General features: G+C 48.6%; 1 protein-coding gene and 1 long non-coding RNA gene across 2 annotated transcripts; both read left to right on the top strand.

The window, feature by feature from the left end:
* Window positions 1-12,948: 12,948 nt before the first annotated feature.
* LOC115083637 lies at window positions 12,949-14,446 on the top strand. Its single transcript, XR_003854372.1, has 2 exons — window positions 12,949-13,010; window positions 14,149-14,446. It is a non-coding gene; the product is annotated as an uncharacterized LOC115083637 (long non-coding RNA).
* A 32,863-nt stretch (window positions 14,447-47,309) lies between these two features.
* LOC115083636 lies at window positions 47,310-130,459 on the top strand. The gene is given in 11 exon segments (XM_029587571.1): window positions 47,310-51,794; window positions 104,994-105,001; window positions 124,881-126,431; window positions 126,433-126,730; window positions 126,733-128,073; window positions 128,076-128,194; window positions 128,196-128,270; window positions 128,272-129,120; window positions 129,122-129,413; window positions 129,416-129,502; window positions 129,505-130,459. Coding segments are annotated over 11 exon segments (7,914 nt in total). The 5' UTR covers window positions 47,310-48,898; the 3' UTR covers window positions 129,903-130,459.
* The last annotated feature ends 13,720 nt before the right edge of the window (window positions 130,460-144,179 follow it).

Genomic DNA, 144,179 nt, shown 5'->3' with positions numbered 1-144,179 from the left:
TGAATCGGTTATTTACACTTTCAGATAATAGAAGGACTAGAAGTTAGCAACTAGCACATTTAAAACAAATCAGAGAAAATATTTTTCACTCAATGAACAATTAAGTTCTTAAATGTATTGCCAGAGGATGTGGTTAAAGCAGTTAGTTTTGCTGTGTTTAAAAAAAAGATTTGGATAAGTTCCTGGATAAGTTCATAAACCACTCTTAATCATGTTAATTTTGGGAATAGCCACTGCTTATTACTGGCATTAGCATGGGATCTTTTTAATGTTTGGGTATTGGTAATCTTGATTGGCCACTGTTGGAAACAGGATGCTGGGCTTGATGGACCCTCTGTCTGACCCAGTTTGGCAACTTATGTTCTTATTTAGGGGAAAATGCTTGTCAAGGTTTTTGTTTATTGCAAGGACAGGTTTGGGGCTGTAGGGCCAGTGCAAGGGTATGAGATGCCCTGCGTAAGACTTCAGCCATGCATTCACTCCCTCTCCAGCCCCAGAAAATTTAACTTCCTCTATCTCCCAACCCCCCACCCTCCCCCTGCTCCTGGAGTGTTCTTGCCAATTCCCACAATCTCAAATATGGCTCTGGGAGCACAGGTGGCAGTATCAGAGCTGCCGTGAAGTTGGGTTACGGCGCTACTGAAAGCCTCTACAATGGGAGACAACCATTTGGGCAAGGGTGGTAGAAGAAGCAACAGGGAGCTCGCTCCCACTGATACAGCAAGGCTTGGGCCTTAGCTTATGCCAGCCTGATCCAGTCCTGCTGCTGCTGTCGCCCTAAAAACTGTAGAACTTTAGGCAACTACCTAGTACATCTAGTGCTTCCACTGTCCCAGACTGTGAGGCCAGCCCTGAAAATCTGCTTCCTAAAATTGCTCCCCCTTGGCACTCCATGAAGTTAAAAGTAGCAAATTTAAAACAAACTGGAGAAAATGATTTTTCAATGCACAATTAAGCTCTGGAATTCGTTGCTAGAGCATGTAATTAGGGCACTTAGTGTAGCTGGGTTTATAAAAAGTTCAGACGAATTCCTGGAGAAATTCATTAACTGCTATTAATCAGGTTGACAGGGAATATTCACTGCTATTATTGGCAATAGTAGCATGGGATCTATTTTATGTGTGGGTACTTGCCACGTATTTGTTGTAACCTGGTGGAAACAGGATGCTGGGCTTGATGGACCCTTGGTCTGACTCGTTATGGCATCTTTCTTATGTTTTTATAAAGTGGAGGAATGAGATAGTGAACAGTGTGAGCTGAGTTTTTTTCACAGGAATAAAGAGTAAATAGTGGCTGCAGGGAAGGGGCAAGGAAAGGTCATGCTGTATTTTATTTAAAAAGCACAATGTGCTGATGCGATCATTTTACTGAGTTACTAGCAAGCCGATACAGTAGTGTGCTCCGGTGGAGCGCACTGTTAACCTGCGATTGGACGCGAATTTTCGACGCTCTAGCTTTACCATTTATTCAGTAAGGGGTAATAGCGAGTCGAAAACACGCGTCCAACCCCCCCGAACCTAATAGCGCCCGCAACGTGCAAATGCATGTTGATGGCCTTTTTAGGTATTCCTGTGCGATTCAGAAAGCAAAATGTGTAGCCAAGCCGCACATTTTGCTTTCAGAAATTAGCGCTATCAAAGGTAGGTGTTAATTTCTCCGGGCACCGGGAAAGTGCACAGAAAAGCAGTAAAAACTGCTTTTCTGTGCACCCTCTGACTTAATATCATGGCGATATTAAGTCGGAGGTCCCGAAAGTTAACAAAAAAAAAAAAATTGAAATCGGCCCACGGCTTGAAAACCGTACGCTCAAATTTGCCGGCGTCTGCTTTCCGAACCCGTGGCTGTCAGCCGGTTTGAGAACCGGCAAAATTGAGCATCGGCTGTCAAACTTGCTGACAGCCGCCGCTCCTGTACAAAAAGAGGTGCTAGGGACGTGCTAGTGTCCCTAGCGCCTCTTTTTGCTGTGGGCCCTAATTTAAATAAATTAATTTAGTGAATCGCGCGCACAGGAGAGTGGCTTTTACTGTATTGGCCCATAGGTTATGTTAATGCATTTTTGAAGATTATATTTTTCTTTTTTCCCTTCAAGATTTCTCCAGGTGTAGTTTTTTTTGCAGTACATATTGTATTTCTCTTAATGAGACAATTTCTAATTTCTTTCTGTATATTTTCTTTGGCATAAATATTCCTCCGACACACCTAGAGGAGGGAAAGGGAGATTCCTCCTAGCTCACCTGCAAACATTATGGCCCCACAGTAGTGCACACATTGTTGCCAGATCGGGCTATTTCACACTCAGCTGGGCTATTTCTTTTCTATTCTGCAGGACAAAAAAAACCATTTGTGCGGTTGCGTTAGATCTGGGATGGCCGCCTGACTGCCAGCAACCCTCAAGTTTGCCGCTTTTCCCTTTGCTGCACAGTCCCTCCAGCAGTCGCAGATTGATGACTCATCGGCAGCAGCAGCTCCACCAGTAGTCGCAGATTGATGACTCTCGTCAGCAGCAGCTCCACCAGCAGTCGCAGATTGATGACTCATCGGCAGCAGCAGCTCCACCAGCAGTCGCAGATTGATGACTCATCAGCAGCAGCTCCACCAGCAGTCGCAGATTGATGACTCATCGGCAGCAGCAGCTCCACCAGCAGTCGCAGATTGATGACTCATCGGCAGCAGCATCTCCACCAGCAGTCGCAGATTGATGACTCATCGGCAGCAACAGCTCCACCAGCAGTCGCAGAGTGATGATTCTTAGTCATTCGCGGGCTTTATTTTCGATTCGCGGGTGACTTGTAATTGGGCGTTTTTTCCTGCCAATCGCGTTTTTGTTTGGGCTTGGTGGGCGGGTCCTGTGCTCTGATGTTGCAGTGATTGGCTGCTGCTGCCGGTGAGGCCTGTCCATAGCAGGCGCACCCTAACCTATTGCAGCATTAAGCTAACCAGAGCCAGCAGTCACAGGAGCGCGCGGGCAGACCCGGCCTGGCATTGCAGGAAGCAACAAGCGTCGTGGGTGACCAAGAAGCTTCTGTGCAGCTGCAGCCCTGAACGCTGAAAGGTGTGGAGCACTCAGCTGCCTACAACCAGGGATCAGGAGGGGAGAATGAGTGTGGGGGGATTGAAGACGGGTTTGTAGGGAGTGGGGAGGGGGAAATGAGTGTTATGGGGCCAGTGTGGGAAGTATAAAACGCTGAACAAATTCAGCGAAACGAAGTCTTTATTGTAAATTTGCAAATGGCTGCAAACAAAGCCAACCCCAGCAGGTGTCAGTAATGAGGCATAAGCTTGCTATTAAAATACAGGGGTTTATAGATCCCCCTTTAGTTCCTTGCGGTTAACTTGTTTTTCTGCCTTGGTACATATTGGGGGGGCTGTAAGGGGGAGGTTAGGAGAAGGGGGGTTGGAGGAGGCTTGTGGTTGTTGCTTTTCTTGTACTTTCCTAATTCTGGTCTGGAACAAGAGGAAAAGGGGGGGAGGGCTATGGGGGCTGCTTTCAACATCTCTTAACGGTTTCTGCAGAAAGATTTGACTTTAGTTCATTACTTAGGCCTGCTCATGGTCTTAATGACAAGGGGATTTTTATTCAGGTATTGGGTGTCTATAAGAGGGGGTTTCTGGAGAATATGTTTTAATACTAATCTTTCTGTTATAACAAAGCTTTCTAGTTAAACTGTTTCCAGCAGCTTCTAACTTCCTCTTTTTATAGTGACTGCGCCATAGTTTTTCACAGCTTCTAACTTCCTCTTTTTATAGTGACTGCTTCAAACTACATGATTTCTCTTATAGCTTGTACATAAAAGTTACAATTTTGATTATTCACTTTAGCTCTATGTTCAGCAAAGCTTTGAGTACAATTCTAGCAGTCAAGTCTTCCCACCCTATCTATAGCACCATCCTGATCATAGGGTTATAGCAGTATAGAGTAGGCCACACAAAGCATTTTATATTTATCATTATTACTGTAATAATAACATTCAAATTCCATTTCTTACACCAGTGATGTGCTCAGAGGGGGTAGGGAGGGGGGAATCTGTGTGTGTGTGTGTGGGGGGGGGGGGGGGCAGAGATGTGCTCGGAGGGGGGAATCTGTAGTGGGGGGCCATAGATGTGCTCGGAGGGGGAATCTGTATATGGGGCTGGTGTTTTTTTAATTTGTCCTACACCACTTTTAATTTCATGTAATTATTTTCTCATTTCTTCTCCCTGCTGCAGATCTCCTTTGTAAGAAATCCTGGCCATACCTACTGTTTCTGTCATTGGCTGCTGTGCTACTGAATGGATTTTATCTACTATAGCTAAAGTAAGGACCTAAAAGATCCTGCTAAGCATGGGAAGAGGAATGTGAACTAAAAGCATGGATTCAGTCTGTGTCAGCAATGAGAGTAAGGCTGTGTGCACATTTTGTAAGTGTGACATTTTTTGTTTTCCAGCAGGGAATAGATTTTTATTTATTTAAAAACATCTCTTATTCACATATTACAAAAAGTTCATTATTTAGCTGCTTTTGCTGTGTGAGTTTTGGGAGTTAGCGCTGTTTAAATGTGATGGGTTTGATACAAAGGTGCAGAGAGTGTTTTTTGATAATTCACAAAGTGCTCGGTACAGGAGGGAATTAACTCTCCAGATTCTCTCTTTCTCTCGTCCTCAGCCCGACCTGTCTCTGATGCCGACTACATCGAATAGAAAGGGAAAGTCTAAATCTCGCCCGTCTCCCATGGATGGTTTTATGGGTTCTGGGACTTCAGTGGAGCCCAGGAAGGGGGTTCTGCCTTCTCCAGAGCCAGATCCCTCCTCGGTGCAGCCTCTGGCAGAGCCCCCGGGATCAGAGGAGGGGGCAGGGCTGGCTCTGGATCCACTGCAGCCCAGGACTTTGGGCTCTCTGTGGATGGTTGTGGAGCGGCTGGGAGCAACAATGAGCAGCAAGTTGGAAAGGATTGAAGGGAAAATCTCCTCAGTGACCCAGGAGAAGAAAATTTCTGCTCATGCTAAGCGGCTGCAGGCACCGGAGAGCAAGGTAGGAAATTTACTCATTAATTCTCCTGTGTCCATTCAGGATAAAGTTTGTTAGAAGGAAAATTAAGAATTTGGAAAATGTTGCCAAAAGAGAAATATTTTAGAATTATCAACTTTCCCAAGAGAGAATATTTCACCAGGGGAGATGATTAATAATTATTTAGGGGAGGCTTTGCTAATATCTAGGGAATCTCTTCTAATTAACCACATTTCTTTTCTAGTGAAAATTAAATGTATAAAGATCTTTGTCTCTTGTTGCTGATCCACAAATTTCAAGGAAGAAGTTGAACCCCAAAAGTAATTTTCTAAACCTTGGTCATTTTTAGTCTTCAATTCTCAGCCTGGTCACGTCTACACCTCTCCCTCCCCCGCTTTATTTGGTTTTTATATTTTATATACTGTTATTCTGATAATCATAACAGTTCACAGTATAAATATAAATAAAATCAATTAAATTATAAATGATTAAAAACAAAACATTAAATTCAATATAAATATTACAACATAAATAGTAAAAACATCTATGGATAAAACACTATAATGAACAACAAAGTCAATTAAAAAAAACATAAATTTCCTAGTATGGACCCAGGACAATGGGTTATGTGCTCCCCTGCTAGCAGATGGAGGCTGAGTCAGGTTTCAAAGCTGACATCACCCTAGTTACCCCCCTGCAGTGACCTCAGCCACCCAGTGTCTCTCTGTCTCCTAGCAGATGTGGAGGTGCAATCCCCTTACCAGTTGGAGAAAGATCGAGCCCCGCTCTCCTGTGGTGATACCTAAAGGTCCCTCCCCCAGTTGAGAATTCCTGAGGTGATTTCCGAGATCCCTCAGAGGTTGCCTTGGTCCGGTAGCGGTTCCCAGGGTGGACTTTGTTCTAAAGCAGCGGGTGCAGGAAGCCGAGCGTGGCGGTGAACGCCTAAGCCCTCTCACCCCTCAGCTGGAGACCATCTCTGTACTCAGCCAGTAAGCGCTGAGCCCAGGTAAGTAGAGAAGATCTCCTCCGATTCAGAGACGTGGAAAGGCTTTGGTAAATCTTTCCTCCGTTCTCCTTGCTCGTTGTGCCGTACCAACGACGTTCTTGATCCCGTTGGGGCAAGGGAAGGAGGTTTCCGAGCGGGTTTAGTGGCCCCTGATGGCCCAGGCCCCACTTCAGGCTCGGTGCGGTGCCATTTCCCCTCCTTGACCGTTAGTACGTGCGGTGCGGGCCGGCCCTGCTGTGCGCCTGACCCCACTCCTTAATGAGTGCGCATCTCTGCACATAACCGCGCGCATAAGCACAGTCGTACATTCGGGCACAACTGGATGCTTATACTTACGCTCGTCAGGGTGGATTTGTGCACACTCGAGTCCGTGCTGGCTGACTGAACGCACAAGTTACAGTGAACTACGGCTCCGGCAACAAAGAAGCCCGAGCGCCCCTCTCTGCTGCCTGCCATATTAGGGCTGCGCAGCCTGACCTGGATCCTTCCTGTGTCAGCTCTGTGAGGAAGCCCAGGGAGGGCCGGACTCTCAGAACTTCTCCCAGTCGGAGGATGGGTCAGCCAGGACCTTATCTGTTAGCGCCCGGATCTGAGCAGTCCCGGGGCTGTGTCCTCCCCGGGAGAGGGCAGGTCAGGGGGGCTTACCCCAGATCCTCCTGGGCTAGGCATGGACCCAGCAACCTTTTCCTGGATGGAATTCTTTCAGGGCCTTCCAAGCCTTTGTTCAGGCGCAGTCAGCTGCTGCCCCTGCCCGGTCTGGGAAGGCCTCGTCCTCCCAGCCCTATCCGCAGGCTTACCAAGGGTCTCCCTGACAGGGACCCAGACCCCACGGATGACGATGGGGGTGCAGTCTCAGTGGAGGACAGGGAAATCCTTCCAGGCCTGGAGCCATACCGGCCCATGCTATGATCTTTCCACAGAGATGAATTGCCAGCCCTGGCCTCCCAGACCCTGAAGACTCTGGGAGTTCCCGGCCCAGACCCTGTGTCAGAACCAAAGAGGAGTCCCATCCTGGTGTCTCTACGGAAAGCCTCTTGCTATTTCCTGATTCTGGAAGCCATCCAGGAGGTGATTGACCTGGAGTGGGACACCCCGGAAGCAGCTTTCAAGGGGGTCTGACCGTGGAGGCCTTGGACCTTCTGGAGCCGGCGGTGTCTCCTCTCTTTGCCTCTTTGGCAATCCTTTCTTCTGCCAGACCTTTTGCTTTCCTGATTACTTTCTTCATCTCTTTCAGTTTAACCAGATGTTCTTCCCTGTGTATTTCTTCTTTTTGGGATCCTTTATATTTCTCGAATGCGGTTCTTTTTATTTGTATTTTATCAGCCACCTTCTTTGAGAACCAGATCAGTTTCCTGTTTCTCTTGCTCTTGTTTACTCTTTTTTTGTATTTAAATTTTATTAATCCATATTAATGCAATAACATTTGCATAAACAGATGCAGGAATATAGCAATACAGAAAATCATGACATCTTAATGTAAGCAATAATGATAAAGCAAATAAATAAGACAAGTGCTGCTTTGCTTGGGATTCTTAAATTGTCTGAATGCCTGCATTATCCCTCGTCACTGAGTCGTAGACGCCACAGGGGCTGGATTTCCCCTCCATTGCAGATACGGATTCCCCGCCTGATTAAATGCAGGAATGTTGTGTTGCTTCTGGGCAGTTTTCTTGTATAAGAGGCACATTGTGTCCAACTTTTGAAGTAAGTTGGCCAAAGAGGGCACCAGATCCTGCTTCCACGTTGCTGCCAGTAATCACCGTGTGCCCAAACAGAATTGGGTAACCAGCTCTCTTTCACTCCCAGAGCCCTCATTGGGGACATTCGGTGAAGCTCGGTCAGGGGACAAAATAATAGCTCTGCCCAAGATCCAGTGTATAATGCCCGATACTTCCTTCCACAGTCTTCCCACCTTAGGGCAATCCCACCACATAGGGATAAAAGGACCCGACTAACCACAACCTTTCCAGCAGAAACCACTGGAGCAGATTTTAGCACAGTGGAGCCTATGAGGGGTAAAATGCCAGCGAAATAGAACTTTCAACCCGTTTACCACAAGGGAAGCGGATATAGAACACTTCTTGGTTTGTAAGAGGATCAGATCCCACTCTTCTCTGGAGAGAGACTTCTCTAGATCTTTCTCCCATGCTTTGATATAGTTTGGTATACATTGAGGAGCATTCTGTAGGAGACCATAAATCTTGGAAAGCCCTCCCTTTAGCCGATCTGCTCACTCATGCCCTCCCTCAAACTGCGGTTCTCCCGGGCGCAGTTCCCCTTCTATGGAGGCTATGCAGATAAGGGTAAACGTTAGGAGATTGTAACTGAAATAGTTCCCGAAGTTGAGCAAAGGTCCTTTCCTAGCGTGTGGCAGATGGACTCAAAACAAGTGGGTATAGTGTGCTCGTGCTAGCAGTTGGAGACGGATCTGACGTCGGCACGGGTACATATACCCCCACAGGAAGTGAAGCAACTCAGTAATTTCCATCTCCAAAGCAGTTTGGAGCATCTGCATGCTCGCTGAGCATGTTTTCCAAATTCGACTTACTAATTTCTAAGAAGATGTCCGACCACACGAGCCGAGGGTCGAAGATGTCCTCCCCAACGTGGACCCTGCTCACCACAGATGCCAGCCTGAGCGGATGGGGAGCACACTGCGAAGGGCTCACCGCCCAAGGGCGGTGGAACGGCGAAGAGTCGGGGTGGAACATCAACCGCCTAGAGGCACGGGCAGTCCGGTTAGCCTGCCTGTGATTCGCTCACAGACTGCGGAACAGGGCAGTCAGAGTGATGTCAGACAACGCCACCACGGTGGCATACATCAACCGACAGGGCGGAACCAGAAGCCAACAGGTGTCCCGACCTTAATGAAAAAAATTTCATATCAGATCGGTTTACATATAACAAGGGGTATAACTTAATCATCAATTGGTGAGATGGCTTGAAGGGCCGAGAGCTGAGCCGAATCCATGGAGTTAGCAATCTGTTGAGTTTGTGGCATGTTTGTAGATTCCTGGTTGCTGTGTCGATGACTCTTCCCAAAGGGAGGGGCCCTGTGGGAAAACACAGCAATCGGCTAGGCTCTGTAATAAGCAACACAAGTGATGAGAAGCTTTATTGTACAGCAGTAGAATGGTTTGTGGACAGCGGCAGTTCTCCCTCTGGCCACAGAGTAGTCTCAGAAGATGTAGTTCAGGCTGTGCCCTGCGGAGGTGCAGGGTAGGTCTCCCCGATGCTGGTAATGGAGGGTCCGGTAGTGATCCGCAGAGCGGAGTAGGCTGAGAATCTGTGGTGATGAGACAAGTAGAGAGACTGAAGGTAGAGGTACTCAAGGCCAGTAATGCTGCCAAGGATGAAGCTTCCACAAATAGAAGGTAGCGAGGCAGGCCAACGCCAGTGCTTGAGTTCGTAGTGCAAGTACCAGGAAGATAGACAGGAGCGGGTAAGGCCCTCGAGGAGCGAGTACCTGGGCGTCCTTCTGAGCGGGTACCTGGAGAGAAACAGAAGAGAGTAGAACCCCCGTTGAGCGGGTGTTCCAAGAGTCTTCTTGAAGCGAGAGAACCCTGAAGGGTAGACAGGAGCGGAAGGCCCCCGAGGAGCGGGTACCCAGAGCATTCTGAAGCAAGAGTAACCCCGGAGGGTTTGTAGGAGTAGGTACGCTGAGAGAGCGTTTCCACGGAGGAAGCAATAGCTGAACCGCAATCCTTGCTAACTCGTAGCAGTGTTGGAACTCGGAGGCTAAGTACCCGGAGGTAGTGACGTCATGCGGTGGGGACGCCCCCGAGGTTCCCGCCATGACATCTTCAAAGGAAGGAGCAGCAGCGCGTGCCCTAGGAGGCCTCAGGGAGAACATGGCGAACGCAATCGCCCATGCCGGTCTGGGGGTGCCGGAGGGGTAGGCGTAGTGAAGCAGAGGTAGCCATCTTTCTCAGAGGAAAACAGAGAGCGGAGAAAAAGGTGAGACAGAGAGGGTGCAGCCGTCTGCGGCCGATGGGCGCAACAACATCTGGGAATGCTCTGACTTTACATCCCAAGAAATAATCCTTTCTATCCCTAAAGCACAGACTCATTAACCAGTCTTTATCCGGTTCAAGGGCTAAAGTCACTATCAACGTTGCAGGAACTGGCACTTCAGTATCCAAAGTCTCCAAAAGGGCTGAAATATCCGGGTTTTGCTCTCGAACTGGTATCAAGGTTGTTATTCCTTCGCTTTGTTCCTCCCTTTTTTTTTAAACTTTGGCAAAAAGAAGATTTTTGGGATTGGTGAGTTAAATTCTCAGTAACCTGAAGCGTTTCCATAAGATATCTCCTGAACAACTCCTTAGGGGAAATTATTGGTATTTGAGGAAAATGTGTACATCTCAAACTTCTATTTTTGACCAATTTTCGACTTTCAAAGACAGGTTGTTTCTTTCTCCAGTCATTGCTGACTGGACCTGCTGGATTCCATTAACTTGAGTTCTGATAACAGACACTTGTTTTTCCAGTTCTACAGTTGTAGTAGACACCACTTTTATTTTATCTTCCACCTCTTTAATTTTAGTATTTACTGGAAGTAACTGCAGGTCTTACCATGGAAGGTATTCTCAACACGGGAGATTCTCCGACAGCACCAGCAGGCTCCTCCAGCAACGCCTTCTTCCCACACTGGTTTGCCCTGGTGATAATTCTGGGCTCCCTGCCGCTGTCGCTGCCCCGGCAAACCCTGCAGAGCCCCGCCCTCCGGCACTTTGGTCTGGTGGCATTTTCTTCGTTTCCGGGGCACCTCTCGTCGCGGAAGGGTCATCCGGCGGCGTTCCCCCACTGGGGCGGAGTGGAGATATTGAGCCAGGGAGAGAGGGGAACTTGAATACCCCTCCCCCATTCTCCTGCAGCTGAAGCCCTGACCTCATGTCGCTGCGCACCACATGGGCATCCATCGGGCCGGAGAAAGGCAACGTCTGAGGAACCGCAGGGTGAGGTTCAGTCCTTGGTTTGCATTTTCTCCCCATCGCAGGTAAAATGCAGCAAGAAAAGAGACTTAAAGTAAACACGCCCAAGGGATCCAATGCCGAGCGAGTCTATCGAGCGGCCATCTTGGATCCGCCCCCAAGAAGGCGAGTTTTTAAACTGGATTTGAATATGGCCAGAGAGGGAGCAAGACACATGGAATCAGGAAGTCTCTTCCAGGCACTCGGCAAAGCAAGTTGGAAAGCACAGAATGTGGTGGTGGAGAAAGACACAGATAAGGGCAACTTGCCTGATGAATGGTGTTGACGTGGAAGGAAAAGAAATGAAAGAAAATGAGGAGCTGCAGAGTGAATGCATTTGTAGGGGAGGGAGAGAAACTTGAACTGTAGGTGGAAGAGGTCAGAGAGCCAATGTAGCAACCTGAGAAGAGAGGGTTATATGATGATAATGAAGTTAAAGACAGAGAAGTCCTGCAGCTGAATGTTGAAGAGATTGCAGTGGAGAAAAACGATTCAGCTGGAGGTCAGCAGAGAGCAAGTTACAGAAGACACAATGTTAGGTTCCATATTAGGTGCCACAACCTGCAATAGGGCCCGGGGGGCTAAGAGTCACAGCCACCCGGGCATGTGGTTTGGTTGTATTACAGTGATACTTGTATTTGCTCAATAAAAAAAGTGTTTAAACATAGGTGCTACAACCCAAGAAAGAGATCTAGGTGTCATAGTGGATAACACATTGAAATCGTCGGTTCAGTGTGCTGCGGCAGTCAAAAAAGCAAACAGAATGTTGGGAATTATTAGAAAGGGAATGGTGAATAAAACGGAAAATGTCATAATGCCTCTGTATCGCTCCATGGTGAGACCGCACCTTGAATACTGTGTACAATTCTGGTCGCTGCATCTCAAAAAAGATATAATTGCGATGGAGAAGGTATAGAGAAGGGCGACCAAAATGATAAGGGGAATGGAACAAATCCCCTATGAGGAAAGACTAAATAGGTTAGGACTTTTCAGCTTGGAGAAGAGACGGCTGAGGGGGGATATGATAGAGGTGTTTAAAATCATGAGAGGTCTAGAACGGGTAGATGTGAATCGGTTATTTACTCTTTCAGATATTAGACTAGGGGACACTCCATAAAGTTAGCATGGGGCGCATTTAAAACTAATCGGAGAAAGTTCTTTTTCACTCAACGCACAATTAAACTCTGGAATTTGTTGCCAGAGGACGTGGTTAGTTCAGTTAGTATAGCTGTGTTTAAAAAAGGATTGGATAAGTTGGAGAAGTCCATTACCTGCTATTAATTAAGTTGACTAAGAAAATAGCCACTGCTATTACTAGCAACGGTAACATGGAATAGATTTAGTTTTTGGGCACTTCCAGGTTCTTATGGCCTGGATTGGCCACTGTTGGAAACAGGATGCTGGGCTTGATGGACCTTTGGTCTGACCCAGTATGGCATGTTCTTATGAGGTGATAAGAGGGGGGAGGAGTGTTTTGGTGGCAGGATCAGAGAGGAAGGGATAGATTTTAGCAGTGTAATAGAGGAGGAACTGACTCACTTTAGCAGTGTTTTGGATGTGCAGAAGGAGGGAGAGGCATCAAAGATGACCCAAGGTTAGGGACTGAGCAAACCAGGAGGATGAGAGCACAGTGAGCCCTCCTGATGTGACAGAATCAGATGTTCTGGATAATGCTCTGTTAGATCTTGGGTTGTATTATTCAGACTTATCCAGGCAGAGATGATTGATATTCTCTGTCTCTGGGATTCGACTTGTAAACCCTGAGGCCCAGAAAGGAAACTGAGTCCAGGGGAACAAGTCTGGCAGTTCCTGGGGATGAGGGGTCCTGGTCTCCTCTCTTCCATGATAAAATGTTATGGGATCAAAGCCAGCTGAGCCTCTCCACGTGTCCCTGAGTGTTTCTGGTTTGTGTTTCAGGTGCCGGTGACGTTTGAGGACATCTCTGTCTCTTTCTCCCAGGAGGAGTGGGGGTATTTAGATGAAGAGCAGAAGGAGCTTTACAGGGAGGTGATGAAGGAGAATTATGAGACCCTGAGGTCTCTAGGTCTAGGTAAGGATTGCATTATCTGCATTTCTAGTATACACAGAGGATGTTTTACTAAATGTCATTGGGTCAGCGCCTCACAGTAAATGTGCACACAGCCCTGGATTTCCCCCTCTCTTGTGTAGGGAACAGGAAGGGCGGGATTGAAGCAGACAGAGCTGGGGTGAACCCCCTGATAAGAAATTGGCAGCTTATCACTGATGCTGTAAGAATGAAGCAGCCCGGTGTATCCCCAGAGCCTTCCATCTCCTGTGGCATGGAGTATCTCCTCCTCTTTTCTGGGCCACTCTCCCACTCCCCACTACAGCAATAGCAATTTGGATCTCCCTCCCTGGATCTCAGATTCTGTCTGCAGGTAATGGAACCTCCTCTTCTCTCCTTCCTACCTCTCCCCTCCTCCCGATCCCAGATCCTCTTCTCTGAAATCCCTCTTACTCCATCCTCCTCTCTTCTCCTTCCTCCTCTACCCCCATCCTAGATTTCCAAACCTCCCCCTCCTTTTCAAACTTTCTAATCTCCTGTCCTTAATCCTCTTTCCTTATTCTCAGCCCATCCCTGGTCTTCTCATATTCTTTCCCTCTCCCTCCCATCCCTGAGATCTCCTCCCTGTGCCGATACCTGAGGTCCCTTTTCCTCAACCAGTAAAAGCAAAAATGTTTCTACAGACACAAGTAAGATTGGGAAACCTATTTTATTTTCTCCCTATATTATAAGATTACTAGCGCTTCAGGAATCATTACGTTGCATCTGAACATCACCCAAAGCAGGAGGAGGGGCTATAGGCAGCAGAGGAGGGGCAAGGACCCTCACAGCACAGGGACAATCACTGCAGCCACGGCGCCATCAATGGAGCAGGGAGCAAGGGAGAAAAACCAGCAGCACCAGGAGAAGAAAAGTGGTGGGGGGGTTTCCCAGATCCCCACTGAATAATCTATAATCACTGCTGAAGAGCCCTGCCTACCAGTGCACCCATTGCTCTTTCATTTTTCCCTAATAGTGAGGAATTCCTAATTCTGGAATTCCTCAAGAGGGAAATGAGGAGACAAGGCCTGACCCTTGTAACAGTTTTGCAACAACCTGTGACCTTTTGAGGCCTAAGGGCTGTGAAACCGTGGAAACTTGTACTGTTCTTGTTCCATTGCAGCAACCCAGGGAAGCTTGGGATCTGGCAGAAGACGTATGCATGTGCCTGTGAATCACCGGGAACCCAAAGTTTTGTTTTATCTGTGGGAACTGTGCATGAGAGCACCAAAGGGGAAACAGATGGGAGAAGTTAAGCTATTTGTAGAATGAAGGAAAATGTGTGTCCTGGCGGTCAGAAGGATGACTACTGACTGCATGCAGAGGGCTTGAGGTCAGACAGAGAGAAAAACCTGTATATAAGGGGTGGTTGGAGCACTGGATATTTGGAGAAGGCCTGCACTCTCTCAGCATGTACATTGCATTGTACCCTTCTCCCCAGGAAGACGACCATTCTTACAGTTATACTGGAACATTTTATAAAATACTTATAACCTATTTACATATAATGAAATGAATGCTTGCTGTTATGATTCAATACTAATAAAAGATGAATTATCTGTACAATTCTAAAAAGAAAAAGTCTTCCTGTGCGATTCCTGAGACATAAGAACATAAGAACATAAGAAAATGCCATACTGGGTCAGACCAAGGGTCCATCAAGCCCAGCATCCTGTTTCCAACAGTGGCCAATCCAGGCCATAAGAACCTGGCAAGTACCCAAAAACTAAGTCTATTCCATGTAACCATTGCTAATGGCAGTGGCTATTCTCTAAGTGAACCTAATAGCAGGTAATGGACTTCTCCTCCAAGAACTTATCCAATCCTTTTTTAAACACAGCTATACTACCTGCACGAACCACATTCTCTGGCAACAAATTCCAGAGTTTAATTGTGCGTTGAGTAAAAAAGAACTTTCTCCGATTAGTTTTAAATGTGCCCCATGCTAACTTCATGGAGTGTCCCCTAGTCCTTCTACTATCTGAAAGAGTAAATAACCGATTCACATCTACCCGTTCTAGACCTCTCATGATTTTAAACACCTCTATCATATCCCCCCTCAGTCGTCTCTTCTCCAAGCTGAAAAGTCCTAATCTCTTTAGTCTTTCCTCATAGGGGAGTTGTTCCATTCCCCTTATCATTTTGGTAGCCCTTCTCTGTATATTACAGAAAAGGGATCCAGGAGAGAAGCCTCCCCCTGAAGGTTTAGCCACAGCAAGCAGTCTAATCTTATCCCCTGCTTCAACAGCAGGGGATAAGAAAAACTGATACTTCACGCATATCCAGCATAGCTCTCTGCTTCAACGGCAGCGGAGAAGAAAAAAGGATTCACAATCACAAAGCGGGGAGTAGCTGGCTTGTTACGGCGGTTACTACCCCAAACCAAATGTGCCTGATACTTCACTTTCGATGCATATCCAGCATGTCTCTCTGCTTCAATGGCAGGGTAGAAGAAAAACTGATACTTCACGCATATCCAGCATAGCTCTCTGCTTCAACGGCAGGGGAGAAGAAAAGCTGATACTTCACGCATATCCAGCATAGCTCTCTGCTTCAACGGCAGGGGAGAAGAAAAAACAACCAATAAGGGCTGTATAACATAGTCTGGATAAAACAAATAAGCATGGGTGTAGCTTGCTTATTGCGGCGGTTACTACCCCTACTGCCCCTAACTAATCAAGCTTGATATTTCACTTGGATGCAGCTCCATCACTGCTCTCTACATTTATGGTGGGGGTGGAAGGGAAATAGAACCAAGAGCTAAGAGAAACAGTTCCCAGTACGTACCAGGATCAGTCCAGACAGCTGGGTTATGCCTCCCCTCCAGCAGATGGAGTCAGAGAGAAAACTGAAACACCCCCTAGATATACTGTTGTGCCACCTGCGATCCTTCAGTATATTCTCTGACTCCAGCAGATTGAGAGGCATAACCTGCGGTCCTGGTCTGGTCAGTTTTCTCGGTACTGGGAAATGTAAAAAAAAAAAAAAGATAAAGGACAGGATCAATTGGTTCTTCCTTACTATCCTCTGTCTGCCTGTTTGTCTGTGTTAGTGTCTTGCGCTGCGCGGTTGCTTTTCAGTGTGGGGCAGGCTCGGAGGGCATACCCTCCTCTTTTATTCCCGGGATAGAGTGTCTGTGTGGCTGGGGAAGAGCTTACCGGTGGGCCGGTCACCCTCCCCCCCCCCCCAATTCCAGGGAGGTTAACCCTGAAGGGGGTTTCTTAAAAAAAAAAAAAAAAAAAAAAAGTTAGTTTTTTCTTCCAGAGCCACTTAAGACCTGTTGGAGACAGGCAGTGAGCTCACTTTCTTTAACCCTGGCCTGCCAGTGCCTTTTGGACCCCGGAGGGGGTGGCTAGCTCACCCGGCGCGCGATAGCGGTGAGGCTCTCTCCTCACAGGAATTTTGGCGCCATTTCTCGCTTGCAGCTCGGGCTCTCCTCGATGATGTCGCGATCCGCGGCCTGTTTGACTTGTGGGGAGGCGGGGGCGCAGCTCTCCCGTGGGGGTCTCTGTCCCCGATGTGTTCCCGGGGGCGAGGGACCCTCGCAGGGGCTGAGCGCTGCCCGCAGCGGGTCTCCTCTCCCCTCTCCGTCGCGGCATCGCAGCGCCTCCGGCAGCCGTAGTGCGGCGGCCATCTTGGCCACGAGGCAGTCTGATTTTTCAGCGTCGGAGGAGGAAATCTCCCCTCCTCCTTCTCCTGGCGATCGAGGCCCCCCCTCCGCTGATGCCCCGAGGAAGAATTTAAAAAGGTCGGTGCCATTTTCTTCGGACTTTGTGCTTTTAATGCACAAAGCCTTTTTGCAGGCAGAATCCGGCTGGGAGGCGGAGGCTCCCACTCCCCCGAAGGTTCCCAAGACAACTTCCTTGCCCCGGGGGAGTCCACCGGGGGTGGAGTCCTCCGGGGTCACGGTTCCCCGCCCGCGGGGGTGGGGGGGGAACTGAGGACATGGGAGACACAGGAGCTGTTCCGGAATCCCCGGGGGCCCCGGATTTGTTGACAGCGGACGAGCAGGGGTCTGTAGAGGGGGATGACCCACAGGTGCTCCGCTTGTTTGGTAAAGAGGAGCTAAGCTCCCTTATCCTGCACGTGCTGCAGGAGCTAGAGTTGACGGCGCCGCCTCAAGAGGCGGACACGTCCACGGGGGATATCGCTATGGCAGGGCTTCGGGCCCCCCCTCAGACTTTTCCTTTCCACCACAAGGTCTTGCAGATAGTCTCGAAGGAATGGGAACTGCCAGAGGCTTCTCTGCGAGTGAATCGAGCCATGGAAAAGCTATATCCCTTACCTAAGGATTCCTTGGAACTTTTGAAGACACCTGCGGTAGATTTGGCTGTCACGGCTGTGGTCAAGCATACGACTATCCCCGTGACGGGGGGCATAGCATTGAAGGACCTCCAGGATCGTAAGCTGGAGGTCTTACTGAAGCGCATTTTTGACGTGGCGGCACTGGGTGTCCGAGCGGCGGCATGCAGCAGCCTCGTGCAGAGGGCTAATCTGCGCTGGGTCCAGCAGCTGCTGACCACGCAGGAGCTTCCTCCGGGCGAAGCTGAGCAGGCCAATTGTGTTGAAGCGGCGGTCGCTTATACAGCGGATGCCTTATATGACTTGTTACGCACCTCGGCTCGCATTATGTCCTCGGCGGTCTCAGCCAGGAGGTTGCTGTGGCTCCGTCGTTGGTCGGCGGATGCCACCTCCAAGGCGAGGTTAGGTTCCTTCCCCTTTAAGGGCAAGTTGCTGTTTGGCGAGGAACTAGATCAGCTCATTAAGGACCTGGGGGACAACAAGGTTTACAAGTTGCTGGAGGACAGGCCTCATCATTTGTAACATGTGATACGCGCTAATCCCATGTAGTCTATAATTAGCTCATGCAGAGTTAACCTCATAAATATTTGGCAGGCTTGTGTTGTAAAGCCGTTATGCCATCATACGGTGGTACATGCATTCATCACCAAGTTTGTACAATCATTGGTTACTCTGCCTCCGACGCTGAAAAATCAGACTGCCTCGTGGCCAAGATGGCCGCCGCACTACGGCTGCCGGAGGCGCTGCGATGCCGCGACGGAGAGGGGAGAGGAGACCCGCTGCGGGCAGTGCTCAGCCCCTGCGAGGGTCCCTCGCCCCCGGGAACACATCGGGGACAGAGACCCCCACGGGAGAGCTGCGCCCCCGCCTCCCCACAAGTCAAACAGACCGCGGATCGCAACATCATCGAGGAGAGCCCGAGCTGCAAGCGAGAAATGGCGCCAAAATTCCTGTGAGGAGAGAGCCTCACCGCTATCGCGATGAATGCATGTACCACCGTATGATGGCATAACGGCTTTACAACACAAGCCTGCCAAATATTTATGAGGTTAACTCTGCATGAGCTAATTATAGACTACATGGGATTAGCGCGTATCACATGTTACAAATGATGATGTTGTTTTGAAGTTTCCATAAGTGTGTGCATCATACTTCTATACAGTTTATTGAAAAGTGGAGGACAGGCCTCGGCAACCTCGGTCGTTTGGTAATACCAGGGCTCGCTTTCGGGGGCAAAGGCGTTTCCGTGCGGGAAGAGGTGGTTCCTTTCCCCAGCGGCAGCAGGCAACGCGAACCCAGTCTTGGTCCCCTTCCTTTCGCGGCAGGAGGCCTCAACGAGGGGGTCCGTCCCAAAGTTTCGCTGCCATCAAGCCCGCGCAATGAAGGTGCGCAGGCCCTCTCCTCAGTTCCCGTTATCGGAGGTCGCCTATCCCGGTTCTGGGAGGAGTGGGTCAAAATCACTTCAGATCAATGGGTCCTCGACGTGGTTCGGTACGGCTACGAGTTGGATTTTGTACGTCCCCTCCGGGATCTCTTTATATCGCCGTGCGGCCCAGTGGACAAACAAATAGCCGTCGCCCAAACAGTAGATCATCTGAAGGCTCTGGGGGGCGGTGGTTCCGGTTCCACAGGGACCAGCTCCGGACGGGTCTGTATTCCATATACTTCCTGGTTCCCAAAAAGGATGGCACCTTCCGGCCCATTCTGGATCTCAAAGGCGTAAACAAGGCGTTGCGTGTGCCCCGCTTCCGGATGGAGACTCTCAGGTCTGTTATTGCGGCCGTCCACAAGGGCGAATTCTTGGCTTCTTTGGACCTGACAGAGGCATATCTCCACATCGGCATACGAGACCGGCATCAAAGATACTTGAGGTTCATGGTGATGGGGTCCCATTACCAGTTTTGTGCCCTCCCCTTCGGTTTGGCCACCGCGCCGAGGGTGTTCACCAAAGTTCTCGTGGTGGTAGCGGCGTCCCTCCGGCGCCAAGGGGTCCTTGTTCATCCCTATCTCGACAATTGGCTCATCCGAGCGAAGTTGCATGCGGCTTGCACCCGGGCGGTTTCCTTGGTGGTGCGCCAGCTCCAGGAGTTGGGTTGGGATAGTCAACTTCGCGAAGAGCAGACTCGAGCTGACCCAACAGCTGGAGTTCCTGGGTGCTCGTTTCGACACCGTGGTAGGCAAGGTTTTTCTTCCGCAGCAACGCATGCTCAATCTCATGACTCAGGTGCGGCGTCTGTCGGAGCTCGCGACTCCCACGGTTTGGGATTATTTACAAGTCATTGGTCATATGGTGTCTACTATGGAAATGGTACAATGGGCTTTTGCGCATATGCCGACCGTTACAAAGAGCACTTCTGTCTCGGTGGGATCCCCGTTCCGAGGATTACGGGATAGAATTACCTTTGCTGGAGCCGGCCCGCTCCAGTCTCTCCTGGTGGCTGATTCCAGACAATCTCCTACAGGGGGTGACCTCGAACCCCCGTCTTGGTTGGTGGTGACAACGATGCCAGCCTCTCGGCTGGGGAGGCGGTCTGGCAGTCCCGTGCAGTCCAGGGCACCTGGTCAGCGCTCCAAGTGACTTGGTCATCAAACCGATTGGAGACCAGAGCGGTTCGTCTGGCCTTGCGTCACTTCCTTCCCATGGTGCGCGGTCGGGCAGTAAGAGTTTCTGTCGGACAATGCAACCACAGTAGCGTACATAAATCGGCAAGGAGGCACAAGGAAGTCGAGCGGTAGCGACGGAGGCGGCGCTGTTAATGTCTTGGGCGGAACGGCACATAGCGCGCCTCGCGGCCACCCACATTGCCGGCGTGGACAACGTTCAGGCGGATTACCTCAGCCGGCAACACCTAGATCCAGGAGAATGGGAGCTCTCGGCGGAGGCGATGGTCCTCATCACCCGACGTTGGGGGACTCCGCGTTTGGATCTCATGGCGACCCGCCTAAATACAAAGGCGGTGCGTTTCTTCAGTCGAAGGAGAGAGCACGCGTCGGAAGGGGTGGACGCGCTGGTGCTTCCGTGTCCTCGTCACATTCTTCTTTATGTGTTTCCTCCGTGGCTTCTAGTGGGGAGAGTGCTAAGGCGCATAGAGTCCCATCACGGGCCGGTGATTCTCATGGCTCCGGAATGGCCGCGTCGCCCGTGGTTCGCGGATCTCGTCAACCTGGCAGTAGACGGGCCGCTGCGTCTCGGTCATCTTCCCAATCTTCTTCGTCGGGGTCCAGTGTTTTTCGATCTGGCGGATCATTTTTGTCTGGCGGCTTGGCTTATGAGAGGAAGCAGTTGAGGAAGAGAGGTTATTCGGAGGCGGTGGTGTCTACTCTCCTTCGGGCGCGTCGGTCTTCCACTACACTTGCCTATTCGAGAGTTGGAAGGTTTTTCACGATTGGTGTGACACGGCAGGTACCTCGGCCAGACGTTCGTCCGTGGCAGATATCCTTATGTTTTTACAGGATGGCCTGAAGAAGGGGTTGGCGTATAATTCGCTTCGCGTTCAGGTGGCGGCCCTGGGCTGCTTGAGGGGTAAGGTCGAAGGCTCTTCCCTTGCGAGTCATCCAGATGTGGCTCGTTTTTTGCGGGGGGTTAAGAACTTGCACCCTCCCGTCAGGCTTCCCTGTCCGTCCTGGAACTGGAACTTGGTACTCCGTGGCTTGTGTGCGGCTCCGTTTGAACCCGGCAAGGCGGCTTCCTTGAAAGATCTGACCCTCAAGACGGTTTTTCTTGTAGCCATTTCCTCGGCTCGTCGGGTGTCGGAGCTTCAGGCTCTCTCTTGCAGGGAGCCGTTTTTGCGCATTTCGGTGTCAGGAGTTTCTCTGCGAACTGTTCCTTCCTTCTTGCCTAAGGTAGTCTCCACGTTTCATGTCAACCAAACGGTGGAATTGCCTTCCTTTTCGGAGGAGGACCTCCACTCGTCTCAAGGTAGGGATTTGAAGCGTCTCGACGTCCGTCGGATTCTTTTGCGCTATTTGGAGGTTACCAATGAATTCAGAAGGTCCGATCACCTTTTCGTGTTGTGGAATGGACCCAAGAAGGGTCTTCAGGCTTCCAAAGCTACGATTGCACGCTGGTTAAAGGATGCTATTGCGGCCATGTATGTTGGTTGCGGTAAGCCTGTTCCCGCTGGACTTAAGGCTCATTCTCTGCGTGCTCAAGCGACTTCGTGGGCAGAGAATCACTTGGTCTCATGTCAAGAGATATGCAGGGCGGCCACGTGGAAATCCTGGCATACTTTTTCCAGGCATTATCGACTAGATGTCCGTGGTCCTCCTGCAGAGTCCTTTGGGAGCAGTGTGATTCGAGCGGGACTCTCAGGGTCCCACCCCAGTTAAGGCGGCTTGGGTACATCCCAGCTGTCTGGACTGATCCTGGTACGTACTGGGAAAGGAAAATTAGGTTCTTACCTTTGCTAATTTTCGTTCCAGTAGTACCATGGATCAGTCCAGACGCCCGCCCACAGTGTTTCTGGGAGTCCGCTTGTCTTCTATGTCTTTTCCATTACAGTTTGTCTTGCGACAGATGCCACAGTTTCATAGTTCCGTTTGTCATTTTATCGTGTTTTTACTGTACACTCTTGGTGTCTTCCTTGTTGTTTCTGGTTTTACCTGTTTTCAAGGATGTTTCTGCTTGATCTGGTCACTATTTAAAAAAATATAAAATATTATGAGCAAAATTTTGGGGGGCCGTGTGTAGAGTGCTTTAGTCATTTCTTCTGCTTTGATATCACATATACTGAAGGATCGCAGGTGGCACACCAGTATATCTAGGGGGTGCTTTCAGTTTTCTCTCTGACTCCATCTGCTGGAGGGGAGGCATAACCCAGCTGTCTGGACTGATCCATGGTACTACTGGAACGAAAATTAGCAAAGGTAAGAACCTAATTTTCCTATAAGTATGAGAGAAAAAATGTGTGAAGCTTGCTGGGCAGACTGGATGGGCCGTTTGGTCTTCTTCTGCCGTCATTTCTATGTTTCTATAATTAGGGAACTGAAACCCTTTGGAATAAGGAACAGTAAGGCTGAGGCTAAACAATTGTACAGCTTAAAGTCAGTGGGTGCAGGAGGCCAAAAGCGGTGGTGCTCTGTACTCAGCCGGTAAGGGCTGAGCTCAGGTAAGTTTAAAAAAAATAAATATAACAAATTTAGTGAAGACAGAGACATTACAGAAGGGTCTGCAGGACTTTCTCAGGTCTCCGTGCTTGGTGCGCCATTCTGGCGTTTGTTCCTGCTCCCGTTGGTGTTAGGGGAACTTGGCAGGTTGAGTGGCACCAGTGGGCTAGGCCCCACAGCAAGGCTTGTTTCTTGCGCTCCGCATGGAAGGCCGCGGCTGCATTTTTGCCGCTATTGTGCTGCTTTACTGCCCTCTAATGGAACGTTGGTGATTCTAGTGCATCTGGCTCTGCACACGTGCTGTGCGCCCAGTTCTGGAAGCGACGTTTGTATGCACAAGTTTTCCGTTTGGTGGTGCGCACAGTTTGTGTGTGTGTTTGTGGCACGTTTTATTGGTGCACACAGGTTTTGGCGCACAGTTTGTGTGTGTTTGTGGCACGTACTATTGGTGCGCATCAGTTTTTGGCGCTTGCAGTTTGTCAGTGCGAGCTGGCTGGACGTACATTCTCCGATGCCTGTGCACTGAGGGCGCCTGTGGCTAAGAAACCTAAGTGCCTTTCTCTCTGCGTTGCCTGTCATATTCGGGCATCTCCGCCTGCTGTGTCCTCTAACCTGTGTCTGTGCTGTTAAGAGGCCCCTTAATCGATCAGCCTTATACTTGTGATGTAACTCCAACATTGCTCTCTGCTTCAACGTCAAGAGGTAACAGGAAATTGGACTCAGACAGCAACTAAAGAGGGCCCTGAGTTTACCAGTTTGGGAAACTAAGTATGGAGGTAACTTGTATGCCACGGCAGTTGCCACCCCCTGATGATACCTTTATGGGGGAGACCTGTATGGCACGGCTGGTGCTACCATAAGCTTGCTGGGCAGTCTGGATGGACCATTTGGTCCTTTTCTGCTGTCATTTCTATGTTTCTGTGATTGATCTTGAATGGGGCGCCCCAGAGGCAAATTTTTAAGGGTGGTATGGTATGCCTGTTTTCTCCTGGATCCAGCGGCAAGAGAGCATTTATTTTCCCAACGTGGATGCGCTGGGATGTGCCATCTCTAATCAGACGATTATCTCTGGAGGGAGGAGTGGCCCTGAAGGTTGAGCATGATAGGGGGACTGAGGCTATCCTTAAGCAAGCCTTTGAAGCAGTGGTGATGACTTTACAGATTACTCATAAATTTCCTAGTTTCTTCCCTGCCCCATCCTGTCCCTCCCCCCCCCCCCCTCAGTTTTAATATCAGTTACAATGTAAAGCCCTGTTGGCTGAATTTGCTGTTGTCTGGAAACCGATGTGATGTCTCGAGCGAATGTCGGTATAGAAAAATGTTAAATAAATAAATACTTCCTGTTGCACCCTAGTGGCACGATCTTGTCTGCTCCTCTCTCAGGAAGCTGATGATTCTGCATTGACCTCCAGAGCGTTTGTGGAAGTTGCTGACACCTTTTTAGCAGATGTGGTCTGTGAATTGGTTCGTACCTCGGCCAGAGGAGTAGGTCCGTGGTGGTGGCCAGGCGTCAAGTATTTTTGCGAAATTGGTCAGCAGATGCTGCCCCCAAAGCTAACCTTACGAGAATGCCTTTTAGAGGCTCGCTCTTCTTTGGGAGGGAGTTTGGAGAAATTGGCCAGTAAGTGGGGGCGAATCTCCAGTCTCTCGGTTGCTGGATGATAAAAGCAGTTGCAATGCCCCTCTGGAATGAGGAGTCGTCTCCAAGCATTTTCGTGCCTACAGAGGTTCGACCTTTCAGAGGTCTCAGCTTTTCGATAGGTCTCCGTCCTTTCATCCTAGACAGCCCAAGAGAGGAGTGGGCTCGGATGGCGCATCCTCCAGAACTTGCCAATGATGGTTTGCCAACTTACCTTTGGGAACAAGAGACGCCTCTCTCTCTTTTATCAGAGGTGGGTCGAGATCAGATCGGATCAGTAGGTCCTGGAGGTGAGACGAGATGAGAAGGATATACGCTGGAATTTCGGCAGTTTCCCTATACGTACCCCGGATCAGTCCAGACACCTGGGTTGTAACTCCGCACCAGCAGGTGGAGACAGAGCAAAACTCGACGGGCTCCCTACATATAGTAGGTGCCACCCACAGCCCCTCAGTCTTTCTCTGTCTCCAGCAGTTGGGGCAGGTCCACCCACAGTCTCTGGGATCCCTGGGGTTTAGTTAGTCAGGGATTCGTTTAAAAAAAAAAAAAAAAAAAAGAGATTAATTGGTTCATTGAATTTCCTTTCAAAAAAAAAAAATTAAAATAAAAGTTTTTTACTTTAGCTTTTTTTGTAGAAGACAGCTCCGTCGGAGGAGCCTCCCAGGGGGGACCGGCAGGTCCTGAGGGGACTTTTCCCTCCTGGTAGAGACCGCTGCTGGGGTCGAGGACCCGGCCCTCTCTGGCAGCAGCGTCGGGGGTGACACCGGGGAGCCCGGTTCACTCACCCCCGGTGGAGCGAGGAACCTTCAGGACCTGGGCCAGCGGCTAAGTATCAAAAAAAAAAAAAAAAGTTTGCAGTTTTTGTCTTGTCGCCGCGCTGTCTCTCTCTCTCTCCTCCCTCGCCGGCAGGTTTTTCGTCGTTGGGGGGAGGCCGTCGGGGCTAGAAGCGGCGATTTTTTTTGTTTTTCTTCAGGTCCGGGGATGCCCGTCGGGTCGGCCTGCCGCGCGTGCGGGTCAGCGTGCACTCGCGTTTCGCGCAACGGCGTCTGTTCCGGCTGCCTCGCCAGGGGCGAGGGACCTTCGGGGGGTGGGCAGGGAAGCCGTTCTCGGCCGTCCCGATCGCCGCCGCGCTGTTCTCGCCCTTCCCGATCGCCGCCGCGCGCCGTGGCTGCTGACATTGAGGGGCCGGATCCGTTCCCGCTTAGCGCGGGAACGGCGGCCATTTTGAACACCGTTCGGGAAGCCACGAGGAGGGGCCGTGGAAGATGGCGGCCAGCCTCCTCCACTGTCCTCCCCAGCCTCGGGCTTCGGGGGGGGAGCCTCGGGGGGGCTTACCTTCGGAAAATTTCAGCTCGGGGGAGGAGTCTTCCGGTTCGGGGGATTCCTTTTCTGAGGATTTCACGATGTTATTACAGAAACTAGCGAAGTTCAAAAGATCACGGCGGAAGGCCGGGAAACCTCCGGGGGGCAGAGAGGGGCGCTCTCGCCCCCAGAAGAGGTCGGCACGTTCTAAGGAATCCTCACATCGCCCAAGGGAGAAGAAACCGGCACGTGGTGTCCCTCGAGACTCGGAGACGGAATCTACCTCTGCGGAGGAGGAGGAGTCGGTCTCGGGGACCACTGGAGGGCCTGAGGGGCCCGATAACCAGGATCCAGCTCCTCCGGGCGCAGGTAAGGGAGCGCTGATGGGGGATGGGGATGACCCCAAGGTCATGCGGCTCTTCAAAAGAGAAGAGCTTTCCCCTCTCATTCCAGCGATCCTCGAGGAGCTCGGGGTAGAGGCTCCACCCGTGGAAGCCCGTCAGACCGCTAATATGGATCCGGTGCTCCTCGGTCTCGCGGGACTACGGTGGCGTTCCCGTTTCATTTTTCCGCATCCGACATCCTGTGTTGGAATGGGATACCCCGGAATTGGGTCTTAAAGTTAGTAAGGCCATGGATAAGCTGTATCCTCTGCCTGAGGATGTTTTGGAGTTGCTGCGCCTTCCACGAGTGGACGCGGCGGTGTCTGCGGTAACCAAGCGATCGACCATCCCTGTGACGGGCGCCACGGCGCTCAGAGACATCCAGGATCGAAAGCTGGAAGTGCAGCTTAAGAAGGTTTTTGAGGTTTTCTGCCCTGGGCGTCAGGGCGGCCATTTGCAGTAATTTCGCCTTGCGTGCTGGCCTTCGCTGGGCCCAAAATTTACAAGCGAATGCGGGACTCTCTGAAGGGGAGGCCTCACAGGCGGATCACTTGGAAGCGGTAGTAGCCTACAGCGCTGATGCCATGCATGATTTGCTGAGAACTTCCGCCAGGGCTATGGTTTCGGCGGTCTCAGCTCGCCGTCTCCTCTGGCTACGTAACTGGGCCGCCGATGGTACGTCTAAGGCCCATTTGGGTTCTTTGCCCTTTAAGGGGAAGCTACTATTTGGAAAGCAGCTGGACGATATTATGCAGTTCTTGAGCGAGAACAAGGCTTTCAAGCTGCCGGAGGATAGGCCTAGGCCTCGGTCCAACTTCTCCGCGAGGAACCGTTTCCGACCGAACCGGCGCCAGAGGCCGCAACGTTCGGCGACGGGGCAGTCTTATCGGGCAGGCTCTGCCAGATCTGTCTCCTGGTCTCAGTCCTTTCGAGGGAAGAAATTCAACAGGACCGGTGGGGCCTCGACTGGAGCGGGGTCCAAGTCGGCCCAATGAAACAAGAGCGGTTCATTCCTCGCAGCGGCTTCCAGACGCCGTACCACGCGTGGGAGCGAGGCTCGAGCAGTTTTACGAGGAATGGACCAAGATAACTTCGGACCAGTGGGTCTTAGGAGTAATAAGAGACGGTTACGCGTTAGACTTTGCTCGTCTGCCGTGGAACAAGTTTCTTGTCTCTCCCTGCAAGGCTACCACCAAACGCGCAGCTGTGCGGGCGACCCTTCAACGTCTGGAAGACCTAGGCGCCATTCTTCCCGTACCATCAAGGCAGCGGGGTATGGGAAGGTACTCCATTTACTTCGTGGTCCCAAAGAAGGACGGCTCGTTCAGGCCTATTCTCGACCTAAAAGGAGTCAACAGGTGCCTTCGTGTTCCCAGCTTCAAGATGGAGACGATCCGCTCGGTAGTGGCTGCGGTTCGTCCCGGCGAGTTCCTTGCGTCCCTGGACTTGACAGAGGCGTATCTCCACATCGGGATTCATCCAGCCTATCACCAGTATTTGAGGTTTTGCGTCCTGGGAAGGCATTATCAGTTCAGAGCTCTTCCTTTCGGCCTTGCAACGGCGCCACGCACATTTACCAAGGTTATGGTGGTGGTGGCCGCCCAGCTACGGAGGGAAGGGCTTTTGGTTCACCCTTACCTGGACGATTGGCTCATCCGGGCCAAATCCGCGGCCGAGTGCCGGGGGGCAATTGCCAGGGTTCTGCAGCTGTTGCGGTCGCTCGGCTGGGTGGTAAACCTCTCCAAGAGTCAGCTGCAACCTTCCCAGAGGTTGGAATACCTGGGGGCTTTGTTCGACACCGAGAGGGCCAGGGTCTCTCTGACGCAGGAGAGGGTGGTCAAGCTCCAGGGACAGGTGAGCCACCTGTTATCCATGAGGTGTCCACTGGTATGCGATTACTTGACGGTCTTGGGGTCCATGGCGTCGACGCTCGCGCTGGTCCCCTGGGCTTTCGCTCATCTGCGACCGTTACAATCAGCGTTACTTTCCCGCTGGAAGCCGGTCTCCGAAGAGTTTCGTCGTCCGCTGCCCCTCACAGGCCGTGCCAGGGTCGACGCTCGCGCTGGTCCCCTGGGCTTTCGCTCATCTGCGACCGTTACAATCAGCGTTACTTTCCCGCTGGAAGCCGGTCTCCGAAGAGTTTCGTCGTCCGCTGCCCCTCACAGGCCGTGCCAGGGCCAGTCTGCAGTGGTGGCTCTGCACCGACCATCTGACGTGCGGGGTCTCTCTTCTCATGCCCACTTGGACGGTGGTCACGACGGACGCCAGTCTCTCTGGTTGGGGGGCGGTCTGTGGAGGACGCTCAGTGCAGGGACAGTGGTCGAGCCAGCAGTCGCTGTGGTCCATCAACCGCTTAGAGACCAGGGCAGTAGCGTTGGCGTTGAGGGCCTTTCTCCCGTGGATACGGGGCCGGGCGGTCCGGGTTCTGTCGGACAACGCGACCACGGTGGCATATATCAATCGCCAGGGAGGAACGAGGAGCCAGCTAGTGGCGGAGGAGGCGAGTCAGCTGATGGACTGGGCGGAGCGACATCTCAGCAGCATCGCGGCGTCTCACATCGCCGGCGTAGACAACGTCCAAGCGGACTTCCTCAGCCGCCATCGCCTGGATCCCGGAGAATGGGAGCTACCGGAGGTAGCGTTTCGTCTCATCTGTGCCCGGTGGGGACAGCCCCGCCTGGATCTGATGGCCACCGCTCTCAACGCAAAGTCTCCGCGGTTCTTCAGCCGTCGGAGGGAGCGGGGCGCGGAAGGAGTCGATGCACTAGTGCTTCCCTGGCCCACGGATGTGTTGCTCTATGTCTTCCCTCCGTGGCCTCTGATCGGCAAAGTTCTACGGCGAATCGAGTTACATCCGGCGGAGGTGATCCTGGTTGCGCCAGAGTGGCCAAGGCGCCCGTGGTTCGCGGACCTCGTTCAGCTGGCGGCGGAGCCTCCGCTTCGATTTCACGGAGCCGAGACCCTCCTTCGTCAAGGACCCGTCTGTTTGGAGGATGCGGATCACTTTTGTCTCGCGGCTTGGCTTTTGAAAGGGCGCGCTTGAGGACGAAGGGGTACTCCGAGGCGGTCATAACTACGTTATTGCGCGCTAGAAAGCAGTCCACGTCCTTAACCTATATGCGGGTTTGGACGGTCTTTGAGAACTGGTGCAGTGCTCTAGGCATGGATCCTATCCGACCCTCTGTGCCGGCGGTCCTCGCCTTCCTCCAGGAGGGCCTCTCGAAGGGACTGTCCTGGGGTACCCTAAAGGTCCAGATAGCTGCCCTGGGTTCCCTTAGAGGTAAGGTCCGCGGAGTGTCCTTGGCTTGCCATCCGGATGTACGGCGTTTTCTTCGTGGGGCCAAGCATTTACGGCCTCCCGTGCGGAGCCCTTGTCCATCCTGGAATTTAAACTGCGTGCTCGCAGCCCTGTGAGGAGCTCCGTTTGAGCCTATCAAGAGGGCGACTCTTAAGGATCTTACTTTGAAGACCGTGTTCCTGGTGGCAATTACGTCCGCTCGTCGGGTCTCGGAATTGCAGGCCCTGTCCTGCAGAGAGCCGTTTTTGCGGTTCTCGGAGGCTGGTGTCTCTCTACGAACAGTTCCGTCCTTTCGCAGTATTCATCGGGTTGTATTCATGGTGTCTCCCTACCACTCCCCACAGAAGAAGCAGGCAGTGGAATCTGAGCTTCTAAGGCTCCTTCGGCTGAGGGCTGTCGTTCCAGTGCCTACGTCTCAAGAAAGTATGGGGCGATATTCCATTTATTTTGTTGTGCCTAAGAAGGTGGGCTTGTTTCGTCCCATCCTGAATCTCAAGTGTCAATCATCATTTGAGGGTGACTCATTTTTGCATGGAAACCATTGGCTCAGTGATAATGGCTGTGCAGTAGGGGGAATTTCTGAAATTCCTGGATCTGTCCGAGGCCTACTTTCATATTCTCATCCATTTGAAGAGCACCAGCGGTTTCTGCATTTTGCAGGGTTAGGACGCTATTATCAGTTTTGGACGCTGCCTTTTTCACTAGCCACCACCCCCAGGATGTTTTCCAAGGTTTTGGTGGTAGTAGTGGCAGAGTTGAGTAGAGATGATAAAATTCATTTTATCTTATTATTTATATTTGGCATGGTTTAATATGTCACTATATCCAAGTTAAATATTTAAATTATACAGTTTATATTACATAATTTTATTAATTTCAAGTAAAACTATTCTATATTATTTATTATCATTATGTTAAATTGTCATCCAGTTATAATGTTCCATATGTACCACTGTTCTATGTAAAGCCCCCTTATCTCTGTTGGGCAGTTTATCGTTATATGTAAACCGGAGTGATTTATAGTCTCTATAAGAACCTCGGTATATAAAAATTAAAAATAAAAAAATATAGATGGGATCCCGGTACACCTGTGTTTGGACGACCAGCTGATTCGAGCCAGGTCTCTGGAAGAGAGCCACTTGGTGACCTGCAAGGTTATGTCCTTATTACAGGAGATTGGTTGGGTGATGAACCTGGCCAAGAGCAGTCTTCAGCCATCTCAGTCATTGGAGTATCTGGGTGTTTGGTTTGACACGACACAAGTCAAAGTTTTCCTGCCAGAAGTTTGGATTCAAAAATTTATGTCACAGGTGCATCACTGGGTGAGCACTATATGCCCGACAGTGTGGTCCTATCTACAAGTGCTCAGTTTGATAGCAGCAACCCTGGAAGGGGGTGAATAAACTGGTGGACAGAGGTGAAGCAATAGATGTGGTGTATTTGGATTTCCAGAAGGCGTTCGACATTGTCCCGCATGAGAAGCTTCTAAGAAAACTAAAAAGTCATGGGATAGGCAGCAATGTCCTTTTGTGGATTGCAAGTTGGTTAAAAGACAGGAAACAGAGTAGGATTACATGGTCAGTTTTCACAGTGGAAAAAGGTAAACAGTGGAGTGTCTCAGGCATCTGTACTTGGACCTGTGCTTTTTAATATATTTATAAATGATCTGGAAAGGGGTACGATGGGTGAGGTGATCAAATTTGTTGCCTGCTCAGATTAAGGCTCATTCTACTAGGACTCAGGCAGTGTCATGGGCGGAGGTTAGTTTGTTGTCTGACGACATTTGCTGAGCTGCGACGTGGACCTCCTTTCATACTATTTCCAGGTTTTGCTGTCTGGATGTCCCCGGGAGGATGCAGCCTTTGCACCAGCAGTGTTGACTGGACCGTGGGCAGCCTCACACCCTGTTCTGGAGTAGCTTTGGTACATCCCACTGGTCCTGAGTCCATCTGTCTACACGCGAGGGAAGGAGAAATTGTTTTTCTTAATGAGACAGATGGACTCAGCTTCCCACCCTTGGCTGCCGAATGATTGTGTCAATGGTCCTCCTGCAGGGCTATGTGTTCCAGGGGATTACTGGTAAGTGTTCATACAGTCCCTAGACTGAGGTACATACATTCCTTCCTTGAGTTCAGTGTTCTTGTTGCCTGAGTATAGTAATGCTGAACTGTTTAATCAAGTTTTTTGCTAGTCTGTCAACAGTTGCTTTTGAAGAGAATACTTGCGGGCTTATGTCACTGCAGAGGTTTATATACTGTGACATCAGCTTGCTCTGTCTCCATCTGCTGGTAGGGGAGCATAACTCACTGGGCCTGAGTCCAGCTGTCTGCACTAAGGAAAACAAAATTATCAGGTAAGTAGTAATTTCTCCTACAGGCCTTACTGTTCAGCTTGGCTATATCACCCAAAACCCTTTATTTCTCCAGGGGAATGGTGATAGTGCATGCGTTTCACAAGGAGGGCATCCTAGTTCATCCTTATCTAGATGGCTGATTAATTAGAGCCAAGGCAGCAGCGGATAATCATGCCGGGTCTCGCAGAATGGTTCAGTTGCTAAGAACTCAGATGAGTTTTCAATCTGGCCAAGAGTAGCTGAAATCTTCAGATGCTAGACTACTTAGGTGCCAGGTTCCGGAGCAGCGTATTGAAAAGCATTGGACACGGATATGAGTTCTGTGACTGACGGATTGGTTGTCGGTGTGGGCTTACTTGCAGACGTTAGGTTCCATGCTGCTGCCTTGGAGTTAGTTACGTGGGCCAGAGTTCACATGCGACCACTGATGCACCTACTAGTGGTGAAGGAGGAGTTACTCTGGTGGATACAGAGAGATCAGCTCACTGTGGAAATGGATCTGGAGATTTCTGATTGAATAGTTGTCATCACAGATGCAAGGTTTCAAGGTTGAGGAGCTCATTGTCAGGAATTGGAGGTGCAGGGTCAGAGGTCCCTAGAGGAGATGGGTTGGTCCATCAATTGATTTAAGCCTTGAGTGTTTCGGTTAGTGTTGCTGAAGTCTGCAGTCCAGTTGAACAGGAAACCTGTGAGGGTCAGGTCAGACAGTGCTGCTGCGGTGGTGTATATTTACCTCATAAAGGGGGAACCCTGAATCAGCAGGTTCTCTGTAAGTGGATGTGCTCCTAGCATGAGGGATACAGCATCTCTGAGCATAGTCGACATCTCACCTAGTGGGAGTTGACAATGTTCAGGTGGATTGTCACAGTCATAATGTCATTGACCTGGGGTGCATGGGACTGGCACACTAGGCCTGTCAGCTCATTCTTTTCCAATGCGGTTGGCCCTTTTTTAGATCTGATGGGTCCGCGAGAAGGTGAAGATGTCTCACTTTTACAATCACTGATGGGACTCTCGGGCATTCGAGCTTGATGTTCTTGGTCAAAGTGAGTCGCAGGACCAGATGCTATGTGTGTTTTCTGTGGCCCCTGATTGATAGATTGCTACAGGAGACAGGCCATCACCCGAGCTTAGCTGTTCTGGCGCCCTCGTACTGGCCAAGGGGCCTTGATATATAGATCTTCAGTAGCTGGTCGACCACAGCCTGTTGCAACTACTGTTACGCAAGGACTGATACTCTATGAGAATTCAGATAGATGTCGTCTTAAGGGTGACCCCTGAGAGGTCTAAACAATTGAAGCGGGGTCATTCCATGTCAGTAATGAGCGCTGGGAGGAAAAAAGGATTTTCTATATCCTTGGCATATGTGCATCTCTGGAGGTTCTTTGGGAATGGTTCTCTGTTCCCACCACGGCAGTGATTTCTTTGATTTTGGTATTTCAGCAGGAAGGTTTAACTAACGGGCTGGTGCTAAGTACGCTGAAGTTAGAAGTGACAGCTTTGGCCTGGTATAGGGGTTGAGGTCAAGGGAGACCTTTTTTCATCGCATTCGGAAGTGTCTAGATTTTTTAAGGGTCTTCAGCCTATTCAGCCGCCACTGTGGACACTTGTATGCTTTAGGACCTGACCTTGGTGTTGACCTTTTTGGCAGGCCCCACATTTCTTCCTCTTTGGTAGCTTCCCTTTTCTGGTGCTTACACTGGACAGAGTACAGGTTAGGACTGTACCATCCTTCACGTTCAAGGTGGTATCTGACTTTTATTTTTCAATCTGTCCTTATTGTTGCCCTCATTGGATGGAGCGGTGGATGTGGCATCCCTTGCATGTGCGGAGACATCTGTTGCATTAACTTACGGTTACTGAGACCTTGCGGAGAACAGATCGTCTCTTCGTACTTCATGAGAGTGAAGAAGGGAGAAACAGCTTCTCGTACCACAGTGGCAGTTTGGATTAAAGATGTGATCACAGCGGCTTCTGTGGATGTGGATCTGCCACTACCCAGGCTAATTAGGGCTCGTTCGACAGCGCAAACGGTATGAATTAAAAACATGGCTCTGTAATCAGGCATTCAAGGAAGGCTCAGGCTAATCATAATAGACATTATAAGTCTCCTGCCCACCTAAACTATGAATCTGCAATGCTCCACTTGGTCTTTTTTGTTTGGTTACTTTTAGATATTTTACTTACTTTGTTTATTTTGGAATCTTTTACATATTTAACTTGTAATATAAATTGAATTTAGTATTAACTTGGCTTGTATGAAATTTGTAATATTATTATGTTGATAAATGTACTTGTATGTCTTTCATAATTGTATTACTGTAAACCGATGTGACGGTCCCTGATCCAAACACCGGTATAGAAAACTTTACAAAAACAATAAATAAATATTTATTTGGGGGGATGGGGGCGCTCTTCCGCCGGCAACGGAGATGGTTGCATGAACTCGTGCTCTCCCAGTTCTAATTTCTGCAACTTAAATTAAGTTTGGAAACCGGCGATTATCAGGGTAAAGTGGCCATAAGCTCCTGGAACAGCAACCATGCCGGCAAAAAGAAAAACTGCAGATTTAAAGCAGTTTTCTTTTACCAAAGTACCACCAGAGCTGACTGACGTTCCCGCCGACAGGCCCGAGCAGGATGGCACCGCGGTAAATTTTGGAGGGGACACTGGAAACGCAGCAGCCGCTGAATTCTAGCAGCCCGCGCTTATCACACAGCTTAGAGATTAGATTTGGGGGTGGTTTGTGGAGTTTCGGGCAGACCTCAAGAACCAGAAAAAAGAGCTACTAGCTTCTAATTCAGATTTGCGAGAGGATTTTGCAGCGCTGGGGCAGAGAGTAGATGAAGTTGATGTTAGGCCCGAGAGCCAAGCAGCAGCGCTGAATACTTTAAATCTGCAGCAGGGACATCTAGAAGCTGAATTCACCACACTACAGGACAAGATTGAAGATCTTGAAAACCGCACACGGAGATGCAATATGCGAATAAGGGGAGTACCTGAATCCCCTGCATACTCCAACATCTCAGAGGTGGTTGAGAAAATCTGCAATTTTATACTACTGGGAGGAAACTTAACAAATGGAGAGGTACGACACACAGAGTCAAGACACTGAGCGCAGCAGTGGAGGCTCTAGAAAAGGCGGGCTAGAGCCTCAATACAGCAGCCACCCGGCAATCATCAAAACCACAGAGAATTGTGGATCAACCGAGATGGCACAGAGTTGGCAGGAGACTTAGGAGGTATTCAGAAGATTCGAGAGCAGCTCTCTCAGACCAAGGATGAAAGGAAGAGGCCCCAGTTGATTTATAGCCCGCCAGGCTTCTATTATGGCTGTCCTGTCCATCTGTGGGGCTTTTGATCCAATATTTGACCGCCTTAACATTGTCCTTCAAAATGTGGGAAGCAGGTTCTAATAGTGTTCTATCGGTTATGATTGTTCACGTTTGTTATGGATTGCATGTGTTTTGTATGTTACTACTAATCTGGGAGGGAGAACTGGCAGTGGCCATCCCCGACTGCATTGGGGGCACTCCCGGTACTGGAGCAAGCCATCCTGTTACATGGATGGACAGGGGGAGGAATTGTCTCTTCTACAAGAATGCTCACTAAGCAAATGTCTTGGAGGTTAACTGCTGGGAATTAGGGATTATATGTTCAAGACCGGCGAGGGATCCTTATGATCTTGACACATGGCTGGGATATTACGGATTATCTCCATTAATGTGAAAGGTCTAAACCACCAGCACAAACGCTCCCTTTTAGAGCGAGAGATATTGGCTAACGGAGTATCTGTGGGGCTAGGTCAGGAATCCCATATCCGGAAACTCTTATCGTATAGACAGTTCTGTCTGCAAGTACTAAAGACTCCACATTTGCAGGGGTGGGTATTTTGATTAGAGATGTGAATCGGAACTGATATCGGATCCGATTCTGGTTCCGATTCACATCTATAGAGATGTGAATCGGAACTGATATCGGATCCGATTCTGGTTCCGATTCACATCTCTAATTTTGATCACTAGAGATTTTACTCACGAAGTTCTTGCCTTCATCTTGGACCCCCAAGGGAGGTTTGTCTTACTGAAGATCCGCAGAGGTGATGAAGTCCTGACTTTAGTCATTATCTATGCTCCAAATACAGGACAGGGTCCCTTCTACAAAGCCATAGATAACTTACTGCTGAAGCATGTCGAAGGGCCCTTGATATCGGGAGGGGATTTTAATATTACTCTTGACCCACTCCTTGACAACTCTGCCCAGTCCTCATTTGCTTCTCGAGCAGCGAGACTTTCTTTGAAATCCTTAATGGTGCGATGGGACCTGAGAGATGTGTGGAGACAGAGGTTCCCAAATTCGCGTTCTTATACATATTTTTCTACTGCACACCATTCCTACTCTAGAATAAACTATTTTCTAGTTGATTCTCAGGTACAAAATAGAGTGGTGGGTGTGGGAATCGAACCAATCACCTGGACGGATCATTTATTTATTTATTTATTTATTTATTTAGAAGTCTTTTATACCGATGTTAGTCGAAACATCACCTCGGTTTACATGGAACAAAAGCAACGGAAATTACAAGTAACAGGGGAAGGGTAAGGGGTACAAAAAACCATAAGGAGAGCAGAGAAGCATAGGAACAAACAACAAGTGGACTATAATGTCATAAGAACAAGGTCATAGTCAAATTCAGGTCATGATCCATCAAAATTCAATATTCATCATGCGCCAATAAGCTTGACACTTAAATTAACCACGTCCCAAATGGGACAAAGATTTTGGAGACTAAATGAAACGTTATTAAACGATACGGCTACTTTGACAAGATTAGGACAAGAACTGCGTACCTATTTTTAGTCTAATATTACTCCTGAGAGCTCACCCCCACTTGTGTGGGAATGCTCCAAAGCCGTAGCTAGGGGGTTGATTATTTCTCAAGCTACATTTTGTCAAAAAGCAGGGGAAAAGAGCTCGCTTATATGCCACAATGACTCAACTAGCGCACCAGCACCAAACTAGGCAGTGTCCAAAACTCTATCGGCAAGTGGAAAAGGCTAGATCAGATCTACAAATTTTAGATGCGGAAATTACAGCCTTGGCCTTAGAAAGTACAAAGCAACAATATGAAGAAGGCAATAAGAGGGGACGCCTCTTAGCTAGGCAGCTGTAGCCCAAAACAACGTTGCCAAAATTAAAAGTACTCACGACCTCTGTCGATATACGTCAATGCTTTACTGAGTTTTACTCAGCTTTATATGGAGCAGAGCAGCATATTAAAGATGAGGATATCGATAGTTATTTGAATCCGGTAGCACTACCTACACTGATACCGGAACAAAAGATGGAGTTAGATAGGCCAATATTGGAAATGGAGGTTCAATATGCTATTAAAGTGTTGAAAATAGGCAAGTCACCGGGTTTTGATGAACTCTTCTGGGCGTTGGACCTGTTTTCCAGGAGGTTCATGGTTGGTGTTCCCCCAACGGTTTACTATCAGTTGGAGTGCTGTGGTTGACAGTTTCCATTCTCCTGGATCTAGACTTTCTCTGCTGAGGTAGTCCGCTACGACATTATCTTTCCAGGCAATGTGGAAGGCCGAGATCTCTTGAAGATTCACTTCCACCCATGACATTAAGGGGTCTATTTCCAGAGACACCTGTTGGCTTCTGGTTCCTCCCTGACGGTTGATGTAGGCCACTGTTGAGGCATTGTCCGACATTACTCTGACCGCTTTGCCTTGGAGTGTGTGACCGAACCTTAGGCAGGCTCGTCTGACTGCCTGGGCTTCTAGGCGACTGATATTCCATCCCGACTCTTCTTTGTTCCATTGCCCTTGGGCGGTTAGCTCCTGGTAGTGTGTTCCCCATCCTCATAGGCTAGCATCCATGGTGAGTAGGCTCAGATAGGCTTCTTGTAGCCACCATCGTAGTTGGGGCCGAACTCTCTGTCTGGGAGCTGAGACGTACGGTGTAGTTCTGGGACAGAGAATTCCATCGTGATAGTAGTGAGCGTTGTATGGGTCTCATGTGAGCCTGTGCCCATGGGACTACTTCCAGTGTGGATGCCATGAGGCTGAGAACTTGTAGGTAATCCCATGCTGTGGGGCGAAGTTCGCTCAGCAGGGTTCGTAACTGGGTCATCAGTTTTGATCTCCTTGTCGGTGTCAGGATGACCTCGTCTTGTTTTGTGTCGAACCGGACTCCCACGTATTCTAGAGATTGGGAAGGCTGCAGGCAGCTCTTGTTTGGGTTGACTTCCCACCCGAGGCTCTCCAGTAGAGTTTTGACTCTATTGCCTGGTGGCTTTCCTCTGGGGATTTTGCTCTGATCAGCCAATCGTCTAGATAAGGATGCACACGGATTCCTTCCTTCCTCAGTGTTGCTGCCACCACCACTATGATCTTGGTGAACGTCCGGGCTGCAGTGGCTAACCCGAAAGGTAGTGCCCGGAACTCCGAGTGATGGTCCAGGATCGAGAAGCGTAGAAAACGCTGATGCTCTTGTTGGATCGGAATCTGTAGGTAGGCTTCCGACAGATCCAGGGAGGTAAGGAACTCTCCCAGTTGTATCGCCCTTATTACCGAGCGTAGGATTTCCATGCGGAAGCGAGAAATCTTCAGGTGACGGTTGACCGCCTTGAGGTCCAGGATAGGTCTAAATGTTCCTTCCTTCTTGGGAACGATAAAATAGATGGAATAATGGCCAGTATTTATTTGTTGTGGAGGCACCTGTGTTATAGCCTCTAAGGCTAGTAATCTGGTCAGTGTAGCTTCCACTGCCATTCTCTTGGAAGGGTCATGGCAGGGAGATTCCACAAACTTGTCCGGAGGGAGGTGGTGGAAATCCAGGTAATATCCCTCTCGAATGATGGATAGGACCCATTTGTCCGAAGTTATCTCGACCCATCTTTGGTAGAATAGAGCCAGTCTGCCCCCTATGTCTTCTTCCTTTGGTCTTCATTGTGGGGTGCGGCTGGGGCCTGGGCCCGAGCTGGCTCCCCTTTTATTGTGCTTGTTCTGAAAGGACTGGCTCCGGCCTGCAGGGCGGGCCGCTTGATATGAGCTTCTATATGGGTTGAAGCGCTGTGATCCTCTGCCCCTGGATGTCCGGGTGAAGGATCGCTGGTTTCTCACAGGACAAGGAGGATGGTAGTCCTCACATATGGGTGACATCATCAGGATGGAGCCCAATCACGGAAAACTACTGTCAAAGTTTCCAGAACTTTGACTGGCCCCTACTTGGCATGCCCAGCATGGCACTAACCCTGCAGCCACCAGAGGTCCCCCTTCAGTCTTCTTTTTTCCGTGCAGCAGTAGCCTCTCTGCAAAGGAGCTCTATAGAGATTCCTGACAGAAATTTTCCTCACGGAAGTCTTAAAGTTAAAATTGCCCCACAGGGGTCCCTCCTCTGCCTTTTCTCTGACCGCGGTACTCCGGTAAGTTTTACACGGTTTTCCGTCGAGTTTTGGCCCTCGCAGCCTACCAGCCGTCAACCATACTGCGGCTCGATTTTTTTCAATGGCCATGGCATCGGGGTTCCGTCGGTGCCCGGACTGTTCTCGCACCATGTCTATCACAGACCCCCGTGGAGTCTGTGTAATGTGTTTAGGCCGTGAGCATGGTGTCCTGACTAGCACCAAATGTGCCCTTATGACACCAAAAGGTCGCAAAGCCAGAATGGGGAATATGGAACTCCTCTTCCGTGCTCAAACCCCGATTCCGTCCATTGCATCGACAGCGTTGGAACTGGCACTATCGACTTCGCGTCAACATCGACCACCGACCGGTGACTGACCGTCATAGATGTCTTCACAGCCATCGACACCCTCTTTACACCTCCTCAGGATCGAGGAGATCGCAGGGAAAAACATCACCATTGACATCGTAAGACTTGGACCATCGAGGGAGCGAAACCATCGACCTCGCCGCCATCGAAGAAGCCCAATCCAGGAACGGCACCGTCTATTCCTGCGGCCTGGTCACTGAGGCAACCCTCACCCGATCGGGGTTTGGGAGCCGCGATTCCGCCTGTAAAGGTGGTCCCTCCAGCTGTGCCTCTGCCTCCCTCTTCCATTCCAGAGCCGGGGCTCCTTGCTCCAGGTCTCTGCGAGGAACTGGACCAGCTAGTCCAGGAGGCCATCGACAAGGCGATGCAACGTCTTCAGATTCCTCTAGCACCGGCACCGATTGTGGAACCTGTCATCGACCCGATTCCGGCAGCACTGGCACCGCTGCTATCCAGAATGGAGGCTCTGATGGCCGCCCTTCCACCGGTGGGTCCCAGGTCTCCGATGACTATGATGCCCTCCCCGATAACAGCATCATCGGGAGGAGAAACACCGTTCCGCATCCCTCCTTCGGGGGTGTTGCCTCAACCTTCGATGCCGATACGTCCCTCGCCATCGATTCATCCATCGGTGCCGATATGTTCGGCGCCACCAAGTAATCCATCGATGCCCGCACCGGTGCCTTCGATGTTGTCATCGGTGCCTCCGGCGTTTCCTCCGATTTTTTCGGAGCCTAGACCGGGACCCTCAGGTATCCAAACTCCTTCACTTCCTAAAGGGAAGTCTGCTGATCCTTATGACACTTGGGGGGATGATACTTCCACAGACACCGATGACTAACCATCACCACCTTCTCCCACTGAGAGCAGAAAGCATTCTCCTCCAGAGGACCTCTCACTTATAAATTTTGTTAAGGAAATGTCTGAGTTGGTTCCTTTTCAACTACAGATGGAACAAGATGATAGGCACCAGATGATGGAGTTGCTCCAATTCCTGGATGCCCCCAAGGTGGTCACTTCTATTCCCATTCATCAGGTCCTTCTTGATCTCAAAAAGAACTGGGAAAATCCTAGATCAGTTGCTCCAGTACACAGAAAGGCTGACACTATTTATTTAGTCCAGTCAGCCCCAGGCTTCCAAAAATCCCAGCTTGATCACCACTCAGTTGTGGTAGAATCTGCACAAAAAAGGGCAAACAGTCAAAACCTCACTCGTCTACCCCTCCTGCTAAGGAACAAAAATTCCTGGACAACATTGGTCGACGAGTATTCCAAGGAGCCATGCTCATCTCCCAGATTGCTGCCTATCGGCTTTATATGACCCAGTAGAACAGGGTCATTTTTAAGCAAATACAGGACTTCTCCGATTCCCTACCTCAACAATTCCAGGACCAGCTACAAACCCTTGTAAGCAAAGGCTTTGAAGCAGGCAAGCATGAGATTCGGACATCTATTTCAGCGGCTATCTCGGCAAGACGGTGGGCCTGGCTCAAGTCTTCTGACCTTCGTCCAGAAGTGCAAGACCATTTGTCCAACCTACCATATATCGGAGATAATCTGTTCGGTGAACAAATCCAACGGATGGTGGCTGAATTAAAAGACCATCGTGAGACCCTTTTCGATGCCTTCTGACTTCTCCTCAAAGCAGCCCTTCAGGAAGGACTGTTAAGAAGTCATTCTATCGTCCAAGAAAGGCCTACTCGCCACCACCAAGGTCCCGTGCTACGAGACTTTATCAAAAACCTCAGCCTTGCCAAGCCCGAAAACAAAAACTACAAGCAGCTCCCCAGCCAGGGCCTGCTTCAGGTTTTTGACTTCCGCTTGAAGAGCAGCAGCCAGTTTCCTCTGTCACACATACCAGTGGGGGAGGTCTATTGTGCCACCTGCACAACATGTGGACTTCAATCACATCCGACCAATGGGTATTGACAATCGTTGCTCTGTTCAACTATGATTCAGTCCTTGTTGGTTGTTATCTGTATATAGATCCACTTTTCTTAATTCCCCCTGCCATAGAAGCAGAGAGCTATGCTGGATATGCACGAAGTATCAGACTTTCTCCCCTGCCGTTGAAGCAGAGAGTTGTGCTGGTTATGAATTGAAAGTGAAGTATCAGGCTTATTTGGTTTGGGGTAGTAACCACCGTAACGAGCAAGCTACTCCCCGCCTTATTGTAAATGCAAATCTTTTTCCACATTTCCTCTTGCCGTTGAAACTTACAGCAATGTTGGAGTCACATTAACTGTGTGTATGTTTATTGAATAAGGGTATTATCTCCAGGTAGTAGCAGTCATTCCCGCGAGCCATCCACTCTTCATTCACGTCCTCTAGACTTTATGGATCCACAGTGTTTATCCCACGCCCCTTTGAAGTCCTTCACAGTTCTGGTCTTCACCACTTCCTCCGGAAGGGCATTCCAGGCATCCACCACCCTCTCCGTGAAGAAATACTTCCTGACATTAGTTCTGAGTCTTCATCCCTGGAGCTTCAAATCGTGACCCCTGGTTCTGCTGATTTTTTTCCGACGGAAAAGGTTTGTCGTTGTCTTTGGATCGTTAAAACCTTTCAAGTATCTGAAAGTCTGTATCATATCACCTCTGCCCCTCCTTTCCTCCAGGGTGTACATATTTAGATTCTTCAATCTCTCCTCATAAGTCATTCGATGAAGACCTTCCACCTTTTTGGTTGCCCTTCTCTGGACTGCCTCCATCTTGTCTCTGTCTCTTCGGAGATACGGTCTCCAGAACTGAACACAGTACTCCAGGTGAGGCCTCACCAAGGATCTGTACAAGGGGATAATCACCTCCTTTTTCTTACTTGATATTCCTCTCTCTGTGCAGCCCAGCATTCTTCAGGCTTTAGCAATCGCCTTGTCACATTGTTTCGCCGACTTCAGATCATTAGACACTATCACCCCAAGGTCTCTCTCTTGCCCCGTGCACATCAGCCCTTCTCCCCCCATCGAATACAGTTTATTCGGATTTCCATACCCCATATGCATGACTCTGCACTTCTTGGCATTGAATCTCCACCATTTGAGCCTCTTCATTCCTGTGACCTAAAGTTTCTCACATGGAAAGTGATTTTCCTTTTGGCTATCACTTCAGCTCGCAGGGTTAGTGAGTTCCAGATCCTAGTTACCTAACCGCCTTACACTAAACTCCTGCAGGACCGGGCGGTATTCCGCACTCACCCTAAGTTTTTACCTAAGGTAGTTTCGGAGTTTAAGAACATAAGAAAATGCCATACTGGGTCAGACCAAGGGGTCCATCAAGCCCAGCATCCTGTTTCCAACAGTGGCCAATCCAGGCCATAAGAACCTGGCAAGTACCCAAAAACTAAGTCTATTCCATGTAACCAATGCTAATGGTAGTGGCTATTCTCTAAGTGAACTTAATAGGAGGTAATGGACTTCTCCTCCAAGAACTTATCCAATCCTTTTTTAAACACAGCTATACTAACTGCACTAACCACATTCTCCGGCAACAAATTCCAGAGTTTAATTGTGCGTTGAGTAAAAAAGAACTTTCTCCGATTAGTTTTAAATGTGCCCCATGCTAACTTCATGGAGTGCCCCCTAGTCTTTCTACTATCCGAAAGAGTAAATAACCGATTCACATCTACCCGTTCTAGACCTCTCATGGTTTTAAACACCTCTATCATATCCCCCCTCAGTCGTCTCTTCTCCAAGCTGAAAAGTCCTAACCTCTTTAGTCTTTCCTCATAGGGGAGTTGTTCCATTCCCCTTATCATTTTGGTAGCCCTTCTCTGTACCTTCTCCATCGCAATTATATCTTTTTTGAGATGCGGCGACCAGAATTGTACACAGTATTCAAGGTGCGGTCTCACCATAGAGCGATACAGAGGCATTATGACATTTTCCGTTTTATTCACCATTCCTTTTCTAATAATTCCCAACATTCTGTTTGCTTTTTTGACTGCCGCAGCACACTGCACCGTCGATTTCAATGTGTTATCCACTATGACACCTAGATCTCTTTCTTGGGTTGTAGCACCTAATATGGAACCCAACATTGTGTAATTATAGCATGGGTTATTTTTCCCTATATGCATCACCTTGCACTTATCCACATTAAATTTCATCTGCCATTTGGATGCCCAATTTTCCAGTCTCACAAGGTCTTCCTGCAATTTATCACAATCTGATTATGATTTAACTACTCTGAACAATTTTGTGTCATCTGCAAATTTGATTATCTCACTTGTCGTATTTCTTTCCAGATCATTTATAAATATATTGAACAGTAAGGGTCCCAATACAGATCCCTGAGGCACTCCACTGTCCACTCCCTTCCACTGAGAAAATTGCCCATTTAATCCTACTCTCTGTTTCCTGTCTTTTAGCCAGTTTGCAATCCACGAAAGGACATCGCCACCTATCCCATGACTTTTTACTTTTCCTAGAAGCCTCTCGTGAGGAACTTTGTCAAACGCCTTCTGAAAATCCAAGTATACTATACCGGTTCACCTTTATCCAAATGTTTATTAACTCCTTCAAAAAAGTGAAGCAGATTTGTGAGGCAAGACTTGCCCTGGGTAAAGCCATGCTGACTTTGTTCCATTAAACCATGTTTTTCTATATGTTCTGTGATTTTGATGTTTAGAACACTTTCCACTATTTTTCCTGGCACTGAAGTCAGGCTAACCAGTCTGTAGTTTCCCGGATCGCCCCTAGAGCCCTTTTTAAATATTGGGGTTACATTTGCTATCCTCCAGTCTTCAGGTACAATTGATGATTTTAATGATAAGTTACAAATTTTTACTAATAGGTCTGAAATTTCATTTTTTAGTTCCTTCAGAACTCTGGGGTGTATACCATCCGGTCCAGGTGATTTACTACTCTTCAGTTTGTCAATCAGGCCTACCACGTCTTCTAGGTTCACCGTGATTTGATTTAGTCCATCTGAATCATTACCCATGAAAACCTTCTCCATTACGCGTACCTCCCCAACATCCTCTTCAGTAAACACCGAAGCAAAGAAATCATTTAATCTTTCCGCGATGGCCTTATCTTCTCTAAGTGCCCCTTTAACCCCTCGATCATCTAACGGTCCAACTGACTCCCTCACAATCCATCATACTACCTACCTTTTTTCCCAGGCCCCATTCCAATCCAGGGGAACAGGCTCTGCATACCCTTGACTGTAAACGGGCTCTAGCTTTTTATCTAGACCGTACAGTTGCCCAAAGGAAGAGCACTCAGTTATTCGTCTCTTTCCATCCTAACAAATTAGGGAAGCCTGTAGGTAAGCAGACTCTCTCCTCCTGGTTGGTGGACTGCATCTTTTTGCTATCAGCAAGCAGGCATTCCTTTCCAAGTCGGTGTTAAGGCACACGCTGTGAGGGCCATGGCAACTTCAGTAGCACACCTACGATCGGTGCCGCTTCCTGACATTTGCAGGGCTGCCACCTGGAGTTCTCTCCATACCTTCGCAGCCTACTATTGTTTGGACAAAGCCGGAAGACAAGATTCCATCTTCGGCCAGTCTGTCCTGCGTAACTTATTTCCAACATGACGTACCTACACCCTTCCACCTGCCCGGTGGGGTTCAGGATGCCCTCTACCAAATTCCACCCCAGTTGTGCCTGTTGCACGCCGTTGGGTACATTTGGTGCATGCTCGAACATCCTCAGCTCGGTACTCATCCATATGTGAGGACTACCATCCTGCTTGTCCTGTGAGAAAGCAAATGTTGCTTACCTGTAACAGGTGTTCTCACAGGACAGCAGGATGTTAGTCCTCACGAAACCTGCCCGCCGCCCCGCGGTGTTGGATTCGTAATGTTTATTGTTTTATTTTTCGGCACTGCCTGTAGCTTTCAAATAAGAAGGAAGGGGGACCCCTGCTGGCTGCAGGGTTAGTGACATGCTCGGCATGCCCAGTAGGGGCCAGTCAAAGTTCTGGAAACTTTGACAGAAGTTTTCCGTGATTGGGCTCCATCCTGATGATGTCACCCATATGTGAGGACTAACATCCTGCTGTCCTGTGAGAATACCTGCTACAGGTAAGCAACATTTGCTTTCTCTTATTCCTGTCCTCCGGTAGCCGCGGCAGTGGGGACTCGCCCCACTTGTTGGCTAGTTTCTCTAGTTCGCTTCCGAACAGGAGTGTTCCCTTGAAAGGCATCCTTGTGAGTCTCGTTTTGGAGGATGCATCGGCAGACCAGTTTCGGAGCCAGATTTGTCTTCTGTCTGCCACGGCGGATGAGACTCCTCTGACTACTGTGTGTACCAGATCTGAAGCGGCGTCCACGAGGAATGATACAGTTGGTTCCAGGGCTTCCCTGGGCGTGTTCCTGGTCTGTGCTAAGCAGGCGCATGTCACCACGGCACAGCAGGCCGCGATCTGTAAAGACATAACGGAGAAGTCAAAGGACTGTTTGAGGATGGACTCCAGACGTCTGTCTTGAGCATCCTTGAGTGCTGCTCCTCCCTCCACCGGGATAGTAGTGCGCTTCGAGACCGCGCAGACCATGGCATCCACTTTCGGACATGCCAGGAGATCTTTGGCGGCAGGGTCCAGTGGGTACATGGCTGCCAGAGCCCGGCCTCCTTTGAATGTGGTTTCTGGGGCCTCCCATTCCAGGTCAGTTAGTTGCTGGATGGCTGGTAATAGTGGGAAATGGCGGGAGATCTGACGAAGTCCCTCCAAAAGTGGGTTCATCTTAGGTTCCCCCGAGGCACTTGTGCCCGGGATGGCAAGCTCTTTTAAGCTGTGTGTGACCAGGTCTGGAAGCTCGTCCTTGGTGAAGAAGGGTCTCATGGTTCGATGGGGTTCTGTCCCCGGAGGGAGTTCCCCTTCCTCCAGGGGTTCTGACTCCTCATCTGAGATGTCTGTGTCCCCGAAGGTGGGGCTTCTGGGCGGAGGGATCACTTCTCTGGGCATAGAGGGTCCTGCCATGTTGAGGTCCTCGGGTGGGGGCCTGTGACCGCACTGTAGGAGGCCCTGGTTGCATGTGGACGAAGGTATGCAGACCTTTGAAGAATTCTACCCAGGAGATGCTCGGTCCTGCATATCCCTTGAGAGGCTGGGGTCCGGTACCGGCTGGGGAGGGCCATGAGTTGGGTCCCCTAAGGGCTCTTCGCACTGTATACACAGGGCCATGGCCGCCTCATGCTGTGCGGCTCTAATGTGGCGTGTGGGGCAAAGGCCCTGAGCTTTGAGCTTATTTTCTGGTGGTGCCATGGTTTGTGTGCGTACAATACAGATGTGCGCACCGGTGTGCGTCGAAGTTGCGCGCGTAGGTTTGGTGCATGTGTGCAGGGCGATGTGCGCACACGGGTCGATATTATGCGCCCGGCACAGTGAGCGCGTGGTTATGCGCTTCGCTTGTGTGCTCAGGGTATTTGAGCGCGCGGCTCGCCTCAGTGCGCACGGATCGAGATGGCGGACAGGGCTGCAAACAGGGCCAAAATGGTGACTGCTACCACACGGACAATATGGCGACCACCTCGGAGGGTCTCTCCACGTGGGAGGACCCTCGGATCTGACCGGGGTCTAGCCCTGCTAGGACCGATCAACCCGGTGGCACTGGTCTCGGCTGGCGACCTGTGTGTCTCCTCGAGCTTCGGAGACCGGAGACTTTTAAATAGATTTCTACCTTACCTTGTCTCGGCGCTTCCTGGTTTCGTTCCGGGCGGTCTCCGGCTGCGGGGGGAGAGGGAAATACCTTCACCGCTGCGCTCAAGGTTGCACCCGCTGCCCCTCAGCCTCACCCGATGTCGGGGGCTAGGTCCCCGCCGAGGGTCGGCCGCTGGACCGAGGCTCACCTCCGAGGGATCGTGGAAATCACCTCGGGAATCTCAACTGGGGGAGGGACCCAATGGGTGTCACTGCAGGAGAGCGGGGCTCGTCTGTAGAGGTAAGATTTCTTCTTAATTTGGATTTCTTTGGTAAAATTTACTCTAACGCTGTGCTAGCGTGCATAGAGTCCCTAACTGCTATGGAGACGGAAAATACTGAGGATCTGCACTTCCTGCAGGGGTATATGTACTAGGGCAGACGTCAGATTGAAATCTGATCCGTCTCCAACTGCTATCAGGAGTACACTCTACCCGTTTGTCCTGAGTCCATCTGTCTACACTAAGGAAAACAAAATTGTCAGTTAAGTAATTTCTCCAATTTATTTAGATTTATATTCTGCTTTTCGCACTTCTTTCAGCACTTCAAAGTGGATTACATTTGCTACTGGTATCTTGGGCAGAGTAATAGTTTCTTTCTTTGTTGGAGATTTGCCTAGCAGTGACGTTGTCTTGGTTATATCCCTTCTCCAGGCATTATTGTATGGTTGTTGGGGTTCGAGAAGTTGCATCTTTTGCCAGAGCAGCCTCCTCCCTTACGAGGAAGTAGCTTTGGTACATTCCTCTTGTGTGGACTGGACTGCCTGGATGAAGAGGAAGGTGAAATTAGTACTTACCTGATAATTTCCTTTCCTCTCTGAGAGGCAGGCCAATCCACAATCCTACCCTGAGCTGCCTGTACTGATTTTTTCTATTTGTCCTTTCTCAGGGACATTATTGGAAGTAGAATTCATAGGCCGATGCAGATCTTCAGGTCGTCTAAGGGCCTTGTAAGTATTTGCCTTCTTTGTCTGTTGTGGCTTCTGCATTTCCTTCTCGTCTGAGTCCAGTGCGTTGCCCACTGGAAGAAAAAAAAGGACGTGAATGATTAGGGGAGGAAGTGTTTTTATCTCCGGACTTAACAGTTCTAGTGTTAATTAGTTGTCACAGTTGACTTTTGCAGAATACTGGCATACTGATGTCAGTACAGGGCTATATGAGGGTCACATCAGCGAGTCAGTTGGTTTCTGTCTCCATCTGCTGGTAGGTGTGCATAACCCACTTATGTGGACTGGCTTGCCTATCCTAGAGGAAAGAAAATTATCAGCTGAGTAGTAATTTCACCTTCCTGGGTTTTTGAATCCTGGATGTTTGACTTCTGGGTGGGAGTAGTGGGGTGGATATACAGGATATACAAAGTTGGGGAAATTGGGTGTCTCAGAGTTACAGGTCTTGTTCTACCAGAGCCCATTGTAACCAATTTATTCCTGGGTTTCTGAATCCTCTGTGAGAGCTGGGAGAGGCAATCTGGATGTACAGCAGATTATGTAATGGTCTGCTTCACTCTAGCCTGCGAGCCTTGAAAACGCTCCAAACTTCCTGGGCCCGTTTAGTTATAAGAAGCTTTCCTTGGGATCATGTGACTCTACTGCTGCGTGAATTACTTTGGTTGCTGCTCCAGCAGTGGATTAAATTCTAAATTTTAACTCGTTTAGATCTCTGAAGTTTAATGGTCCATGATTATTATTATTTTAATTTGTTATTATAATGTTTAGTTTGGCAGATCTGCTATAAGCAGATTTTAATTGTTATTAAATGAATAGTAGATAAGCCCAGAGGAACCAGACCTACAGGAATCCTAAAGGAGGGACCTGTCTCATCTCCCAAGTTCTTGAATTACATCAGCTTTATTTCTGCATCCTACACAGTATGGTAAAGAGAACCCACTGATTTTCTTAACTTCTCTGAATATTTCTATAGAGACATCATAGAGAGGTTTTCATAGCCATCACATAAAGTTTCTGCTAAGCTACAGAATTCTTTAATATGCATTCATTATGTGATCTTTCTAAACATCTCATTTCAGGTTATTGGTAGCTTTCCATGCCATTGTTACTTACACATGATTAATTCCTTCATTTTGTATCCAGCAGACAATGAGGTCATACAGGAAGTAAAGAGGGAGGAGAATCGAGAAGAACACCCTATAGTATTAGCACTTACACCAAGACCATCAGGAAATGTCTGTGAGAATCTTGCCCAGAGGACTGAGGGGGGAGACATTAGCCAAAGACAGCAGGAATCAGAGACGAAGGAGCAAGACTCTGCAGGAGAGTCACTTGATGGAGTCACTGCTTGTGAGAGAAGTGACAGGGAGTTCACAGACATCCATGAGTACCAGGGACACCTGAGAAGAGAGAATCCCTTCCAGAGTAATAACAGTGATCAAATGACTTCTGCCTTCCAACAGAAAGAGGAGGAATGGAAGAAATCCTTTCACTGTGTCACCTGTGGGAAAAACTTTAATAGAAAATGTCATTTTGTGTTGCACCAGAGGAGTCACCCAGGAGCGAGACCTTTTCCTTGCAAACAGAAGTTAACCCTGAACTTATATCAGAGAATCCTCACTGAAGGGAGCACTTTCACTTGTATCGAATGCAAGAAAACCTTTTCTTGCAGGGAATCCTTAGTAATACACCAAGGTACACACACAGGTAAGATACCCTCTCATTGCTCTCAAGATGGGGAATCTTACAGTTCTGAGTTCTCTTTATTACATCAGAAAATGGAGACCGAAGGGAGAACATTTTCATGTTCTGAAAGTGGAAAAAACATCATTCAAATGCAAGACCTAATAATAAACCAGGCAATACAGAGAGAATTATTATTCATTAGTACTGATGGTGACAGAAACTTCAATCAGAAAGGAAACTTCAAAAGACAACAAAAATTCCAAGCAGGAGAGAGAGCATTTTCAAGTAATGAATGCAATAAAGGTTTATGTGAAGAGGAAGTTATTTCAGGAGTCACAAAACATCTTACTGGTGAGAGACTGTTGTCTTGTATTCAGTCTGAAAAAAGCTTCTGTGGGAAGGCAGTTAACTCAGAACAGAAGAAAATCCCCAAAGTAAAAAGTCAGTTTATATGCACTGAGTGTGATAAAAGCTTCAATAAGAAGTGCAAACTCATAATCCACCAGAGATTCCACACCGGAGAAAAACCCTTTAACTGTACTAAATGTGGTAAAAGATTCCGTCAGAAGACATCTCTCATATTGCATCAGAAAATCCATACTGGTGAAAAACCATTTAAATGTACTGAATGTGGTAAAAGCTTCAGTGACAAGAAATCTCTCAGACGGCATCTGAAAATCCATACTGGAGAAAAACCATTTAAATGTCCTGAATGTGGTAAAAACTTTAGTCAGAAGTCAACTCTCATTCAGCATCTGAAAATCCATACTGGAGAAAAACCATTTAAATGTCCTGAATGTGGTAAAAACTTTAGTCAGAGGTCAACTCTCATTCAGCATCTGAAAATCCATACTGGAGAAAAACCATTTAAATGTCCTGAATGTGGTAAAAGCTTTAGTCGGAAGTCATCTCTAATGCAGCATCAGAAAATCCATACTGGAGAAAAACCATTTAAATGTACTGAATGTGATAAAAGCTTCAGTGACAAGAAATATCTCAGACGGCATCAGAAGATCCATACTGGAGAAAAACCATTTCAATGTACTGAATGTGGTAAAAGCTTCAGTGACAAAGACGGTCTCAGAAGGCATCAGAAAATCCATATTGGAGAAAAACGATTTAAATGTACTGAATGTGGTAAAAACTTTAGTCAGACGTCAACTCTCATTCAGCATCTGAAAATCCATACTGGAGAAAAACCATTTAAATGTCCTGAATGTGGTAAAAGCTTTAGTCGGAAGTCAAATCTAATGCAGCATCAGAAAATCCATACTGGAGAAAAACCATTTCAATGTACTGAATGTGGTAAAAGCTTCAGTAAGAAAGACGGTCTCAGACGGCATCAGAAAATCCATATTGGAGAAAAACCATTTAAATGTACTGAATGTGGTAAAAGCTTTAGTCTGATGTCGTCTGTCATGCAGCATCAGAAAATCCATACTGGTGAAAAACGATTTAAATGTACTGAATGTGGTAAAAACTTTAGTCAGACGTCAACTCTCATTCAGCATCTGAAAATCCATACTGGAGAAAAACCATTTAAATGTCCTGAATGTGGTAAAAGCTTTAGTCAGAAGTCATCTCTAATGCAGCATCAGAAAATCCATACTGGAGAAAAACCATTTCAATGTACTGAATGTGGTAAAAGCTTCAGTAAGAAAGACCGTCTCAGACAGCATCAGAAAATCCATACTGGAGAAAAACCATTTAAATGTACTGAATGTGGTAAAAGCTTTAGTCTGATGTCGACTGTCATGCAGCATCTGAAAATCCATACTGGAGAAAAACCATTTAAATGTCCTGAATGTGGTAAAAGCTTTAGTCGGACGTCGTCTCTCATTCAGCATCTGAAAATCCATACTGGAGAAAAACCATTTAAATGTACTGAATGTGGTAAAAGCTTCAGTGACAAGAAATGTCTCAGACGGCATCAGAAGATCCATACTGGAGAAAAACCATTTAAATGTACTGAATGTGGTAAAAGCTTCAGTGACAAGAAATGTCTCAGAGGGCATCAGAAGATCCATACTGGAGAAAAACCATTTAAATGTACTGAATGTGGTAAAAGCTTCAGTGACAAGAAATGTCTCAGACGGCATCAGAAGATCCATACTGGAGAAAAACCATTTAAATGTACTGAATGTGGTAAAAGCTTCAGTGACAAGAAATGTCTCAGAGGGCATCAGAAAATCCATACTGGAGAAAAACCATTTAAATGTCCTGAATGTGGTAAAAGCTTTAGTCAGACGTCATCTCTCATTCAGCATCTGAAAATCCATACTGGAGAAAAACCATTTAAATGTCCTGAATGTGGTAAAAGCTTTAGTCAGACGTCATCTCTCATTCAGCATCTGAAAATCCATACTGGCTTGCAGGTAATGTTTGACCACTGCACTGTAGTTCAAGCAGAGGCTTTGGATGCTTCCCTGACTGAAGGTGGCTTGATCAGCAATCACATCCCCTGATGCATATAGAGAGGAATATCGAGTAAGAAAAGGGAAGTGATAATCCTCTTATACAGGTCCTTGGTGAGGCCTCACCTGGAGTACTGTGTTCAGTTCTGGAGATCGTATCTCCGAAGGGACAAAGACAAGATGGAGGCGGTCCAGAGACCAAAAAGGTGGAGGGTCTTCATCGAATGACTTATGAGGAGAGATGAAGAATCTAAATATGTACACCCTGGAAGAAAAGAGGAGCAGGGGTGATATGATTCAAAGTTTCAGATACTTGAAAGGTTTTAATGATCCAAAGACAACGACAAACTTCCGTTGCAAAAAAATCAGCAGAACCAGGGGTCACGATTTAAAACTCCAGGGAGGAAGACTCAGAACCAATGTCAGGAAGTATTTCTTTACGGAGAGGGTGGTGGATGCCTGGAACACCCTTCCGGAGGAAGTGGTGAAGACCAAAACTGTGAAGGATTTCAAAGGGGTGTGGGATAAACACTGTGGATCCATAAAGTCTAGAGGATGTGAATGAAGAGAAGAGGCTCGGGGGTGGCTTGTTTGTGGGAATGACAGCTACTGGAGATTAATATCCTTATTCAATAAACATACACACAGTTAATGCGACTCCAACATTGTTCTATGCTTCAACGGCAAGAGGAAATGTGGAAAAAAGGATTTGCATCCTCAAAAAAGCAGGGGAGTAGCTTGCTTGTTACGGTGGTTACTACCCCAAACCAAATAAGCCTGATACTTCACTTTCAATGCATATCCAGCATAGCTCTCTGCTTCACCGGCAGGGAGAATGGAGAATGAAGAAAAGACAATTTATATTCAGACAACAACCAACAAGGAATGAAATACATAGTCTGGGTAAACAAATAAGCAGGGGTGTAGCTTGCTTATTAAGGCGGTTACTACCCCGAATCAATTAAGCCTGATACTTCAATTGGAATACATATCCAGCGCAGTTCACTGCTTCAACAGCAGGGGGGAATGAAGAAAAGAGGATTTATATTCGGACAACCAACAAGGACTGAATTGCACAGTTAGGGTGAGCGAGCGTGGGAGTAGCTTGCTTATTACGGCGGTTACTACCCCAAACCAATTAGCTAGATACTTCACTTAGATGCAGCTCCAGCACTGCTCTCTACATCAATGGTGGGGGTGGAAGGGAATTGGAACCAAAAAGTTACCAATAAGGGCCATGACTTCAGCGGTCAGAGTAACAGATAAGTATGGAAACAATTAGGTCTGAAAGCTTGCTGGGCAGACTGGATGGGCCGTTTGGTCTTCTTCTGCCATCACTTCTATGTTTCTATATGTTTCAGCCCTGGGTACATGTAACACTGGAACACCCTGCCGTGCCATTGGCCAGAAAGCCCACTGTTAATACTCGGGCGGATTTTAAAAGCCCTGCTCGTGTAAATCCACCCGGATTTACGCGTGCAAGGCCCTCGCGCGCAGGCGCGCGCAAGTCCCGGGGTTTTTCGAAGGGGGCGTGTCGGGGGCGTTTTGGGGGCAGGACATGGCGTTTCGGGGGCGTGACGCCGGCCCGGGGGCGTGGTCCAGGCCTCCGGACCAGCCCCCGGGTCGGAGAACGGCGCACCAGCAGTCTGCTTCTCGCAGGCGTAAATCTAGGGAGAAAGGTAAGGGGGGGTTTAGATAAGGCCGGGGGGGTGGGTTAGGTAGGGGAAGGGAGGGGAAGGTGAGGGGAGGGCGAAAGGAAGTTCCCTCCGAGGCGCGCACGCAGGCTGCCCAAAATTGGCAGCCTTGCGTGCGCGCCGATCCAGGATTTTAGAGGATACGCGCGGCTATGCGCGTATCTTATAAAATCCAGCGTACTTTTTAAAAAAATCTACCCCACTGTGTTTCCTGATTGGCCCTGGAGACAGAACTTGCTCTGAGGGTTCTGGACAGGGAAGCCAACCTGCCTTATTTTTTTTTTCTATTTGCGGCTTCCTTATTATTGGGCGTTTTTTCTGTCAATTGTTGATTTTTTGGACTTGGTGGGTGGGACTTGAGCCCAGCTGTTCCTGTGATTGGCTGCTGCTGCGGCCTGGTCATGTCAGAGGAGCACATGGGCAGGCACTGATGGCAAGCAACAGCGTTGAGGAAGATTTTATGCAGCAGGGCAGTTTTGAAGGCTGAAGGGAGTGAAGCTCTCAACTGGCAACAACACAAAGAAGAGGGACCTGGAGGGGGAGGAAGGAGAGAATAAGGGTGTGGGAGCCAGACATGTGCTGGGGGGGAGGAGAACGAGTGGTGGGGATCAGTGTGAGGGGCTGTTTTTATTTTCCCCTTTGAAGGAGCTGCAGAGCTCAGTGGCTGAGACAGGGGTGGGGGGTGCACCCCTCAGCCATACAACTGGCCTGCATGGGAGGGTGGCGGGATAGAAGCCATTACAGAAGAAGGAAGTGTGAGTTTGAAGATTTTACTTCTAGCACATTCTGGGGCCGAGCGCACTGAATAACCCGCAGTCAGACGCGGGTTAAATAGGCGCTAATCCATGCAAATGCAATTATCGCCATCGGTGTTCATAACTGGCAGAACGCTGGTGACCCTAGCGCCTCCTTGCTAACGCAACCCCCTAATTACAATATAGCAGGGCCCCCTCCCTTGCAGGAGCAATGCTATATTGTAATTTTTTTTTAATTGTGCTTTTTTTTTTTTTTTTGCATCAGCCCCTCTTTCTGGGACAATCTGTGTAATGTCAGGTAATCCACAACAATTTGGACATTTTAGGGGGTTAAATATTATTGCAAGCCACTGTGTTTCCTCCATTACAATCACAAAATTATTTTAAAGTGTTGTCTGTGTATAAATACCTTCTAATAAAAGCAGTTTTAATCTCAGGTGTTTTGGGCTTGTCTCTTATTTTTTTTTTTTTTTGGAACATAGCTCTTGTTCTTCATGAAAACCTGGCTCCCCTGGTTCTGGAGCTCGCCAGTCTGGGCAGGGAGTGCAGAGGAGCAGACCTCTGCGTTGAGGCCTTGTTCAGCTCCTGTGCTCAGCCTTTTTCCTGTCAATAGCAGGGCTGAATTAGCCATGCTGTCATGGGATCTTGTCAATCAGGTCCGGGAGGCGGAGCTTGTCAAAGCAGAGATCAGAGCTTTGTTCTCTGCGGCTGCGCGTGTGTTCCCGCGCAGGAAAGTAACGGAATCTCCTCAGTCTGTTCTTTCCGCACGCGGGATCGCACATGGAGCTGTTCTTCTCCTCAGTAAAAAAAAAAAATAGAAAAATGTCAAAATCGGGATTTAAACCCTGCGGATGCGGCAAGGTAATGTCGGTCACTGATGGCCATGACCGATGTTACCGATGCCTAGGAACCGATCACAATCAGGAAGATTGTGAGTTTTGTTCACGGATGTCGACCAGGGTGTTGAAACAGTGGGCCTACCAGCTTCAAGAACTTTTTGCCTCACCGGAGCCATCGGAGGCTCATTTGTCGCCTGGCCCGGCGAATCTACCGGCTCCCTCGAAAAGAGGGCATCCTCGTGTGATCCTAAACCCTCCAATCTTGGAGGTAAGGACATAGATAGTCGACAAAGGCCATCAGGTCTGCCAAAACCCATAGAGCCTGGATCGCCAGCGCCTGTCACGATGGCACCAGAGACATCGACTCCTACAACCTCTGCGCCTATCCTGCCCTATGCGCACACCACACTCGGTGCATAGCATTTCTGCGCCGGATGAAAGATCTGCGCACACAAGTTCTGTGCACATGGCGCCGAAGAACCCTGCGCGCAGGGTGCCGAAATACTCTGAACGCATGGCGCAGAAGATTTCTGCGCGCACTGAAAGGGAAATGTGCGCGCACAGCGCCGAAGTCTCTTGCGCGCATGGCGCCAAAGACAATTATGCGCCTGGCACCAACATCTGTGTGCACGGCGCGGACGAAACTTGTGCGCCCGGCACCGGAGATCTCTAGGCGCACAGCGTGGGAGACAGCGCCGATGGAATTTGCGCGCACAGACACAGAAAGATCCGTGCATAACTCTAAATCAGCGCACAAGTCACCAGAATACCCATTTTCTGGGATATATAAGTTGAAATGAAGACAGAACCTCACAAAGGTCTTCTTCTACCTCTCCATCGATAACCCCACCTCGTTCGGGTACTTCCCTCTCTTCGAGAGCTGCTTCGACGGAATTTCAAATAAAACGTAGGAAACTATCACCGTCTCCACTTAGGAGTCATATAGACTCATCGTCACACTATTATCATAAGCACTTTCAGCAGTCCCACCACAAAAAGTCAGCAAAGAGGACTGCAACATGGGAAGTAAGCCCTTCGACTTCGAAATCATCTTATATACCATTTTCACACACCTTCTCCAATAGAGAGGTAATTCAAGTTCCATCCTCTGATGCTTCTACAGCTTCAGATGATTCGATGGACATACTATGTGTCAGGAACCAGAAAGACCATAAAATATCACATAGTCTACCTCAAAATGCTCCAATACAACCTACTGCATATGAGTCACAAGAACCAGATGAGCGTGCAATAATGCCCCCTCATACAAAAAAGGCTTTTTATCACTTGTCCCAGTCCTTAGCAGGATTTTATGAAACTCTTCAGTCGTCATTCAAAATTACTAATATTGCCTCTGTCAATACTTCCGATCGTAAGACACAGGCTAATAGAGAACCGTTGGTGGAACCTCCCATATCTCCCATAATAAACCGACCCACTTCACCAAATTATAAAAGGGATTCATCATTGGATTCTCCTTCACTGCAAACATCCCCCTCATCATCTACGGGATTTCCATCGGATCTGCAGGAGCAACCGCAGGAGCCGTACTCTCCTCCAGAAGACCTCACATACCCAAAATTTCTAGAAAAATTGGGTACAATATTACATCTAGAGGTCCAAAAAGAAACAGACACTAGATCAGAAACCTTTGGCCTCGGGAGCTTTGCTGAGGAGAGCCGTACCTGCAGGGGAATGAGGGCTAACGGGATTGAGCTGGTGAGCTGGGAGAACTGTCTCCCACCCCGCCTGACGTCATCTGTGCCTGACACCAGCTGTGTGTATTTAAAGAGCAGCACAGCGCCAGGGCGCGGCTTGGAGGAAACCTTTTGAGGAGGAAATGCCCTTCTCTCTGAATGGGGAAAAAGCGGAAAATGAAGCTAGTAACATCAACACCGGTGGCGAAAGAGTTAAGAGGTCCGATGGACACACATTTAGTGCGAAGGGTGAGTCAAACCTCTAAAGAGGCTCCTCAAGATTTATCTCCTTCGTCAGGGGCTACTGCTAGTCCTGCCCAAGGCCAGTTATCCATTAGTACCTCAGGAAGTGTGGGGGTAAATACTTTAAATACCCCCACCCTGGGAGAAGTAATAACATCTGAAGATAGAGAGAAGAAAGCTCAGGAACAGACTGCAGTCAGTTCTGGAGGAGTAGAGGAAGAGGTGACTGTGTCAGATCCAGAGAATATATCTCTCGTAGATATCTGGAAGGCAATTACAAATATGGAAAGGAGATTATCCCAGTCCATGGCCCAATCTACAGTTTTCTCTAATGAAATTAAAGGGAAACTTGATGACCATGGAAAAAGAATAGATCAGATTGAAGCAACAAATGTTGTATTGAATTCTCAGATAACTGCATTACAGACTGCAGGGGCCACCTTTGTGAAAGACTCTTTGTTGATATATAAAAACATGGAGGGGTTGAAAAATAATTTGAGAAGGAAAAACTTACGTTTTTTAAATTTTCCCTATACAAGATTATTATCCGCGCAAGTTATTTAAAAAATATGTTAAAGAGATATTATGTATTTCAACTGAAGTGCTTATATCAAAGATATATTATTTATCTAATTCTAGAAGAGAAGGGCTAGCCCCAGAAGGTGAAATGGATGTATTAGTAGCTAACAGCCCAAATTTAACATCTTTTTTAGAGGCTTCCGAAGATGAAATTCCCACTAGGGCAACTTTGATAGTGACCTTTGTATCAGAACAGGATAAAAATCTGATCCTACAAAAATACTTTAAAAACAAAAGTTTTATGTTCTGTGGTAAATTAGTTCAAGTATTCCCCGATGTATCAAGGAACACACAGATGAGAAGGAAACAATTTCTTTCGATGAAACAGAGAGTGTTGGCCCTAGGGGCCACATTCTTTCTTAAATTCCTTGCAAGTGTATCATTACTCTACAAAAAAATAAGTTTGTTTTCTTAGAGCCTTCTCATCTAGAAACCTTTCTTATAGATAAAGGTAGTTGAAGGCATTGTAATTAGCCTGAAAATGGATAGATTGTAAACTGGTTAAAATGATGAATCTCCTGAATTTCATAAGATATTATGATTTATTGTTTTATTTTCTTAAAGGTAAGCTCCCCATTATGTGGACTTAATAATGGGAATGTGTATAGATTTTATTTTTATTTTTTGGTTTTGTAAACTGAAGATATGGTAACCTAGAATTCTTACTTTCTTTTCATTGTATAATGTATGAGAAATTTAATAAAGTATAAATTGAAAAAAAAAAGAAACCTTTGGCCTTCTCAAGATTTTCGTCATTCCAAGAGAACCGACGTCTCTTCCACCACAAGAAATATTGCATTCACTCTTACAGAAATCCTGGGAAACACCTTACGCAATCTCAGCGGTTTCCAGAAAGACTGACCTAAAATTCCGTATGAGGAAAACATCACCGTACTCTATACCACAATTACCTCATACTTCAATTGTAGTAGAGTCGGCGATGCAAAGATTTAAGAAAACGAAGTCGCATTCCTCATACCCACCAGTCAAAGACAACAAATATTTAGATGAGTTTGGTAGGAAAATATAACATAACTCAATGTTGAATGCCCGGATTATGCACCATCAATTCTACATGGTCCAATTCCTATATGAGTGCATACAAGTTACTAAAGGAATGCTTTGCTCAACTGCGGATCAACTACCTCCACCTCTTCATGATATGGAAGAGTGTTCCAGACACCTTTTGAGGTCCATCTATGAGGCATATGAAACATCTTCCAGGGCATCTGCAACAGCCATTGCAGCCCGCAGACTAGCATGGTTACGCACAAGTTCGTTACGTGCACGAGAAACTAACAAGCCTCCCATGTACAGGAGACAACCTGTTCGGAGAACGATTCCAGGACACAGTGGGCAAACTAAAGGAGGAGGCCCTGGCAGTACAATCATTAACATCACATCCTGACTATTCAACCATGCGTCGTTATAGCGGACCTACTCGACGGCAATCATATGCCAGAAGACCCTACAGGTCTCACCAGTCCTTTCGTACACAGACCTACCCAACTTACCAACGTCCTCCTCCACAACATAATACCTCAAGCCAACATAGAGGTAAATCACGTAATCAGAGACAGCAGGCACAACAGCCAGCTACTGCAGTAAAATCAACTCCATCTTTTTAATTACCCAGCCACCACCACAACATCAGACACCACCCGGCAGGATTCATTCTTGCCTGGCAGCCTGGGAGAAAATAACATCCGATCAATGGGTTTTGGAGATAGTACGTCACGGTTACCAACTCCAATTTGCCACACAACCCATATTACCTCATCTTTCCACTCTCAAGATTCAAAGCTTTCACCCACAATTGGGGGACGAAATTGCTTTACTTCGCAAACAACAAGCGATTCACCAAATTTCCCCGGGGACCCAATCAAAAGGATTTTATTCCCCATACTTCCTCCTACCCAAGCAATCGGGTGGACTTCATCCTATTCTAGAGCTAAGGGAGTTGAACAAATTTCTCACCAAAGAGAAATTCAAAATGGTATCGTTGAAATCAATACTTCCTCTGATTCAAACCAACAATTGGATGTGTTCCATCGACTTGAAGGATGCGTACACACACATTCCAATCCATCCATCCTCGTGGCGTTACCTATGCTTTCACTATAGACATCAACATTACCAGTACAAAGTTCTCCCCTTTGGACTTTCGGCAGCACCCAAGGTTTTCACCAAATGCAACTCCGAATATCTTACTCGATCACCTCCATCGAGTGATACAATGCTTACAGGAGTTAGGATTAGTGATCAATTTTCAAAAATCACACCTACAACCAACACAACAGTTACAATTCATAGGAGCATGCCTGGACACTACTTGCAACAGGGCATACCTTCCAACAGACAGAATATCACAATTCCGTCACCTTCTACATACCTTGAACCATACTCGCAGACCTTCAGCGAGACAGGTTTTAGTAGTCCTTGGCCACATGGCGGGGGCGGCGATTTTCATGGTTCCCAACGCCAGGCTACACATGAGGCACCTGCAATGGGGTCTAAAACGCCAATGGAAACAACACTCACAACCATTGACACAGAAGTTATCGTTGACCGCCAAAATGAGAAAAGATATAACATGGTGGCTCCTAAACTCTACCCTGTCCAAGGGAGCACAGTTCAGTTCCCCTCCACACAACGCAGTCTTAACCACAGATGCGTCTCGCAAGGGGTGGGGTGCACATCTCGAGATTTACGAAACACAAGGATTATGGACAATCTCGGAACAAAACCTACAAATAAATTTATTAGAACTCAGAGCCATTCGGAACGCACTACAAGTGTTCCAAGACCACCTGAAAGGACGCAGGGTCATGGTCTACACGGACAATCAAGTAGCAATGTTTTACATCAACAAACAAGGAGGGTCCGGTTCATAGTCCCTCTGCAAAGAGACCCTGATAATCTTCAAACATGCTCACCGGAATTGCATACATCTGCAAGCAACATATCTACCAGGCGTGGCAAATACAAGAGAGGACAGGCTAAGCCGCATCTTTCATCCTCATGAATGGGCACTCAACTCAGAAATTGCCCAAGAAATATTCAGGCAGTGGGGGATGCCTACAATAGATCTCTTTGCAACGGAGATCAATGCTCAAGTTCCAAAATTCTGCTCAATAAGACCAAGCCAATTCAGGATCGCTCAAGATGCCTTCCTCATCCTGTGGATGACAGGTCTCCTATACGCCTTTCCTCCCATACCGCTCATCACAAGGACGATTCAAAAGTGCATAGCAGACAAAGCTCAACTGATACTCATCGCCCCGGCCTGGCCAAGGCAACCGTGGTACAGTTTCCTTCTCCTGACTATCCATCATAGATCCAATTCGGTTACCGAATCGCCAGGATCTTCTCTGCCAAGATCAAGAGACGCTTCTACACCTGCTACACTCATCTCTACACTTGACAGCGTGGAGATTGAGAGGCTCCTTTTAACAGATCAAGGAGTTTCCACTTCGGAACAATTTATCTTGTTAGAATCCAGGAAACCCTCAATGAGAAGAAATTATAGCTATAAATGGAAACATTACTATACCTGGTGCACTTCCAAAGGTGTACCACCATTGGACTGCTCACCTGAGTTGCTCATCGATTATCTTCATACACTATATACAGCTGGTCTAGCAACCTCATCCATTCGAGTTCATCTCAGTGCCATAGGGGCATATCATAGACCAGTTAACAATATTCCCATATCCAATCACCCCTTACTATCTCGTTTCATTAAGGGGTTAACTCACCTTTGTCCTCCGATCTCTAAGCCTCCGGTTCCATGGAACCTCAACATAGTTCTGGAACATCTCATGCTTTCCCCATTTGAACCCATGGACTCCGCACACATTAAATACCTTACATGGAAAGTGGTATTCCTGGTTGCAGTAACATCGGCACGAAGAGTCAGTGAACTGCAGGCCTTGGTTCATTATTCTCCATATTTACAATTTCATCACCAAAAGGTAGTTCTCCGAACTCACCCATCCTTCCTACCAAAAGTGGTCTCTCAATTCCATCTCAATCAGACCATGGAATTACCCACCTTTTTCCCTAAAACTCATGCTAATGATAGGGAAAAACTACTGCACACACTAGATTGTAAACGAGCTTTAGCATACTACAAAGAAAGGACAAACTCGGACTCCCGTGTTTCTCAACTCTTTGTCTCCTTTAACCCAAAAGCACCTGGATTACCAGTGGCTAAACGCACCATCTCCAGCTGGATAGCGCAGTGCATCAAATTCTGTTACGACAAACAGAAACTACAACTACATTCAGAGCCTAAGGCTCACCAAGTCAGAGCAGTAGCAGCCTCATTGGCACACCTAAAGAATGTGCAACCCATAGACATTTGTAAGGCAGCTACATGGTCATCGCTTCATACCTTCACATCTCACTACTGCCTTGACCAACAGGCAGCCACTGATGCAAAGATATAGGGCAAGCAATCCTGCAATCTCTAGCCTCATGTCCACGGTGACCGCCACACTGTCAAAGATCGCGTACAAATATATATATCATAAACAACGTGATCGGGAGCTTGGGACTCCCATGACAGCATGGCTAATTCAGCCCTGCTATCGACGGGAAAAAGCAAGTTTGCTTACCGTAAACGGTGTTTCCATAGATAGGATGAAGTAGCCATGCTGACCCACCCTCCTCCCTGGCAGTCACCGAGTCTTCGACTACACTTCAGCTTAATCACAGACTGAGGAGATTCCATTACTTTCCTGCGCTGGAACACAAGCGCAGCCGCAGAGAGCAAAGCTCTGATCTCTGCTTTGACAAGCTCCACCTCCCAGACCTGATTGACAGATCCCATGACAGCATGGCTAATTCATCCTGCTATCTACAGAAACACCGTTACGGTAAGCAAACTTGCTTTTCCTGACCTTCCCAGGCACTGGTAACATAGTGAAAAGCGTTTAGTTAGTTTCTGCTCTTTAATCCTTGTTATTTTACTTGTTTCTGTTTGCAGCTTAAAACGTTTATCTGTTCACTGTGCCTCCTTTTTCTTAATAAACCTATTAGTTTGTTAGCTCTGCCTGTCATGGCCTGACTATCGCTCCTGGTGTTGTGTATATTTGGTCTCTGATTGTATTTTTAGGAACTGTGTGACCCTTGTGTCCCTAGATAGCACCAGGGGATAGCTTGCGGGCGGGAGACCTTGCTCAGATGCAAGCAGGAGCCCAGGTGGTGGGTGGGAGGTTGCCAGTGTAGAAACGCGTGCGCAGGTGCAGGGGGGCCGGGCAGTGCTTGGTGGGGCCCTCCAAGAGGCCACAGGGTTACCCTGAGTGGGTGTTAGGGGTGGCTTTGCAGCATTACATGAGGGTGATATTCAGCCTTAGACGGATAACTTCTCCGAGTTAGTTAGACCTGCTCCAAAACAGGTCTAACCTTAGACAAAGAAGGCTTATCTGGGTATTTAGCAATTTTTTTCCCCAAAACGTTTAAGGAACTAACATAGAACAGCACATCCAGCAGCTTAACAAGAAGCAGAGAACAGCGTATGCTAATTTTATCAGTTTAATTATCTTCTGTTCCTAAGCCTATATTCCAAGGCTCTGGAAAAATAAGTGTAAATCAAATTACATAGAAATGACAGCAGAAAAGAACCAAATGGTCCATCCAGTCTGCCCAGCAAGCCCATTATAGCACCAGCTCCACCCTACAGGTCTCCCTATAAAGGTAGCAGCAGGGGGTGGCAATTGCTGTGCCGTACAAATTACTCCCATACTTAGTTTCCCAAACCGTTAGTCAGGGCCCTTGCTGGGTTCTGTCTGAGTCCAATTCCCCGTTATCTCTTTCCGTTGAAGCAGAGAGCAATGTTGCAGTTACATTACAAGTATCAGGCTTATTGGTTTAGGGGAGTAACAGCCACACCAGCAAGTTACCCCTCATGCACTCTTTTCTCATTTCCATCCTCAGCCTTTAGGGAGCCCCAGTGTTTATCCCAGTGCCCCTTTGAAATCTTTCACCATTTTTTGTCTTCACCTCCTCCTCCGGGAGGGCATTTCCAGGCATCCCCCACCCTCTCTGTGAAGAAATATTTCCTGACGTTGGTTCTGATTCGTCCTCCCTGGAGTTTCATTTCATGACCCCTAGTTCTACTGATTTTCTTTCCAACGGAGAAGGTTTGTTGAATGTGCATCATTAAAACCTTTCAGGTATCTGAAAGTCGTTATCCTATCTCCCCTGCACCTCCTCTCCTCCAGGGGATACAGATTTAGGTCCTTCAACCTCTCCTCATAAGTCATTTGATGGAGACCCCCACACCATTTTGGTCGCCCTTCTCTGCACCGCCTCCATCCTGTCTCTGTCCCTCTTGAGATTCGGGCTCCAGAACTGAACCCAGTACTCCAGGTGAGGCCTCACCAAGGCCCTGTACAAGGGCATCACCACCTCCATTTTCTTCCTGGTTATTCCTCTCTCTATGCAGCCCAGCATTCTTCTGGCTTTAGCGACACTACTGAGTCCCGAAGTCCCGGCAGGTGAGCCGCAGAGCCAGCAGAGGACTCATCTTTCCTCAGCAGTCTGGGCAGGAGTTGGCTGACTTCTCTTTTATTGCCTATGACAGGAAGCTGCTGTTGCGTCCTTCTCCTCTTCCTTGCCAGTGGGAGGTTGTTCCCTCCGCCTGCACCCAGATCAGAGCAGGATATCACCACCTCCTGTTCATATGGGCCCGGCCGGACACCAACTTTATCTTCCTTGGCCTGGCCTGGCAGTGAGGCTGCTGATGCTCTCTTCACCCCATAGGGTCTGGATATGAAAGAAGGAGCATAAGGGAGAAAGGTGCCTGCTCTGTAGATCCGCTGCTGCTGCCTCCTCATCTTCCTCTCCTAAGTGCTTCTTGCCCTCATCTGCTGCTGATAACGAGGGAGGGAGACTCTGGATTGGACTGAAGGCTTTTCTGCTGGCGGGGAGCCAGGAGGAGGGGGAACTGTACTGCGCAGGAAGGCCTTGGGAGATAGGGAGTCAGGGGTGGGGGAAAGGAGGTTGGGCTTGCTGGGTATGGAGAGATGGAGGAGGGAAGGATTGGGGGCTGCTGGGCAGAGAAGAGAGATGGAAGTGGAGAGAGAGGTGGAGGTGGGGGGCTGGGTTGGGGGAGAGGGGAGTGGGGGATGCTGAGCAGGAAGGGATAGGAAAGAGGTGGTCAGAGGGATTCTGGGTAGGGAAGGGGAGAAAGCTGATTAGGGGAGAGAGGGAGCACGGGGAAGAGGATGTGGGGTGGGGGTGGGGGTGGGGGTGTTGGGAATGTAGGACAGGGATAGGAGCAGGTGAAGGGATGATTGAGTAGCTGGGAGAAGTGAGGGGTGACGGGGGCATGGAGGGGAGTGACGGGGTACAAGGGCCGTGCTATGTCAGGTTTGAGAATATGCATTTCTTCTCTCCTCCCAGTGGAAACACTGAGAGGAGAGGATCACCTTGCTGGTGGCTGAAAGGAATCAGTAAGTTTTTGCTTGGGACATTGACTTTTTTAAAAGTATTGGGGCAAAGTTAACTATTTAGGAATATTATTTAGTGTGTTTGTGCCTTTAATAGTCAGAAAGGCAGTGAATAAACAAGTTAGACAGTTTGTATTTAGTCAGTCAATAAGGTAGCAGTAGGTAGTGTGTTTATTTTTAAAAGTCTGCAGAACTAAGTGTTCTCCAGACTTTTAAAGAGCTGAGTGTTTTATTTAAGAATAACTGAGTGCATTGTATTGAAAAACAAAAAAAACAACCCACAAAAAAGTAGCCAGAAGCTAGAAATAAGCTAGGAGCAGTATATACCAAAGTTAAAAAGTTCAGTTACTCACCTTGGAAAGGTGTTGAGGTAGTGTGATTAGGTTTGAATAGGGAACAACATTTGTTAATCAAGGGAGCTGTGAGTCACTCAGGCTGACTAACTGTCGGGTCGATACAGTAACGTGCGGTTGAAGATTTCCCATCTGTAACGTGCTGGGAGCGCACAATACAGACGAGTAAGGCGATCCAGCGATACAGTCTCCAGTTTCACGCGTCCTTAGCGCTTCCTAAAATAGACACATAACCCTTTCCGCACCCAGCATGTAAATGAACAAAAAAGCTGTATAATGAAGGAATTAGCTATTCCCCTCCGATACTGTAACGGGCGCTGATACTATCTCCTCAGTAACCCGCTGTTTTGCCGCGGCCTTAACGTGTTAGTTTACCGCCTCCCCCTAGTAGGCGTTAGTGTAGTGTAAAAAACATTGCTTACTTGCCCTGGTCCCGTCCGGTCTCCGGTCCAGCCCGTCCGGTCTCTGGTGTAGCCCCAGTCCGGTCTCCTGCAGCCCCGTCCAGTCCCCTCCTCCCGAAGCAAAAAAAAAAAAAAAAAAACGAAAAAGTAGCAAGGCTCGGGCCTGCTACGGTAGTCCCTTCTCCCTTCCTCCCGATTTCGCCAAAATCGCACAGCCTCCCGAAATCGCACGGCCTTCTCCCTTCTCCCTTCCTCCCAATTTCGCCAAAATCGCACGGCCTCCCAAAATCGCACGGCCTTCTCCCTTCTCCCTTCCTCCCGATTTCGCCAAAATCGCACGGCCTCCCGAAATCGCACGGCCTTCTCCCTTCCTCCCGATTTCGCCAAAATCGCACGGCCTCCCTTCTCGACTTCCTCCCGATTTCGCCAAAATTGCACGGCCTCCCTTCTCGACTTTCTCCCGATTTCGCCAAAATCGCACGGCCATTCATCCAGGCAGAGGGAGCAGTCGACCACCGGCTCCCTCTGCCTGGATGACCGCACAGCCCCTGCCGGAATGAATGCCCGTGTGATTTTGGCGCTCATGCCATGAGCGCCAAAATCGCACGGCCCCCGCCGGAATGAATGCCCGTGTGTCGTGACGTCACGGCAGTCACGTACTACTCGTTTGATACGGGTTTGACTAAGCAAACATAAATCACGCTTACTTGTTTCTTATTGGTCACGGCGGTCACCGGCTCCCTCGGCCTGGATGGACGCGCGTGCGAAATCGGGAGGAAGGGAGAAGGGCCTTGCTACTTTTTCGTTTTTTTTTTGCTTCGGGAGGAGGGGACCGGACGGGGCTGCAGGAGACCGGACAGGGGCTGGACCGGAGACCGGATGGGACCAGGGCAGGTAAGCAATGTTTTTTACTACACTAACACCTACTAGGGGGAGGCGGTAAACATATTTTTGGTTTTCTGTTTTTTACACTTCCTGGTGCCTGTCATTTCAAATGTCATTTGAAATGACAGGTACCAGCGCACCCAGGTTACTGTATAGGCGCTCAGCGCCTATACAGTAAAATGGGTTGCGCGGGCATAACCCTTCCCTACCGCTTCACAGCCGGCATGCATTTGCATGCTATTAGAAGAGAGTATCAGGCGCTAGGTCTAGAGGACTGTGCGTGCGGGGAGGAAGGGTGCGCCTGACACTGCCGCACTGTTTCTACCGCGGCCTTACTGTATCGACCCGATTGTTGGCAGATCGGGCTATTTCACTCAGCAGGGCTATTTCTTTTCCATTCTGGAGGGAAAAAAACCCCCACATTTGTGCGGTTGCGTTAGATCTGGTCTGGCCACCTGACCCTCAAGGTTGTCGCTTTTTGCTTTGCTGCACAGTCCCTCCAGCAGTCGCAGAATGATGACTCATCTGCAGCAGCAGCTCCACCAGCAGTCGCAGAATGATGACTCATCTGCAGCAGCAGATCCTCCAGCAATGGCAGATTGATGACTCATCGGCAGCAGCAGCTCCACCAGCAGTCGCAGAGTGATGATTCTTAAGCGACTGCAGTAGAGCTCAGCCCCGGAGAAGGGTTGCCAACCTCGCTTATTTCCCGCGTGATTGGGCTTTTTTTTCCAGTCATTCGCGGGCTTTTTTTCGATTCGTGGGTTGCTTGTAATTGTGCGTTTCTTCCTGCCAATCGCTTTTTTGTTTGGGCTTGGTGGGCGGGACCTGTGCTCTGATGTTGCAGTGATTGGCTGCTGCTGCCGGTGAGGCCTGTCCATAGCAGGCGCACCCTAACCTATTGCAGCATTAAGCTAACCAGAGCCGGCAATCCCAGGAGCGCGTGGGCAGACCCGGCCTGGCATTGCAGGGGCCAACAAGCGTCGTGGGTGACCAAGAAGCTTCTGTGCAGCTGCAGCCCTGAATGCTGAAAGGTGTGGAGCACTCAGCTGCCTACAACCAGGGATCAGGAGGGGAGGAATGAGTTTGTTGGGAGGGGAGGCCAGAGATGTGCTCGGAGGGGGGAATCGGGGTGTGGGGGTCCAGAGATGTGCTCGGAGGGGAAAGGGAGGTGGGATCGGGGTGTGTGAGAGGGTCAGACATGTGAGGGGAGGGGGGATCGGGGTGTGTGAGAGGGTCAGAGATGTGTGGGGAGGGGATCGGGGTGTGTGAGAGGGTCAGACATGTGAGGGGAGGGGGGATCGGGGTGTGTGAGAGGGTCAGAGATGTGTGGGGAGGGGATCGGGGTGTGTGAGAGGGTCAGAGATGTGAGGGGAGGGGGGATCGGGGTGTGTGAGAGGGTCAGAGATGTGTGGGGAGGGGATCGGGGTGTGTGAGAGGGTCAGACATGTGAGGGGAGGGGGGATCGGGGTGTGTGAGAGGGTCAGAGATGTGTGGGGAGGGGATCGGGGTGTGTGAGAGGGTCAGACATGTGAGGGGAGGGGGGATCGGGGTGTGTGAGAGGGTCAGAGATGTGTGTGGAGGGGAGGGGAGGGGGGATCGGGGTGTGTGAGAGGGTCAGGGAGGGGAGGGGGAGGGGGGATCGGGGTGTGTGAGAGGGTCAGAGATGTGTGTGGAGGGGAGGGGGGATCGGGGTGTGTGAGAGGGGAGGGGGGATCGGGGTGTGTGAGAGGGTCAGAGATGTGTGTGGAGGGGGGATCGGGGTGTGTGAGAGGGTCAGAGATGTGTGTGGAGGGGATCGGGGTGTGTGAGAGGGTCAGAGATGTGTGGGGAGGGGGGATCGGGGTGTGTGAGAGGGTCAGAGATGTGTGTGGAGGGGAGGGGGGATCGGGGTGTGTGAGAGGGTCAGAGATGTGTGTGGAGGGGAGGGGGGGATCGGGGTGTGTGAGAGGGGTCAGAGAGGGGAGGGGGGATCGGGGTGTGTGAGAGGGTCAGAGATGTGTGTGGAGGGGAGGGGGGATCGGGTGTGTGAGAGGGTCAGAGAGGGGAGGGGGGATCGGGGTGTGTGAGAGGGTCAGAGATGTGTGTGGAGGGGAGGGGGGATCGGGGTGTGTGAGAGGGTCAGAGATGTGTGTGGAGGGGAGGGGGGATCGGGGTGTGTGAGAGGGTCAGAGATGTGTGTGGAGGGGAGGGGGGATCGGGGTGTGTGAGAGGGTCAGAGATGTGTGGGGAGGGGAGGGGGGGATCGGGGTGTGTGAGAGGGTCAGAGATGTGTGGGGAGGGGAGGGGGGATCGGGGTGTGTGAGAGGGTCAGAGATGTGTGGGGAGGGGAGGGGGGATCGGGGTGTGTGAGGGTCAGAGATGTGTGTGGAGGGGAGGGGGGGGGGTGGGGGGATCGGGGTGTGTGAGAGGGTCAGAGATGTGTGTGGAGGGGAGGGGAGGGGGGATCGGGGTGTGTGAGAGGGTCAGAGATGTGTGTGGAGGGGGGGAGGGGGGATCGGGGTGTGTGAGAGGGTCAGAGATGTGTGGGGAGGGAGGGGAGGGGGGATCGGGGTGTGTGAGAGGGTCAGAGATGTGTGGGAGGGGAGGGGGGATCGGGGTGTGTGAGAGGGTCAGAGATGTGTGTGGAGGGGAGGGGGGATCGGGGTGTGTGAGAGGGTCAGAGATGTGTGTGGAGGGGAGGGGGGGATCGGGGTGTGTGAGAGGGTCAGAGATGTGTGTGGAGGGGAGGGGGGATCGGGGTGTGTGAGAGGGTCAGAGATGTGTGTGGAGGGGAGGGGGGATCGGGGTGTGTGAGAGGGTCAGAGATGTGTGTGGAGGGGAGGGGGGATCGGGGTGTGTGAGAGGGTCAGAGATGTGTGTGGAGGGGAGGGGGGATCGGGGTGTGTGAGAGGGTCAGAGATGTGTGTGGAGGGGAGGGGGGGATCGGGGTGTGTGAGAGGGTCAGAGCTGTGTGTGGAGGGGAGGGGGGGATCGGGGTGTGTGAGAGGGTCAGAGATGTGTGTGGAGGGGAGGGGGGATCGGGGTGTGTGAGAGGGTCAGAGATGTGTGTGGAGGGGAGGGGGGAAGATCGGGGTGTGGTGAGAGGGTCAGAGATGTGGTGGGGGAGGGGAGGGGGGATCCGGGTGTGTGAGAAGGGTCAGAGATGTGTGGGGAGGGGAGGGTTGGGGGGATCGGGGTGTGTGAGAGGGTCAGAGATGTGTGGGGAGGGGAGGGGAGGGGGGGTGGATCCGGGGTGGGTGGAGAGGGTCAGAGATGTGTTTGGGGAGGGGAGGGTGGGGGTATCGGGGTGTGTGGAGAGGGTCAAGAATGGTGTGTGAGGGGAGGGGAGGGGGGGATCGGCGGTGTGTGAGAGGGTCAGAGATGTGTTGTGGAAGGGGAGGGGGTGAATCGGGGTGTGTGAGAGGGTCAGAGATTGTGTGTGGAGGGGAGGGGGGATCGGGGTGTGTGAGGTAGGGTCAAGAGATGTGTGTGGGAGAGGGGTGGGGGGATCGGATGTGTGTGAGAGGGTCAGGATGTGTGTGGGGGGATCGGGGTGTGTGAGAGGGTCAGAGATGTGTGTGGGGGGGGGGGGGGATCGGGGTGTGTGTGAGAGGGTCAGAGATGTGTGTGGAGGGGGGGGGGGATCGGGGTGTGTGAGAGGGTCAGAGATGTGTGGGGAGGGGAGGGGGGGGGGATCGGGGTGTGTGAGAGGGTCAGAGATGTGTGGAGGGGAGGGGAGGGGTGGGGGATCTGGGTGTGTGAGAGGGTCAGAGATGTGTGTGGAGGGGAGGGGGGGGGGATCGGGTGTGTGTGAGGGTCAGAGATGTGTGTGGGGGGAGGGGAGGGGAGGGGGGATCGGGGTGTGTGAGAGGGTCAGAGAGGGGGGGGGGGGGGGGATCGGGGTGTGTGAGAGGGTCAGAGATGTGTGTGGAGGGGAGGGGGGAGGGGGGATCGGGGTGTGTGTGAGAGGGTCAGAGATGTGTGTGGAGGGGAGGGGGGATCGGGGTGTGTGTGAGAGGGTCAGAGATGTGTGTGGAGGGGAGGGGGGGGGATCGGGGTGTGTGAGAGGGTCAGAGATGTGTGGAGGGGGGGGGGATCGGGGTGTGTGGGGATCGGGTGTGTGAGAGGGTCAGAGTGGTGGAGGGGAGGGTGGGGGGATCGGGTGTGTGAGAGGGTCAGCGATGTGTGGTGGGAGGGGAGGGGGTGGGGGGATCGGGGTGTGTGAGGGTCAGAGATGTGTGGGGAGGGGGGGGTGGGGGGATCACGGGTGTGTGAGAGGGTCAGAGATGTGTGGGGAGGGGGGGTGGGGGGGGGATCGGGGGTGTGTGAGAGGGTCAGAGATGTGTGGGGAGGGGAGGGGGGGGGGGGAGGTGTGGTGGTGAGAGGGTCAGAGATGTGTGTGGAGGGGAGGGGAGGGGGGATCGGGGTGTGTGAGAGGGTCAGAGATGTGTGGGGAGGGAGGGGAGGGGAGGGGGATCGGGGTGTGTGAGAGGGTCAGAGATGTGGGAGGGGGGATCGGGGTGTGTGAGAGGGTCAGAGATGTGTGTGGAGGGGAGGGGGGATCGGGGTGTGTGAGAGGGTCAGAGATGTGTGTGGAGGGAGGGGGGATCGGGGGTGTGTGAGAGGGTCAGAGATGTGTGTGGGAGGGGAGGGGGGATCGGGGTGTGTGAGAGGGTCAGAGATGTGTGTGGAGGGGAGGGGGGATCGGGGTGTGTGAGAGGGTCAGAGATGTGTGGGGAGGGGTGGGGGGATCGGGGTGTGTGAGAGGGTCAGAGATGTGTGTGGAGGGGAGGGGGGGGATCGGGGTGTGTGAGAGGGTCAGAGATGTGTGTGGAGGGGAGGGGGGGGGATCGGGGTGTGTGAGAGGGTCAGAGATGTGTGTGGAGGGGAGGGGGGGATCGGGGTGTGTGAGAGGGTCAGAGATGTGTGTGGGGAGGGGAGGGGGGATCGGGGTGTGTGAGAGGGTCAGAGATGTGTGTGGAGGGGAGGGGGGATCGGGGTGTGTGAGAGGGTCAGAGATGTGTGTGGAGGGGAGGGGGGATCGGGGTGTGTGAGAGGGTCAGAGATGTGTGTGGAGGGGAGGGGGGATCGGGGTGTGTGAGAGGGTCAGAGATGTGTGTGGAGGGGAGGGGGGATCGGGGTGTGTGAGAGGGTCAGAGATGTGTGTGGAGGGGAGGGGGGATCGGGGTGTGTGAGAGGGTCAGAGATGTGTGTGGAGGGGAGGGGGGATCGGGGTGTGTGAGAGGGTCAGAGATGTGTGTGGAGGGGAGGGGGGATCGGGGTGTGTGAGAGGGTCAGAGATGTGTGTGGAGGGGAGGGGGATCGGGGTGTGTGAGAGGGTCAGAGATGTGTGTGGAGGGGAGGGGGGATCGGGGTGTGTGAGAGGGTCAGAGATGTGTGTGGAGGGGAGGGGGGATCGGGGTGTGTGAGAGGGTCAGAGATGTGTGTGGAGGGGAGGGGGGATCGGGGTGTGTGAGAGGGTCAGAGATGTGTGTGGAGGGGAGGGGGGATCGGGGTGTGTGAGAGGGTCAGAGATGTGTGTGGAGGGGAGGGGGGATCGGGGTGTGTGAGAGGGTCAGAGATGTGTGTGGAGGGGAGGGGGATCGGGGTGTGTGAGAGGGCCAGAGATGTGCTCGGAGGGGGGAATCTGTGTGTGTGTGGGGGGGGGGGCAGAGATGTGCTCGGAGGGGGGAATCTGTGTGGGGGGGGCAGAGATGTGATCGGAGGGGGGAATCTGTGTGGGCGGGTCCAGAGATGTGCTCGGAGGGGTTATTTGTGTATGGGGCTGGTGTTTTTTAATTTGTCCTACACCACTTTTAATTTCATGTAATTTTTTTCTCATTTCTTCTCCCTGCAGCAGACCACCTTTGTAAGAAAGCCTGTCCACTAGAGATGTGAATCGGAACTGATATCGGATCCCATTCTGGTTCCGATTCACATCTATAGAGATGTGAATCGGAACTGAAATCGGATCCGATTCTGGTTCCGATTCACATCTCTAGATACCTACTGTTTCTGTCATTGGCTGCTGCGCTACTAAATGGATTTGATCTGCTATAGCTAAAGTAAGGACCTAAAAGATCCTGCTAAGCCTGGGAAGAGGAATGTGAACTAAAGCATGGATTCAGTCTGTGTCAGCAATGAGAGTAAGGCTGTGTGCACAGTTTTGTAAGTGTGACATTCGTGCACATCATGCAGACCTTCTGCAACATGCAAAACGTTAAGCTTCCTTTGTCTTCTATGTGACTCACAAACATTGGGGTTTCAATTTCATGTGTGTTGGGGTTTTTTTTGGGAAAAAAGTGCTTGTTCTTTCATGAAAACCTGGCAACCCTAAGCGGTGTCTTTCCCACCCGTTCTTTTCTGCTGTCCCTGTGATGTTTTCTAGCAAGCAGCGGGACTGAGTGTAAGGGGCTCCAGGCGGGGGCTCTGCACTGGGAGCGTGGAAAGGAAATCAAGGTGGTGATCAGGTCTTTAAGTCGCAATCTATGAGGTCGATGCAATGCAGTGAGCTCAGCCGAGTGCATTGTTTAACCTGCTGTGGGACACGGGTTAAACAGGCGCTAATCCACCCCCTAATGCAATAGGGGGATTAGTGTCTATTTAATGGGCGTCGGACGAGGAGTGAATGAGTTAGCGCTCATCACATGCAAATGCACTCATTCACTCCAAATGCAAAAACATAAATTGAAAAGGACGGAAAAGCAGAAAAAACTTTTCAAAGTAAATAAAATAAAATAACTCAGCAGACCGCCTGTAAACTCGGCGCCTGTTTTCATATCTGGCAGACAGGGCAGCGCAGCGAGTCGCGCTAGGAAGGAGGTGCTAAGGTCGCGCAAACGACTCTAGCTCCTCCTTCCTAGCGTGACCCTGTAATTTAAATATTGCATGGCGCCCCCCTTGCGGTGCTGAAAAGTCAGTGCCTTCTTTCCGGGAAGATTTTTGCATCGGCCCCTATGTCTGCAGCCATTCTTATGAGCTGCTCTGATTGCTGCCCTTAGGATTCACAATAATTTGACTTTCAGAAACTTGAGCATTAAAGCACCGCCCCGTAAAGAGAGTAGAGGGGAGTTAGCCTGCAAGAGACTCCTCTCAAAGCTCACAATTTTACTTGCACACAGAAACCTGAGATTTACCTTTTGTGCTCTCTGTAACCTGTAATTTTACTTTACAATTGTTTTATAATTTGTATTACTTTTTTTTCAATTTGCTATTCCCTTATCCTGTATTTGGTGAGGGTCTGTCTGTATATTCCATGTGGGACTGAGGGGAGGGATTCTGCTAGCATTTAGTTTTTGTGTAAGATTTGTATCAGTCCAGCTTGTTTTGTTTTCCAGCAGGGAATAGATTTTTATTTATTTAAAAACATCTCTAATTCACATATTACAAAAAGTTCATTATTTAGCTGCTTTAGGGCAAGTTACCTCACTTCCAGTTTTGTTGTTTCATAGATAGGATGTTGCTGTGTGAGTTTTGGGAGTTGGCGCTGTTTAAATGTGATGGGTTTGATACAAAGGTGCTGAGAGTGTTTTCTGCAGGGTTTTCTGTTAATTCACAAAGTGCTCGGTACAGGAGGGAATTAACTCTCCAGATTCTCTCTTTCTCTCGTCCACAGCCCGACCTGTCTCTGATTCTGACTACATCGAATAGAAAGGGAAAGTCTAAATCTCGCCCGTCTCCCATGGATGGTTTTATGGGTTCTGGGACTTCAGTGGAGCCCAGGAAGGGGGTTCTGCCTTCTCCAGAGCCAGATCCCTCCTCGGTGCAGCCTCTGGCAGAGCCCCCGGGATCAGAGGAGGGGGCAGGGCTGGCTCTGGATCCACTGCAGCCCAGGACTCTGGGCTCTCTGTTGCTTCCGGCCGCTCCACAACCACCCACAATGTGCAGCAAGTTGGAAAGGATTGAAGGGGAAATCTCCTCAGTGACCCAGGAGAAGAAAATCTCTGCTCATGCTAAGCGGCTGCAGGCACCGGAGAGCAAGGTAGGAAATTTACTCATTAATACTCCTGTGTCCATTCAGGATAAAGTTTGTTAGAAGAAAAAGTAAGAATTTGGAAAATGTTGCCAAGAGAAATATTTTAGAATTATCAACTTTCCCAAGAGAGAATATTTCACCAGGGGAGATGATTAATAATTATTTAGGGGAGGCTTTGCTAATATCTAGGGAATCTCTTCTTCTAATTAACCCCATTTCTTTTCTAGTGAAAATTAAATGTATAAAGATCTTCTGTCTCTTGTTGCTGATCCACAAATTTCAAGGAAGAAGTTGTTGAACCCCAAAAGTAATTTTCTAAACCTTGGTCATTTTTAGTCTTCAGTTCTCAGCCAGGTCACGTCTACACCTCTCCCTCCCCCGCTTTATTTATTTGGTTTATATTATTTTATATACCGTTATTCTGATAACAATCATAACAGTTCACAGTATAAATATAAATAAAACCAATTAAAATTATAAATGATTAAAAACAAAACATTAAATTCAATATAAATATTACAACATAAATAGTAAAAACATCTATGCATAAAAAACTATAGTGAACAACAAAGTCAATTTAAAAAACCATAAATTTCCTAGTGCGGACCCAGGACAATGGGTTATGTGCTCCCCTGCTAGCAGATGGAGACGGAGTCAGGTTTCAAAGCTGACGTCACCCTAGATACCCCCTGCAGTGACCTCAGCCATCCAGTATCTCTCTGTCTCCTAGCAGATGTGGAGGTGCTATCCCCTTACCAGTTGGAGAAAGATCGAGCCCCGCTCTCCTGTGGTGATACCTAAAGGTCCCTCCCCCAGTTGAGAATTCCTGAGGTGATTTCCGAGATCTCTCAGAGGTTGCCTTGGTCCGGTAGTGGTTCCCAGGGTGGACTTTGTTGCTAAAGCAGCGGGTGCAGGAAGCCGAGCGTGGCGGTGAACGCCTAAGCCCTCTCACCCCTCGGCCGGAGACCATCTCTGTACTCAGCCAGTGAGCACTGAGCCCGGGTAAGTAGAGAAGATCTCCTCCGATTCAGAGACGTGGAAAGGCTTTGGTAAATCTTTCCTCCGTTCTCCTTGCTCGGTGCGCCGTACCGACGACGTTCCCGATCCCATTGGGGGAAGGGAAGGAGGTTTCAGAGCGGGTTTAGTGGCCCCTGATGGGCCAGGCCCCACTTCAGGCTCGGTGCGGTGCCATTTCCCCTCCTTGACCGTTAGTACGTGCGGTGCGGGCCGGCCCTGCTGTGCGCCTGACCCCACTCCTTAATGAGTGCGCATCTCTGCACATAACCGCGCACATAAGCACAGTCGTACATTCGTGCACAACTGGATGCTTATACTTACGCTCGTCAGGGTGGATTTGTGCACACTCGAGTCCGTGCTGGCTGACTGAACACACAAGTTACAGTGAACTATGGCTCCGGCAACAAAAGCCCAAGCGCCCCTCTCTGCCGCCTGCCATATTAGGGCTGCGCAGCCTGACCTGGATCCTTCCTGTGTCAGCTCTGTGAGGAAGCCCAGGGAGGGCCGGACTCTCAGAACTTCTCCCAGTCGGAGGATGGGTCAGCCAGGACCTTATCTGTTAGCGCCCGGATCTGAGCAGTCCCGGGGCTGCGTCCTCCTTGGGAGAGGGCAGGTCAGGGGGGCTTACCCCAGATCCTCCTGGGCTAGGCATGGACCCAGCAACCTTTTCCGGGATGGAATTCTTTCAGGGCCTTCAAAGCCTTTGTTCAGGTGCAGTCGGCTGCTGCCCCTGCCCGGTCTGAGACAAAGCTGAATGTTGAAGAGATTGCAGTGGAGAAAAACAATTCAGCAGGAGGTCAGCAGAGAGCAAGTTACAGAAGACACAATGTTAGGTTCCTTATTAGGTGCTACCACCCAAGAAAGAGATCTAGGTGTCATAGTGGATAACACATTGAAATCGTCGGTGCAGTGTGCTGCGGCAGTCAAAAAAGCAAACAGAATGATGGGAATTATTAGAAAGGGAATGTGAATAAAACAGAAATTGTCATAATGCCTCTGTATCGCTCCATGGTGAGACCGCACCTTGAATACTGTGTACAATTCTGGTCGCTGCATCTCAAAAAAGATATAATTGTCCTCTTTTCATCCCCTCTAAATTACTTAACAATTGGCAACAGATGCTGGGTCACTTTATCTGGAGACGCCGCCCCCCTAGGGTTGCTCGAGCCATGTTGTTTCAGCCTAAAATTAGAGGAGGCCTACACTTACCGAATTTGGTGTGGTACTATGGAGCGGCTCAATTGCGGGCTCTGGTGGCATTTCATGGCACTAGGGATGTACCCCAATGGGTCAAATTGGAACAAGCTCTACTTGGGCCTTTCCCTATTGATGCCCTTCTGTGGCAGCCTCGTTCATTATGGGGGGGGGGGTTGTTTACGAACCCTTTGCTTTGCGAACCACTATGAGACTATGGAGGACTTGGCAGCCTTTGCTGGTGGGCAGGGAGCAATTTTCTATGATGACTCATTTGTTTTCTAATCTTACAAGCCGTAAAGCCCGTTAAAACGGGCTACATCCCTCTGTCTCTCACCTCCCCCTCATTCTCTCTCCCCTCACTCTTCACCACCCCCCTCCCCCACCCACTCCTCCCCACCCTCCCTCTCCTCTCACTCAGTCCCCCCTCTCCCTCACTCCCTCCCACTCAGTCCCCCCTCTCCCTCCCTCCCACTCACTCAGTCCCCCCTCTCCCTCCCACTCACTCAGTCCCCCTCTCCCTCCCGGCGCCGTAAGCGCGACTTCCCGCAACCCTCACCCGGCTCCATTAACTCCTCCCGCTCCTGCCGGCAGATCTCGGGGGGGGGGGGGGGGTGTCACTCCCGCGCGCGCGGCAGTGACCCCCCCGAGATCTGCCGGCAGATCTGGGGAGGAGAAGCAGCGGCGCCGCGCGCGCGCGGTGCCACTGCTTCTCCTCCCGCTCCTGCCGGCAGATCTCGGGGGGGGGGCGCGGGAGTGACACCCCCCCCGAGATCTGCCGGCAGATCTGGGGAGGAGAAGCAGCGGCACCGCGCGCGCGCGGCGCCGCTGCTTCTCCTCCCACTCCTGCGGCCCCACCGCTATTTTTTTTTTCTGACCGACGTCCTTGCCCGCACATGCGCAGTAGAGCTGTGCTCTACTGCGCATTTGCGGGCCGTCGGTCACAGGCCATTTATAAGGTAGATATTGCCCCTACGGGACTGCTCCAAGGCTCAGCAGCAATGGTTCCAGGCTGGTGTCCGTCACCTGGGGCATGTTTATCGGCAGGATGCTATTGTAACCCAAGACTATTTACAGGATACTTATGCTTTGGACCAGATTGACTTTCTTCTCTACGCCAAGGTGTATCACTTCCTGCGTAAGGGGGTGCGGGAGGGCTCTATACGGACTAGAGGTACCCTCTTTGAAACACTGTGCAAAAATGCCTCCTCCATCAGGGGAGTGATATCTAAGATCTACGCTCTTATCAATGGCAGAAAATTGGACCATGTGCGTCACCGAACTTTATGGGAACTGGACTTTAACCAGAATTTGGACGAGAAGGATTGGGAACAGATCTACACCGCCGCCCACAAATGCTCGATTGCCACAGGACTGCAGGAAAACTGTTACAAAATGATTTATAGGTGGCATTTTACCCCAGTTGCGCTCCATAAATTTGCTCCGGATATACCTGACACTTGTTGGCGAGGGTGCGGGGGCAAAGGTACTTATTTTCATATCTGGTGGACCTGTCCCAAAATCAGCCAGTGTTGGAGGGAGGTGCTCGACTGGGTGACCCAGTCACTCAGGTGCGCTCTCATGTTGAACCTTGGCATGCTTTATTGGGCGCCTCGCTCCCGGATGTCAGCCTTTCTAATCAACGGCTAGTTCTACAGGTGTTTATTGCTACGAGATCCGAAATTGCGCTTCATTGGAAGCGGCCGCATGCTCCCTCCTTCGCTAACATTCAGCAACGCTTACACTCCTATTATCAGCTGTACAGACTCACGGCACTTCACCAAGATTGCCTTCCCCTCTTTCAAAAAATTTGGGATCCTTACAGCCATTGGTTGGCGCAGCAGGAAGATCCAGGGACCTAAGTCGTGTGGACCTGCACCGCTCGAGGGTGTTTTCTGCTTGGGGGTACTGGACATTTAGTTTGTTTGCACAAGGCTACCTGGTTTCCTCAGGTTCATTGCACAGTTATATGCCGGACTCCTCTAATCATACACTGTAGCTGCGTTTCATGGTAACCTCCTTCTTCTTCTCCTACATTTTCTTTTGTGCCCTCTGCTGTTAACCATTTTCCCATACATCTCCTTTTCTTTAATTTCTGTATTCTTTTTCTGGTGTTTCAGTGGTGTTTTGCCTACTCCCCATTATAGTCCCTATTGCAATGGTCAGGGGGGGTGGGGGGTTTGGGAGGGAGGGGGGGGGCTGTTGGGGTTTCTCTTGGAACCAGATGTTGCTTTCTTTGATCTGACGTCAGTAGAGGACTGACTCACATTATGTCCTTCATTCTGTATACCTTTTTTGCTACATATTTTGTACTGCTTTTTATGGTTCCTAATAAAAACCGTTTATATATTAAAAAAAAAAAAAAAAAAGATATAATTGTGATGGAGAAGGTACAGAGAAGGGCAACCAAAATGATAAGGGGAATGGAAGAGCTCCCCTATGAGGAAAGACTAAAGAGGTTAGGACTTTTCAGCTTGGAGAAGAGACGGCTGAGGGGGGATATGATAGAGGTGTTTAAAATCATGAGAGGTCTAGAACGGGTAGATGTGAATCGGTTATTTACTCTTTCACATAATAGAAGGACTAGGGGGCACTCCATGAAGTTAGCAAGTAACACATTTAAAACTAATCGGAGAAAGTTCTTTTCGCCCAACGCACAATTAAACTCTGGAATTTGTTGCCAGAGGATGTGGTTAGTGCAGTTAGTATAGCTGTGTTTATAAAAGGATTGGATAACTTCTTGGAGGAGAAGTCCATTACCTGCTATTAATTAAGTTGACTTAGAAAATAGCCACTGCTATTACTAGCAACGGTAACATGGAATAGACTTAGTTTTTGGGTACTTGCCAGGTTCTTCTGGCCTGGATTGACCACTGTTGGAAACAGGATGCTGGGCTTGATGGACCCTTGGTCTGACCCAGTATGGCAGGTTCTTCTGAGGTGATAAGAGAGGGGAGGAGTGTTTTGGTGGCTCAGAGAGGAAGGGATAGATTTTAGCAGTGTTATAGAGGAGGAACTGACTCACTTTAGCAATGTTTTGGATGTGCAGAAGGAGGGAGAGGCATCAAAGATGACCCAAAGTTAGGGACTGAGCGAACCAGGAGGATGAGAGCACAGTGAGCCCTCCTGATGTGACAGAATCAGATGTTCCTGATGTTCTGGATAATGCTCTGTTAGATCTTGGGTTTTATTATTCAGATTTATCCAGGCAGAGATGATTGATATTCTCTGTCTCTGGGATTAGATTTGTAAACCCTGAGGCCCAGAAAGGAAACTGAGTCCAGGGGAACAAGTCTGGCAGTTCCTGGGGATGAGGGGTCCTGGTGTCCCCTCTTCCATGATAAAATGTTATGGGATTAAAGCCAGCTGAGCCTCTCCACGTGTCCCTGAGTGTTTCTGGTTTGTGTTTCAGGTGCCGGTGACGTTTGAGGACATCGCTGTCTCTTTCTCCCAGGAGGAGTGGGGGATTTAGATGAAGAGCAGAAGGAGCTTTACAGGGAGGTGATGAAGGAGAATTATGAGACCCTGAGCTCTCTAGGTCTAGGTAAGGATTGCATTATCTGCATTTCTAGTATACACAGAGGATATTTTACTAAACATCATTGGGTCAGCGCCTCACAGTAAATGTGCACACAGCCCTGGATTTCCCCCCTCTCTTGTGTAGGGAACAGGAAGGGCGAGATTGAGGCAGACAGAGCTGGGGTGAACCCCCTGATAAGAAATTGGCAGCTTATCACTGATGCTGTAAGAATGAAGCAGCCCGGTGTATCCCCAGAGCCCTCCGTCTCCTGCGGCATGGAGTATCTCCTTCTCTTTTCTGGGCCACTCTCCCACTCCCCACTACAGCAATAGCAATTTGGATCTCCCTCCCTGGATCTCAGATTCTGTCTGCAGGTAATGGAACCTCCTCTCCTCTCCTTCCTACCTCTCCCCTCCTCCTGATCCCAGATCCTCGTCTCTGAAATCCCTCTTACTCCATCCTCCTCTCTTCTCCTTTCTCCTCTACCCACATCCTAGATTTCCAAACCTCCTCCTCTTTTTCAAACTTTCTAATCTCCTGTCCTTAATCCTCTCTCCTTATTCTCACCCCATCCCTGGTCTTCTCCTAATCTTTCCCTCTCCCTCCCATCCCTGAGATCTCCTCCCTGTGCTAATACCTGAGATCCCTTTTCCTTAACCAGTAAAAGCAAAATAATTTCTCAATATATATATTCTCAATATATTATAAGATTACTAGGGCTTCAGGAATCCTTACGTCGCATCTGCACATCACCCAAAGCAGGAGGAGGGGCTATAGGCAGCAAAGGAGGGGCAAGGACACTCACAGCACGGGGACAATCACTGCAGCCACGGCGCCATCAATGGAGCAGGTAGCAAGGGAGAAAAACCAGCAGCACCAGGAGAAGAAAAGTGGTGGGGGGGTTTCCTGGATCCCCACTGAATAATCTATAATCACTGCTGAAGAGCCCTGCCTACCAGTGCACTCATTGCTCTTTCATTTTTCCCTAATAATGAGGAATTCCTAATTCTGGAATTCCTCAAGAGGGAAATGTAGAGACAAGGCCTGACCCTTGTAACAGTTTTGCAACAACTTGTGACCTTTTGAGGCCTAAGGGCTGTAAAACTGTGGAAACTTGTACTGTTCTTGTTCCATTGCAGTAACTCAGGGAAGCTTGGTATCTGGCAGAAGACGTATGCATGTGCCTGTGAATCACTGTGAACCCAAAGTTTTGTTTTATCTGTGGGAACTGTGCATGAGAGCACCAAAGGGGAAACAGATGGGAGAAGTTAAGCTATTTGTAGAATGAAGGAAAATGTGTGTCCTGGCGGTCAGAAGGATGACTGCTGACTGCATGCAGAGGGCTTGAGGTCAGACAGAGAGAAAAACCTGTATATAAGGGGTGGTTGGAGCACTGGATATTTGGAGAAGGCCTGCACTCTCTCAGCATGTACATTGCATTGTACCCTTCTCCCCAGGAAGACGACCATTCTTACAGTTATACTGGAACATTTTATAAAATACTTATAACCTATTTACATATAATGAAATGAATGCTTGTTATGATTCAGTACTAATAAAAGATGAATTATCTGTACAATTCTAAAAAGAAAAAGTCTTCCTGTGCGATTCCTGAGACATATATTACAGAAAAGGGATCCAGGAGAGAAGCCTCCCCCTGAAGGTTTAGCCACAGCAAGCAGTCTAATCTAAAAATAAAGATAATTAGGGAACTGAAACCCTTTGGAATAAGGAACAGTAAGGCTGAGGCTAAACAATTGTACAGCTTAAAGTCAGTGGGTGCAGGAGGCCGAAAGCGGTGGTGCTCTGTACTCAGCCGGTAAGTGCTGAGCTCAGGTAAATTTAAAAAAAAATAAAAATAATAAAGAATTTATTGAAGACAGAGACATTACAGAGGTGTCTGCAGGACTTTCTCAGGTCTCCGTGCTTGGTGCGCCATTCTGGCGTTTGTTCCCGCTCCCGTTGGTGTTAGGGAAACTTGGCAGGTTGAGCGACACCGGTGGGCTAGGCCCCACAGCAAGGCTTGTTTCTTGCGCTCCGCATGGAAGGCTGCATATTTGCCACTTTTGTGCCGCTTTACTGCCCTCTAGTGGAACATTGGTGCATCTGGCTCTGCACACGTGCTGTGCGCCCAGTTCTGGAAGCGACTTTTGTACGCACCGGTTTTGCCGTTTGTGCGCCAAAACCCGGGCACACCAGTTTGTGTCTGTGTTTGTGGCACGTACTATTAGTGCGCATAAATTTTGGGCGCTTGCAGTTTGTCAGTGCGAGCTGGCTGGACGTACATTCTCCGTTGCCTGTGCACTGATGGCGCCGGTGGCTAAGAAACCTAAGTGCCTTTCTCTCTGCGTTGCCTGTCATATTCGGGCATCTCAGCCTGCTGTGTCCTCTAACCTGTGTCCGTTCTGTTTAGAGGCCCCTTAACCGATCAGCCTTATACTTGTGATGTAACTCCAACCTTGCTCTCTGCTTCAACGGCAAGAGGTAACAGGGAATTGAACTCAGACAGCAACTAAAGAGGGCCCTGGGTTTAGCAGTTTGGGAAACTAAGTATGGGGGTAACTTGTATGCCACGGCAGTTGCCACCTCCTGATGATACCTTTATGGGGGAAACCTGTATGGCATGGTTGGTGCTACCATAAGCTTGCTGGGTACTCTGGATGGACCATTTGGTCCTTTTCTGCTGTCATTTCTATGTTTCTATGATTGATCTTGAATGGGGCGCCCCAGAGGTAAATTTTAAAGGGTGTCATACATTGGTACACCTGTATCTCCTGGATCCAGCGGTGAGAGAGCATTTATTTTCCCAAAGTGGATGCGCTTGTCTGTGCCATCTCTAATCAGAGGATTATCTCTGTGGAGGGAGGAGTGGCCTTGAGGGTTGAGCATGATAGGGGGACTGAGGCCATCCTTAAGCAAGCCTTTGAAGCAGTGGTGATGACTTTACAGATCGCTTCCTGTTGTGCCCTAGTGGCACGATCTTGTCTGCTCCTCTCTCAGGAAGCTGATGATTCTGGAGTGACCTCCAGAGCGGTTATGGAACTCGCTGACACCTTTTTAGCAGATGTGGGCTGTGAATTGGTTCATACCTCGGCCAGAGGAGTGGGTTCGGTGGTGGTGGCCAGGTGTCAAGTATTTTTGCAAAAATGGTCAGCAGATGCAGCCCCCAAAGCTAACCTTACGAAAATGCCTTTTAGAGGCTCGCTCTTCTTTGGGAGGGAGTTGGAGAAATTGGCCGGTAAGTGGGGCGAATCTCCAGTCCCTCTGTTGCTGGAGGGTAAGAAGCAGTTGCAATGCCTCTGGTATGAGGGGTCGTCTCCGAGCATTTTCAGAGGACTCAGCCTTTCGGTAGATCTCAGTCCTTTCATCCTAGACAGCCCAAGAGAGGAGTGGGCTCGGGTGGCGCATCCTCCAGAGCTTCCCAATGATGGTTTGCCAACTTACCTTTAGGAACAAAGACAGAGGGACGCCTCCCTCTCTGTTATCAGAGGTGGGTCGAGATCACATCGGATCAGTAGGTCCTGGAGGTGAGACGAGAAGGATATGCGCTGGAATTTCACAGTATTCATCGGGATGTATTCATGGTGTCTCCCTACCACTCCCCACAGAAGAAGCAGGCAGTGGAATCTAAGCTTCTAAGGCTGCTTTGGCTGAGGGCTGTCGTTCCAGTGCCTACGTCTCAAAGTATGGAGCGATGTTCCATTAATTTTGTTGTGCCTAAGAAGGTGGGCTCCTTTCGTCCCATCCTGGATCTCAGAAGTGTCAATCGTCATTTGAGGGTGACCCATTTTTGCATGGAAACCATAGGCTCAGTGATAATGCCTGTGCAGTCAGGGGAGTTTCTGAAATCCCTGGATCTGTCCGAGGCCTACTTTCATATTCCCATCCATTTGAAAAGCACCAGTGTTTTCTGCATTTTGCAGTGTTAGGACGCTATTATCAGTTTTGGGTGCTGCCTTTTTCACTAGCCACCACCCCTGGATGTTTTCCAAGGTTATGGTGGTAGTAGCTGCAGCGTTGAGTAGAGATGGGATCCTGGTACACCTGTATTTGGACGACCAGCTGATTCGAGCCAGGTCTCTGGAAGAGAGCCACTTGGTGACCCGCAAGGTTATCTCCTTGTTACAGGAGCTCAGTTGGGTGGTCAACCTGGCCAAGAGCAGTCTTCAGCCATCTCAGCCATTGGTTTGACACGGCGCAAGGCAAAGTTTTCCTGCCAGAGGTTTGGATTCAGAAATTGATGTTACAGGTGTATCAGTTGGTGAGCACTATATGCCCAACAGTGTGGTCCTATCTACAGGTGCTCAGTTTGATGGCAGCAACCCTGGAAGGGGGTGAATAAACTTGTGGACAAAGGTGAACTGGTAGATGTGATGTATTTGGATTTCCAGAAGTCGTTCGACAATGTCCCACATGAGAAGCTTCTAAGAGAACTAAAAAGTCATGGGATAGGAGGCGATATCCTTTTGTGGATTGCAAACTGGCTAAAAGACAGGAAGCAGAGAGTAGGATTAAATGGACAATTTTCTCAGTGGAAAAAGGTAAACAGTGGAGTGTCTCAGGCATCTGTACTTGGACCAGTGCTTTTTAACATTTATAAATGATCTGGAAAGGGGTACAACGGATGAGGTGATCAAATTTGTGGATGACACAAAATTATGCAGAGTAGTTAAATCACAAGTGGATTGTGATGAATTGCAGAGGACCTTGCGAGATTGGAAGATTGGGCTTCCAAATGGCAGATGAAATTTAACATGGACAAGTGCAAAGTGATGCATGTAGGGAAAAATAACCCTTCCTGTAATTACACAATGTTAGGTTTTACCTTATGAGTTACCACCCAGGAAAGAGATCTAGGTGTCAGAGTGGATAATACATTGAAATCGTCGGCCCAGTGTGCTGTGACGATCACCAGCTGTGGTCCGCCACCAGCCCCACGGGCAGGCTGAGTAGGGTGCCTCGTGGCACATTGCCTTCCTCACTACCGCAGCACAAGCCTCCGGGAGACTTCCACTTGAATCCTTGTCCCTGGTCTACAGAGTTTCTTGTGCCTGCTCCGTCCATGCTAAAGACTCTGCCAGAATCTGTACCGTACCAGCGTGGTCTGCGACCAGCCACTGGCGGCTGCGTAGGGCGCGCCTCGGTGCAGGCCTCTACGGTTTCTGCAACATGCTCTTCTCAGTTATTCCACTATCTCGTCTAGAGTCTACGTCTGTTCCAGCGTGGTCCTCGACCAGCCCCGTGGGTGGGCTGTGTAGGGCGCGCTGCGTCGCAGTCTGAACCCAGCTCTTGATCCTGACTCCGTGTTTTCAGAGCCTTGCTCCTTGTCTTTGTCCACGTGTCCTCGCTCCTGAGTCCTCGTCCAAGTACCCACGTCTTCGCCTCAGTCTTCGACTGAATCTCTGTGTTTCGGTCTTCGTTTGCCGCTGGCCTCCATCCGGCCTGCCACTTCTTGCCGATACCCAGCGGCAGGTCTGAAAGGGCTTGGAACGGTCGGAGGACTGTTCAAAAGACCAGCATTGCATTGTGGGTCTTCCCAAAGCGTGCAGGTCTGGTGGAGGGTCAGTACCTTCAGTCATCCTTGTCTTCACTCCAGCCTTGCTCTTGTCCAGCCCATGCTGGAGCATGCCTCGCCTGCCTCTGCACCTCTTCAGAGTTCCTCTGGGGTCGAGCCGTGGTCCAAGAACTCACAATCCCCTGGAAAGTGGAACCCATCTCCTAGCACTTCCTAACATAAAGAAGTTAGGGTTGTTCAGTTTGGAGAAGACAATTGAGGGGGTATATGATAGAGGTCTGCAACATCACGAAAGGACTTGACCAAGTTAATGTAAATCTGTTATTTACTCGCTGACAGTAGAAGAACCAGGGGACACTCCATGAAGTTAGCAAGTAGCTCATTTAAAACAAATCAGAGAAAATTCTTTTTCTCTCAGCGCATAGTAAAACTCTGGAATTCATTGCCAGGGGATGTGGTTTCAGCAGTTAGGGTTACTGAGTTTAAAAAAAGGTTTGGATAAGTTCTTAGACATTAAATCCATAAACTACTATTACGGTAATTAATAAGCAATCTGTCTAATGTTTGGGAACTTGCCAGTACATGTGTCTTGGATTGGCCACTGTTGGAAACAGGATACTGGGCTTGATGGACCCTTGGTCTGACCCAGTATGGCATTTCTTATGTTCTTATGAGTTAGCCTCCTACGTCCCTTGGATGTCAAGAAGGGTGTCGTGTGGTTTCTGGAAGTTTCTGAACCTTTCCAGAAGACGGATCGCCTGTTTGTCCTTCATGGTAGAAGGAAGCAGGGCGAACCAGCTTTGCAGGCTACTGTAGCTCGCTGGATTAAAGAGATAGTTACGGCTGCATATGTAGATGTTGGAAAGCCATTGCCTACTCAGATTAAGGCTCATTCCACTAGGACTCAGGCAGTGTCATGGGCGGAGGTTAGACTGTTGTCTCCTGATGACATTTGCTGAGCTGCGACGTGGTCCTCCTTACATACGTTTTCCAGGTTTTGCTGTCTGGATGTGCCCAGGAGGATGCAGCCTTTGCACCTGCAGTGTTGACTGGACCGTGGGCAGCCTCCCACCCTGTTCGGGAGTAGATTAGGTACATCCCACTGGTCCTGAGTCCATCTGTCTACACGGGAGGAAAGGAGAAATTGTTTTTCTTAATGAGACAGATGGACTCAGCTTCCCACCTTTGGCTGCCGAATGATTGTGTCAATGGTCCTCCTGCGGGGCTATGTATTCCAGGGGATTACTGGTAAGTGTTCATACAGTCCCTAGACTGAGGTACATACGTTCCTTACTTGAGTTCAGTGTTCTTGTTGCCTGAGTACAGTAATGCTGGACTGTTTTGAATCAAGTTTTTTGCTAGTCTGTCAACAGTTGCTTTTGAAGAGAATACTGGCGGGCTTATGTCACTGCAGAGGTTTATATACTGTGACATCAGCTTGCTCTGTCTCCATCTGCTGGTAGGGGAGCATAACTCACTGGGCCTGAGTACAGCTGTCTGCACTAAGGAAAACAAAATTATCAGGTAAGTGGTAATTTCTCCTACAGGCCTTACTGTTCAGCTTGGCTACATCACCCAGAACCTTTTATTTCTCCAGGGGAATGGTGATAGTGCATGCGTTTCACAGGGAGGGCATCCTAATTCATCCTTATCTGGATGGCTGATTAATTAGAGACAAGGCAGCAGCGGATAACCATGCCGGGTCTCGCAGAATGGTTCAGTTGCTAAGAACTCAGATGAGTTGTCAATCTGGCCAAGAGCAGCTTAAATCTTCAGATGCTAGACTACTTAGGTGCCAGGTTCATCACATTTCAGGGCAAGGTATTCCTTCCGGAGCAGTGTATCGAAAAGCATTGGACACGGATATGAGTTCTGTGACTGACGGATCGGTTGTCGGTGTGGGCGTAATTACAGATGTTAGGGTCCATGCTGCTGCCTTGGAGTTGGTTACGTGGGCCAGAGTTCACATGTGACCACTGATGCCCCTATTACTGGTGAAGGAGGAGTTACTCTGGTGGGTACAGAGAGATCATCTCGCTTTGGAAATGGATCTGGAGATTTCTGATTGAATAGTTGTCACCACAGATGCAAGTTTTCAAGGCTGAGGAGTTCATTGCAGGAATTGGTGGTGCAGGATCAGTGGTTCCCAGAGGAGATGCGTTGGTCCATTAATCATTTTGAGGCTTGAGTGTTTTGGTTAGTGTTGCTGAAGTTTTCAGTCCAGTTGAACAGGAAACCTGTGAGGGTCAGGTCAGACAACGCTGCTGCAGTGGTCTATATTTACCTCATAAAGGGGGAACCCTGAATCAGCAGGTTCTCTGTAAGTGGATGTGTTCCTGGCGTGGGGGATACAGCACCTCTGAGCATAGTAGACATCTCACCTAGTGGGAGTTGACAATGTTCAGGTGGATTGTCACAGTCATAATGTCATTGACCTGGGGCGCATGGGACTAGCAAACTAGGCCTTTCAGCTCATTCTTTTCCAATGCGGTTGGCCCTTTTTTGGATCTGATGGGTCCGCGAGAAGGTGAAGATGTCTCACTTTTACAATCACTGATGGGACTCTCGGGCATTCGAGCTTGATGTTCTTGGTCAAAGTGGGACCAGATGCTATGTGTGTTTCCCGTGGCCCCTGATTGATAGATTGCTACAGGAGACAGGCCATCACCCAGGCTTAGCTGTTCTGGTGACCTCGGACTGGCCAAGGGGCCTTGATATATAGATCTTCAGTAGCTGGTCGACCACAGCCTGTTGCAACTACTGTTACGCAGGGGCTTTCTGCAACAAGGGCTGATTCTCCATGAGAATCCAGATCGATGTCGTCTTACGGGTGACCCCTGAGAGGTCTAAACGATTGAAGCGGGATCATTCCATGTCTGTAGTGAGCGCTATGTTGCAAGATTGGGGGGAAAAAAGGATTTTCTACGTCCTTGGCGTATGTGCGTCTCTGGAGGTTCTTTGGGAATGGTTCTCTGTTCCCACCACAGCGGTGATTTCTTTGATTTTGGTATTTCAGCAGGAAGGTTTGACTAACGGGCTGGTGCTAAGTACGCTGAAGTTAGAAGTGACAGCTTTGGCCTGGTAATAGGGGTCGAGTTCATGGGAAACCTTTTTTCATCGCATCCAGAGGTGTCTAGATTTTTTAAGGGTCTTCAGCCTATTCAGCCGCCACTGTGGACACTTGTATGCTTTAGGACCTGACCTTGGTGCTGACCTTTTTGGCAGGCTCCACATTTCTTCCTCTGTGGTAGCTTCCCTTTTCTGGTGCTTACACTGGACAGAGTACAGGTTAGGACTGTACCTTCCTTCATGTCCAAGGTGGTATCTGATGTTGTTTTTTTTTCAATCTGCCCATATTGTTGCCCTCGTTGAATGGAGCGGTGGATGTGGCATCCCTTGCATGTGCGGAGACATCTGTTGCATTAACTTAGGGTTACTGAGACCTTGCGGAGAACAGATCATCTCTTCGTACTTCATGAGAGTGAAGAAGGGAGAAACAGCTTCTCGTACCACAGTGGCAGTTTGGATTAAAGATGTGATCATAGCGGCTTCAGTGGATGTGGATATGACATTACCCAGGCTAATTAGGGCTCGTTCGACAGCACAAATGGTATGTATTAAAAACATGGCTCTGTAATCAGGCATTCAAGGAAGGCTCAGGCTAATCACAATAGACATTATAAGTCTCCTGCCCACCTAAACTATGAATCTGCAATGCTCCATTCTGGTCTTTTTTTTTTTTTTATTGGTTACTTTTAGATATTTTTACTTATTTTGTTTGTTTATTTTGGGTGCTTTTACATATTATTTAACTTGTAATTTAAATTGAATTTAGTATTAACTTGACTTGTATGAAATTTTTAATATTATTATGTTGATCAATGTACTTGTATGCCTTTCATAATTGTATTATTGTAAACCGATGCGACAGTCCCTGGTCCAAACACAGTATAGAAAACTTTACAAACAAAATAAATAAATATTTATTTGTGGGGGGGGGGGGGGCTCTTCCGCTGGCAACGGAGATGGTCGCATGAACTCGTGCTCTTCCTCCCAGGTCTAATTTCTGCAACTTAAGTTAAGGTTGGAAACCGGCGATTACCAGGGTAAAGTGGTCACAAGCTCCTGGAACAGCAACCATGGCGGCAAAAAGAAAATCTGCAGATTTAAAGCAGTTTTCTTTTACCAAAGTATGACCGGAGCTGACTGACGTTCCCGCCGACAGGCCCGAGCAGGCCGCTGTGGATGGCACCGCGGTAATTTTGAACTCTAGCACACCACGCTTGTCACACAGCTGAGAGATGAGATGCGGGGGTGGTTTGTGGAGTTTCAGGCAGACCTCAAGAACCACAAAAAAGAATTATTGGCTTCTCTTTCAGATTTGTGAGAGGATTTTGCAGCGCTGGGGCAGAGAGTAGATGAAGTCAATGTTAGGCCCGAGAGCCACGGATCAGCACTGAAAACTTTAAATCTGCAGCAGGGACATCTAGAAGCTGAATTCACCACACTACAGGACAAGATTGAAGATCTTGAAAACCGCACACGGAGGTGCAATATGCGAATAAGGGGAGTACCTGAATCTCCTGCATACTCCAACATCTCAGAGGTGGCTGAGAAAATCTGCAGCTTTATACTACTGGGAGGAAACTTACCTAATGGAGAGGAGGCTGAACAAACCACTTGCATAAAGCTGGAGAGAGCACACAGAGCTCTAGGACCTAGATCAGACGCTAAACCGTGAGACATTGTGATCTGCTTCCATAGCTATGCCCAAAAGTCCTCAGTAATGGACGCTGCTAAAAAGCAAAATACCCGACTGTCAGGCTGATTCAGTATTTAAATAAGGCCCGGCGGTAGAAATGGGCAAAAGGAGGCGCTAGGGACACCAGCGCGTCCCTAGTGGCTTCTTTTTGACAGGAGCGGCGGCTGTCAGCGGGTTTGACAGCCAACGCTCAATTTTGCCGGCATCGGTTCTCGAGCCCACTGACAGCAATGGGCTCGGAAACCGGATGCCGGCAAAATCTGAGTGTTCGGTTTTCGACCCGACAGCCGCCGGCCCATTTTAAACTTTTTTTTTTTTATTTTAATTTTTACTTTTTTTACCCTTCGGGACCTCCGACTTAATATCGCCATGATATTAAGTCGAAGGGTGCACAGAAAAGCAGTTTTTACTGCTTTTCTGTGCACTTTCCCGGTGCCCGGAGAAATTAACGCCTACCTTTGGGTAGGCGCTAATTTCTGAAAGCAAAATGTGCGGCTTGGCTGCACATTTTCCTTTCTGAATCGCGTGGGAATACCTAATAAGGCCATTAACATGCATTTGCATGTTAAGGGCGCTATTAGGTTCGGCGGGTTGGACGCGCATTTTCCGCCCCTTACTGAATAAGGGGTAAGGGAAAACGCGCATCCAATAGCGGGTTAACAATGCGCTCCGTGTACTGTATCAGCCCACGTGTGAGGGCAACGCTATCGCCATTTTTCAAGACTTGGCTTCCTCCACGCTTAGGAGGAGATTTGAAATCAGAGGGGTAATCTTCTTTATGCAAAATGAAAACATAAGGTATAAATGGACTTTTCCGTTTGGATTACAGTTTGTGGTGAAAGACACACGACACACGGAGTCAAGATGCTGAGCGCAGCAGTGCAGGCTCTAGAAAAGGCCGGCTAGAGCCTCAATACCGCAGCCTCATCAAAAGGCCGGCTAGAGCCTCAATACCGCAGCCTCATCAAAACCACAGAGAATTGTGGATCAACCGAGATGGCACAGAGTTGGCAAGGGCAGCAGGAGCCTTAGGAGGCGTTCAGAAGATTCGAGAGCGGCCCTCTCAAACCAATGATGAAAAGATGAGGGCCCACTTGATTTATAGCCCGCCAGGCTTCTACTATGGCTGTCCTGTCCATCGGTTGGGCTTTTGATCCAATAGTTGACCGCCTTAACATTATGACCTTGAAAATGTGGGAAGCAGATTCTAATAGTATTCTACCGGTTATGATTGTTAACGGTTGTTATGGATTTCCTAGCGTGTAGCCAGATGGACTCAGAACAAGTGGGTATAGTGTGCTCGTGCTAGCAGTTGGAGACGGATCTGACGTCAGCAAGTGGTACATATACCCCTGCATGAAGTGCAGTTTGGAGCTACCTCACGCTTGCTGAGCGTGTTTCCAAATTCTAATGACTAAATTCATAGAAGAATCCTACCTGATGACGAGCCCCGCACTCCTGCGGTGATACCCTCGGGTCCCTCCCCCAGTTGAGTTTCCCGAGGTGATTTCCGTGGTCCCTCGGAGGTAAGAGCCTCGGTCCGGTGGCCGAATCGCGGCAGGGATCTAGCCCCCGAGTGAGAAGGGCTCAGGCGCGGCTGAGAGGCGCCTCGGTCCCGATCCGTTCGCGGTGAGGACTTGGCCCCCAAGCGAGATGAGTTCGGGCGCGGCCTAGAGGCAGCTGGTGCACTTCCTCGAGCACGGCGGTGACGGTAATTACCCTCTCCCCTCGCAGCCGGAGACCGCCCGGGTTGCAGCCGGGAAGCGCCAAAGATCAGGTAAGGCATACATCTTTTTACTTTTGCTGGTCTCCGGAGAGCGAGGATTAGCGGGATCTGCCTGCGTGGAGACCCGCCAAGGAGGTCGCCATTTTGCCTGCCTGCTCGCCACCGCCATCTGCCCTTGTTTAAAGGTACCGGGCGCGTAGGATAGGCGCCCGAAGGTAATTGAGCGTATTGGGCAATAGGCGCACACTGTTAGGCGCACAGGGTAAGCGACCATTGTTAAGCGCACGCATAAGCCTCGCGCATACTTAGGCTGGGAGCGCACCGGCGCTCATACGCTCTCATACGCGCTACAGAGAGCGAGGAAGCAAACGCCCTTTGCGCCCGGTGTGAAGAGGCCCTGGGAGTTCCAGGCCAGGGCCGGTCTCAGCCCAGATTACTTGCCAGTTCCTCTGGGAACACCCTGGACCTAGTAGGCCAGGGTGAGCAGCCGGGGAACCCAAGAGACCTGGTGCCCCTAAGGCTAGAACCTGCTTCGCTCTCCTGGGTGGAGTTATTCAGGGGGATTCACGCCTTTGTCCAGATGCAGTCTAATCCCCGAACGGACCCATATGCTCCGGATGACCCTGCCCCTAGACCCTCAAGACCTAGGCATGGACACCCGCTACCTGGAAGCCCCACTTATGGGGAGTCAGATTACTCTGAGGAAGAAGGCGAGCTCCCCGAGGAGGGAGAACTTCCCTCGGGGATGGAGCCATATCAAACCATGAGACGCTTCTTTCCTAAGGAGGATCTCCCGGACCTGGTCTCTCAATGCCTGTCGGAGCTGGATATCCCAGGACAGGGCACCCCAGGGGTACCGAGAATGAACCCCCTGCTAGAGGGCCTTCATCAAACGGCCCACCATTTTCCCCTCCTACAAGTAGCACAACAGCTAATCGATCTGGAGTGGAATGCGCCGGAGGCTTCATTCAAAGGGGGTCGGGCCTTATCTGGCATGTACCCCCTGGACCCGGCAACCAAGGAGCTGCTCGCGTGCCCCAAGGTAGACGCCATAGTTTGCGCAATTGTGAAGTGCACCACCATTCCGGTAGAGGGAGGGGCGGCCCTCAAGGATCCACATGACCGGCACATGGATGCCATTCTAAAACAAGCCTTTGAGGTGGCAGCTATGTCCCTACGAATTGCGGCCTGCTGCACAGTGGTAACGCGTTCCTGTTTATCACAAGCCAGGAACAACACCCTGGGAGCAGACATGGAATCAGCTCTCTCGTTCCTCACTGATGCTGCCTCTGACCTAGTCCGTACGGCAGCCAAGGGAGTATCATCCTCAGTGGCAGCCAGGAGACAGCTCTGGCTATGAAATTGGTCAGCCGACTCCTCCTCCAAGACACACCTTACAAGAATGCCCTTTCGGGAATTCCTTCTGTACGGCAGCGACCTCGAGCAACTGGCTAACGAATGGGGCGCCTCTCCATTACCCTGTCTACCAGAAGACAAGTCAAGGAGGAACCAGCGCCCTTTTCCTAGGCCATCCAGAGGTAGAAGCTCTCAACGCTTCAACCCCTACAGGAATAGCTACCAAGCACCTCGTTTTCAGGCCAGGAACCAGTCCTTTCGGACAAGGCACAACAAGAGGGGAGCCAGCTCGGGTTCGGGTCCCGGCCGCACCCCGCAATGAGAATCAGCCGACCCATCCGGGGGAAGAAGCCATAGGGGGCAGGCTGACCCTATTCTACCGCAGATGGGTTGAGATTACTTCGGACCAGTGGGTCCTCGCCATCATCCGAGAAGGGTATTACCTAGACTTCCTTCGCATCCCTCCGGACAAGTTTGTGGAGTCTCCTTGTCCTCCCCCCAAGAGGGCAGCACTGGAAGCTACCTTGTTGAGGCTTCTGTCCCTAAAAGCCATAGTCCCAGTGCCTGCGTGGGAGATGAATTCTGGGCATTATTCCATTTATTTCATCGTACCCAAGAAAGAGGGCACCTTCAGGCCCGTTCTGGACCTCAAGTCAGTCAACCAATACTTAAGGGTCCCGAGATTTCGCATGGAAACTCTGCACTCAGTCAGAAATGCGGTACAGCCAGGGGAGTTTCTCACGTCCCTGGACCTGTCAGAGGCCTACCTGCATATCCCAATTCATCGGGATCACCAACGCTACTTGCGTTTCAAAGTCCTGAAACAGCACTTCCAGTTCCAGGCTTTACCCTTCGGGTTAGCCACTGCGCCGCGGACCTTTACCAAAGTAATAGTAGTGGTGGCGGTGGCACTCAGGAAGGAAGGAATCCTCGTCCATCCCTACCTGGACGATTGGCTGATCAGGGCAAAGTCACCGGAGGAGAGCCATCGGGCAACCAACAGAGTTGTATCTCTTCTGGAAAGCCTAGGATGGGTGGTCAATACAAACAAGAGTTCCCTACAGCCTTCCCAGTCGCGGGAATACCTGGGAGTCCGATTTGACACCCAGGCAGACAAAGTCAGCCTGACCTCCAAGAGGAAATCAAAACTCCGGAATCGTCTACAGACCCTGCTGAGCGCCATCCGGCCCACAGCTTGGGATTACCTGCAGGTCCTCAGTCTAATGGCATCCACTCTGGAGGTGGTACCATGGGCACGGGCCCATATGAGACCGTTACAACGCTCCCTCCTCTCTCGTTGGAGCCCATGATTACAGAATTACACCGTGCATCTACCTCTACCGGCCAGAGTGCGGAACCAGCTACGGTGGTGGTTGCAGCCCGGCCACACGAGCCGGGGATCGAAAATGTCCTCCCCCACGTGGACCCTGCTCACTACAGATGCCAGTCTGAGCGGTTGGGGAGCACACTGCGAAGAGCTCACCGCCCAAGGGCGGTGGAACAAAGAGGAGTTGGGGTGGAACATCAACCGACTAGAGGCACGGGCAGTCCGGTTAGCCTGCCTGCGGTTTGCCCACAGACTTCGAAACAGAGCAGTCAGAGTGATGTCGGACAACGCCACCACGGTGGTATACATCAACCGACAGGGCGGAACCAGAAGCCATCAGGTATCCTTAGAAATAGCCCCCCTGATGGCCTGGGTGGAAGCAAATCTCCAGGACATATCGCCGTCCACATCGCCGGGAAGGACAACACCACGGCAGACTTCCTCAGCAGAGAAAGCCTAAATCCGGGGGAATGGCAGCTGTCCTCCACAGCATTCCAGATGATTGTGGATCGGTGGGGGACTCCGGGCATGGACCTACTAGCGGACAGGTCCAACGCTCAAGTACCCAGATACTTCAGTCGCAGGCGAGATCCGTTATCCCACGGGATCGACGCCCTGGTACAGCCATGGCCTCAGGGGATCCTGCTATACGCCTTTCCCCCATGGCCCCTGTTGGGCGCCATTCTTCACAAGATTCAGCGGCACAGAGGCCTAGTTCTACTGGTGGCCCCGGACTGGCCAAGAAGACCCTGGTATGCAGACATGAGAAGACTACTGGCAGGGGAGCCTCTACCCCTGCCCCCTCACAGGGACCTGCTACGGCAAGGTCCCATCCTCCACGAGGATCCAGCTCAATTCTCTCTTACGGTCTGGCCATTGAGAGGGCTCGACTGAAGAAAAGGGGATACTCGGGAGCGGTAGTACATACACTTCTCCGAGCACGTAAGTTCTCCACATCACTAACGTATATAAGGATCTGGAGAGTATTTGAAGCCTGGTGCGAAGCCCGTAGCACCAATTCTCATACCGCTAAAATCCCCATCATTTTGGATTTTCTGCAAGATGGTCTTCAGAAGGGTCTGTCCCTCAATTCCATCAAGGTTCAGGTAGCAACGCTATCCTGCTACGGCCCCAGGAGTGACGGCAACAGCATTGCCACACACCCAGACGTTTCATGTTTCCTGAAAGGAGTCAAACACATTCGTCCGCCACTGAAGTGGCCGGTGCCCCTGTGGGACCTCAACCTAGTTTTGGGATTCCTGGCGGGATCCGCCTTCAGACCCCTCAGGGGCCTGTCCCTCTGTTTATTAACTTTGAAGATGGTGTTCTTACTGGCGATATGCTCGGCACGCCGCATCTCGGAGCTACAAGCACTGTCCTGCCGCAATCCATTTCTCAGAATCACCCCAGGGACTATCCATCTTCGCACGGTTCCCTCCTTCTTACCCAAAGTAGTCTCACACTTTCACCTTAACCAATCCATATCCTTACCAACCACGGAAGGGTTGGAGAAGTCAGAAGACGGTCGAGTACTGCGTCATCTCAACATCGGCAGGATACTGTCCAGATACCTGGAAAAGTCGGAAGCAGTACGTAAGACGGACCACCTGTTCGTCCTTCACAGTGGGAAGAGGCAAGGAGAAGCAGCTTCACGGGCAACTATTGCCCGCTGGGTCAAAGAAGTTATAACGACGGCCTATGTAGAAGCGGGAAAACCACCACCTCTACGGATCAAGGCCCACTCTACCAGAGCACAAGCGGCCTCCTGGGCAGAAACTAGAATGCTGTCGCCTGCCGAGATATGTAGGGCAGCAATGTGGTCCTCCATCCATACCTTCTCCAGATTCTACCGTCTGGACGTCCAGGCCAGGGAGGACTCAGCATTCGCAAGGGCAATCCTAAACGGACCTCAGGCAGCCTCCCGCCCAGTCCGGGAGTAGCTTTTGTACATCCCACTTGTTCTGAGTCCATCTGACTACACGCTAGGAAATGGTGAGATTACTTACCTGATAATCTCGTTTTCCTTAGTGTAGACAGATGGACTCAGCATCTCACCTGGCTGCCGCTATACATGGGGTTTCACCGAATCAAGGTAAGCCATGTTTTCCTTACATAGGGCATCCACCCTGCCGGGTGTCGACGCCTTCCGGTTGAGAACACTGGCGGTCTCCAGCTACTGGCAATCGGTCAGGTTACTCATATTGAGTTGATCAATCGGTCAGTCCTACATATATCCAGAAAGCTTTTGCAAGGAAGATTACTGAGCGTCTGCACTTCCTGCAGGGGTATATGTACCACGTGCTGACGTCAGATCCGTCTCCAACTGCTAGCACGAGCACACTATGCCCACTTGTTCTGAGTCCATCTGTCTACACTAAGGAAAACGAGATTATCAGATAAGTAATCTCACCATTGCATGTGTTTTATATGTTACTACTATTCTGGGAGGGAGAACTGGCAGTGGCCATCCCCGACTGCATTGGGGGTACTCCCGGTACTGGAGCAAGCCATCCTGTTAGATGGATGGACGGGGGTAAGCATTGTCTCTTCTACAAGAATGCTCACTAAGCAACATAAGAAAATGCCATACTGGGTCAGACCAAGAGTCCATCAAGCCCAGCATCCTGTTTCCAACAGTGGCCAATCCAGCCCATAAGAACCTGGCAAGTACCCAAAAACTAAGTCTATTCCATGTAACCATTGCTAATGGCAGTGGCTATTCTCTAAGTGAACTTAATAGCAGGTAATGGACTTCTCCTCCAAGAACTTATCCAATCCTTTTTTAAACACAGCTATACTAACTGCACTAACCACATTCTCTGGCAACAAATTCCAGAGTTTAATTGTGCGTTGAGTAAAAAAGAACTTTCTCCGATTAGTTTTAAATGTGCCCCATGCTAACTTCATGGAGTGCCCCCTAGTCTTTCTACTATCCGAAAGAGTAAATAACCGATTCACATCTACCCGTTCTAAACCTCTCATGATTTTAAACACCTCTATCATATCCCCCCTCAGTCGTCTCTTCTCCAAGCTGAAAAGTCCTAACCTCTTTAGTCTTTTCTCATAGGGGAGTTGTTCCATTCCCCTTATCATTTTGGTAGCCCTTCTCTGTACCTTCTCCATCGCAATTATATCTTTTTTGAGATGTGGCGACCAGAATTGTACACAGTATTCAAGGTGCGGTCTCACCATGGAGCGATACAGAGGCATTATGACATTTTCCGTTTTATTCACCATTCCTTTTCTAATAATTCCCAACATTCTGTTTACTTTTTTGACTGCCGCAGCACACTGCACCGACGATTTCAATGTGTTATCCACTATGATACCTAGATCTCTTCCTTGGGTTGTAGCACCTAATATGGAACCCAACATTGTGTAATTATAGCATGGGTTATTTTTCCCTATATGTATCACCTTGCACTTATCCACATTAAATTTCATCTGCCATTTGGATGCCCAATTTTCCAGTCTCACAAGGTCTTCCTGCAATTTATCACAATCTGCTTGTGATTTAACTACTCTGAACAATTTTGTGTCATCTGCAAATTTGATTATCTCACTCGTCGTATTTCTTTCCAGATCATTTATAAATATATTGAACAGTAAGGGTCCCAATACAGATCCCTGAGGCACTCCACTGTCCACTCCCTTCCACTGAGAAAATTGCCCATTTAATCCTACTCTCTGTTTCCTGTCTTTTAGCCAGTTTGCAATCCATGAAAGGACATCGCCACCTATCCCATGACTTTTTACTTTTCCTAGAAGCCTCTCATGAGGAACTTTGTCAAATGCTTTCTGAAAATCCAAGTATATTACATCTACCGGTTCACCTTTATCCACATGTTTATTAACTCCTTCAAAAAAGTGAAGCAGATTTGTGAGGCAAGACTTGCCCTGGGTAAAGCCATGCTGACTTTGTTCCATTAAACCATGTCTTTCTATATGTTCTGTGATTTTGATGTTTAGAACACTTTCCACTATTTTTCCTGGCACTGAAGTCAGGCTAACCGGTCTGTAGTTTCCCGGATCGCCCTGGAGCCCTTTTTAAATATTGGGGTTACATTTGCTATCCTCCAGTCTTTAGGTACAATGGATGATTTTTTTATTTAGAGAATTTTATTGTCAATCAAAGCAATAATACAGTAGAAAAGAAACTGTGAACTCTGAGCACGTATTGTAGCCCAAAGAGTTCCATGGCTATAGTTATCCAAACCAAATATACCATGAAACACGATTGAACACTTTTACAATGTATAAATACATCCCATCCCCGTTACCCTCCCCCCACCCCACTCCCCACACACAGCAAGAGACGTATAAGAGTGGAAGAAAAAAAGCAGTTACATTTATTTATTTATTTATTTATTTATTTATTTATTTATTTATTTATTTATTTATTTATTTATTTATTTATTAATAAACAAACAAACAAACAAACAAACAAACAAACAAACAAACAAACTTTTATATACCGGTATTAGTGGGGACATCATACCGGTTCACATATTAACAAAAGATTTAGAAGTACATTTCAACAGGGGAGGCGAACTGGGCAGGGGGTTAACCTAGAGCAGTAGGGAAAATAGATTAAACAACAAGAAATCAACAAGAGGTCATAACAAGAAGACAACAATGTACATTGTGATTAGATTCGGTTCCTCATCAGATCCAGGGAAAAACATTCTAGAGTACATAAACAAGTGGCTCGGTATCGTGATACAATAGGTTACTAGACACCAACTTTACCCAGTAGCGATCAAGTGCATGGCACGGTCGGAGGAGGAGAGGCCTGGGAGCTGAGCCACATAGTGTAAGGTGTCCATATTTTCTCAAAACCGCCCAGTCGGTCCCTGAGGACTGCAGTAAGTCTACTGAGTTGGTACTATGTATTAACCTATGTTGAATCTTTGCTAGACTCGGCAGGTTAGTGCCTTTCCAATGGAATGCTATTTCAGTGCGAGTCGCAATAAAAACGTGCACCAAAAATCTTTGTGTGTTCTTATTGTGTCCAGGTCCAGGGAGGCCTAGAAGTACAGGCCAGGGTTCGGCTGAGATCGGGGCGGAAATCACTGCCGCCATCCACCCTAATACCTCTCGCCAGACTGGGACAATCCTAGGACATTCCCACCATAGGTGATAATACGTACCTAAATTTCCACACCCCCTCCAACATTGGTTAGACAAGGAGGGGCGATATTTATGAAGTTGCACAGGAGTGTAATGCCACCGGTAAATCAGTTTGTAACAGTTTTCTTGTAATCCCACCGAAACCGAACATTTGTGGGCTAGGGTATAAATAGCATCCCAGTCCTGGTCATCCAACTGACGTTGTAAGTCCTGTTCCCACAACACACGGTGACGGGGATTGGCCCTCGCCTGACCATTAATTATGCCATATATCTTAGAGATGATACCTCGCACTGTTAGTGCATTCTTACAGTATGTCTCAAATAGTGTACCCGTTAATTTCAAGATACCCCCACGTAATCCCCGTTTAACAAAATGATATATTTTGGCATAATGCAGAAAGTCAACCCCACTAAGAGAGTACATGTGGCAAAGCTGGTCAATTGTCATCAGAGACCCCTGCTGTTGTATATGTCCCAGTCTGATAATGCCCATTGCAGCCCATACTTTCAGGGTCAGAGAGGTGTCATGAGTTGGATAGATACTATTGGTGCGTAGATGGGTCAGTGTGGAGTACAATTCAGAACCCACCAGCTTTGATTTCCAAGTTTGCCACACCCGAAGGGTCGTGCGAAGCGCAAATGGAAGATATTCGATGGGTCCCCATGTCGCTTTCGGTTGCCATGGCATCGCGGAGATAGGGAGATCTTCTATAAGAGTCTGTTCTAAATGTACCCACTGGGGTATATCACTAGTGCGATGCAGGGCCACCAGAGCCCGTAATTGCGCAGCAGAGTAGTACCAGAGTAAGTTTGGTAGGCTAACCCCTCCCCTATTTTTCGTTCTGTACAATGTAGTCCTTGCCACCCTAGGAGGACGTTTGCGCCATATATAGCTACATAAAATTTGTTGCCATTTTTTGAGTACACTGTTAGATAAATAAACGGGGATAGTGGTAAAAAAATACAAAAATCGGGGGAGAACATTCATCTTAATGACTGCAAGACGGCCCAGCCACGAAAGCATTTGGTTCTGCCAATTATGTAAGTCCTTTTGTATGGTCTTGACAAGTGGGTCATAGTTCAGGGTAAACAGCTGACTAATGGTAGATCCCAGTCGAACTCCTAAATATTTCAATGCGGGTTTGGCCCATTTAAATGGAAATGCCTGCTCTATCAACTGTACCGCTGGGGACTGTAAGGTGAGGTTGAGAAGTTCGGACTTATCGTAATTCACCTTCATACCGGAGACTGAGGTGAACCGGCCTAGCTCTTGCATAACTCCCCGGAGTGATGCCACCAGATCAGTAAGAGTGAACATCACATCATCCGCAAAAAGGGAGATTTTGAAGTGGCGATCACCCTTCCGCACCCCCACAATGTCCCGGGATTCCCTAACGGTCGTGGTGAAAGGTTCTAAAAATAATGCGAACAAGAGGGGGGATAGCGGGCACCCCTGCCTGGTGCCCCGTTGGATAGGAAGGGAGTTACCATAACTTCCATTAGCCTTTACTCGTGCGAAAGGGTGGTCATACAATTTCGCTAACCAGGACATAAATGATGAGCCAAAAGCCATACGCTGCAAAGTTTTAAATAAAAAAGGCCAGTGAACTAGATCAAAGGCCTTTTCAGCATCTAGGGAAAGGAGGACCGCTGGCACTCTTTCACTGTGCACCAAGTCTATGATGTCCACGATCCTCCGGACATTGTCCGCCGCCAGTCTACCAGGGACAAAACCCACTTGGTCATTGTGAACTAAGCCAGGTAGTACCCCATTAAGTCGGACCGCTAAAACTCTAGCCAATAACTTGAGATCAATGTTGATCAGCGAAATAGGCCGGTAAGAACTACATTTCGTGTGATCTCGACCTGGTTTTGGCAACACTGTGATACCTGCTGTATTGGAATCCTTACCAAGATTGGCATCATGTAGTAAGGAGTTAAAAGAATCCGTCAGGGGGCCCACCAAAATATGCGCAAACTTACGGTAGTAAGTACCCGTAAACCCGTCTAGACCCGGTGCCTTGCCCGGTTTCAGGTGTTTAATGGCGCTTAGGACCTCAGTCTGCTCGATTGGTTTATCTAAAAACTCCCTCTGGGAGTCTGTGAGAGTGGGTAAGAGGACTGAGCTGAGATAAGTATCAATATCAGCGTCATCTACTGTGGTGTCAGAGGCATACAACTGAGAGTAAAAGTCAGTGAAAGCTTGTCGTATCCCCTCCGAGGTCGTAAGAGGTGACCCTGACCCAGTGTCTATCTTTTCAATCACCGTCTGCGCCCTGGCAGATCTCAGTCTGTGTGCAAGATAGCGTCCTGCTTTATTGCCCCCCTCAAAAAATTGTTGCTTTAGTAAGAGTAGATGGTGGCTGATGGCCTCGTCCTCCAGAGACCGGAGTTGACTCTTAACTTGTAGGATGTGATGGTAGACTGAAGGGGAAGACGTAGCAATATGCTGCTTAGTGAGCGCTGCCAGGTCAGCCATTAAGGTAAGCCTGTTGTGTTCCCTAGTTTTGTTACAATGTGCGGCCTGTGAAAGAAGGTACCCCCGCATAACTGCCTTGGAGCACTCCCAGACGGTCAATGGGTTAACACCCTCAGTTTTGTTCTCCTGGAAGTAGTGTGTCATATGTGATTCAAGTTTAGTGATAAACTTCTGATCTTTAAGTAGACTGTCATTTAGCCTCCACGGCCTATACCCGGAGTCAACGTCTTGTAGGACAACCTCAAACCAGATTGGGGCGTGGTCAGACCACGTGATAGGGTCTATCCCTGTGTGTCGGACTCTGTTCTGGGCTTGTGTAGAAACAAAGAAATAGTCAATTCGGGTATAGGTACCGTGAGGACTAGAATAAAAAGTATATGATCTAGAGTGCGGATAGCACCGCCGCCAGATATCAGTGATGCACCATTTGTCCAGAAAACGATGCCACCGAGTCCAAAATCTGGTGGCCGGTCTCACCCCCGTACTATTGTCCAACGTGGGGGATAATGTGGCATTGAAGTCACCACCCAAGACAAGATCCCCTTCTAAGTGTTGTTGCAGGAGGCTATCAAGTTTACTCAAAAATGCCACCTGGTCTGTATTGGGGAAATAGGCATTGAGAAGGGAAAGAATGCGTCTACCCACCCTGATTTTTAGGAAAATATACCTTCCCTGAGGGTCTATGACCTTAAACAGTTCTTCATGCACACAGGCAGTGGAAAGTAATATCCCCACTCCCGCATATTTGTGAGCTTTGGAGCTTGCCGCCCAGTGGCCAGTAGGGAAGTGAGGGAAGGTCAGCAGCCTTTCATGGTGTTTTCGCACATGGGTCTCCTGTATAAAAGCTTTGCCCACCTTTAGGCGTTGAAGCTCCCTAGCTAATAACGATCGTTTCCTAGGGGTATTGAGCCCTTTCACATTGAGTGAGAAAATCTTAGTAGCCATCGTTCAAAGATAAAGGTTTAGCCATAAGAAGTAATGAAATTTCCCCAGTCCGCTGGTAAGAGCAAATGAGAAAGTGAGGTCCCCCCCACTCTTGCTCTCCTTCCCCAGAATATAAAAAAGAAAACAAGTGTCTCTGCGTGTTTCCCCCCAATTCCATCGTATCCCACCATTCTCCCCTGGGATACACTAACATGGGGAGCCATGAGCACCCGAAGGGTAACAGTCACCAGCCCCATCCTAGAATAAAAGAGAGAATCATGAGCATAAACAACAAACCCGCACAAACATTGCAACTTTGGGATGCCAAACAATACTAGAAAGCAGCGCAGCATAACATGCAAGGCGCCAGGTGATTAGGTAAACAAGTAAAAGAACCAAGTCCTTACTGCAACCAGGTAACAGCCACAGTTGTTAAGAGATAGTCCGAGAGCAGTGGCTTCAAAGATAGAAGAGAAAAAACACACAGTTCCAAAAGGGAAGTCGCCCTTGATCCTTCTGCGGAGAGTGACGGAGATCGGATTGCCGCCTCAATCCTCTGCCTCCCTTATCTGCGCGCTGCCATCTGGGGGCCACGTCCATTTTTCCCATGGCCGACGCCATTTTAGGAACCTGAAAGGTTGCAGGGAGTTGTGCTTTTAGGAAGGCCTCCGCCAAAGTTTTAATCTTGTAAGACACGCCGTGAACTTGAAACAGGAGCCCAAAAAGGGAAGGTCCAGCGGTATTTTATATCCTTCGCCCGCAAGGCTGCTGTTACCTCCCTTAGGGCATACCTTTTCTGTAACGTGATTGGTGCCAAATCTTGATAGATGGAGAGTTGCTGATTATTCCACTGAATGTCCTTCTGAGAGCGGGATGCAGCATAAACCTCCTTGATTTGAAAGCTATGAAAGCAAATGACCAGATCTCGTGGCTTCTGACCTCTGCGCTGGCCCAGTGCACGGTGCACACGCTCCAGGATAACCTCTGGAGTAGCAGACTGAGGGGCAGTTGTACAGTCCTGGGCCCCAGTAAGTACATGTTGGCAAATTTGTGTGGCTATAGTCGCTGCGTCAGCAAATTCTGGAGTGTCCGGCACCCCCCTGATACGAAGGTTGTTGCGCCTGTTTCTATTTTCCAGGTCTTCTATTTTCTCCTGTAGCTCTAAAATATCAGAATGGCATTGCACTCCCTGGGTTTGTAAAGTATTTAGGTCCTCGCCATGAGTATCCACCCGGGTTTCCACGTCATCAACTCTATTCCCTAGCGCAGCCAAATCCTCTTTTAAGTCTGCCATGGAGGCCATAATGTCCTGTTTATGTTGTTTCATGTCCCTCCGAATCTCCATAAACCACTGCCGTACCTCGTCTCGGGTGAGGAAGTTATCCGCTGAGGCAGCAGTCCCACTGGATATCGCCGCTGGGGCCGCCATTGCATCCTCACAGTCCCCCGCGTTGAAATCGCCATCGGAGGCGCCATCTTGATCCGGGTCTGGCGGGAGCTTATTATAGGAGAAGTGCCGGAGGTCAGCGGTTTTGCGCTTTGTGGCCATCAGAAATGAAAGGGCTGTAGCTGGTAAAATGCTCCGGAGCGTTTGGTAAATTTTTTTACCCGGTTTTCGCTGTTTTCGGCGGGTTGCGGGGGAGCGGAGCTCGGCAGCTACGCGTCTGCTCTCATCGGCTGCGTTAGAGCGCCCCTCACAATGGATGATTTTAATGATAAGTTACAAATTTTTACTAATAGTTCTGAAATTTCATTTTTTAGTTCCTTCAGAACTCTGGGGTGTATACCATCCGGTCCAGGTGATTTACTACTCTTCAGTTTGTCAATCAGGCCTACCACATCTTCTAGGTTCACCGTGATTTGATTCAGTCCATCTGAATCATTACCCATGAAAACCTTCTCCATTACGGGTACCTCCCCAACATCCTCTTCAGTAAACACCGAAGCAAAGAAATCATTTAATCTTTCCGCGATGGCCTTATCTTCTCTAAGTGCCCCTTTAACCCCTCGATCATCTAACAGTCCAACTGACTCCCTCACAGGCTTTCTGCTTCGGATATATTTAAAAACGTTTTTACTGTGAGTTTTTGCCTCTACAGCCAGCTTCTTTTCAAATTCTCTCTTAGCCTATCTTATCAATGTCTTACATTTAACTTGCCAATGTTTATGCTTTATCCTATTTTCTTCTGTTGGATCCTTCTTCCAATTTTTGAATGAAGATCTTTTGGCTAAAATAGCTTCTTTCACCTCCCCTTTTAACCATGCCGGTAATCGTTTTGCCTTCTTTCCACCTTTCTTAATGTGTGGAATACATCTGGACTGTGCTTCTAGAATGGTATTGTTTAACAATGACCACGCCTCTTGGACATTTTTTACTTTTGTAGCTGCTCCTTTCAGTTTTTTTCTAACAATTTTTCTCATTTTATCAAAGTTTCCCTTTTGAAAGTTTAGCACAAGAGCCTTGGATTTGCACACTGTTCCTTTTCCAGTCATTAAATCAAATTTGATCATATTATGATCACTATTGCCAAGCGGCCCCACCACCGTTACCTCTCTCACCAAGTCCTGTGCTCCACTGAGAATAGGATCTAAAATTGCTCCCTCTCTCGTCGGTTCCTGAACCAATTGCTCCATAAAGCTATCATTTATTCCATCCAGGAACGTTATCTCTCTAGTGTGACCCGATGATACATTTACCCAGTCTATATTGGGGTAATTGAAGTCTCCCATTATTACTGCACTACCAATTTGGTTAGCTTCCCTAATTTCTCTTAGCATTTCACTGTCCATCTCATCATCTTGACCAGGTGGACGGTAGTATACCCCTATCACTGTAGTCTTCCCTGACACACAAGGGATTTCTACCCATAAAGATTCCATTTTGTATTTAGTCTCATGCAGGATGTTTATCCTGTTGGACTCTATGCCATCCTGGACATAAAGCGCCACACCTCCTCCCGAGTGCTCCTCTCTGTCATTGCGATATAATTTGTACCCCGGTATAGCACTGTCCCATTGGTTATCCTCTTTCCACCATGTCTCTGAGATGCCAATTAAGTCTATGTCATCATTTACTGCTATACATTCTAATTCTCCCATCTTACTTCTTAGACTTCTGGCATTAGCATACAAACATTTCAAAGTTTGTTTTTTGTTTGTATTTTTATTCTGCTTTTTAATTGATATGGATAAGTTAGAATTTTTTAGCTCAGATGAGTTTTTAGTTACAGGCACTTGGACTACTTTTCTAATTATTGGAACCTCACTGTCGGGATGCCCTAATTCTAATGCATCATTAGTATCCTTTAAAGATACCTCTCTCCGAACCATGCGCTGCTGAGCGACTGTCGGCTTTCCCCTTTCTTCTAGTTTAAAAGCTGCTCTATCTCCTTTTTAAAGGTTAGCGCCAGCAGTCTGGTTCCACCCTGGTTAAGGTGGAGACCATCCCTTCGGAAGAGACTCCCCCTTCCCCAAAAGGTTCCCTAGTTCCTAACAAAACTGAATCCCTCTTCCTTGCACCATCGTCTCATCCACGCATTGAGACTCCGGAGCTCTGCCTGCCTCTGGTGACCTGCGCGTGGAACAGGGAGCATTTCAGAGAATGCTACCCTGGAGGTTCTGGATTTAATCTTTCTACCTAAGAGCCTAAATTTGACTTCCAGAACCTCCCTCCCACATTTTCCTATGTCATTGGTGCCCACATGTACCACGACAGCTGGCTCCTCCCCAGCACTGTCTAAAATCCTATCTAGGTGACGCGTGAGGTCCGCCACCTTCGCACCAGGTAGGCATGTTACCAGGCGATCCTCACGCCCACCAGCCACCAACTATGACGGCCGACCTAACCCTTCCCTCCTGGGCAGTAGGCCTTGGGGAGATATCCTCAGTGCGAAAGGACAATGCATCACCTAGAGAGCAGGTCCTTGCTACAGGATCCTTTCCTGCTACACCTGGTTGGTGCTCTCCCATTATGAGACCTTCTTCCTCCAAGGCAGCACCAGGGCTGCCAGTCTGAAGTTGGGACTTGACTACTATGTCCCTGAAGGTCTCATCTATATACCTCTCTGTCTGCCTCAGCTCCTCCAGGTCTGCCACTCTAGCCTCCAGAGATCGGACTCGTTCTCTGAGAGCCAGGAGCTCTTTGCATCGCATGCACATGTACAACTTCTCACATGTCTTGGAGGTTAACTGCTGGGAATTAGGGGTTATATGTTAAAGACCGGCGAGGGATCCTTATGATCTTGACACAGGACTGGGATATTATGGATTATCTCCATTAATGTGAAAGGTCTAAACCACCAGCACAAACGCTCCCTTTTAGAGCGAGAGATATTGGCTAACGGAGTATCTGTGGGGCTAGGTCAGGAAACCCATATCCGGAAACTCTTATCGTATATGCAATTCGGTCAGCGAGTACTAAAGACTCCAAATTTGCAGGGGTGGGTATTTTGATCGCTAGAGATTTTACTCACAAAGGTCTTGCCTTCATCTCGGACCCCCAAGGGAGGTTTGTCTTACTGAAGATCCGCAGAGGTGATGAAGTCCTGACTTTAGTCACTATCTATGCTCCAAATACAGGACAGGGGCCCTTCTACAAAGCCATAGATAACTTACTGCTGAAGCATGCCGAAGGGCCCTTGATACTGGGAGGGGATTTTAATATTACTCTTGCCCCACTCCTTGACAACTCTGCCCAGGCCTTGTTTGCTTCTCGAGCAGCGAGACTTTCTTTGAAATGGGACCTGAGAGATGTGTGGAGACACAGGTTCCCAAATTTGCATTCTTGTACATATTTTTCTACTGCACACCATTCCTACTCTAGAATCAACTATTTTCTAGTTGATTCTCAGGTACAAAATAGAGTGGTGAGTGTGGGAATCTACCTGGACTGATCATGCGCCAGTGAGCTCGGCACTTAAATTAAACATGTCCCCAACGGGAGACGAAATGGCTTTTTTGACAAGATTAGGACAAGAACTGCATACCTATTTTCAGTCGAATTCTACTTCTGCGAGTTCAACCCCACTTGTGTGGGCACGTGCCAAAGCCATAGCTAGGGGTTTGATTATTTCTCAAGCTACATTTTGTAAAAAACAGAAAGGGGAAAAGAGAGCTCGCTTATATGCCACAATGACTCAACTAGCACAACAGCACCAAACTAGGCAGTGTCCAAAACTCTATCGGCAGTTGGAAAAGGCTAGATCAGATCTACAAATTTAAATGTGGAAACTACAGCCTTGGCCTTAGAAATTACAAAGCACCAATATTATGAGAGAGGCAATAAGGTGGGACGCCTCTTAGCTAGGCGCCTTAAGGCAGTTCTAGCCCAAAATAACATTGCCAAAATTAAAAGTACTCACGACCTCTGACGATATACATCAATGCTTTACTGAGTTTTACTCAGCTTTATATGGAGCAGAGCAGAATATCGATAGTTTTTTGAATCCGGTAGCACTACCGACATTGATACCGGAACAACAGATGCAGTTAAACCAATATTGGAAATGGAGGTTTAATATGCTTTTAAAGTGTTGAAAATAGGCAAGTCACCTGGTCTTGATGGACTCTCAGGAGCTTACTATAAAAAATTAGCACACACTTTGGCCCTCTGACGGAAATGTTTAATGCACTGATGGGAAATGTAGTATTAGCCACACACGCCAATGTTGCAGGCATCACTATTATAGCGAATCCTGGGAGAGATCCAGATCTCTGTGGTTCTTATAGACCGATCTCTCTAATAAATCTAATAAATCTTGATCTCAAGCTTTTGGCGTGCATTTTAGCGGAGTGATTAAAGGCTATCTTACCAACCCTAATCCATAATGACCAAGTTGGTTTTGTACCATTTAAGATGGCCAGTGATAACATCTTTAAGGTAATTGATCTTATCGATTGGGTCAAAGGCAAACAGATTCCCGCAGTGTTGTTAGCTATCGACACTGAAAAGGCCTTTGACCTGGTTCATTGGCCTTTTCTATTTAAAGTGCTGCAAAAATGAGTTTTAGACAGTATTTCCAACATGGAGTGGCGTTATATAATTCCCCGAAAGCAAGGGTGAAGGTGAATGGTGGTTATGGCCCTTGCTTAAACATACAGCAAGGTACCAGACAAAGTTGTCCGTTATCCCCAATGTTATTCGCCCTCGTTTTGGAACCCCTAGCATCGAGAGTGCGTACCTTGACCAAGGTGACTACGTTGAGCTTAAGGGAATATATTGTAAACTATCACTTTTTGCTGATGACGTCTTATTTACCCTGACACAACCCTATGACTCCTTAGCAGCTGTGGTAGACGAGCTGGAGGATTTTCAGAGTTGCTGGCTTTCGAGTTAACCACGCCAAGTCTGAGTTGTTGAATGTTAACCTGCCCCAACTAGAGATAGCTCGTATAACGGGACATTCCCCTTTCGTTGGGCAAAAAAATCTATTAAATATTTGGGGGTCCAGATTGGAGCCAATTTGTCAGTTATTTATATAATTATGCTCCAATATGGAAGAAAATAGAGCGGGACCTTCATAATTGGAACAGGGACAATTTTTCCTGGATGGGTCGCATAGTGATTTTAGATATAATAAGCGTGGTAGAACATTCATTTTTATTATCTACCCTCCCCTTACCAGTACCAAGTGCGATTCTAAATGTGTGGTAGAAGAAATGTTTTAACTATATCTGGAAAAAAAGACCCCCTTGGATGGCCCGGGCCGTTCTATTTCTAACTAGAAAAAGTGGGGGAGGGGGGGTCCCAAATTTATCCTGGTACCATGGAGCAGCACACATGAGGGCAATTGTCGATGCCTACAGTAAGACAGATATCAAACAGTGGGTCCGCTTAGAAGAAGCAATGATAGGGGCCTATCCACTACAGGTGTTATTCTGGCAGCCTAAAACTACCTGGAGATCTTTAGATGTCCTCCCGAGAGCACTGAAGACTACACTTACAATATGGTCTCAATGGAGGGATCAAATAGTGGGCTCGTTTTCCTATTGCCAATCAGCACACCTATTCCACAACATATGTGTCCCAGTGGGTCTCCATTCCCAGCTTTTCCACAAATGGGCAAGCCAGGGTCTTGTGTGCCTAAGTCATTTATGGAAGGAGGGGGACCTGATGACATCTAATGATTTTCAAGAAAGATTTCGGGGAGGTACACAGGACGTTTTGGGTGTTGCGCAGGTCCGACACTTCCTGAAAAAGCTCCAGGCCACTCAGGCGGTTCGCCCTACCAAATCACTGTTTGAATCGTATTGTGAACATGCTGCTAGGATCAGGGGAGTTATTTCCAAATTGTGTACTCTTCTCAATACGCAGTCACCTTATGCATTTACACACATACGTGCATGGGAGTCTGAGCTGGACGATGTGTTAAGTGAAGAGGATTGGGACATTATGTTTCAGAGGACAGCCAAAAGCTCTATCTCTGCAGCAATTCAAGAGCACTGTTATAAACTACTGTATAGGTGGCATTGACTCCTGTTAAATTACATGCTGTGTACCCTCATATATCTGATAAATGCTGGCGAGTGTATGGATAAAGCAACGCAATCATTCATCTCACAAGTCTTTATAGCGGCCCGATGTGAACTCGCCAAAGCACGGAAACTTCCTAACCCTCCAGCTCTTTCAGCAGTAATCCACAGACTTCATTAGAGTTATCGGATGGCACATCTCACCGCAATCAGACAGAACAAATCGTCTGCATTCCAACAATCGAGGGAACCCTTCATTAACTGGATAATTGCTCAAACCTCATCTGAATGAGCTCAGTTTTATTTTGTAAAAGTTTAGAGAAATAACCACCAAGAGTCATGCTGAAGGCATGTTTGGGTTTATTATCACATGAACAGAGAAGAGAATCACTTGGCTGTACTCACTAGTCAAATGTTGGACTGGACAATGTTTTCATGTCTGTAGCAACGGTTAATCTTCATAGATAACATGTGGTGTATTTAAGGGATGGGAAGGGGGGGGTAGGGATCACAAGGTTTTCTCATTTGATAACTGTAAGGACCTAACATTGTTGATGTCACACTATGATTGTTTATCTTGGTCAATAAAAATTTACAATAAAAATATATTTTCCTAGCATGTAGCAGAGGGACTCGGGACCAACGGGAATAGTGTACTCCTGATAGCAGTTGGAGACGGACCAGATTTCAATCTGACATCAGCCCTATTACATATACCCCTGCAGGAAGTGCAGCTCTAAAGTATTCTCCTCGAAAAGCATTGTGGATATATGTATGACTGAATAATTTGAATAACTTGATTAACTTCATAACTTTGATTAACTTTATACCTTGGTTAACTTGATTTAATTTGATCTGGTTGAATTGGCTATAGCTGGAGACCGCCAGTGCCCTCAACCGAGAAGCATTGACATGCGGTAGGATGGGTGTCCTAGATGAAGGAAAGCATGGCTTCCCTTTGAATCACTTGCTCCCGGGGATGTCCCCTGAGAATTCCATGAGTAACGGCAGCCGCGGGTGGGATTCTGAGTGCATCTGTCTACACTAAGCAAACAAAATTATCAGGTAAGTAATTTCTCCATTTCACAGCGTGTAGCAGATAGACTCAGGACCAATGGGATGTATAAAAGCTACTCCCGAACTGGGTGGGAGGCTGCCCGTGACCCACTTAGTACTGCCCTTGCAAATGCTGTGTCCCCCCGAGCCTGAACATCCAGGCGGTAAAACCTGGAGAAGGTGTGGATGGAGGACCATGTCACCGCCCTGCAGATCTTGGCGGGTGATAGCATCTTGGTTTCCGCCCAGGACACTGCCTGGGCTCTAGTAGAATGGGCCTTGACTTGTAAAGGTGGTGGCTTGCCTGCTTCAAAATAGGCCGCCTTGATGACCTCTTTGATCCAGCAGGCTATGGTTGCTCCCGAGGCTGCTTCCCCCTGCTTCTTCCCGCTGTGAAGGACGAATAGATGGTCCGTCTTTCGAATGGATTCCGATCTTTCCAGGTATCGGGCTAGGAGTCTGCCGACGTTGAGATGGCATAGACTTCGAGCCTCTTTCGAATTCTTATGCTCATCTGGCGATGGTAGCGAGATGGTTTGGTTGAGATGGAAGTGAGACACCACTTTGGTGAGGAACGACGGAACTATGCATAACTGGATTGTTCCTGGGGTGAGTCTGAGGAACGGATCTCGGCAGGACAGTGCTTGTAGCTCGGATATACAACGGGCTGAACAGACTGCCAGCAGGAAGGCTGTCTTCAATGTTAATAGTCGGAGAGACAGGCTGTGGAGAGGTCTGAAGGAGGTTCCTGCTAGGAAATCTAGGACCAGGTTAAGGTTCCAAAGAGGCACCGGCCACTTTAGGGGTGGTCGGATGTGCTTGATTCCTTTCAGGAAGCAGGAGACATCCGGATGAGAGGCTATGCTGCCGCTCTCGCTCTTGTTTCCAGAACATGACACAGCCGCCACCTGTACCTTGATGGAGTTGAGGGACAATCCCTTCAGTAGTCCGTTCTGTAGGAATTCCAAAATTGCAGGAATTTTGACTGAGTGTGGTATGATGTCGTGGTCCTTGCACCAGGATTCGAATACTCTCCAAATCCTTATGTATGTTAGGGATGTGGAGAACTTGCGTGCTCAGAGTAGGGTGTCAATTACTGCCCCCGAGTATCCTCTCCTCCTTAGGCGAGTCCTCTCAAGAGAGAATCGAGCTGGACCCTCGTAGAGGATTGGCCCCTGTTGGAACAGGTCTCTGTGTGGAGGTAGCGGCAGGGGGCTTCCTGTCATCAGTCTTCGCATGCCTGCGTACCAAGGTCTTCTTGGCCAGTCCGGGGCCACTAGAAGTACTGGCCCCCTGTGGTGTTCTATCTTGTGGATGATCGCGGCCAATAGGGGCCACGGTGGAAAGGCATATAACAGTCTCCTGTAGCCAGGTCTATACCAGGGCATCAATTCCCTGGGACTGGGGTTCCCCCCTGCGGCTGAAGAAACTGGGTACCTGGGTGTTGGACCTGTTTTCCAGGAGGTTCATGGTTGGTGTTCCCCAATGGTTTACTATCAATTGGAATGCTGTGGTTGACAGTTTCCATTCTCCTGGATCTAGACTTTCTCTACTGAGGTAGTCCGCTGCGACATTGTCTTTCCCGGCAATGTGGACGGCCGAGATCTCTTGAAGATTCACTTCCACCCATGACATTAAGGGGTCTATTTCCAGAGACACCTGTTGGCTTCTGGTTCCTCCCTGACGGTTGATGTAGGCCACTTTTGTGGCTTTGTCAGACATTACTCTGACCGCTTTGCCTTGGAGTGTGTGACCGAACCTTAGGCAGGCTCGTCTGACAGCCCGGGCTTCTAGGCAATTGATATTACATCCCGACTCTTCTTTGTTCCATTGCCCTTGGGCGGTTAGCTCCTGGTAGTGTGTTCCCCATCCTCATAGGCTGGCATCCATGGTGAGTAGGATCCAGGTTCCCTGGCTCAGATGGGCTTCTTGTAGCCACCATCGTAGTTGGGCCCGAACTCTGTCCGGGAGCTGAAGCCGTACGGTGTAGTTCTGGGACAGAGGATTCCATCGTGATAGTAGTGAGCGTTGTATGGGTCTCATGTGAGCCTGTGCCCATGGGACTACTTCCAGTGTGGATGCCATGAGGCTGAGAACTTGTAGGTAATCCCATGCTGTGGGGCGAAGTTCGCTCAGCAGGGTTCGTAACTGGGTCATCAGTTTTGATCTCCCTGTCGGTGTCAGGATGACCTTGTCTTGTTTGGTGTCGAACCGGACTCCCACGTATTCTAGAGATTGGGAAGGCTGCAGGCAGCTCTTGTTTGGGTTGACTACCCACCCAAGGCTCTCCAGTAGAGTTTTGACTCTGTTGCCTGGTGGCTTTCCTCTGGGGATTTCGCTCTGATCAGCCAATCGTCTAGATAAGGATGCATGCGGATTCCTTCCTTCCTCAGTGTTGCTGCCACCACCACTATGATCTTGGTGAACGTCCGGGGTGCAGTGGCTAACCCGAAAGGTAGTGCCCGGAACTCCGAGTGACGGTCCAGGATCGAGAAGCGTAGAAAACGCTGATGCTCTTGTTGGATCGGAATGTGTAGGTAGGCTTCCAACAGAGCCAGGGAGGTAAGGAACTCTCCCGGTTGTATCGCCCTTATTACCGAGCGTAGCATTTCCATGCGGAAGCGAGAAATCTTCAGGTGACTGTTGACCGCCTTGAGGTCCAGGATAGGTCTAAATGTTCCTTCCTTCTTGGGAACGATAAAATAGATGAAATAATGGCCAGTATTTATTTGTTGAGGAGGCACCTGTGTTATAACCTCTAAGGCTAGTAATCTGGTCAGTGTAGCTTCCACTGCCATTCTCTTGGAAGGGTCATGGCAGGGAGATTTCACAAACTTGTCCAGAGGGAGGTGGTGGAAATCCAGGTAATATCCCTCTCGAATGATGGATAGGACCCACTTGTCCGAAGTTATCTTGACCCATCTTTGGTAGAATAGAGCCAGTCTGTCCCCTAAGGCTTCTTCCTTTGGATGGGTCGGTTGGTCTTCATTGTGGGGTGCGGCTGGGACCTGGGCCCGAGCTGGCACCCATTTTTTATTGTGCTTGTTCCGAAAGGACTGGCTCCGGCCTGCAGGTCGGGCCGCTTGATATGAGCTTCTATATGGGTTGAAGCGCTGTGATCCTCTGCCCCTGGAGGTCCGGGTGAAGGATCGCTGGTTTCTCACAGGACAAGCAGGATCGTAGTCCTCACATATGGGTGATATCATCAGGATGGAGCCCAATCACGGAAAACTTCTGTCAAAGTTTCCAGAACTTTGACTGGCCCCTGCTGGGCATGCTCAGCATGGCACTAACCCTGCAGCCAGCAGAGGTCCCCCTTCAGTCTTCTTTTTTCCGTGCAGCAGTAGCCTCTCTGCAAAGGAGCCCTATCGAGATTCCTGACAGGAATTTTCCTCATGGAATTCTTAAAGTTAAAATTGCCCCACAGGAATCCCTCTTCTGCCTTTTCTCTGACCGCGGTACTCCGGTAAGTTTTACACGGTTTTCCGTCGATTACCGTCGAGTTTTGGCCCTTGCGGCCTACCAGCCATCAACCATACTGTGGCTCGATTTTTTTTCAATGGCCATGGCATCGGGGTTCCGTCGGTGCCTGGACTGTTCTCGCACCATGTCTATCACAGACCCCCGTGGAGTCTGTGTAATGTGTTTAGGCCGTGAGCATGATGTCCTGACTTGCACCAAATGTGCCCTTATGACACCAAAAGGTCGCAAAGCCAGAATGGAGAAGATGGAACTCCTCTTCCGTGCTCAAACCCCGATTCCGTCCATTGCATCGACGACGTCGGAACTGGCACTATCGAATTCACGTCAACATCGACCACCGACCGGTGATCGACCGTCATAGACGTCTTCACAGCCATCGACACCCTCTACTCCTCCTCAGGATCGAGGAGATTGCAGGGAAAAACATCACCATCGATATCGTAAGACTTGGACCATCGAGGGAGCGAAACCATCGACCTCGCTGCCGTCGAAGAAGCCCAGTCCAGGAACTGCACTGTCTATTCCTGCGGCCAGGTCACTGAGGCAACCCTTACCCGATCGGGCCTGTAACTGGTGGTCCCTCCAGCTATGCCTCTGCCTCCCTCTTCCATTCCGGAACCGGGGCTCCTTGCTCCAGGTCTCCGAGAGGAACTGGACCAGCTGGTCCAGGAGGCCATCGACAAGGCGATGCAACGTCTTCAGGTTCCTCCGGCACCGATTGTGGAACCTGTCATCGACCCGATTCCGGCAGCACTGGCACTGCTGCTATCCAGAATGGAGGTTCTGATGGCCGCCCTTCCTCCGGTGGGTCCCGGGTCTCCGATGACTATGATGCCCTCCCCGATGACAGCATCATCGGGAGGAGAAACACCGTTCCGCATCCCTCCTTCGGGGGTGTTGCCTCAACCTTCGATGCCGATACGTCCCTCACCATCTATTCATCCATCGGTGCCGATACGTTTGGTGCCACAGAGTAATCCATCGATGCCCTCGATGCCTGCACCGGTGCCTTTGATGTCATCATTGGTGCCTCCGGCGATTCCTCCGATTTTTTCGGAGCCTAGACTGGGACCCTCAGGTATCCAAACTCCTTCACTTCCTAAAGGGAAGTCTGCTGATCCTTATGACACTTGGGGGGAAGCTACTTCCACAGACACCGATGACTTAACATCACCACCTACTCCCACTGAGAGCAGAAAGCGTTCTCCTCCAGAGGACCTCTCACTTATAAATTTTGTTAAGGAAATGTCTGAGTTGGTTCCTTTTCAACTACAGACTGAACAAGATGATAGGCACCAGATGATGGAGTTGCTCCAATTCCTGGATGCCCCCAAGGTGGTCACTTCTATTCCCATTCATCAGGTCCTTCTTGATCTCAAAAAGAACTGGGAAAATCCTGGGTCAGTTGCTCCAGTACACAGAAAGACTGACACTACTTATTTAGTCCAGTCAGCCCCAGGCTTCCAAAAATCCCAGCTTGATCACCACTCAGTTGTGGTAGAATCTGCACAAAAAAGGGCAAACGGTCAAAACCTCACTCGCCTACCCCTCCTGCTAAGGAACAAAAATTCCTGGACAACATTGGTCGACGAGTATTCCAAGGAGCCATGCTCATCTCCCGGATTGCTGCCTATCAGCTTTATATGACCCAATATAACAGGGTCATCTTTAAGCAAATACAGGACTTCTCCGATTCCCTACCTCAACAAGTCCAGGACCAGCTACAAACCCTTGTAAGCAAAGGCTTTGAAGCAGGCAAGCATGAGATTCGGACATGCTTGATTATAATCTCTATAATTTCATTATTGTATGTTAAACATTATCATTATGAATGAACTACGGTTGATTCAGCCTGTTTTCTGTTAACACTGTTATATGTAATTAATACTTATTAATACTGTTATTTGTAAAGCATTGTTGCTAAGTTATCGTTAACTGTAAACTGCAGTTATGTATATCTTTACGTACTGCGGTATATAAAAATATCTAAATAAATAAATAAATAAATAAATGAGATTCGGACATCTATTTCAGCGGCTATCTCGGCTAGATTGTGGGCCTGGCTCAAGTCTTCTGACCTTCGTCCAGAAGTGCAAGACCATTTGTCCAACCTACCATATATCGGAGATAATCTGTTCCGTGAACAAATCCAACGGATGGTGGCTGAATTAAAAGACCATCGTGAAACCCTCAAACAGCTCTTTTCGATGCCTTCTGACTTCTCCTCAAAGCAGCCCTTCAGGAAGGACTCTAAGAAGTCGTTCTATTGTCCAAGAAAGGCCTACCCGCCACCACCAAGGTCCCGTGCTATGAGACTTTATCAAAAACCTCAGCCTCGCCAAGCCCGAAAACAAAAACTACAAGCAGCTCCCCAGCCAGGGCCTGCTTCAGGTTTTTGACTTCCGCTTGGAGAGCAGCAGCCAGTTTCCTCTGTCACACTTACCAGTAGGAGGTCGATTGTGCCACCTCCACAACATGTGGACTTCAATCACATCCGACCAATGGGTATTGACAATCGTTGCTCTGTTCAACTGTGATTCAGTCCTTGTTGGATGTTGTCTGTATATAGATCCACTTTTCTTAATTCCCCCTGCCGTTGAAGCAGAGAGCTATGCTGGATATGCACGAAGTATCAGATTTTCTCTCCTGCCGTTGAAGCAGAGAGCTGTGCTGGTTATGAATTGAAAGTGAAGTATCAGGCTTATTTGGTTTGGGGTTGTAACCGCCTTAACAAGCAAGCTACTCCCCGCCTTTTTGTTAATGCAAATCTTTTTCCACATTTCCTCTTGCAGTTGAAACTTAGAGCAGTGTTGGAGTCACATTACCTGTGTGTATGTTTATTGAATAAGGGTATTATCTCCAGGTAGTAGCCGTCATTCCCGCGAGCCATCCACTCTTCATTCACGTCCTCTAGACTTTATGGATCCACAGTGTTTATCCCACGCCCCTTTGAAGTCCTTCACAGTTCTGGTCTTCACCACTTCCTCCAGAAGGCCATTCCAGGCATCCACCACCCTCTCCGTGAAGAAATACTTCCTGACATTAGTTCTGAGTCTTCCTCCCTGGAGCTTCAAATCGTGACCCCTGGTTTGTCGTTGTCTTTGGATCGTTAAAACCTTTCAAGTATCTGAAAGTCTGTATCATATCACCTCCTTTCCTCCAGGGTGTACATATTTAGATTCTTCAATCTCTCCTCATAAGTCATTCGATGAAGACCTTCCACCTTTTTGGTCGCCCTTCTCTGGACCGCCTCCATCTTGTCTCTGTCTCTTCGGAGATACGGTCTCCAGAACTGAACACAGTACTCCAGGTGAGGCCTCACCAAGGACCTGTACAAGGGGATCATCACTTCCCTTTTCTTACTCGATATTCCTCTCTCTGTGCAGCCCAGCATTCTTCAGGCTTTAGCAATCGCCTTGTCACATTGTTTCGCCGACTTTAGATCATTAGACACTATCACCCCAAGGTCTCTCTCTTGCACCGTGCACATCAGCCCTTCTCCCCCCATTGAATACAGTTCATTTGGATTTCCATACCCCATATGCATGACTCTGCACTTCTTGGCATTGAATCTCCACCATTTGAGCCTCTTCACTGCTGTGACCTAAAATTTCTCACATGGAAAGTGATTTTCCTTTTGGCTATCACTTCAGCTCACAGGGTTAGTGAGTTACAGGCCCTAGTTACCTATCCGCCTTACACTAAACTCCTGCAGGACTGGGCGGTACTCCGCACTCACCCTAAGTTTTTACCTAAGGTAGTCTCGGAGTTTCACATTAATCAATCCATCCTACTACCTACCTTTTTTCCCAGGCCCCATTCCAATCCAGGGGAACAGGCTGTGCATACCCTTGACTGTAAACGGGCTCTAGCTTTTTATCTAGACCGTACAGTTGCCCACAGGAAGAGCACTCAGTTATTCATCTCTTTCCATCCTAACAAATTAGGGCAGCCTGTAGGTAACAGACTCTCTCATCCTGGTTGGCGGACTGCATATCTTTTTGCTGTCAGCACGCAGGCATTCCTTTCCAAGTCGGTGTTAAGGCACACTCTGTGAGGGCCATGGCGACTTCAGTAGCACACCTATGATCGGTGCCGCTTCCTGACATTTGCAGGGCTGCCACCTGGAGTTCTCTCCACACCTTCGCAGCCCACTATTGTTTGGACAAAGCCGGAAGACAAGATTCCATCTTCGGCCAGTCTGTCCTGCGTAACTTATTTCCAACGTGACGTACCTACCGCCTGCCCTGTGGGGTTCAGGATGCCCTCTACCAAATTCCACCCCAGTTGTGCCTGTTGCACGCCGTTGGGTACATTTGGTGCATGCTCGGACATCCTCAGCTCGGTACTCATCCATATGTGAGGACTACCATCCTGCTTGTCTTGTGAGAAAGCAAATGTTGCTTACCTGTAACAGGTGTTCTCACGGGACAGCAGGATGTTAGTCCTCAAGAAGCCCGCCGCCCCGCGGTGTTGGATTCGTAACGTTTATTGTTTTATTTTTCAGCACTGCCTGTAGCTTTCAAATAAGAAGGAAGGGGGACCCCTGCTGGCTGCAGGGTTAGTGCCATGCTGGGCATGCCCAGTAGGGGCCAGTCAAAGTTCTGGAAACTTTGACAGAAGTTTTCCGTGATTGGGCTCCATCCTGATGATGTCACCCATATGTGACCCATCCTGATGATGTCACCCATATGTGAGGACTAACATCCTGCTGTCCTGTGAGAACACCTGCTACAGGTAAGCAACATTTGCTTTCTCTTATTCCTGTCCACCGGTAGTTTCTCTGGTTCGCTTCCGAACAGGAGTGTTCCCTTGAAAGGCATCCTTGTGAGTCTCGTTTTGGAGGATGCGTCGGCAGACCAGTTTCGGAGCCAGAATTGTCTTCTGGCTGCCATGGCAGATGAGACTCCTCTAGCTGCTGTCCGTACCAGATCCGAAGCAGCGTCCACGAGGAATGATACAGTTGGTTCCAGGGCTTCCCTGGGCGTGTTCCTGGTCTGTGCTAAGCAGGCGCGTGTCACCACTGCACAGCAGGCCGCGATCTGTAAAGACATAAGGGAGACGTCAAAGGACTGTTTGAGGATGGATTCCAGACGTCTGTCTTGAGCATCCTTGAGTGCTGCTCCTCCCTCCACCGGGATAGTAGTGCGCTTCGAGACCGCGCAGACCATGGCATCCACTTTCGGACATGCCAGGAGATCTTTGGCGGCAGGGTCCAGAGGGTACATGGCTGCCAGAGCCCGGCCTCCTTTGAATGTGGTTTCTGGGACCTCCCATTCCAGGTCAATTAGTTGCTGGACGGCTTGTACTAGTGGGAAATGGCGGGAGATCTGACGAAGTCCCTCCAAAAGTGGGTTCGTCTTAGGTTCCCCCGAGGCACTTGCGCCCGGGATAGCAAGCTCTTTTAAGCTATGTGTGACCAGGTCTGGAAGCTCTTCCGTGGTGAAGAAGCGTCTCATGGTTCGATGGGGTTCTGTCCCCGGAGGGAGTTCCCCTTCCTCCAGGGGTTCTGACTCCTCATCTGGGTGGTGGGATCACCTTCCTGAGCATAGAGGGTCCTGGCATGTTGAGGTCCTCGGGTGGGGGCCTGTGACCGCACTGTAGGAGGCCCCGGTTGCATGTGGATGAAGGTATGCAGACCTTTGAAGAATTCCACCCAGGAGATGCTCGGTCCTGCGTGTACCGCTCGAGAGGCTGGGGTCCGGTACCGGCTGGGGAGGGCCATGAGTTGGGTCCCCTAAGGGCTCTTCGCACTGTATACACAGGGCCGTGGCCTCCTCATGCTGTGCAGCTCTAATGTGGCATGCTGGGCAGAGGCCCTGAGCTTTGAGCTTATTTTCTGGTGGTGCCATGGTTTGTGTGCGTACAATACAGTTGTGCGCTCCGGTGTGTGTGGAAGTTGCGCGTGTAGTTTTGGTGCATGCGTGCAGAGCGATGTGCGCGCACAGGTCGAAATTATGCGCCCGGCACAGTGAGCGCATGGTTATGCACGTCACTTGTGCGCTCGGTACTTGTGCGCGCGACGTTGTGCGCTCAGGGTATTTGAGTGCGCAGCTCGCCTCTGTGCGCACAGATCAAGACGGCGAACAGGGCTGCGAACAAGGCCAAAATGGTGACGGCTACCACGTGGACAATATGGCGACCACCTTGGAGGGTCTCCACGTGGGAGGACCCTCGGATCTGACCGGGGTCTAGCCCTGCTAGGGCCGATCAACCCAGTGGCGCTGGTCCCGGCTGGCGACCTGTGCTGCTCCTTGAGCTTTGGAGACCGGAGACTTTTAAATAGATTTCTACCTTACCTTATCTTGGTGCTTCCTGGTTTCGTTCTGGGTGGTCTCCGGCTGCGGGGGGAGAGGGAAATACCTTCACCGCCACGCTCGAGGTTGCACCCGCTACCTCTCAGCCTCACCCGATGTTGGGGGCTAGGTCCCCGCCGAGGGTCGGCTGCCGGACCAAGGCTTATCTCCGAAGGATTGCGGAAATCACCTCAGGAATCTCAACTGGGGGAGGGACCCAATGGGTGTCACCGCAGGAGAGTGGGGCTCATCTGTAGAGGTAAGATTTCTTCTTAATTTGGATTTCTTTGGTAAAATTTACTCTAACGCTGTGCTAGCATGCATAGAGTCCCTAACTGCTATGGAGATGGAAAATACTGACGAGCTGCACTTCCTGCAGGGGTATATGTACTAGGGCAGACGTCAGATTGAAATCTGATCTGTCTCCAACTGCTATCAGGAGTACACTATACCCGTTGGTCCTGAGTCCATCTGTCTACACTAAGGAAAACGAAATTATCAGGTAAGTAATTTCTCCAATTTATTTACATTTATATTCTGCTTTTCGCACTTTTTTCAGCACTTCAAAGTGTATTACGTTTAGTTACTGGTATCTTGGGCAGAGTAATAGTTTCTTTCTTTGTTGGAGATTGGCCTAGCATTGACATTGTCTTGGTGTTATCCCTTCACCAGGCATTATTGTATGGTTGTTGGGGTTCGAGAAGTTGCATCTTTTGCCAGAGCAGCCTCCTCCCTTAAGAGGAAGTAGCTTTGGTACATCCCACTTGTGTGGTCTGGACTGCCTGGATGAAGAGGAAGGTGAAATTACTACTTACCTGATAATTTCCTTCCCTCTCTGAGAGGCAGGTCAATCCACAGTCCTACCCTGAGCTGCCTGTACAGTTCTGTACTGATTTTGTTTTCTATTTGTCCTTTCTCAGGGACATTATTAGAGGTAGAATGCATAGGCCGATGCAGATCTTCAGGTCGTCTAAGGGCCTTGTAAGTGTTTGCCTTCTTTGTCTGTTATGGCTTCTGCATTTCCTTCTCGTCTGAGTCCGGTGCTTTGCTCACTGGAAGGAAAAAAAGAAGTGAATGATTGGGGGAGGAAGTGTTTTTAATGCCGGACTTACAGTTCTAGTGTTAATTAGTTGCCACAGTTGACTTTTGCAGAATACTGGGACACTGATGTCAGTACAGGGCTATATGAGGGTCACATCAGCTAGTCAGTTGGTTTCTGTCTCCATCTGCTGGTAGGCGTGCATAACCCACTTCTGTGGACTGGCTTGCCTATCCTAGAGGAAAGAAAATTATCAGCTGAGTAGTAATTTCACCTTCCTGGGTTTTTGAATCCTGGATGTCTGACTTCTGTGGGGCAGTAGTGGGGGGGATATACAGGAAGCTGCAAAGTTGGGGAAATTGGGTGTCTCAGAGTTACAGGTTTTGGTCTACCAGAGCCCACTGTAAACCATTTATTCCTGGGTTTCTGAATCCTCTGAGAGAGCTAGGAGAGGCAATCTGGATGTCCAGCAGATTATGGATTGGTCTGCCTCACTCTAGCCTGCGAGCCTTGCAAACACTCCAACTGTCCAGGGCCCGTTTAGTTATAAGAAGCTTTCATTGGGATCATGTGACTCTGCTGCTGCGTGAATTACGTTGGTTGCTGCTCCAGCAGTGGATTAAATTCTAAATATTAACTCTTGTTTTTAGATCTCTGAAGTTTAATGGTCCATGATTATTATTATTTTAATTTGTTATTATAATGTTTAGTTTGGCAGATCTGCTATAAGCAGATTATAAATGTTATTAAATAAATAGTAGATAAGCCCAGAGGAACCAGACCTATAGGAATCCTAAAGGAGGGACCTGAATGATCTCCAAAGTTCCTGTATTGCATCAGCTTTATTTCTGTATCCTACACAGTATGGTAAAGAGAACCCACTGATTTTCTTAACTTCTCTGAATATTTCTGTAGAGAGATCATAGAGAGGTATTCAAAGGCATCACATAAAGCTTCTGCTAAGTCACAGAATTCTTTAATATCGAGAGATCCCATGCATTCATTATGTGATCCTTCTAAACATCTCATCTCAGGTTATTGGTAGTGTTCCATGCCATTGTCTCTTACACATGATTAATTCCTTCTTTTTATATCCAGCAGACAATGAGGTCATACAGAAAGAGAATAGGGAAGAGAATCGAGAAGAACACCCTATAGTATTGGCACTTACACCAAGACAATCAGGAAATGTCTGTGAGAATCTTGCCCAGACTACTGAGGGGGGAGACATTAGCCAAAGACACCATGAATCAGAGAAGAAGGAGCAAGTCTCTGCAGGAGAGTCACCGGATGGAGTCACTTCTTGTGAGAGAACTGACAGGGAGTTCACAGACATCCCTGAGCACCAGAGACATCTGAGAAGAGAGAATCCCTTCCAAAGTAATAACAGTGATCAAATGAGTTTTGAACACCGCATGAGAAATCTGAGAGCAGAGAGCCCTTTCCAGAGTAATAACAGTGATCAAATGACTTCTGCCTTCCAACTGAAAGATGAGGAAGGGAAGAAATCCTTTCACTGTGACACCTGTGGGAAAAACTTTAATAGAAAATGTCATTTTGTCTTGCACCAGAGAAGTCACACAGGAGTGAGACCTTTTCCATGCAAGCAGAAGTTAACCCTGAAATTACACCAGATAATCCACACTGAAGGGAGCACTTTTACTTCTATTGAATGCAAGAAAACCTTTCCTTGCAGGGAATCCTTTGTTATACACCGAAGAATGCACACAGGTAAGAGACCCTCTCATTGTCCTCAAGATGGGGAATCTTACAGTTCTGAGTTCTCTTTATTAGAAAACCCATTTAAATGTACTGATTGTGGTAAAAGCTTCTCTCGGAAGGCACATTTAATATCGCATCAGAGAATCCATACTGGGGGGAAACCATTTAAATGTACTGAATGTGGTAAAAGCTTCAATGGCATGGCATCTCTCAGACTGCATCAGAAAATCCATACTGGGGAAAAACCATTTAAATGTACTGATTGTGGTAAAAGCTTCTCTCGGAAGGCACATTTAATATTGCATCAGAGAATCCATACTGGGGAAAAACCATTTAAATGTACTGCATGTGGTAAAAGCTTCAATGACATGGCATCTCTCAGACTGCATCAGAAAATCCATACTGGGGAAAAACCATTCAAATGTAATGAATGTGGTGAAAGCTTCTCTCGGAAGACACATTTAATATCGCATCAGAGAATCCATACTGGGGAAAAACCATTTAAATGTACTGAATGTGGTAAAAGCTTCAATGACATGGCATACCTCAGACTGCATCAGAGAATCCATACTGGGGAAAAACCATTTAAATGTACTGAATGTGGTAAAAGCTTCTCTCGGAAGTCACATTTAATATCACATCAGAGAATCCATACTGGGGAAAAACCATTTAAATGTACTGAATGTGGTAAAAGCTTCGCTCGGAAGGCACATTTAATATTGCATCAGAGAATCCATACTGGGGAAAAACCATTTAAATGTACTGCATGTGGTAAAAGCTTCAGTGACATGGCATCTCTCAGACTGCATCAGAAAATCCATACTGGGCAAAAACCATTCAAATGTACTGAATGTGGTGAAAGCTTTAGACTGAAGACTAATCTCATGCAACATCAGAAAATTCACACTGGAGAAAAAACATTTAAATGTACTGATTGTGGCAAAAGCTTCAATGACATGGCATATCTCAGACTGCATCAGAGAATCCATACTGGGGAAAAACCATTTAAATGTACTGAATGTGGTAAAAGCTTCTTTCGGAAGACACATTTAATATCGCATCAGAGAATACATACTGGGGAAAAACCATTTAAATGTACTGAATGTGGTAAAAGCTTCGCTCGGAAGGCACATTTAATATTGCATCAGAGAATCCATACTGGGGAAAAACCATTTAAATGTACTGAATGTGGTAAAAGCTTCAGTGACAAGGCACGTCTTGGAAGGCATAAGAAAATCCATACTGGAGAAAAACGATTTAAATGTATTGAATGTGGTAAAAGCTTCAGTCGGAAGGTATCTCTTACATTGCATCAGAGAATCCATACTGGAGAAAACCCATTCAAATGCACTGAATGTGGTAAAAGCTTTAGTCGGAAGACCAATCTCATGCAACATCAGAAAATCCATACTGGAGAAAACCCATTTAAATGTACTGAATGTGGTAAATGCTTCAGTGACAAGGCATATCTCAGACTGCATCAGAAAATCCATACTGTAGAAAAACCATTTAAATGTACTGAATGTGGTAAAAGTTTCAATGACAAGGCATATTTCAGACTGCATCAGAAAATCCATACTGGGGAAAAACCATTTAAATGTACTGAATGTGGCAAAAGCTTCTCTTTGAAGATGTATTTCATAGTGCATCAGAGAATGCATACTGGAGAAAAAACCATTTAAATGTACTGAATGTGGCAAAAGCTTCTCTCGGAAAGAACATTTAATATTGCATCAGAGAATGCATACTGGAGAAAAACCATTTAAATGTACTGAATGTGGCAAAAGCTTCTCTCGGAAAGAACATTTAATATTGCATCAGAGAATGCATACTGGAGAAAAACCATTTAAATGTACTGAATGTGGCAAAAGCTTCTCTCGGAAAGAACATTTAATATTGCATCAGAGAATGCATACTGGAGAAAAACCATTTAAATGTACTGAATGTGGTAAAAGCTTCTCTCAGAAGGCACTTTAATATTGCATCAGAGAAAGCATACTGGAGAAAAACCATTTAAATGTACTGAATGTGGTAAAAGCTTCAATGACAAGGCATATCTCAGACTGCATCAGAAAATCCATACTGGGGAAAAACTATTTAAATGTACTGAATGTGGTAAAAGCTTCTCTCGGAAGGTGCAGCTCATATCGCATCAGAGAATCCATACTGGAGAAAAACCATTCAAATGTACTGAATGTGGTGAAAGCTTTAGACTGAAGACTAATCTCATGCAACATCAGAAAATTCACACTGGAGAAAAAACATTTAAATGTACTGATTGTGGCAAAAGCTTCAATGACATGGCATATCTCAGACTGCATCAGAGAATCCATACTGGGGAAAAACCATTTAAATGTACTGAATGTGGTAAAAGCTTCTTTCGGAAGACACATTTAATATCGCATCAGAGAATACATACTGGGGAAAAACCATTTAAATGTACTGAATGTGGTAAAAGCTTCGCTCGGAAGGCACATTTAATATTGCATCAGAGAATCCATACTGGGGAAAAACCATTTAAATGTACTGAATGTGGTAAAAGCTTCAGTGACAAGGCACGTCTTGGAAGGCATAAGAAAATCCATACTGGAGAAAAACGATTTAAATGTATTGAATGTGGTAAAAGCTTCAGTCGGAAGGTATCTCTTACATTGCATCAGAGAATCCATACTGGAGAAAACCCATTCAAATGCACTGAATGTGGTAAAAGCTTTAGTCGGAAGACCAATCTCATGCAACATCAGAAAATCCATACTGGAGAAAACCCATTTAAATGTACTGAATGTGGTAAATGCTTCAGTGACAAGGCATATCTCAGACTGCATCAGAAAATCCATACTGTAGAAAAACCATTTAAATGTACTGAATGTGGTAAAAGTTTCAATGACAAGGCATATTTCAGACTGCATCAGAAAATCCATACTGGGGAAAAACCATTTAAATGTACTGAATGTGGCAAAAGCTTCTCTTTGAAGATGTATTTCATAGTGCATCAGAGAATGCATACTGGAGAAAAACCATTTAAATGTACTGAATGTGGCAAAAGCTTCTCTCGGAAAGAACATTTAATATTGCATCAGAGAATGCATACTGGAGAAAAACCATTTAAATGTACTGAATGTGGCAAAAGCTTCTCTCGGAAAGAACATTTAATATTGCATCAGAGAATGCATACTGGAGAAAAACCATTTAAATGTACTGAATGTGGCAAAAGCTTCTCTCGGAAAGAACATTTAATATTGCATCAGAGAATGCATACTGGAGAAAAACCATTTAAATGTACTGAATGTGGTAAAAGCTTCTCTCAGAAGGCACTTTAATATTGCATCAGAGAAAGCATACTGGAGAAAAACCATTTAAATGTACTGAATGTGGTAAAAGCTTCAATGACAAGGCATATCTCAGACTGCATCAGAAAATCCATACTGGGGAAAAAACTATTTAAATGTACTGAATGTGGTAAAAGCTTCTCTCGGAAGGTGCAGCTCATATCGCATCAGAGAATCCATACTGGAGAAAAAACCATTCAAATGTACTGAATGTGGTGAAAGCTTTAGACTGAAGACTAATCTCATGCAACATCAGAAAATTCACACTGGAGAAAAAACATTTAAATGTACTGATTGTGGCAAAAGCTTCAATGACATGGCATATCTCAGACTGCATCAGAGAATCCATACTGGGGAAAAACCATTTAAATGTACTGAATGTGGTAAAAGCTTCTCTCGGAAGACACATTTAATATCGCATCAGAGAATCCATACTGGGGAAAAACCATTTAAATGTACTGAATGTGGTAAAAGCTTCGCTCGGAAGGCACGTTTAATATTGCATCAGAGAATCCATACTGGGGAAAAACCATTTAAATGCACTGAATGTGGTAAAAGCTTCAGTGACAAGGCACGTCTTGGAAGGCATAAGAAAATCCATACTGGAGAAAAACGATTTAAATGTATTGAATGTGGTAAAAGCTTCAGTCGGAAGGTATCTCTTACATTGCATCAGAGAATCCATACTGGAGAAAAACCATTCAAATGCACTGAATGTGGTAAAAGCTTTAGTCGGAAGACCAATCTCATGCAACATCAGAAAATCCATACTGGAGAAAACCCATTTAAATGTACTGAATGTGGTAAATGCTTCAGTGACAAGGCATATCTCAGACTGCATCAGAAAATCCATACTGTAGAAAAACCATTTAAATGTACTGAATGTGGTAAAAGTTTCAATGACAAGGCATATTTCAGACTGCATCAGAAAATCCATACTGGGGAAAAACCATTTAAATGTACTGAATGTGGCAAAAGCTTCTCTTTGAAGATGTATTTCATATCGCATCAGAGAATCCATACTGGAGAAAAAACCATTTAAATGTACTGAATGTGGCAAAAGCTTCTCTCGGAAAGAACATTTAATATTGCATCAGAGAATGCATACTGGAGAAAAACCATTTAAATGTACTGAATGTGGCAAAAGCTTCTCTCGGAAAGAACATTTAATATTGCATCAGAGAATGCATACTGGAGAAAAACCATTTAAATGTACTGAATGTGGCAAAAGCTTCTCTCGGAAAGAACATTTAATATTGCATCAGAGAATGCATACTGGAGAAAAACCATTTAAATGTACTGAATGTGGTAAAAGCTTCTCTCAGAAGGCACTTTAATATTGCATCAGAGAAAGCATACTGGAGAAAAACCATTTAAATGTACTGAATGTGGTAAAAGCTTCTCTCAGAAGGCACTTTAATATTGCATCAGAGAAAGCATACTGGAGAAAAACCATTTAAATGTACTGAATGTGGTAAAAGCTTCAATGACAAGGCATATCTCAGACTGCATCAGAAAATCCATACTGGGGAAAAACTATTTAAATGTACTGAATGTGGTAACAGCTTCTCTCGGAAGGTGCAGCTCATATCGCATCAGAGAATCCATACTGGAGAAAAACCATTCAAATGTACTGAATGTGGTAAAAGCTTTAGTTATAAGGCCAGTCTCATGCAACATCAGAAAATCCATACTGGAGGAAAACCAAGTTAATGTACTGTGTCTGGTAAAAACTTCAGTAGAAAGGAAGACCTTGTAAGCCACCAGAAAAGTTGCACAGGAGTCAAATTCAGTTCACATGCTTTCATATAGTTTTGGAATAGAAGAGTGGCCTAATAAAGATATTAAAATGCCGGATGCAAGAACAAAACTTCTCAAGTAAGCTATAAGAATCAGGGAGGTTGATATTCAAATGCCAGAAAGCTGGATAAGTAGGACTTATCCTTCTATCTCACTGCTGCTGAATATCCAGTTATGTTCAATGGCTGAGAGAGCTGTGGGTGGGCAGTGGGTGGATCAGAGCGGTGCTCCTTAGCTGGAAAAGTTATTCAGCTAAGTAGCGATTTTGGCAACATGGGTGTTTTGCATGATTTGTAGTTTATTTTTTGTGCCCAGTGACAGTTTTCTCCAGAGAGCTCCTTCCCTGTGTGCTGGCTTGCAGGTAGTGTTTGACCGCTGCACTGTAGTTCAAGCAGAGGCTTTGGATGCTGCCATGACTGAAGGAGGCTTGATCAGCAATCACATCTGATGCATAGAGAGCGGAATATCGAGTAAGAAAAGGGAAGTGATAATCCCCTTATACAGCTCCTTGGTGAGGCCTCACCAGGAGTACTGTGTTCAGTTCTGGAGACCATATCTCCGAAGGGACAAAGACAGGATGGAGGCGGACCAGAGAAGGGCGACCAAAAATGTGGAGGGTCTTCATCGAATGACTTATGAGGAGAGATTGAAGAATCTAAATATGTACACCCTGCAGGAAAGGAGGAGCAGGGGTGATATGATACAGACTTTCAGATACTTGAAAGGTTTTAATGATCCAAAGACAACAACACAATTTTTCCATTGCAAAAAAATTAGCAGAACCTCGGGCGCGGCTGAGAGGCAGCGGGTGCACCCTCGAGCGCGACGGTGAAGGTATTTGCCCTCTCCCCCTGCAGCCAGAGACCGCCCGGGTCGAAACGGGGAAGCGCCGAAGACAAGGTAAGGTAGAAATCTTCAGGTTTGAACCGATCTCAGAGGATCGAGGAGGAGCACAGGTCACCGGGTTGATCCGCCCTAGCAGGGCCAGGCCCCGGCTATTCCATGGGTCTACCCACGTGGAGACCCTCCGAGGTGGTCGCCATATTGCCCGCGTTCTCGCCGTCACCATCTTGGCCCTATTCGTTGCTCCGTTCTCCCCGGGCGCACAAAGCACATGTGCGCGTAGACTTAACACGCACATAATCCTTGTGCGCATAAGTTGCCCGCACAAGGGCTGGGTGCACAAGAATACGCGCGCCCTGCACGCCTCCCGAACTGTGCGCATAACTACGACTTGGGCGCACAACTGTGAGCACAACCCACACGCGCGTCTTAGGCGCACTGGAGCGCATAAGAGTTTACGCGCAGACAGCCATGGCACCACCAGAAACAGGGATAAAGGCTCAAGGCCTCTGTCCAGCATGCCACATTAGAGCCGCACAAAGCGAGGAGGCCAACGCACTGTGCTCCCAGTGCGAGGAGGCCCTGGGAGATCCAGGCCAGGGCCAGTCCCACCCAGGACCGAGTAATAGCTCCTCAGGGGGTACCCTGGACCTAGCAAATCACAGTGGGACACCCCCTCAGACGGGGACCCCCAGGGGACCAGCATCTATCTCATGGGTGGAGTTCTTTAAAGCAGTGGTCCCCAACCTTTTTTGAACCAGGGACCGGCTTCAAGCAAGACCATTTTTCCATGGCCCGGCAAGGCTGGGTGGGGGTGGGGTTGGATTTTAGTGCATACTTATTTAATTATGACATTTATAATGTGAATGTGACTCAACTCACCATAGGCTCAGAATGTCCATTCTCTCTCACACATACACTGTCACATACATACACATTCATGCTCTTATACCCAACCATTAGCTCTCGCTCTCACAGACACTGACACACTCTCAGGCTCTAAGACACTCTCTCCCCCCACTCCTACACTCTTACTTCCCTGGATTTTCCCATACACACTCTTACTCCCCTGGATTTTCTCATACTGTTGCAGTCTCCACCGCTTCCCCCCTATCTGCTGTGCTTGGTGCTCACCTCCAATGGGGGGTACGCCGCTCCCGCGGCTCCGCTAGGCCTCCAGGGCGCCCGCCATTGCTAGATCATCTCGCTGCTGCCACGCGTGCAAGGACGCGCATTATGGACGCATGGCCGCCGGAAGTCTGGCCCCGCCTGGGTTAACTACGCCACGCCCCAAGCCTGATTTAACCGGCGTTCGCCTGCCTTCTCATTGCCTTGCAACAAGGGTCGCTACTGTTAGTAGTTCTTAATTGCGCTTCTGCTGTCCTGCATTCCGGTTGACCTCAGCTTGTTCCTGACTCCGCTTTTGCCTGCCATTGACCTCAGCTTGTTCCTGACTCCGCTTCTGCCTGCCGCCTGCCATTGACCTCAGCTTGTTCCTGACTCCGCTTCTGCCTGCCGCCTGCCTTGAGCTCAGCTTGTGCCCGACTTCGCTCCTGCTTGCCGCCAGCCTCCAACCTCTGCCTGTTCCTGAGACTGCTTCTACTGGCTGCCAGCCTGACTTGGGTTCGTCTCCGTTCCTACTCACCACCCGTTCCAGCTCTATTGCACGCTACAGACTCCAGTCCTGCCTTCTGCTGGTCACAGCCCACTATACACTACAGACTCTGTTCCTGTTATCTTCTGCTCCGCTCCACGGCATACTACAGACCCCGGGCCTGTTCACAGACTGTTCCTATTCAGCAGGCCAGGGACTCTATCTGACCAATACACAATAATAATTATTGTGATCCTTGTAGCTGTGTGTTGCTTTATGCAATGTATTCCGAATCTAATCCAAACATTCCAAAGATGCATAATTCCCAGAATAACGAACAATATTGATCATCACGAATCTCATTACGCTGTCATGGCCCCTGCTCATACTGAAACGAATTATGCTGTAATGGCACCTACTAGCATTGAAACTAATTATGATAATGTGACAATAGAAACAGTGATAGAGTAGTTGCTTTAAGATTGTTCCATACATATCATTCTATGTCACATAATGTTAGGATAATAGAGGGAAATGGCAAGTGAGTATAGTTAAGTGGGATGTAGGGAAAGTGATGTGCAAAGGTTTGCAGATACCGAAGAACGGCTCAACGTAGTCTCACAAAAATGGAGGTGAGACAGGCACAAGACCTGTCTCAAGGGAGGATTTGTGAATATGCTGACGGTAGAAAAACCTTGGGTCAGAAACCTTGGTCTGAACCCACTGGCCAAAATACACAAGTTGCAAAAAAGATCTTACTGTTTCAGCAGGTCAAGGCTGAATTGGGAAAGTCAATAACAGGAAATATTGTGAAACTACGCCTTTGAGTACGATAATAATCTGTGAAGATCAGGGACGTGTGTGCCAGGCACAGCCAGGAACAGATAAAGGGGAACAGAAACTAGGCCGTGCTGACGGTTGAGAGGTTATGGAAAATGTGACATGGAAAGTAGGTATGAAGCAATATAAACTGATAAGGTGCCATAAAGTTTTAGCTTGCAATGCATATTAGGAAACCTATAAAAACAGTTGGAAAGGAGAAGTAGTTAAGTAAAGCTGTACTTTGAATGCGGTGTGTACTTGATGTGAGTATAGCAGTGAGATGTTTTATATTAATTTTCTTGCCATTTATATGTTAGATTCTTTGCTTCCTGTATAAGCCATTTGTAGCCTATACAGTTTTATAACACAGATATTAATATAGTGTGCAACAAACTTGAACTTTTTTTATTGCATTAAGAAGTCCTTGTAATTGACAGTTTGTTCAGTGTCATTTTCTCTCATATAACAATAGTTAAAAGAGTTTAAAAACACTATTCAGCAGGCCAGGGACTCTATCTGACCGCCCTGCCCCCGCCGGGCCTTCCAGCTCCCTGTTTATTGGACTCTGTGATTTACTCATTGCCCGGGCATTCATTCTATAGAGACTGTACTGTGCTCCTAAGTCCCAAGGTTCTAGGACCCTACGGGCTCCTCGGTTCCCGGGTGAAGACCTTTGCCTGTGGCTCCGCCTCCTGACCTACTCTGCCTTCAGGGTAGTTCGGCTCAAGGGTTCACACCTGGACTGCAGCTTCCCAGACTGCAACACATACACACTCTTACTCCCCTGGATTTTCTCATACACACTCATGCTCTCACTGGCTCCCTCACAACCTCAGAACCTCTCTCATTCCTCTGCTGCCACTGTCACTGCTGCCGCGTGGTTATTGGGGAGGCGCCAATTGCTGCTACTGACACTGAAGCCCATTCTGCTGCCTCCTCTGTGCAGGCCCCGTGGGCTTCCACTTCCTCCATGCTGATCTCGTACATTGTGAGATCCGCATAGAGAAAGTGCTATTCTTGCACATTCCCAAAGATTACATGTGCCAATCAGTAAAAAGTAATTTATTTTTTTACATCTGCTGTCTGATCTTAGTTTTCTAATTGGTTGGTCACAGGCTTTTTTTTCCCACCTTCCCTTTCTTATTTTTTTTGCCAATTCTTTTTATATTGTCTTTTTTTCTGTTTCTTTTCTCTCCATCTTCTTCCCTCAAACACACAGTCAGGTTCTCATTCTCACACGCATTTCTCTCTCTCACACATACACAGGCTCTCACTGTCACATGCGCTCTCTCTCTCATACAATCATTCATACACACAGTCTCTCACTGGCACATGCTGTCTGAGTCTCATACACCCAGGCTCTCTCACGCCCACATGCTGTCTTGCTCAAGCACAGGCTCTCACTGTCACATGCTGTCTCTCTCACACACACAGAGGCTCTAGCATGCTCTCTGCAAACATTCAGGTCCTCACTCCCACACACAGTCTCTCAACTCATCTCATAAAAGCACACTTACACACTCTACAAACCCTCAGCCTCTCGCTCACCTCTGGGCCTCTTCTTTATGGGTCGCCACAGGATGGGCTCTGCAGCGGCCCTGGTCTTCTCGGGCTGCAATGCTCCTCTTCTGCACGCGGCTGAAGCTCCTCCTCCTTCCTGCCCGCGCGGCTCCGGCAACATTTTTCTTCTGGGGCAGGAAGTAGGAGGCGCATCTGCAGTGGTTGAAGCTCCGGCCACATAGTTCGCCGCGACGCGCTAATTTGCTTTTCGGGTCGTGGGTTTGAAGGAGGCGGGTCTCCAGCCTCTCCCCGCAGCAACGGCAGCCGGGGAGAGCGGCGCCACAGACAGGCGAAAAACCCCAACGGCCCGGTACTGGTCCACAGACTGGTGGTTGGGGACCCCTGCTGTAAAGGGATTCACACCTTTGTTCAAATGCAAACTGAACCTCTGGCTGATCAGCCACATTCTCCACCAGAGGACCTTTATGCCCCAGGCCCTTCAAGACCTAGGCAAAGGCTTCCATTACCCAGAAGCCCCACCTATGGGGACACTGACAACTCTGAAGAGGAAGCCGAGCCCCTAGAAGAGGGGGAACTCCCCCCGGGGACAGAGCCTCACCGAACCATGAGACGCTTCTTCACAAAGGACGAGCTCCCGGACTTGGTCACTCACTGCCTGAGGGAGCTCGCTATCCCGGGCCCAGGTACTTCAGGGGAGCCTAAGCCGAATCCCCTGCTGGAAGGTCTTCGCCAGACCTCCCGCCATTTCCCTCTATTACAAGCCGCACAACAGCTAATTGACCTGGAATGGAATGCTCCAGAGTCCACATTCAAAGGGGGACGAGCTTTGGCAGCCATGTACCCCCTGGATCCAGCAACCAAGGACCTTTTGCATGCCCAAGAGTTGATGCCATGGTCTGCGTGGTCGTGAAGCACACCACTATCCCAGTGGATGTGGAGCAGCGCTCAAAGATACACATGACCAGCGTCTGGAATCCATCCTTAAAAAGTCATTTGACGTAGCCACTATGTTCCTACAAATTGCAGCCTGCTGCACCGTGGTGGCACGTGCCTGCTTATCTCAGACCAGGAACAACACCCCTGGAGAAGTCTTGGAACCAGCAGTCTCATTCCTTGCAGATGCTGCTTCGATCTGGTGTGCACAGCGGCCAGAGGAGTGTCATCTGTGGCGGCTGCCAGGAGGCAACTCTGGCTCCGAAGCTGGTCGGCCAACGCATCTTCCAAAACGCACCTCACAAGGATGCCCTTGAAATGATCCCTCCTGTTCGGCAGCGAGCTAGAGAAACTGGCCAACAAATGGGGCGAGTCCCCATTGCTGCGCCTGCCGGAGGACAGGATTAAGAGAAACCAGCGACCCTTCCCCCAGCCCTCCAGGGGCAGAAGTTCACAGCGCTTCAACCCATACAGAAGCAACTATCAAGCGCCCCACCCTACGGACAGGAACCAGTCCTTTCGGAACAAGCACAACAAGAGAGGAACCAGTTCGGGTACAGGCCCCAGCCGTACCCCACAATGAGATTCAGCAGACCCGTCCAAGGGAAGAAGCCATAGAGGGCAGACTAGCCCTATTCTACCGCAGATGGGTTGAGATAACTTGGACAAGTGAGTCCTAGCCATTATTTGGGAGGGGTACTACCTGGATTTTCTACGAACCCCTCCGGACAAGTTCGTGGAGTCTCCCTGCCACGGCCTCTCCAAGAGGGCAGCAGTGGAAGCTACACTGTCCAGACTACTGGCCCATGAGGCCATTACCCCAGTGCCTCCACAAGAAATAAAATAAATGGAATAATGACCAGTATTTATCATCCCCAAGAAAGATGGAACATTCAGACCCATCCTGGACCTCAAGTCGGTCAACCGCCACCTGAGGATTCCCCGCTTCCGCATGGAAACCCTACGATCTGTAATAAGAGCGATACAACCGGGAGAGTTTCTCACATCCCTGGATCTTTCGGAGGCCTACCTACACATCCCAATTCATCAGGAACACCAGCGCTATCTACGCTTCAAAGTCCTGGACCGTCACTACCAATTCCGGGCGCTCCCCTTCGGATTAGCCACAGCACCCCGGACGCTCACCAAGATAATAGTGGTGGTGGCGGCAACACTGAGAAAAGAAAGAGTCCTCGTACATCCTTACCTAGACGATTGGCTGATCAGGGCAAAGTCACCAGAGGAAAGCCACCAAGCAACCAACAGAGTCAAAACTACTGGAGAGCCTAGGATGGGTGGTCAACATGAACAAACGTTCCCTACAGCCTTCACAGTCGTTGGAATACCTAGGAGTCCGATTAGACACCAAGGAAGACAAGGTCAGCCTGACCCCCACAAGGAGATCAAAACTGTGGAACCGGTTACAAACCTTGCTGAGCGATCCTCTCCCCACAGCATGGGACAACCTACAAGTCCTCGGGCTCATGGCATCCAAACTGGAAGTTGTGCCATGGGCATGAGCCCACATGAGGCCCCTACAGCGCTCACGTCTTATCATGGTGGAACCCAAGGTCCCAGAACTACACCTTACTTCTATCACTCCCAGGCAAAGTCCGGACCCAGCTACGGTGGTGGCTGCAGACCAGCCACACGAGTCGGGGATCAAGGTTTTCCTCCCCAACCTGGATCCTGCTCACCACAGATGCCAGTCTTCGAGGATGGGGAGCACACTGCGAGGAGTTAACCGCCCAAGGGCAGTGGAACGCAGAAGAGGCAGGATGGAACATCAATCGCCTAGAAGCACGGGCAGTCAGACTAGCCTGTCTGTGGTTTGCTCACAGACTTCGATACAAAGCGGTCAGAGTGATGTCGGACAACGCCACAACAGTAGCCTACATCAACCGACAGGGAGGAGCCAGAAGCCAACAGGTGTCCCTAGAAATAGACCCCCGATGGCATGGGCGGAAGCAAATCTCCAGGAGATCTCCACCGTCCACATCGCCGGAAAAGACATCACGGCGGACTATCTCAGCAGGGAAAGTCTAGACCCAGGAGAATGGAAGCTGTCGACCGCAGCCTTCCAAATGATAGTGAACTGGTGGGGGCACCAGACATGGACCTTCTGGCAAACAGATCCAACGCCAAGTACCCAGATACTTCAGTCGCAGGCGGGAACCGCAGTCCTAGGGGATCGATGCCCTGGTACAGACCTGGCCCCTGGGGACCCTATTATACACCTTCCCGCCATGGCCCCTAGTGGGGACTAGTTCTCCTGGTGGCCCCTGATTGGCCAAGAAGACCGTGATACACAGACATGAGAAGACTGCTGGCAGGGAACCCCCTACCTCTGCCTCTACACAGGGGCCTGCTACAACAAGGCCCGATCTTCCACGAGGACCCAGCACAATTCTCTCTTACGGTCTGGCCATTGAGAGGGCTCGCCTGAGAGAGAACAGATACTCGGGGGCTGTAATCGACACCCTCCTCCGAGCACGCAAGTTCTCCACATCTTTAATGTACATAAGGATTTGGAGAATATTTGAAGCCTGGTGCGAAGACCACGACAAGAAAACAACGCTCATTGAAAGTTCCCGTTATCCTGGAATTCCTAAAGAAAGGACTACAGAAGAGGCTGTCCCTCAACTCCATCAAGGTTCAGGTGGCCGTCTTGTCCTGCTACGGCTCCAAGAGCGGGGGCACCAGCATAGCTTCTCACCTGGACGTGTCACGCTTCCTAACAGGAGTCAAACACATCCGCCCACCACTAAAGTGGCCGGTACCTCTGTGGAATCTCAATCTCGTCCTGGATTTCCTAGCGGGAACCACCTTCAGACCCCTCCGAGGTCTGTCTCTCCGCCTGTTAACCTTAAAGACTGTTTTTCTGCTGGCAGTTTGTTCTGCCCGCCGCATCTCAGAACTACAAGCACTGTCCTGCCGTGAGCCGTTCCTCAGATTCACCCCGGGATCCATCCAACTATGCAAGGTCCCCTCGTTCCTTCCCAAAGTGGTCTCACACTTCCATCTTAACCAGACCATCTCGCTACCATAGATGGATGACTTGAAGAATTTGGAAGAAGCTCGGAGTCTGCGCCACCTCAACATTTGCAGACTCCTCTCCAGATATCTGGAAATGTCGGAACCCGTACGAAAAATGGACCATTTTTTCGTCCTTCACAGCGGAAAGAAGCAAGGGGAAGCGGCATCACGGGCTACCGTAGCCCGCTGGATCAAGGAAGTTATCAAGGCGGCCTATGTAGAAGCAGGCAAGCCACCGCCTCTACAGGTCAAGGCCCACTCTACCAGAGCCCAGGCAGTATCCTGGACAGAAACTAGAATGCTGTCACCCGCTGAGATCTGTAGGGTGGCGACATGGTCCTCTATTCATACCTTCTCCAGATTCTACCGTCTGGATGTTCAGGCTCGGGAGGACACGGCATTTGCAAGGGCAGTACTAAGTGGGTCACGGGCAGCCTCCCACCCAGTTAGGGAGTAGCTTTTATACATCCCATTGGTCCTGAGTCCATCTGCTACACACTAGGAAATGGAGAAATTACTTACCTGATAATTTCATTTTCCTTAGTGTAGACAGATGGACTCAGCATCCCACCCACGGCTGCCGTTACTCATGGAATTCTAGGGAGACAACCCTGGGAGCGAGTGATTCAAGGGTAAGCCATGCTTTCCTTCATCTAGGACACCCATCCTACCACGTGTCAATGCTTCTCGGTTGAGGGACTGGCGGTGTCCAGCTATAGCCAATTCAACCAGATCAAATTAAATCAAGTTAACCAAGGTATAAAGTTAATCAAGTTATTCAAATTAGTGAGTCACATGTATATCCACAATGCTTTTCGAGGAGAATACTGAAGAGCTGCACTTCCTGCAGGGGTTTATATATTAGGGCTGACAGATTGAAATCTGATCCGTCTCCAACTGCTATCAGGACTACACTATACCCATTGGTCCTGAGTCCATCTGTCTACACTAAGAAAAGCAAAATTATCAGGTAAGTAATTTCTCCATTTTAAGACAAATGAGGGTGAGTTCCTGGGCTGATTGGATCACAGATATAAGGTAAAATAAGTGTTACGTTCTGTGCACTGCTAGTTCCCTCAGGAAGGGGGGATGAGGGCAGAGTCCAGACTGCAGCCTATGCTTATAAATGTCCTGCACCCTCCTGGAGAGCACTGGATCTTTGTGGGATGTGATGCATCATTTCTGTGGCTCCTTTAAAAGGTGTCTCAGGAATAAGGGCATTTATAATATCCAACCTCTGGGCTTAAATAAACTGCATAGATTGAAGCTTTCTTTGGGGGATTAGTACCCTGTATCTCTTTTAATGCACACTTCGAAGTCCCAGAGTCTCAATGCGTAGATGAGACGCTGGGGCAGGGACGAGGGATTCAGTTTTGTAAAGAACTGGGGAACCTTTTGGGGAAGGAGCAGACTTTTCCAAAGGGACGGGCTCCACCTTCACCAAGGTGGAACCAGGCTTCTGGCGCTTTAAAAAGGAGATGGAGCAGCTTTTAAACTAGAACAAAGGGGAAAGCCGACAGGCGCTCAGCAGCGCATGGTTCAGAGGGAGGTATCTTCAAAGGATACTAATGATGCATTAGAATTAGGGCATCCAGACAGTGAGGTTCCAATAATAAGAAAAGTAGTCCAAGTGCCTGTAATTAAAATCTCACCTGAGCTAAAAGATTCTAAATTATCTCTATCACTGAAAAGCAGGTTGTTAATACAAACAAAAAACACACTTTGAAATGTCTGTATACCAATGCCAGATGTCTGAGAAGTAAGATGGGAGAGTTAGAGTGCATAGCAGTAAATGATGAGATTGACATAATTGGCATCTCAGAGACTTGGTGGAAGGAGGATATTCAATGAGACAGTGCTATACCGAGGTACAAATTATACCACAATGACAGGGAGGATCAACTTGGTGGGGGTGTAGCACTTTATGTCCAGGAGGGTATAGAGTCCAACAGGATAAAGATCCTGCAAGAGACTTAAGTGCACAGTAGAATCTTTATCATAGAAATCCCATGTGTGCTGGGGAAAAGTATAGTGATAGGAACATACTACCATCCACCTGGCCAAAATGGTGAGATGGACGGTGAAATGCTAAGAGAAATTAGGGAAGCTAACCAAACTGGCAGTCAAGTCAACCTTTCATCTGCTGTCAAGGACCTAGGAACCTGGCTAGACAACCAACTAAACCTAAAAAAATGTATAAATAACACCACAAAGGAATGCTTCTACAAATTGCAAGTCCTCAGAAAGCTTAAACCACTCCTTCACTTCAACGATTTCCACCTTGTGCTACAATCCATCATTCTATCTAAGATTGATTATTGTAACTCTCCTGCTCGGTATCCCAGCTAATTGCATCAAACCACTACAGATGGTACAGAACGCCGCCGCCAGAATCCTCACCAACTCCAATAAAAGAGACCACATCACCCCCATCCTACGGTCCCTTCACTGGCTGCCCGTCAAATTCAGGATACTTTTCAAAGTGCTCACCATTATTCACAACCTCGCACCACTCTCTTTAAGCATCCAACTGAGACCTCACACGTCAGCCAGACCCATCAGATCTGCATACAAAGGCGAAAACGTCAAGAAGGAAGCGAGCTCTATCTACAGCAGGCCCTCACCAATGGAACGCTCTCCCTCCAGACCTGCGACTGGAACCATGCCACTCGACTTAAGACTTGGCTCTTCATCCAAGCTTTCCCTGACACTTAATCTTTGCCTTGACTGTATTAACAGTCTTGCCCCTCCCCATTCTTCCCTCCTCATCTGGGTGTCCTCGATGATTATCCCTTCAGATTCCATGAAGCATATATATTTCACCTACATTTGTCTCCTGTTGCCTTTTACTTGTATAAGCTCACCCTCCATTTCCTTGATGTGATCTCCCAGACCGGTCCCACAGTTGTTTTCTGTACTTCACATCCAACACTATTGCCTGCCCCCAGCTATTTTTCCACTCATTTTAGATACTAATTGTACTAGCTCTAGTATTCCTCTCTAGCAGTTGCACCAATTGTACCAGTTGTACCAGTTTGTTCCAGCACTTGTTTTCTTCTGTTCTATGTACTGCCTGCGAGCGAGGTTTTCTACTGTTCTTGTTTTCTATTGTTCTACCGGTATGTACTGCCTGCGAGCAAAGTTACTGTTTTTACTGTAAACCGAGGTGATCTGTATCTCATACAGGAACCGCGGTATATAAAAAAAAATTCAAATAAATAAATTAAATAAATAAGTCATAATGGGAGATTTCAATTATCCAAACACAACGTGCAAGGAAAAAGTTTCAGTTCCACCACAATATAATATATAAATGTTCAATTTTTATTCTTACAGTCAGTAGAAAACTGCAACTCCACAGTTGTATGTATAACCCAGTATCAGTCCCCCGACACGGTCCCGTGTTTCGCTGGTAGCTGCATCGGGAGGGACCACAATAATTGTAAATTCTAAAATACAAACAAATTTGATCAAGGTGGAACATAACATAAGAGGCTAATAAAACAGCAACGAATAGACATTGTATACTCACATCCTTAAATTGAAACATGGAGCGCAAACACCCTCACTCTCTCAACTCATTTTAAAGAAGAAGCCTTGGCGCCAAAACAGATGTTATCGCGAGAACGTCAAAGTTAGTCCCGCCCCTATTTATCCAAATAAGTACCATTCAATGTCCTTGTTAAGCCCGTGGGGATGAATGGTCTTCAAAGTAAAAATCCATCTCTGTTCTCGTTTGCCTAACAGCTCAGCATAGTCTCCGCCTCTCACAGAGGGGGGAACAATCTCTAAGACTGAAAAAGTGAGATCAGAGATGGAGTGGCCCGAGTTAGTCCAGTGGGAGACCAGGGGTTCTTCAGATCTGAGGAGTCTAATATTGGAACAGTGCTCGATGATTCGTGTTTTCACCATTCTCTTGGTTTTACCAACATATAGACTAGGACATGGGCACTGGACCACATAGACTACCCCTTTGGTTGTGCAGTCAGATACCCCGCGTAGCTGGAAAATCTGTCCGGAGACAGGATGTTGAAAGGAAGTGGTTACTGAAGTGTGGCTGCACATCGTGCAGTGACCACAAGGACCATGACATCCAATCCCTCGAGTGTCTACAATATTCCTGCCAAAAAACGTGTGTACCAATTGGTCACAGAGGTTGCTACCTCGGCGAAATGAAAAACGTAAATTACCCCGCAGTAAAGAGGATAACTCTAAATTTTCCCAATGTCTACGGATCATTGAGGATATTGATTTACTTACAACAGAGAAGGGTAATACACAATTATAAGATGTATCAACATCGTCAGAAGACGGGAGAAAAAGCCACTCCCGGTGGGTATATAACGCCCTTTTGAAAGCTTTTTTCACCACCCGAAAGGGATAACCCCTTTCTAGAAATCGTGAGGACATCACCCTAGATTGTTGTACAAAATCATCATGGGAAGAGCATAAGCGTCGCAGTCTAAGAAACTGGCCGGTTGGGATATTGTCCCTGAGGGGTTTGGGATGACAGCTTGAATAAGCCAATAGTGTATTCCGGTCAGTCGACTTCCGGTAGAGTGTAGTAACAAAAAGGTTATTTTCAACAGAAATTAAAATATCCAAAAATGAAATTTGTGATGGATGAATACAGTAATTAAATTGAATATGAGAGTTCAAAGAATTTAACCAGTCAAGGAACAAAAAGAATTGAGTCCGTGAAGTTACCTCTACGCCTGACCATTTACGCCAACAGAGGATCGAAGCAGCCTTTGAGAGGACGCCTTCAACTAACCCGGAAGCTTTAGTTGCTGGGGCAGGCAAGGAGCAGCTGCCGAGCCCCTTGACGCTGGAGACATCGTTGAGCCCGGGATATCCAACTGTACCAGAGCCACCCATGAGATTGTCTACTAGTGTGGATTTACTCCAGCAGTCTTTTTCTGTAATAAGTGGTGCCCAGAGAAGAGAGGAGGAAGTCTCTTCGGGGAACCCGATGGAAACAGGTTTCAGGAGCCACGAGAATTTGGCACAACATCGCCCGGAACAGCTAAGAAAAAATGGTGAAGGACCTTTAGAGGTAGGACGTACGATGAATAATAAACTTTTCTCAATTCTGCTTCTGTTCTTGTGCCGTCATTAGAAGAAATAAAGAACATTTTAATAATTATGCAGAAATCTATTAACACACTTACCGCCACTGTGCAGGAAGCAATGACTGAATCCCATAAGGTTGAAGAAACGTTGATATCGGTTGAGAAAAGAACCGTTATTTTGGAAGGGAAAGTGAAAAAAATGGAAGATGTACAAATAAATTTGATAAAATGGGAGAAAATGGTCGAGAACAAAATGGAGTTCTTTGAGAACCAATCAAAGAGGGCCAATTTGCGATTTTTGAACTTTCCTAAAACCAAATTGCAGTCTCCTATGGACTTGTTGAAAAGTTACTTTGTAAACATATTGAAACACCCATTAGAAAGAATATTGGCTATAACTGCAACTTACTATCAAATGCAACGTACATCTTTGGGAGAAAATCTTATTCAGCAAGGAGAGGCAACGTT

Source organism: Rhinatrema bivittatum, chromosome 2, assembly GCF_901001135.1.
Source record: "Rhinatrema bivittatum chromosome 2, aRhiBiv1.1, whole genome shotgun sequence".
Lineage (NCBI taxonomy): Eukaryota > Metazoa > Chordata > Amphibia > Gymnophiona > Rhinatrematidae > Rhinatrema > Rhinatrema bivittatum.
Note: the sequence above shows the minus strand (reverse complement) of the source record. Positions and strands in the feature narration are given on the sequence as shown.